The sequence below is a fragment of the Arvicanthis niloticus genome, chromosome 16, assembly GCF_011762505.2.
Source record: "Arvicanthis niloticus isolate mArvNil1 chromosome 16, mArvNil1.pat.X, whole genome shotgun sequence".
NCBI classification, from domain to species: domain Eukaryota; kingdom Metazoa; phylum Chordata; class Mammalia; order Rodentia; family Muridae; genus Arvicanthis; species Arvicanthis niloticus.
In genome coordinates, this window is record NC_047673.1 from 36,916,083 (window position 1) to 37,060,261 (window position 144,179).

The 144,179-nt window shown below is 43.1% G+C and overlaps 1 protein-coding gene and 1 long non-coding RNA gene across 7 annotated transcripts; one reads left to right on the forward strand and one right to left on the reverse strand.

The window, feature by feature from the left end:
• Positions 1-682: 682 nt before the first annotated feature.
• On the reverse strand, positions 683-9,825 carry LOC143434692 (uncharacterized). Its single transcript, XR_013104398.1, has 2 exons — positions 9,356-9,825; positions 683-1,363 (listed from the first exon to the last, which is right to left on the reverse strand). It is a non-coding gene; the product is annotated as an uncharacterized LOC143434692 (long non-coding RNA).
• A 120-nt stretch (positions 9,826-9,945) lies between these two features.
• On the forward strand, positions 9,946-116,822 carry Irf2 (interferon regulatory factor 2). Of its 6 annotated transcripts, none has more exons than XM_034520683.2 (9): positions 9,946-10,134; positions 63,777-63,869; positions 74,781-74,880; positions 75,554-75,730; positions 76,043-76,089; positions 87,044-87,161; positions 108,153-108,317; positions 114,058-114,104; positions 115,304-116,822. In XM_034520683.2, the coding sequence occupies exons 2-9, from the start codon at positions 63,783-63,785 to the stop codon at positions 115,610-115,612; spliced, it is 1,050 nt and encodes a 349-aa protein (XP_034376574.1). In that variant the 5' UTR covers positions 9,946-10,134; positions 63,777-63,782; the 3' UTR covers positions 115,613-116,822. The 6 variants fall into 6 exon arrangements, 5 of the variants coding, with proteins under 5 accessions (XP_034376574.1, XP_076770242.1, XP_076770243.1 ...); XM_076914127.1 differs by lacking the exon at positions 9,946-10,134 and adding an exon at positions 10,499-10,560; XM_076914128.1 differs by lacking the exon at positions 9,946-10,134 and adding an exon at positions 10,530-10,550.
• Positions 116,823-144,179: the final 27,357 nt, after the last annotated feature.

The window sequence follows — 144,179 nt, forward strand, 5'->3', positions numbered from 1 at the left end:
TGTCATGACTTTTCAATGCTGGATATTAATAATGGATGACATACATATAAATCTTTCTTTAATTACTGTTTACTTTCCCATTCTTATTTAAGACTGAGCTCAAAAGCCACTCTGTGCTGGAACCCTGATGAGCCTTTGCTTTGCTCTGCAGTCTTCTGCTACGCTTCACTGCTTCCTATCTGCATGAGGCTGGCCTTTGCTGCTATGATAGAATACCCAACAGTCAACACTTTATAGAAGGGTTTCCATGGGGGTATGGGGAGAGATTTCACAGTGGTCCAAGCAGCCACATTGGCTCCTGTAACTCACAACTCTAGGGGGATGCAGAGCTTCCAGGGCACCCACACTTATGTACATGTGCACATCGCTGTACACAGAAACACACATATAATTAAAAAGGTGATTACTACTACTACTGTTAATATTATTATTAATCATTAAACTCACAGGTCTGGTCATTCAAAAGCAGGTCCTAGGAACTGTTCAGTTAAGGTCACACCACAATATGGCAGATGGCATTAGTGTAGGAACTCACACAGGAAGAAGTGATCACGTGGTAAGACAGGGAGCTAGACAGGTTCAGGGGACAGGATTGCTTTGCTTTCCTCTTCTTTCCTATGACGACCCACTGTATTTGGAACCAATCAGGGTCTCAAAAGAGCCACATTAACTCTTAAAGCTGGCAACTAAGACCAAATCACTGTCTACTAGGCCCCACCACTGAAAGGTTTTTTTGTTTTTTTTTTTTTTTTCATCTCAACACTGCCAACCTGGGACTAAGTTTCCCAGTACATCATCTTACGGCCAGGGGTGGGGTAGAAGGTGGACACAAAACCACGCACATATGCCAAAGCTGTAGCCATACCAGCCCTGTCTGTGGCTGCTTAGTTTTGTGCTTTATGTGTGTCACACCCTTGAAACAAGCATCTCCTCCTGGAGAGTAATTATCCAGATCTGAACTCATTGTGAGCTTTGGAGATGTGCTGAGCAGAAAGGTACAGAGCCCTTTGTTTTCAAAGTGCACCCAGTGGACTGGACTCTACTGTCTGCTTGTTTCTTTTCCACAACAGTACTGTCTAGCAGAAGAATGCCACGGTGGTCCTCAGAGATGATGGCGTGGGTGTTTTGCCTGCCTGCATGTCTGAGTACCATTTCTATGCCTGTGGAGTTTATATACGATTCATAAAAGTATCCTGAAGTAAATTCCAGAAACCACCTGCAAAAAGCACCCCAAATTTTACATTGATAAAAATGAAACTTATGATCAAGTATTCCTTTTGAATAGAAAAAAAAATATCTTCCACCAAACATGGAGACCATTAGGTTAGCAGATTAGATGGTATGAGGAGCAAACAGGAAAGTTCTGGAAAGAAAGAAAAAAAATAACTTATTCAAAGCGAATATGGTTGGCATTTTGAAGTATCCTCCTTTGGGTTTTATGCACGGTGCCACTGAGGTGTTTCATACTGTGTTCATATAAAATTTTAATTTTCTCTTACCTTTAACGTGTGCCACACTTAAGTTAACAATAAACAAAAATATCCACACAGGAAAAAAAACCATTTATGTGGTCAGATGTGACTGATGGGAGAGATAACAGAGCAAGTGCTAAGAGTCCTCCAGTTTCTCAGTCAGGAAGAAATGGCCATTAGGGTGTCTCATGGAAGCATGCCAGCATTCACTATGTACTGTGAAGCACAAGGCCATAATTCAGCCAGCTTCACCTCACTGGAAAGTCAAGAAAAGACGTGAAGACAAATAAAATGGAGCTAACTAGAGAATATCCTGACTATTGATGGGTCCATTAAGTTGGTGACCCTGATATGGCTGGGCACACAGCGAGACTTTAATTAGGCTCACCCCATGTGACTCCATCAGCAGTGCCCATTGTATAGCCCTGTGTTGTTTGGCCAAACACTTCCTTCTCTCTTCTATTGTATGGTGGCTTAAACATGGCTGGCTGTGTTTTCTTTCTCATCTCTGGTAATCTGAACTTGAAGTGTGACTAGCAGATCGGAGTAGCAACTGTTCTCTTCTGTTCTTTCACTCGGCAGATTGTCTTCCCAGCCCAGAACAGGATCATGCAGGTAAGAAGTAAGCCTATTTGTTAAGAAGAGGGTCGCCTGACAGGCCATGGAGGCAGGCACCGGTAACCCCAGAACTCTGGAGGTGGAGACAGGAAGATAAGAAGTTGGAGATGAGCCTTGGCTACATAGCAAATTCAAGGACAATCTGGGTTGCTCTAGACCTAATTTTAAAAACAAACATAGAGAGTAGAGTAGAGCTTAAAGCTAGGATCCATAGTTTGAAGTTTAAAAACAAACAAAAAGAGCTAGAGAGATAGCTCAGTGGTTAAGACTGCTCTTCTAAAGGTCCTGAGTTCAATTCCCAGCAACCACATGGTGGCTCACAACAATCTGTAACTGGATTGGATGCCCTCTTCTGGTATGTCTGAAGGTAGCAAGGGTGTACTCATACATAAAAAAAGTAAACAAACAGACAACAACAACAAGCAACATGGTAGACTGTTCTTTTATGAGGTTCCACACATGTCCATAAAACTTAAAAATTTTAGGAACTATTACAAAAGAAGTTATTAATGGACGAAATGAAACTTAAAAATGTTAGAAATCAAAATAAAAAACACAACCCAGAACCATTACAATTCTGGAATGAATGACTTTTATCATGACACAATCTCAAAAACAATCATCATTTTTTTCCTGCCCCTAAATCGGAGGAAAGTAGAGTATGCATGAAATTTGTGTGCCCCCACCTGCCACCATAAGGTGTTTTGGGTATGTGCTGTTAAGAGTCAACAATTATATTCACATTATTTACCCGTGAAGAAGGAAATCAGAGAGGAAGTTGAACAGAAATGAATATTTTCTCTTAAGAACTTATAACACAGAAGTAAAAACACTGACTGGAGATCAGCATGTTTCTCAGCAAATCCCTGGAATTATGGATTAAGAGGCAACGAGGGAACAGTCGCAAATCCCTCCAGAGGGCCAGCAAGTTAAGAAATCTTTGTGCTGCTTTGATGTTGAAGAGGTGATTTGGAAATTTACTGCATAATCTTTCAAACCATAGGTGGATTCCATAATTCCCACTGCTCATAGAATGAAGTCCAGACTCCTCCATTCAGCTCTGCCCACCTCTTACCCCATTTCATGTCCTCCCAACTCTTTCTGCCAGCTCTCAGAAGATGTCAGGCCTCCAACTCCTGGTGCATGGGTCTCAACTTGCTCCTCTGCTCAGGTGCCTCACCCACAACTGGTACATGATGTCATAGCTTAAGTCATGGCTTCCTCCCATGTTTACATGTTAAAATCTAACTTCCACTACCCAGAATGTGAGCTTATATTTACTTACTTATGTGTTTGTTTGTTTAGAGATGGGGCCTTACTATATAGCCCCGGCTAGCCCAGAACTCACTTTGTAGACCACGCTAGCCTCACATTCAAAGATCTGCCTGCTGGAATCCCGGCATGCACCATCCCATCAAGCCTTTAGATGGGTGCTAAGAATCTGAACTCTGGTCCTCGTGTTCTCACAGGAAATACTTTACCAAATGAGCCATGTCTCCACATGTCTCCAGCTCTGCTTTGCTCAGTTTAGGGTTACACACACATCTGAAATTTCTCTCCTTAATCCCTAAAGGCACTCCTTTCGAATGAACATCAAGAAGCTATGGGCCCGTCTCACTTTGTTTTAAAAGTAGAAGCTTGGGAAATGATGAGAAAAAACCAACTCAGGACAGCTTTCGAAGTTACAAGCCTTCCCTTTGGACAAGAACACTCATCACATGGGGGGGGGCAGAGAGAGAGAGAGAGAGAGAGAGAGAGACAGAGACAGACACAGAGACCGAGATGGAGAAAGAGAGAGCTATCCTAGAAATTTTAGAGTTATGTTTCCCTTTTATTCACCAGACTATTTATTATTAAGCATTGGGCAATTTATTACCCAATGTAAACTCATGATTTTTATGATTTTGCAATAAACTAAGCTTTGCTTCTGTTTCTAGTGAAAATAGAAGCAAGGAGCAAAGATGCTCAAAAATGTCTCCAACATGTGTGTTTCCAGTTTCACTGAACTCCCTCCAAGGCTTGCTCATCACCTCAGCTCTGTTGCCTTTGCTAGAGTCTGACCTTTAACCTCGTTGTCTTTGCTCACTTTGTACCTCACCAGATTGATCTCTGCAGTGCTCTCTCTGCAAGGAGCATGCGCTCTGGCAAGTGTGGAACCCTCACTGTGCATCCTCTTATGTCCTCCCTCCTGAATTTCAGAACCATGGAGGAGTGCCCCAGTGGCCAGCACAGAATGCGTCCAGTGTGACTCTGTGGGCAGAACTAGAACATTAGCTGGCAGTCTGGCAAGGGTCTCTGCTTTCATCTCAAGTGTACTTGAGTTAACAAGCTGTACAGTGCACCTTCTTAGAACTGTGATGTGCAATTCTAAGGGCTGTGATAATAGCTCAAGGCCATGTCCCTGCCATCCCGGGGATGCTATATTGGAAATCAACATTGACTAGACTGTAAAAAAAAAAAGTGTCCCAGATGACAGTGGTTTTGATTCCTTTGGTACATTGCTATATAGCATTTTCTGGACACCTGGCAAACATTTGCTAATTGAGTGATGATTCTATTATAAGTATCTCATTTATCAGTAAGATAAATTAGATGTCCATTTGAAAAGGGGTCTCACTCTAAGTGTGTCTTCAGTTTTTCCTATTTGCCAGGATGTACTCATAGAGAGACCTACCCACACCCTGCTTAAATACTAACTATTGTCCTAACTCTCCTGAAGAGATAACTATTAGCATACCCAGGGAGATTCTGCTAGACGTCCATTCTGCAGATACAATGAAAGATGCGATCCCTGAGAATATATTCTAACTTTACTATAAAGCAAATGGTACTCTTCTCACAGACTACCAAAAAGATTGTATTTTTCGGTATTGATTAATTTTCCACAGAAATGTGTATGTGTGCATGAGAATGTGTATGTATTTCATCAAAGAGCCAAGAAATATTTTGTGACTATGTGTATCAGCACCATGTGGATGTTTTGAGTTATATTTGTATCTCTGATCTACCGTGACATTTCATCAAGGGCATAAGAACACAGTGATATTCATCCTAGGTTTTATGAGCTCAAGAGCCTGGAAAATTGCACAGTACCTATGTCTAGGGCAGCCCCAGGGGCTCAAACAAGTTGTGTGTGTGTGTCAGTGGTATAATGTTTCCCAGATTCCTGGCTCCCGATGAAATGACAAATATGAGTTTGTAGGGAGAGATGTAATGAGTTTACTTTTAGTGTGTAATCCCAGAACTTGTGAGGCCGAGGGCGGAAGATCCTGACTTCATGGCAGCCTGGTTGTGAGACCCCTTCTGTGTTCTCCTAGTGTGAGTATTGACCTGAATTAGGAATATATATGAATCTGAGCAAATCTAGGAAGTAATATGTGTCAGTAGCTCAGAGTTTATTTTGAAATCATCACCAAATATGGATGCTTCTCAGCTTGTAAGGTGCCTGACCTCCATAAACTCATTACCAGTGGAAACACTGTATCCTAAAACACTATTGATATACCTAGTTTAGAGGTTACAGTGTAGCAACTGGGCCATTGCAGGGTGGGGGCTGTTTTACCTGGTAACCTTGGGGTTGATTGGCAGATGAGAATGTCTGTCATTGCCCAACATGGCAACAAAGTATTATACCTCCTAGTATTAGTCCAGGATTTGCAGTATGCTTTCTCCTAAGTCCTTCTTGCTTTTGTACTACCGCATAATTGGAAGATTGTAAGTAAACCATTGTTAAGTTCAGGACCATCTGTAGTGATATCTCAGGCTCTGGGCGGGGATGAGAGCGTCCAAAGAGGAAAAACATATAAAATGAGAAAATAAGAGGGTTGATGATAGAATGCTTGGAAACACCATAATTTAGGAGGCTGGCAGCAAAGAAAGAGCCAGCCAAGAAGTGGAACAGGACAGAAAGATATCACAGAAGCCCAGCGGGGGATGGGAAGTGCAGTCTGCACTAGGAAAGGATGAGCAGATGAGGATGAGAAACAGCACATTCAAAGATTATTAATTGGAAGCACATACAAATATCAATAGATCTATTTCTGAGGATAAAATTGTGGGACTCCACCTCCATGTGTGTCTATGTGTGTGTGTGTACATTTATGTACATGGTGGGGGCCAGATTCTAGTCTTTGCTTACATTAAAAAATACTAACAATTGAGCTACATCTTCAACCTTGTTTCTTTTTAAATGAGGTTTCCCTATGTAGCCAAGGCTTGCCTTGAACTCAGGGTCAGCCTCCTTCAGCCTCCCAAATGCTGGGATTGCAGAGTGCCACCACACTCAGCAACTCGGATTTTCGTTCAACTTCTCTATATTTCCTGACTTCTATACAATGCTACATTTGTATTAAAATGCTATTAAAGGGGTGTGGAGTGACAGTACCCAAATGGAAACTCACCAACCATCCATAGTCCAGTTCCAGATCTGCCGCCCTCTTTTGACCTCTGTGGGCTCCAGGCACACAGAGAATGCACATGCCCACAGGTGAAACACTCATGCACACAAAATAAAAATTAACCAACCTTTTAAGATGTTATTGGAGTATAAAACAAATGCTCTGAGAAAGTCTAGACTATTCTGTATGAACTCAGAGAAAAGAGCAAGGAATTGTGAATTCAAAAATATTTGACCCTCTATGGGCCGGGCCCCAGGCTAATGACAAATAAGGAATGTGAGGAAAAACTCTTATGTTCTGTATGCTTGCAGGGCAGTGGGGCATATAGGAACTTGTGGTGGCAGCACGTGAGGCTAGATGCCACCACGTTAAACTGATTTCACGTGTCTTAAAACCAATATGGTCTTTATTCTGCAAGCTTCAGATGGGCTTTCTGAAGGGCAGAGAGGACAAGAGTTGGGCTTTAAGTGAAGTAAACTTCTCCTTAATTTGGGTAACCATGTGTCTATTGCTGTGGAGAAACCCAAGGATGGGGATGGGGCATGGCTCTCAGGAATTGCAATCTGAGCATCCAGAGACGGGTGTTGCATGGACCGGTAACTAGGCCATGACTGACTGTAACTGGATGTGTACTGATAGGACTGGACGGATGGATTGATAGATGGTGTGGGGAGGAAGGTATCAAGAGCAAGTGAAAAAAAAAAAAAAAAACAGTCCAAGAAAAGTTTTTTGCTGCTGATCAAAGATCACATACAAGTAGGCCATTGCTCGTTCTAAAAGAGTTCGACTGGGCTGCACTTAAAGCAGGCAGGGCTATTCCCTGATGGAGAATCTAGTAAAGACACACATGAGAGGCCAATCATCAGGGAAGCACAGAGACAGGATGCTTCCTGTACCCGGCAACAGGGTTTCCAGGATTAGCCTCTGTGCATGGATTCAGGGGTAGAGATTTGTGGGCATGGTTCTCTTTGGCTTCCCTGAGTTTTCACCTCTGAGGAAGCTCCTGTCATAGATTCCAGGAAGGAGACATCAACTGGCCTCACTGGACCGCATTGTTTCTTTCGTTCCTTGGGCCTACACATAAAGGATGTTGAATAGAGACAAGAAGTTCAGAAAGAAGTTTAGAAAGAAGGCAGGTTGATGGGGATTTGAGGAGCTATATATGTAGGCCTTTCCTCTCCCTGTTCTAGGGAAGAGAAGACAATGGTTTTGGCACAGATTAAAATAAACAGAGATAGCACAGGCCTCAAGACTCAAGAGCTAAGGCGGAAACATTATTAGTTCTAGGACAGCTTGGAAAACAGTTCTGGCTAGCCTGGACTTCCTAAGATGACCCTGTCTAAAAAGCAGACAAACAAGTCAGTGAACAAGCAAAAATAAAACCAGCAGACCAGCAACAGCAAAGACAACAACAACAAAAAGGGGGCTGCAGAGATGGGTGAAGGGGGCTTGCCGAGCAAGCATAGGGAGTTGAATTCAAATCTTCAGTACACATGAAAAGCCAGGTCTGGCTACGTGCCCACCTCATTCCAGTGCTGTGGCTGGCAGAGGCAAGAAGATTGCTGGAGCAGCTGGCTGCCAGCCTAGTTCTAGGTTCATCGAGAAACCCTGTCTCAAATCAACAACGTGGGGAAAAACTGAGGAGGACACTCTGGCCTCTGTGAATACATTACTTGGACACATGCACACATGGACCACACTCACCCATACACACAAAAAGCCAGGAAAAAAAATGACCTATGGTTATTAGGCTTTTAACTCAGGTGCCTGGTAGGCAAAGACAGACAACTACCATGCTGTGGGAAGGCATGGCAAGGCCTTACTCTTGGCAAACACTCATCCTTGGCTCTCCTATCTACTATTCTTCTTTATGCTTACCTTCCATGATTCACTTGTCAGTTCTCAGAACTTCAAACAAGGCTTCATAGCAACCCACCTTAGTAACCCTTCCTCCTGATTTCTAGACAACATTCTTCCAGATAGATGTTTTAAAACCCCTGGTAACGGAAAGGCTTTGCAAGAATAACTTAGTTAGATCCCACAGCTGCAGCTAGCTTCCTCCACCTGTAAAGCCCCTTTTCCTTTCCTACCCCTCCCCATATCCTGTTTTTAGAGTATATAAACAGTGTGAACAATAAAAATTTTGCCAGCTTGATCAGACTTCTTGACATGCTGTGCCTTTTTATTTTCTTATGCATCTCAGTCCTCTCCAGAGGGTCTAAGGGTCCCACTTGACTGTCCAGTTGGCCTGGACACCATGCAGTTTATATATTCTTGTGGTTACTGACATATGAAATATAAATGCGAGGATTGTACAGTGTAACTATGGGAGCCGGAAACTGTAAGCCAGGCAAGAAGCAAGTGTAACTAAATGTAATGGGAATACTTTTAAAGTTATGCGACCAAAAGAGCAGGAGGTTCCAAGTGAGCTGGCCTATTAGAACCAATAGGCATTGGTGGCTGCACCTGTCGTGGGTACTAGGCCTTCTCCTTGCATTCTGTATTGTCTCCACGGAACAGCACAGAGGACATCCGCCAACGAATAAGGACGCCTAATTTGAACTCAGCTGGGAGTTAATATGCAGCATTAAGCCTTCCCTCCAGGACTAGTCCCAATAAAGACATTTAAAGTTCCAGTAACTCACACCCTTGCCCATCTCATCTTGCAGGAACGGAACGTGTAGGGCACAGGCATGGAGTAACTTTGGAGAGTGACTCACTAGGGGAAGGCGTTCCTCACCATCCTAGCATTCACACAGAGTGCCAGGCTGGCCCTTCAACCCCCCTTAACCCCCCTGCCCCCAGTAGGAGATCCAATAAAGTAGGGGCGCAAGTAAGGCCGTCTTTTCAGCTGACTTCGTTCCTTACATTCCTTTGCAGCGGGCGACTTTCCAAGATGAGTTTGTGTATGCAGCCTGAACACAGAGGTTCTGAACACTTAACCCACAGGTCGGGAAGGGTCCCCAGGCTTCCCAGGCTCTCTCTCTCTCTCTCTGGTTGATCTCCATCTTCAGGTAGGATGCCGAGTCAGATATCTCCTTCCTTCCCTAAAGCCACCAGCTGGTGGCAAACTCGGAAGCCAGCGCCTGGCCCGCCACTTCTGGAGCCCACACTCCCAGCGTGGCCGCGGTGAAAAGCGCGCGCCCCCTCGGCGCGAGCCACACACTCACGCGCTGCCGCTTGTTGCTCCCCGCAGCCACGACGTGGGGAAGTGAAAATGAAATTGACTTTTCCGAGAAATGATGAAAGCCGCGCCGGCCGCCAATGAACAGCGGCGGCGAACTTCCGCACCTCCGGGCTGGCGGCTGGAACCCTCCCTCTGCCTCCACCTCCGGGTTGCACAAGCTTGAAACAAACACTGGGGAGGAAGGGCGGGGAGGGAGGAGGGCGGAGGGGGAGCGAGGGAGGGAGCGGGGCCGGGAGAGGGCGGGGGTGGGGGGGATTTCCAGCCTCGGCTCCTCGCAGTTTCCTCTCCTTGTTTTGCTTTCGATCTGGACTGTTCTCAGGCAAGCCGGGGACTAACTTTTAGTTTTGCTCCTGCGATTATTCAACTGACGGGCTTTCATTTCCATTTTACACACCCTGACAACACTCACACCTTGCGGGATTGTATTGGTAGCGTGAAAAAAAAAAAAGCACACTGAGAGGTAACATTTTTTTTTCTCCAAATAATAGTTGTGGCTGTACGTGTGTTTTCTCTCGAGGGGCATGTTGATGGGGACAGGAGGACCTCTGTATGTATGTGCGTCCTGATGCATTGACACGATGTTTTGCAGACGGAAAATGCCAGGGTTCATAAATATTAATACCGATTTTTGGAGGAAGAGTCGGCGCAGTTATGGATCATCTGATTTTTAGGGGAAGCAGGGGTCTGCTGCTGTTGCCGCCGGTACTGGGGCTGCTGAGGCTGTAAGGAGGTGGAGGAAGAGGAGGAGGAGGTAGAGAGGGAGGAGGAGGAGGTTAGTGGAGGTTTAATTTCACTTTTGGATTTGCAGATGCGAAGAGGTGGCTCCATGGACACAGATCTGCTCTGTGTGGTTCTGCGCTCCAGGTGTCGTGCGTTGTGGGTACAGGTCCGCTGGAGTCCGGCCTCTTTGAAAATAAAATTGATGTGTGTGTGTGTGTGTGTGTGTGTGTATGTGTGTGGTATGGTGTGGTATATATGTGTATGTGTGTTTACAGACACTGTCGCCACCAGGTCCGAGGAACGGAACCGGGTTCTTCTCGGTGCCCAGCGGCCCTTCTTTCCCAGCGGTCTCTGGTGTAAATAGACTGGCACCCGCGGTCTCTAGATGCCCGTGGCCGGGCAATGACCACTGTAAACTTGAAGGCTGCCATAAGGCGGTCCCAGGATGCGCTAGCCCGCGAGGCTTGGGGTCGGGTGACTGGCGTCGGGTGCCAGCGGCCACTCGGGCCGGGCGGGCTCCGCGCGCGGCTGGGCGCGGGCCTGGCCGGCGCGCCCGGCTTCCTAGGGACTGGGCCGCTGCCACTCGCCAGGAACGTCGCGTCCTCCTCCCCGCCGGCCAGCGCCTGGCCTGGCCTCCGGGCTTTGTGACTGCACTTGTCCCAGCGCGTGAGGCGCCCGGGAGGCGCGTCCCAGGAGGGCTCTGCGTTCAGGGGTCACCCACCCTGGCGCGGCCTAGCTGCGAGCGCCTCCGGGTCCCCGCGGGCGCCCCCGGGGCCGGCCTGGCGCGCTGGGCCCGGACCCGCCTTGGCTACGGAACGGGCGAGGTGTGGGGGCGGGGAGCCTCCGGGGACCGAGCGGCGCCCCACGGGCGGGTATGGGGGAGGTGGTTGGTGAGCGCTTGGGGTCTCCGGGACGCGGTGGGAATCCGAGTGCCCGCCCTGTGCCCTCCGACCCGCTCTGGGCGCCGGGTGACATTCGCCCGCCGGCGGAACATGGTTGGTGCAGAGCGGCAGCCACCACTTCCCCTCCGCCCCGCCGGCCCGGCTCTCTGGGCGAGCGATGCGGGCCGCGGCCAATCGCGGTGCCCGGCCAGTCCCCGTCGCTCGGCCTTGGGGGCTGGCTCCCTTGAGCGGCCCGGGAAGCCTTCAGGAGAGCTCAGGGCCCGGGCTCCCCGGACGCTGTCCGCTGGGCCCCGGGTCTCAGACCGTTTGCCACCCTCAAGCCCTGGATCCTTAGGAGCAGGGAAGGGAAGGAGACTGGCAGCCTCAGCCGCGAGCCAGGACTGTGCTCGGGCACCAGGTGAGAAGCCCGGATCAGTCCAGATCCTAGGTGGTCGGATGTAAATAAGACCCTCGGGATTGGCAGGCGAGGTTGTCACTCGTTTGAGAGCCGGTTTGCAGGTCCTTAACAACCCAGTGTGTTTGAAACTTGGGGGACATGTTCCTAGTCCCCTCCTCCCTCCCGTGTGGACACTCCTTGTCCTTCCTTGGTTGTGTCTGTGCCAGGGAGGCAAAGTGGTGCTGGGATTAGCCTTCTGCCACTGGCCTCCGTGTGGCTGGGACTCCGGGCTGCTCTTGATGAATGGCTCCGGAGGGTGGAGGATAGTTACATTTCCTGTTGTGCATTTTCAGGAATCACGGGAGCTTGTCGTCAAGCCTGAAGTCATTTATTAGTTTTGCTGGTTTGTTGTGTTTTTGTGTTATGCATCGACTGACTGCAAGTAGCATTTGAAGTTAGCAGTCTGCACTTCTGGTGCTTAAGGGCAGGTGCAGGGACCGGTTTGTTTAAGCCTACTGTTTCTAGAAGGTGGTTGATTGCATGGTAGACAGTTGTACACTGCCTGCTCAGAGCAGGGCCCCAGAGGTTGCCCTGTTTAACTTAATCACTCGCCCAAGTGCAGAATTCTATGATTTTTCTCAACTCTCATTCTTTTTTGGGGGGGTGGGGTGGTATGTGTCACAAAAATAGAAACCAATAAAATCTTGCCATTTTGGCTTTTCTAAGGCAGCTTCGAGCAAATGGAATATTTAGGGCTTGAGTTGGCATCTCTAAGGGGGTAATGTTGGAACTTTTATTGATTGATGGGGCAAAGTCCGGAATTTCACTGTAATTGGTGAATGATTATAATTTATAGCGTAGCTTGTTGTGTAAGAAGTTAGATTTTTGGCCTGTGCTTAGATCCAAGAGATCTGGTCTGCTATGATTTGTTACTGCTTCTTAAAATTAAACACTTAACATATTTCATTCTCAATGAGTGGTCTTTTTTTTTTTTTTTTCCTGTTGACTTTCAAACGTCAGGAAGAGTTCACATGTTTCCGAATGACTTACCTGTAAAAACGTCATCTTCATGAAAAAAAAAAAAAAAAAAAAAAAAAAAAAAGAGGAATTGTTGGAAACAAATTAAGGCAAAAGAGGAATTGCCATGAAGTCCTGACGGTCCTAGGAACTATGGCCTCTTGGAATACTTCATTAAGTAAATATTTAATATACCAGAGCTAGTGAAATCTGTTTAAATCTAAGAGTGGAAGACTTGAAACTTGGGTAGTCATGTGACGCACATTGATTTCCTCACATACCCAAGAGCACTGCCCTTTTAATCTTAGCTTTATTCAGTAAAAGCTGGATTTCTTTCCCAGCATTTTCTCTTCCTTTTTTTTTTTTTTAGCAAACAGACTACTGTACACTGGGCATCTCATCACAAGTCCCTTATCTGCCTCCCCCCAAACAGGCTTGAAGCAATCTGGAGAACTTATTTATATATTTGACAAATATTTGTGGGCCGTGAACTACCAGACACAGTGGCAGGCCGTGTGGAACCAACTGGAACCGAGAGGGACAGACAGCCTCTTCAGGTTCTACAGAGGTTGCTGTGAGCTGACAACAACCAAAACTAAATACAGTAATTACCTCTGGGGGTTAGTCTAAGAAAGAGGATAGTGTCTTATATTTACAGAGCTGCTTTGGGGGAACAATTGTGATACTGTGTGTGGAAGAACATTGTGTAAATTATAGCAACCCACAAATATGTCACACACTGACTTTCTAAGTTCTATTATATTACTGTTAAAGCTAAAAAATATATAGGGAGGTGAGCGCATACCTTTTAGCCCAGCGTTAAGGAGGCTGAGGCAGGAGGATTGTGAGTTCAGGGTCAGATACAGGCTGAGAGCCTGTCTGTCAAATAAAAGTGAGGAATCACAATCAGGACAGATAACGGCAAAGAATTAAATATTGGAAAACTATTATATGTAAACGATCAAGAAAATATTTAGCAGTGAAATATTATGTGAGGGAATTTTTCTTTTTTGTCTACTAGGAAAAAAGTTAAGTGGTATCCATGGAGATCAAATGATAATGGAATAACTGACTTGGATACGTGTTTTTCCAACTTATTTATACATTAAATTACCTTACTGTAATGAACTCACACATAAAGATATCATACAACTAGATTAAGGTAACCACTCAGGTGAACACTTGCTTAATCCCAGACTCAGTGATTTCTCTGAATCTCTGTGCAGCTACAATGGCCTCTCTGAAGCCAAGGAGCATCACTGGGGAGTTCACACTTCATTAATAGTTACACCTACCACTAACATTAAAACCTAGAAAAAACACTAGCTTTATGTTCTCCTTCATAAGTCATGGTGCCCTTTGCCTGCATTCTGTCTTTCCCATCACCTAATATTACTCTTTCTTGGTCTCTTTTCTAAATAGCATACATATTAGAGCTGTGTGCATACATATGTGTGTATTATAGGTTAGGATCCGAGTATGAGATACAACATGTTTCCCTTTTTTATAATACAACACACAGGTGCCACTGTTCTTTGGTCTGGTTTTTCTTCACCGTTGTGCCAGACTCTAAGTCATTGCTATTACAGATCTGACTTAGCTTTATTCTATATTTTGTTGCGCTGTCATTAAAGGGACTTGGTTGACTTGGATTCACTGACTTCCGGAGTGCTCAACACTATATTTGTAAAGTAACACGGTATTACAGGCGAAAATAAGCATCAATAGTGTATATTTGTAATATAGGATATGTGCACAAATAAATTGCTGTGAAATAAATTGTTAATACAATAAACCCAATTATGTTCATCTGTATTCCTTCCTGAATGGGGGAGGAGCTGAGGACTTTCTACCTCTGTCTGCCCTGTTTATGTCCTGCTCTTTGGCTGGCTTGGATTAATATTTAGTTCAGAATATCAGTTTATTGTATAGTGGGCTGAGTTGAGTGGGTGTGTTAGCTAGTGGAGATTGTAGCCAAGGAAATTTGATCAAGCTTTGACTTAGCCCCAAAAGAATAATAAATTACGTATGGGTATCAGATTTAAACATGAAGCCATTATTTTAAAATAAAATACTAAGGAAAACATCTACCCAGAAAAGTACATGCCCCAGGCAGCTGATACCCAACTCTGGCCATGATGTGAAGATTCCTCAGTCTGCCTCTGAATTCAGAACATGCAGTAGGCCTATGATTGCCAACATGTGACTGTCAGGAAACCCTTTAAATTGATTTTACACCTTACAAGATTCATCTTAGGAGTCTCTGGGACAAACTGTTCATTTAGGAAGCCTTCTTTTCACTACTTAGATACTCAGGGCTCCCAGTCAGAACTCCTGGTCAACTTAGAGAAAATGTGATTCACATCAAATCTAGTAAATCTTATTTTACCCAAACATAGGGAAACCCATGTGTTGGCACTCTGGGAAGGTCTGTGTTAAACTTTCAGTCCTGACATACTAGAACCAGCTGAGGACTTCCCTCAGAGCTTTGAGTTCTTCTGGGGATCCAGAAATCCCTTACCATAACTTTAAGTGAATAGCTAGTTAAATGTGGTGACCCACAAACACATTCACTTATCAAACATTTGTAGACAACTGGCCATGTATAAGGTTTTGTATAGAGGAAGGTGAATGGCTCAGAAGCGTAGAATTCGCAGCATGCGTGCGCTGTGAATTCTACACACACAATTTATATCTACACAAACACATTAATTTCAAGGTCTAGTCATATACAAATTATACAAATTGATTTGTTTGAAGTAATACAGACATACACATACATACACACACATACGCACATGTGTGCACACACTCGCACCCACATGTGCATACATGTATGTGCCCTGAATTGAACCCACAGCCTTGAGTGTGCTAGGTGCTCTGCCATTCAGCTACACCCTGAGCCTTGGGGTTGACTTTTATCTCTTTTATTCATTCTTTAGTAACTTCCCCTTTTGGAAGCTTAATTCCACAAACTGTGGTTAGATAGTCCTGCAGTCCTCAGGGGACCAGGCCAGTACATTTGTTTATTATTAAATGACTAAGGGAAAGGAACATTTAGAAACCATTCAGGATTCTTTAGAGACTGACTCCAATCCATAGTATTATAGTATATTACAGTATATCATCTCTCTTTTCTTCTCTCACTCAGTATGAACCTCTTGTTCCCTGCGGTGTGACAGGTCCATCATCCCAATCTCCTTCCATTGTGTGGCCAGGGCAAAAGTACAGAACCACTCAGTATTCAAGGACCTCTTCCCAGGCCTAGTCTTTAGTCTTGGCCTTGGCTTAGAGGCTACCCCAAGCAAAGAACAAGCGAAAGCCACTTGCTTCTGCACTGTCCATATTGCTTTGAATAGGACTCACCTGTCTTGGGGCTGTCCTTATTGACATGAGTCTTCATACCCCCAATGGAATTCACATCATGGTTTTCCTTCTCTGACTTTTCCATTTCAAGGAAGACGGCTGCATGCTGTCTCTGTGTGCAGGAAGGCCATAGATAGTTTGGGTGGGTTATTTTTCCTGACTTGTCTTGTTTCCGTTCTGTTTATATTTTCTTTCATCAGCTCTGATAAGCCAGAAAGAACTAGAGTTGAACAAAGAGATGTGTGGTGACCCATAAGAAAAACAGGAGGCTCTTGGGGGGGGGGCACTTTTTAAAGCATTTTTCTCTTTAAATCCTGAGAGCACAACCAATGTAGTCAAACATAGATCTTAATTTAGAATTTTGTGTGATAAAAGCCTGTCCAGTTTTCATTACACGAATTTCTTTTTTTTTTTTTTTTTGAACGATAAAGTACCTCCCATGTCATTTTCCTAAATCATTTATTTTCAAATGTACTTCATCAATACACTGCTATCTTTGTACCAGCTCTGGACAACCAAATGAAAGGGAGCTTACACTTTAACTTGCCCTTCCTGAGCCTATGTCTGTCAGATTTCGGGGCAATCCAAAGAAGTCCTTTGTAGATAGGAGATGCTCTTTTGTCCCGGGAGCGTCACATCTCTGACTCACTCCACATCTTGTTTGATTGACATTTTGGATGCGAAGTAGCTGCATACAAATGGCTTTATTTCAGCCAATGTCAGCTATTTGTTTTTATTTGTTTTTATTTTATTTTATTTTTTTACTCTAGATTTATTGGAGAAGAGAAAAAGAATAGCTATGGGAAGAGAGTGCCCTGACACCTAAGCAGGGTGTTGGTAGGGCGGTGGGTAGACCAGCAGCAAAGGGAGAATTGGAGAGAGAATGAGGAGAAAGCGAGGTAGTGGATTCTTGGTACTGGAAGAGAAGGAAGGGGCAGACAGGCAGGCAACACTGTGTTACTGCCACAGCTGGCGTGGATGGTTAACATTTATTTTTATTTCATGTGTATGAGTGTTTTGTCTGCACGTATGTCTGTGTATCCTTTGCATGATTGGTGCCTGTAGAGGCCAGACAAGAGTGGTCGATTCCCTGGAACTGGAGTTACAGATGAGCATGAGTCTCTGTGGATTCTTCGAACTGAACCTGGGTTCTCTGGAAGAGCATCAAACACTCTTAACCACTGAGCCATCTCTTTGGCTCCAAGTTTGGACATTTTTTTTTTTTTTTAACATTTTAAGTGTTACATACGACTAAGTTAAATTCTGGGAAATTTCTTTCGTTACAAATCTTCAACTACATTATGGAGTTAAGGAAGGAAAGATGAGCGAGTACTTACTCAAGGGTCAATTGAAATGCTAAAAGCTTCTACTGTTGTCTCTGGGGTTAGACCTTTTAACCCCATGGAAGATAGATTGTGATAGGAAACTGCAGGGCAGGAGCTTACAGGGGACTTACTGGACTTGCAGGAGATTGTCACTTTGGCATGGTTGAGGTCACCTTAGAGGTATTGATGTTGAAGTATTAGGAACTGAAAGACTGAGACTCACATTGTAAGCCCCCCAAATGTTCTATTAAAAAAAAGCCTCCCAGAAGATAGGAGGCAATACAATGAATCAAAGACACTATGGCAGCTCTCATAGGCCCGCCTCCTCTCCCCCATGCTGCTCTTTGATTGGATGTTACTCTTGTCAGATCACAAGTGGTATATGTGGAACCAGGAAAATGAAATGCATAGTATTGTGTTCTCTTCAAGAATAGGTGAAGGTTGAACTGTAGCAGCCTTGTAGCACTGTAGCTAGGTAGGTATCTCAAGCCACCTACGGTTGGGAAACCTAGGGGATCATAATGTAGTTGAGGCTTTACATGGAGGAATTTTCTGGAATTTAACTTGGTGGTATTTAACTTACGGTGTTAAATGCTAAAGTTAACATGCTTGAACATTTAACATGTTACAATGGTGCATACTTGCCATCCTAACACCAGGGAGACTGAGGCAGGAGAATTGTTACAAAGTTGAGGCTGTCTTGGGTTGTATAGTGAGCGTAAGGCTAGCCTGGATACACAGTGAGACTTTGTTTCAAAACAAACAAACCTCAACCAAGCAAGAGTTAAACTTTCTGATCCAGGAATGGTGCTTCTAGGAACCTCCTTCCTGGAGGTGACTAGAGGTTAGAACAAAGATGTATGTTTAAGGGTGTTTATAGAATTGGATTTTACTATATAGAACTTGGGAGCCCTTTGACTATCTAAAAAGAAAAACATATATAAATTATGATATATCTGCAAGATAGGTAGTTTTAAAAATTCATAGTTTTGAATGGCATTTAAATACTTATCCTATGCTAGTTGTCTGGGAGAAAAGGATAGTAGATTATGCCCCACTCTTATTTTAAAATTGTATGTATTTTGTTTATGCAATGCTAAAAATTGTGGGAAAAAGTTTAATGGTAGGATTATATTTGATTTTTTTTTAGCATCCCTTGAGACATTTTGTATTTTCCACATTTGAATTAATTTTGGATCATGGTTACTCTCATACCTAAAGAAGCGTTCATAAGATAATGCTCATGTGTCCCCACTGGTCTATCTCTAGCAAATGTGAAATTAGAAAAAGAAAGTTGGACCAGGTAGTGGTGTCTCACACCTTTAATTCCAGCACTTGGGAGGTAGAGTCAGGCAGATCTCTGTGGGTTCAAGGCTAGCCTGGTCTACAGAGTGAATTCCAGGGCAGCTGGAGATACATGGAGAAACCCCGTCTCAAACCGAACTCCCACAATAAATAAATAAATAAATAAATAAATAAATAAATAAATAAATAAATAAATGGGAATTGGATGCTGCTGAGAATGTTACCTGTAGACTTAGCCATTCTTCAGCTCACTCTGCTTCCTTGTGCAAATTCAGGGTCTAGAACTGGGGCTCTTCTAACCAAGGCTGGGAGACACCATCGCCTCACTAGGCCAAGAACTAGTAATGGTCTAAGATGTTACCCCACTCGACAGTTCTGCCCTTTATGATTGCAAATACCACAGAAATGCATAACATCTGAGCAGGAGACAAGAGTCACTGATATTTACAAGCAAGCCAACAGAGGATCATTACATTGTCGGCCCACACACCTAGATCCTGGTGGGTCATGATTGGAGCATTTCACTCTGTGGCTAAACTGTCCCTCTCCCCTTCTTATTGGATCAGGGCTCTGCTGACATATATGAGTGTTAACATTATGGGATGTCGTCTATGGTCCATCCCTATCATTTTTGCAGTAGAAATGCTTGAGCACACAGGGGTCTTAGCTTGAGCAACTCAGGACACTAATTAAGCAAGAGACTTGGAGCAGGCAGTATTATTTGGTCCTTTTGAGGAGATGAGGGTTTTTTTTTGGGGGGGGGGTTTATTTTGTTTTGTTTTTTATTTTTCTATCAGATAAGAGCAGTTAATTTAGGCAAATGGCCACAGATCTAATTCTCAGGGTGTATGCAAGTAAGAAGCCTGGTGAAACATCCCTTTCCTTTGCATCCTCTACTGTCCCTGTTGATTTCATGTCCGATCTCCTGTCCCAGGAGGTTAGGGCAGCTGCTTCTGCCACACCCACTTTTCAGATCTCAGGGACATTTAGGAAGCTGTTGTCACTCTGTCATCTCTGATTTTTCACAGTGGAAGAAGACTCCAAGTGCCTAATTTTTATCTGATGAACTACTAGAACAGTTTCGCTCCAGTTATGAATACAAACTCATTTTATGATTGCGACAAAACTAAGGTTGGGTAATATCAAAAACTAGTCCAGAGACTGAAGGACAAAACCAAGGAGGGGCAGGATTATTAATGAGGAGGACACTCTCAAGGAAAAATACAACATGAACTGCCTGCTTGTTTTTTTTAATATTTTTAGTATCTATATTAGAAAAGCAAAAGAAAGAGGTGAAATTAATAATGAAAATTGTTTAACCCATCACTTTGCAAATATTATTTCAATATAATCAGTGCAAAAACAATGTTATTTTACATTCCCCTTTAAAGTATGTTGTTTTTTAACCTGCAGCTTGCTTTAATTCAACATTGTGCGTGCTCAGCAGACACAGGGGCTAGCAGCTACCTATTAGATGGTCCAGCTGATGAAAGATGCACAGAGAGGATCTGGGAGATGCTTAGTTGATGCAGTACCTGCTGTACAAGCCTGAGAACTGGAGTCTGATCCCCAGCACCCATGTAAAAGCCAGGCCTGGTGATCCACATTTGTAATTCCAGCACTGGGGAGGTGGAGACAGGAGAATGCCTGTGAGTGACACAAGCCTTTTATCAAAACAAAGGCAGAATGTATCTGATGAGTGATGCTGTGGGTTAGCCTGACACACAGACACGGACACACAGACACACACACAGACACACACACACACACACACACACACACACACACACACACACACGGGGGGGGGCAGCGAGTGAGCAAGCAAGTGCAAGCACTCCAGGGAGAGTTTTAATACAAGGAATAGAGTCTAAAAAGACTGAAGGGAGGCAGGTGAAGTCTTGTTTTTGTCAGAACTTACGATTGTCCTTTGCCCTCTCATCATAAGCTTTACTGGATTTTTTTTTCAGCCCAACCCAATAAATATTCCGAGCGCCCACAGAAGCACACACTGTTCCAACAGCCTCGAGCTGTGTGTACACCTGAGTATCTGTGGGCCTCTCGGCGTGCTGTGAAAGGCTTTGGTTATTTGTCCTTTTTTATTTCCCTCTCCTTCGTGATATGTTATTTGAGAGCCCGTGTCATGTGTTTCTTTGCATTCCTCATGGGCACTTGATACGCAGTAAGAACTAGATAAATATTTGTTGCTCTGATTTTCCATTGAAGGCAAAGGTTAGCTTGGAAAGCTGAAATCCAGCTCAGAAGGGATGGTACCGGACTGCTTTGTGTTAGAAACCTATTGGTACATGTATCTAGCACATAGGCATGGAATCTTGTCACTTAGCAAGGGGACTTGACACTATGCAGAAGAGGTTCAACACTCAGAAGGTGAAAAATTGTTCAGCTTTTCTCTTTCATACCAAGACATTTGAAAGAACCTGACATTTCATTCCCAACAGTGATATTTACACCTTTTTATGAATATAAATTTATTTGGTGGTAAACTGGAGACAAGCTTCCGAGAACTGTTGTTTTCTATGTGGATTAAAGTAGCTATATACCGTTGTTAATGCCACTAACACAGACTCCCAGCCATTAACCTGTGCAGTGAAACTCCTGCGAAATAAAATGCAGTGTTTTATGGCTGCTTCCATTTGTTCCCCTTGACTTTAATTGTTGGGCTGAAGCACCAGGCCTGTCCACAGAGCTAAGGCAATTTATTTTTACTGAAGCCAACCTAAGAAATGCTTAGGTAGCTTGTCACTGCAAGATTAAATGTGACCTTCATGGAATCCTGTTAGCAGGGCCAGCAGCTAGAAAAATAAAGACTAAACCAAAATGTTCAGCAACAAAATTCCCAGCTGTTCAGTGGGGTAGAACTTTCCTGATTATTCTCTTCCAATAAAAACACAGCAGATTAGTTTTAAGTGAATTCTAGGTGGTTTAGGGATTTGCAACCAACAGAAGAACAGAAAAACATAATCTCTCTTTAAAGTAATAATCCAGAAGGCTAGTCTATATAATGAGTCTTCCTTGGGGGAGGGGTTGGTATTTTCCTTGTATGGGAGAATTTAACTTTCACACATGGTTGGTCTCACCTTTCAAGTTAAGGACTTCTTAATAAGGAAAGAAGAACTGTAATAGAGAAGTCAGGCTTGAGGCTGTTGTCCCAAGAGCAGGTGTCTAGGGATGTGGGCCACATTGGTACCTGCTGCCATATTTGAAGCTCCCCTTTCTTCTCTCCACTATAGAAGGAAGGCAAAAGTTTGAAAGCTCATAAAGGAGGCCCTAGGAGGAATGGTAGAAGCAATGAATCTTCCATTTTGAGATACGTTACAACGATGACGTATTCAGATGATGCATGTATTCAGAGTCGTTAGAAAACATAGGAGAGGAATTGCTAAGGGCAGGTGGCTTTAGGGTATCAAAAATATTGATTATTGATTGATTTTTATATTTCCTGAGTATCAGTACAGCTACAGTTTGGTAGATGGGGTGGAGAACGGTGCTCGGCAGAAAGGATCAACTGTTTTGGTCATGTGTTGGGTCATTGACTTGAGCGTTATTCGGTACAAACTGAAGAGGGAGGGGGGTTGTTTTAGCTAGGCATCTCCATTCTCCATACCACGGAGCCTCGGTTACTTATAGCAGGATCAAACAACTAGGCAACTATAGAAAGAGAATGGTTTTAGCAGCCACTAGAGGTTGTCTGTGAGTCCAAGGGCCACTCCACAGCTCTCTCATTTTGTCAGGGAAGCCACGGTGAGCATGGGGACAGACTTTTTGACCAGGTATATATATCTGACTGCTTTAGAAACCAGATTGTTGGTAGATTGTAAAACAGGCTAAAACCATAGACTGTTTTGATGTTATTGGTGTTTTCCCCTTGTACCTGCAGCCTGTAGAGCTCCTGTCAGGGGCCTGGTTTCATTGAGGAAAACTGACGTGACTCAGGTGGATGGCTGGCTCCACTTGGTACTTCCCCTTCCCCTGAGGTAGATGCAGTCACTGGTCCTGAATAAGTGATGCCCTGATCTCTCCCTGGAGGCTTGTGCTGAGAGAACGTGCCTCATGGAGTGATTTGTGGGGCTCTCTTCTCACCTGGCCTGAGAGGACTTCACTATGAAGGGAAAATTGGCTTTCAGTTAATTTAAAAAATGTCCCTCTCTCTCCCTCTCCCCCTTTTCTCTTCCTCTCCCTCTCCCCTTTCCCTCTCCTCCCCTTTTCTTTCCCTCTTCCCCTTCCTCTCTCCTTTACCTCCCCTTCCCCTCCCCTCTCCCTCTCCCTCTCTCTCTTTTTCTTTCTATGTATATGTGTCTATAGTGAATACTTCAAGTCACATGTGTTAAAAATAATTATTATTCATCAGAGAAGACTGAAGAAAACAGGGGCAGAGGGTGGCAAACTTATAAATAAATGCACCCCTTGTCTTTCACTCTCTCTTTTCTGTTGTAGTTTTTAAGTCATAAAATTTGCCTTTCCAGTCATCTTTACACGGACAGCTCAGTGGCCTTATGTTCATTTACCACGTTGTGTAACCCTCTCCACTAACCATTTACTGATTTTTTTTTTTTAAAGAAAAGTCATCTCACCAGAAACTGGATTCATATTTAACAGTCACTTTGTCAGTTCCTGGAAACCACCATTCTCCCTTCTCAGGGAACGTGACTCTTGGTGTCAGCGGAAGCGTACCACAGTTGCCTTTTTGTCTGACACCCGTCACTTGGCAGCATGTTTTCTTTGGTCAGCCTTGCTATGTATGGCATGTGTCAGAAATCCATCTCGATTTTCCAATGAAAGATGTTCCCGAGTATTTTGTCAATCCATTCATCTGTCCGTGGACCCTGGGTCTGTTGCTATCTTTTTGCTCTCGTGAGCAATGCTGCTTTGACTATTGCTGTAAAAAATTATCTATTTGAGGTACTTTTACCTGGGCACCTCTCCATTTCTCTGCTCCGCTAAGCCCTTGTGGGTATCTCTCTACTAAGAAGCTTGCTCCTCTTCCTCTGTTGGAGCCCCACCCCCACTTTCCCCAGAAGGCTCTTGCAGTCTACCTCTTCAGCTGGTTTCTCCTCTGCCTGTTCCATCCACTTGTCCCACCTCCTCTACTGGGTAAGCTGCCTGCTTTGTCTACTATTATTACCACAGAAGTCACATGGTGCGCCAGCTCCTTTCTCCCTACTTGGCCCCTGTTATGTGGAAAGGGATGCCTCTTCTCTATCATTTGGGACATTTCTGCCCCACAAGCCTCTCAGTCTGCTTGGGGAAGCCCCAGATTGAAATTCTTTCATTACAACTCTTACCCCCTCTTCTCCCTCCAGGCACTTCGTTTACTCTCCCCCAGAGCTACTGAGCTGAGGAGCTGTGGCCCACGTCTTTCTTAAGCCCTTCTGGGCCTCTGTGATACTGGAGTCCTCCCTCAGATGGAGTTCCTATCTTGACTCTGTCCCTTCTGTCTCTCAGCTCCCTCTGCCCTCTGCTTCTGTGTGCCCTCCTGGGCCTGTAGCTTCCTTACAACCACCCAGAACTTATATGGCCTTTTCTTTTTCCTTCTTGGACCCAGAGATTTTGTTAAAGCCTCCGTATCTTACCACAAATGGCTTAGCCTCAGTACAGTGCAGCTCAATCAATGACCAAAAATTGGTACACCCGATTTTCAGAGCATCTGGTAACAACTCCTGCCACTGCACAAACAAATGACCCCCAAATCTCTTACATCTAAAGTTGCTGTACACGTCCAAGTCTCTTACCTCTAAAGTTTTTCTACTTTTCCACTTCTAAAAATCTGTTGTCTCTACAATTTCTTTGCTCCCCCCAAAATAATCTTTTAAGTCTATTCTGTAAACTGTCATAAGATTCGTAAGTTCATTGGGCACGATCTAAAAATCTGTAGCAAAATTTAGCTGAAGATTTACAGCAAAGGGCTTAAAAGTCTATACAAAAGGAATCTTAATTTGCTCTAACTTACTATGCATGTGATTTGACTCAGGATATATCTTAGGATATATTGCATACATAATTTAGATTCAACTCTTCTTTGAAAAATAGATCTACTAGGAAAATGGATATTTTTAAATAGCAACCGTGTGCCTCGCCACCATCTTGGCCAATGACCTCACCAGGAGGGAAGCAGCCAGGTGCCTGGCAGTAATCTTTACCAAAGTTAAAAGAGTCCATGCAGTGTAACTTCACCACCACCTCCCTAAGGAGAACCACGTAGTGTAAATCAACTAAGGCAACACTCATAAAACTTCACAGTCCTACTGGGCTCTCTGCTTATCAGTGAGTCTCCCTTTAGACTAAGGAGGCAACAGCGGGTCTCCAAAATATCTTGGAATGGGATGGATTTCAGTCTTATGATAAATTATAAACATATTCTTAGAGATGTTTGCTTAGCCAGTCATGCTTGTAATCACTATTCAATACCAGGATTCTATAACATTTTAGATAAGGGAAAGAGGTTTGCTGAATAAAGCATGCTTTATTCTAAGGTTATAAAGGTATGCCCGTGTTAGCAGAAGCTGGTCTCGAGGTGTCTGTTGAGCTACTATGTCTCGGCTAACTTCTCAACACTAGACTGCTAGAGTATTTAGGTAAGGAATGACATACGTTTGATAAATAAGGTTTATGAATTCTGAAGGACTACTTGGGGTAATAGTAATTGTTTTAAAGATCTATGTCTAGCCTCTCTGCCTTTGCTAACTCTGTTACGCTTTAGATATTTGGATAAATTGAGTCATACAAGAAACTATGGTACTCTGTACTGGTGCGCTGCAGAAGAGTCAGAAAAGTAAGGTGTCCAGTCTCTTTGCGAAGTTAATTTTTGGTCTAGAAAAGATCCCAGTTTCTCTACGGACTGAATTTATGGGTTTCTTTTGTTGCTAAAGGATCTTCATTTAAATCTTCAACTCAAATTTGAAGGCTCAGACTTAACAGGGATAAAACTTTAAAGTACTAATTTTATAAAAGCTACTAACTTCTTGTAAAAACTTAACTAAGATGTGCAAGTGAATGCTCACCTTATAAATGTACGAGTTTGCATTCATGCCTACAGTCTTGCTAAGTACAGATGTAATTAATTCATTTACAGTGACGAGCTTTAGTTAGCTTCCTCTTTAGGTTTGCAAGGTTAAGCCTAAAACAAGTAACTAAAAATGAAGTTTGTTTAAAATCAGGTATACTTAGTAAATAGTAGTCCTCAAACTCTTCAGAGATCTCCTGAATATGTTCAATGTAAAGCCGAGCAGTGGTGGCGCACACCTTTAATCCCAGCACTTGGGAGGCAGAGGCAGGCGGATTTCTGAGTTCGAGGCCAGCCTGGTCTACAGAGTGAGTTCCAGGACATCCAGGGCTACACAGAGAAACCCTGTCTTGAAAAACCAAAAAAAAAAAAAAAAAAAAAAAAAAAAAAAGTTCAATGTAAAAAACTTCCTATGATAGATAGAAATGCCAGCTCTTAGTGACAACTTTAAGACCTCCAAAGATGATGGGGCACAGACAACTCTACCTGGACTGTGGTAACATGAGCCATTGGACAGAGACTGTTCCCTGCCTCACCCACCAGGGCCCTGCCTCAGCTGTGGACCCTGCTGAGATGACTGCTCTAGTCTGCCTCACCAATATAGGTCAGTTTTTCCAAGTTCCTTCTCCACAGGAAAATCTCTGACCTTCTGGCTTTTGGCAGGCACAGACCTGTGTTGTCCTGTGTGGCAGCTGAAGACCAACTGCTGCCACCCTCCCCCACCCCCAGAAAAAAAAAAAAACAACAACAAAAAATCCCAAACCAAAACCATCTGGGAACCTAGGGTAGCTAACTGGTAAGTCTCTGTCATTTTAATTGATACATAGATTCCTTGGATTTTACTTCCTGCTCTAATTTATCTACCTCAGATCTCTGATGGTGTTGACGGCTAACTAGTTTCAGCAGTTTAACACCATTAAAGCAAAACAGCTCCTTCCACTAAGGCTGCTGCAGTTGCCCGGGCAGTCCGTTTCATACGGAAGCTCAGATCTCAGGCCTCGCTTGTCTAGCGGGTCTAGGTCTCCTGCTGAAAAAGTCAGACTCAGGCACAGTTTACCTTGTTGGAAGCCTTCCCACAGAAAGGGATAAACTCACAAGGCAGGTTTCAATGTAACTTTTTTTTTTTTTTTTTTTGTTGTTTCTTTATTTAAAGTAACTTGCTTTGCTATGGCTGCTCTCAGAAATCAACCACCCCTGTCTCCTGGTAAACGCTTGAATGGGAAGAACCGGTTTAAAGTTGAATGTAAGTTGTGAGGGTCTTAGGAAGTAACGTATGTTACTAAGGTATGTAGATGCAAGTTTTAAAGCTCCCAGGATGTGAAAACTTCAGGTGTGAAGGTCTAAAACGGTGGTTGACAGTGTGCGAATGCAAGTTGTAAAGGTCTATGAGAGTGCTATAAGGTATGTGAAAAATCAGAAATTTCAGATTTCTTTCCTTCTCTCTATGTAGCAACTTTATGTAGTATGTTAAGACTTTGAAAGTTCAGATTTTGAGTGTTCATTAATAAAGTTCTGACAAGCCATTAATCTGGCTTTGGTGAGGTACTGCTCCTGTTATCATAGGCACAAGCAAAGGTTTAACTTTCCTTTGTTGCATTCTAAGTATAAACCTAAAGTGTTTCTCATTGTGCTGAGACCATCTCTGTCCAATCAATCCTCTGGACAATATCCAGCCCTCTGGACAGAGGAAAGAATGTTTATGCTTTTAACTCGAAACCATAGCTTTTGCTATGGCTTGAAGGTGTGAGTCTGGTGTTTTTGTTTTTTGTTGATGCTGTTGTTTTACAGTGTAGATTTCAGTACAGATTACAAACAGATTCACAAGATACTTTATTCCCCATAAGCAGTAAGGACCGCTCAGAAGAGATTATAGCTAGGGTACACCGCCTATAGGATAGGATACAGTATAGTATTGCAGTATAGATGCTGGCGAGCTGTGCAACGAGCTTTGAGGTTCCACTCCCATGAGTCATCACCCATCTAGGGTGTGTGTGTGTTTCCTGTGAATGTCAGAAGAGACATTGGATATCTTGGAAGTGGAGATAGGAGTGATTGTGAGCTACAATGTGGATTCTGGAAACTAAATCCAGATTCTCTGCAAGAGCAACAGGTGCCTTTAACTTCCAAGCCATCTCTTCACTCCCCAAATTACCAGTTTCTTTGGTGATTTTAACCTGTCTTACTGTCCAGGCTCTTATTTTGTTGGACTGTGCAGTAAATAATTTCTTTCTACTGTATTTCAAGCTCTAAAATTTCTAATAGGGGAAAAAATTAAACCCCAGGAGGTAGATGCATGAATGTGAATTAATGGCAGTCAACCCTAGGTTTTAGGGTGACTGCTTGGGACTGATAGGGAAGTCCACTGGGTCCTGGGGTCTGTTCTATGACACTGTCCTGGGGGGCATTTGAAAACCTTTGCTCACCCTGGATAGAGGACCATGACAGGCCAGAGTAAGGATGCCACCAATGTTCAACATGAACCAATGATTTATTGGGGGTCACTCACTGAAGTGTTCACTCCCAGGAACATGGATTATTCAAAGGCAGGCACTGAAATCTCATCCTAGCATTCGAATGACTCTTGGGAGCAGAACCTTGGAACTCCCTACACAGCTGGGAGTTCCCAGCATCTATACCCAATACTACACTGTATCCTACCTATCCTATAGCTGGTGTACTTTAGCTATAATCTCCTCAGCTATCCTTACTGCTTATAGGGAGGAAGGGGTCTTGTGAATCTGTTACGTTTCAGGGACTTCCTGGGACTTGGGGTATTGTTTAATATCCCAAGTCTTTAGGAGCTTCTCCATAGAATGGAATGTTTCACTTCAGATATAATCTTTACACAGTAGGCCCAGCATTAGTATACTGTCCCAGGGGGAAGTATGTCAGCTCAGCCTTAGGACAGTCCTCTTTGTAACAGTTCAGTACTATACTGTGTGAATGGGAAACATGTATTGCTGTAATAACAGAACTCTTAAGTAAATTGAGACATTTAAATATTTGTTATGAATCATCAATAGGATGAGGAACCTTTTGTTGATGAGACAGGGTTTTAGTATGAAGTTCAGATCCACCTCAAGGTTGAAATCCTACTGCCTTAGCCTCTCCTTGCACAAGTGTGCACTATCATGCATAGCTCCAGAATGAGGAACTTGCTCCTGTTTCTTACAAGAGCTAAAGTGGATGAAGTTGGCTGGAATCCCGGTTGTATCATAGCTAATTCATTGTTAGTTGACATTTATGCTCAAATTTTTACGTCATTCATTCTTTCTGGAAAATTGATTTTATTCACTAGCACAGCCTGGCAAGTTAATGTGGAAGCTAACTCAGTGAATTGCAAATATGGGGAAAGATGCATAGTATTGCATCTGACACAAGGTGGGGTGGTAAAAGAAGTCTCAGAACTTTTTATCCCTCCCATCCCCCCTTTAAGGATATGTATTTATTCTTATTCATAAGCATGTGCCTGCATGTATGTCTCTGTATGCCATGCCCATGCGGGTTAGAAGTGGATATCAGAATGCCTGGAGGCAGAGTTATTGATGGTTGTGGGCTCCTGTGTGGGTGCTAGGAACCAAACTTGGGCCCTCTGCAAAAGCAGCCAGTGCTCTCAATTGCTGTTTCTTCAGCCCTGGGGCAAAACCTCTCCCTACCCCCAAGAATCCCTAAAATTAACTGTAGGTACTGTGCAAATGAATATGACAGGGATGAAATTAAGCTGACGACGGCTCCGCAAACAAGTTTAAAGGAAACTCTCGCTGGAGTTAATTCCTTTGGCAGATGTTTGCGAGCAGCTGTGTGTGGAGCACTGTGCTGTGAAGATGTAAAGCTGAAAAATCCCAAGCCATATTCTCCAAGATCTTACAGTTTAGTGATGGAGGAAGCAGGTAATGCAACCATCTGTGGTGACAAAATAAAAAAATGAAGATGTATGAGCATCAGAGAAGCGTAACAAGTATGAAGCTACTTGAGGGATGAGGGAGGAGGTGAGACTGTGGAGTGGCCTTTATTCACAACTTCTGGAAGGAGAGCAGCAATGTCAGCTGGTCACTAATGGGCAAGCCAGGGAATCCCGGTTGGAAGAACAGAAGAGAAAAGGAAGACAGGGAAGACTCTAAATTCCTTATGCTGCTAGAGCCTGGAGAGCTGTCCAGTGTGGCTGAACAGATGAGTGAGCAGAGGCTGTCATGGTCTGTGCCTGGCAGCACATATGTGAGTGATGCCATGCCAGCACATACATGTGAGTGATGCCATGCCAGCACATACATGTGAGTGATGCTATGCCAGCATATACCTGTGCCAGCACATATGGTGAGTGATGCCATGCCAGCACATACATGAGAGTGATGCATGCCAGTATATATGTGTACCAGCACACACGTGTGTCAGCACATATGTGTGAGTGTTGCCATGCTAGCACATACGTGTGCCAGCACATCTGTGTGAGTAATGCCACGCCAGCACATATGGGTGAGTGATGTCATGCCAGCACATACATGAGAGTGATGCATGCAAGTACATATGTGTACTAACACATACGTGTGCCAGGACATATGTGTGAGTGATGCCATGCTAGCACATATGTGTGCCAGTACATATGTTTGAGTGATGTCATGCTAGTACATATTTGAGAATGATGGCATGCTTTCTACTTCCCCAGTTAGGAAAGGTCTTATCTGGGGTTAGAAGCAAGTTTTTCTTTTTCTTTTTCTTTTTCTTTTTCTTTTTATTTTCTTCTCTTCTTCTCCCCTACCTGCCCTTCCTTTCCCTCCCTTCCCTTCCCTCTCTCTTACTTTTCTTTTTCTTCTTTTTTTTTTTTTGAGAGACTATTACTAAGGCTTTGTAAGGAATATGCTCCCCTTTTATGCTTCAGAAGATAATGACTGCTGCTGAGTCATCAGAACTCTGCACCTGGGATGTGTGAGAAGCGATAAAACGGTGTGTGTGTGTGTGTGTGTGTGTGTGTGTGTGTGTGTGTGTGTGTTGGTAGGCCACAGACTTGACAGGCAGTGCAAAGAGGACTGGATCCTGGCTGTGTTAATAACCAGGCTCAGTCTTCAAATTGATTCCCTCTTCTCTCTCCCTTTCCTTTCTCTCTCTCCCCCATTCTGTCTCTCCCTCCCTTCCTCCCTCCGTCCCTCCTTCCCTCTCTCCCATAATGTTGGGGATAAAAACCAGAGGCTTTGTACATGCATGACAAGCACCCTCCCTGAAGAACACTCTAGCTTGACTGCTTTGTTTGTTTCTAAGGGGAAGTAATGCAAAAGTGGGAAATATTTCTTGTGCTCTCTTTTGTTTTGAATTGATTCATTACAAAGGGAAGTAATTCAGAGTCAGTTTATGATACTCAAAGTGAAGAACAGGTCAGGGTAATGTCTCAAGTTTGGATAAGGTTAGAACAGGTAAGAACAGCAGTGGAGGCCTTAGCAGGGCAGACGCGTGAAGGAAGGGCTTTCTTCACTGGGGGAGTCATTTGGCCATTCCTCCTAGCAGTTGCTCTGCATGAGGCCACCTTCCTCAGACTATACCACATTAGGCCATAGAATGGCAGGTGGCACACCTCGGGTTTGGACTTAAACACTGGAAGACTGAAGGAGGCCCCTTGTGCTGGCTGTTGTGTGGTTGAGACTTCTTCCTATGCAGTCCAGCAGTGTTATCTTGGCTGAGGTGGTCAGAACACCCAGCTTGACAGGCTGCAACGAAGGCATTTATTAGCTGTTTGCTGAACTCTTCCCTGTGGCAGTAAGGTGTGAAGATCTGACTTAGAGACCTTACCTGTTTCTGGGGCTTATTTTAATTTATTTCATTCTATACTCAATTATAAATAACTGCCTTTCAGAGCCAGTTCTGCATTCTGGAGGGCAGTGAAGTGCTTTTCACAGGGCAGAGCAAAGTGGCTTGCCTCGGCACTTGCCATAAATGTGGGTCAAGTTCAACCGTGATGGTTGATCAGTTCCCTGGTTCTTATTACCTGTCCATTATAGGTTAGGGATAATAGAGGTCACAGCCTGTGTTTCCTGGAAAGAGCCACAGAGCAGACAGTGGGTAGGAAAGCATGCCAGTCACATCTGTCTGCACATGCTCTGACTGAGCTGGGAGTCTCCTTCATCCAGTCCACAAGGACCCCTCTAAGGCACAAGGACCACGTAATTTCCTGAGTATCTATGCTCACCCAAGGTTTGCAGCCATTTCCCAACATCTGTCTGTTGCCCAGTGGCAACAGTTCCCTTATTGATAATGGTTCAAACGGACCCTATGCCTCCTTACTCTTGTCTTGCTCCCTTCTTATTTTTTCTTCCTGGAATATTTCTTTCTTCCTTTTCACCCAAGGAGCATCTATCTTTCGAGTTTAGTTCAAATGTCTCCTCTTCTTTGAAACCTTCTGGGGACCTTCATTTCTTCTGAACTTTTATGTAAGGAAGTAGAGCTCTCTCAACACAGTTACCAGACAATCCACCTACGGACACCACAGAGTGGCAGCCTTGTGAGAGGCCTGTGCAGTGGTGGAGGTGACGATGACATTGAGCTGAACCTGTGTTAGATGCCCACATTGGGAATGCACTGTAGCAGGAGAGGAATCAGCGCTACTCCAGCATCCCCAGGAGGCTTCTCTAGTAGGGCAAAGTAGTAAAGACAAGTCTTTAGGGCATCATGACTTGTCTTTGCTTGGATGCTCCTGGCTCTTTCATTGTACAGTACCTCCTTTGGGTACCACGGCTGAGCCGTCTTTGGGTCTTTGACAGAGTCCTTTCTAATGCTCAATGCATAGTACTTCCTCCTCTTCACGGTGCATGAGTCAATGAAGATTTTTTTAAAAATGAAATGTTAAATAAATTTAAAAGCTTGTTAATATACTTAGACCAAATTTTCTGGATAATGTGAAAATAGTAGATGTTTCACTTTCTAGCCTTTATGGTGTTGTTTTGTTTTGCAATTGTTACTTTCCTTATCAACTAAACATGGAAAATTTATTACAGCATAGAGTTAATATGTTAATGCACCTTCCCCTCCCTGTCCCATCTGTTCTCCAAAAGGGATTCCTCTACTTCCTTATTGATTACTAGTCAGTAGATATCGTTATGCACGAGGTGCTATGTTTGATAAGCCAAAGGGGTGTTCAACGGTGTGTAAGGTAAGACTCTTGCTCATAAAGACTTTGTACAGTGATAAGCCTGCCTTCAAGTCTATGGCGTGAATGTTGGTGTTGCTAGGTGGGAGGGGTCAGAGGAAGAAAGGATTGGGAAGGTGGAATGGAGGTGGATTGCAGTAGCCGGGGTGAGACTCAGTCCACACTGTGGAGCTAGTCAAAGATCTTGAGCAAGGAGGTGCTGGGGACATTCGCCTGGCCATCCCTGTCCAGGGTAGGGGGTATACTTCTGTTCCATGGTTGCCTTTGGGCTCTCTGTGGAGAGTCTCTATTTGTCTTCTTTTGGTTAGGCAGAGCTTGCCCTGTCGTTTGATGTCTTTTTGGGGAAATCTTAGAAGAGATCAGATCAGTCTCACAGTAGTTCTGCATGATTCTATTAAGATTTTGGTTGATGGGTGAGGACAGTAGACATGCTTACAGGCTGCACGTGGGCAGCATCCAAATCTAGGAGTGCTTGACACCAAACCTGAGATATTTCCACTGTGTTCGATTTTTAATAAGGTGAAAGAAGGAAACTGCTGCGAATTTGAAAACCCTTAAAGATTTACTTATTTACTGTGTGTATGGGAGGGGGGCGTGCTTTACACTGCACGTGTGGAGGTCAAAGGACAGCTTGTGATAGCCAAGTCTCTCCTTCCACTATCTGGGCTTCAGGAATTGAACTGGGGTCATCAGGCTTGGCAGCAGGTCACTGCCTTTGCCCACTGAGGCCTCTTGATGGCTTCATTGTGGTTTTGAAAGGAGTTTGCTTCAAGAGGAAAACTTGGCAACTACGCAGTGCACACCAATTTCAACTTTTGGCAACTGCTGGGAAGCTGGGAGGCAGTGAGTATATTTAAAAGTGTGCTAAGGCACTCCTCCTGCTTACAGGGAAGAGATGTGTCCCTGTGTCAAGGGAGGTTCTTGTGCCTAGAATAAGGATCCATTTTAGCTCTTCACCATCGGAATTCATTGGTGATAGTGATGCTTTCTCCCAAGAATAGACCTGAACTCTGAAAACTCACTGCCTAAGTTTATAGTTCACATTTGTATCTTGGTATCTTGGAAACAAACTTTATCTGAAGATAATAAGGCACTGTGTTAGGGGTGACAATGATGATGACGATGACGACGATGATGACAATGATGAAATTAACCACAACAATAAATGGGTACCTTTTATTGAGTAATTACTAGAAGAAGGGAAGCTTGAAGGAAACCTTTGAAGGAATTTTGCCAACAGCCTTTCCTACAGCAGGTGTTTCTCTGTATTTGGAAAGCTATTTGTCTTCACTGCATTCTGCAAGCATTAGGCATGGGAAAAGATAGCAGTGAATAAGTTGAAGCTTTTTGCAACGTTTCGGTAGGTTTCAGTGGCCCCTCTAAGCATCCTGTTCTTTGGCTTTTCTAACCAATTCACTGAACATATTAGTATCGAAGATTGTTCCCCTCAAAATATACCCTTTCCCCCTTTATTTCTTTCTATTGTGTGTAGGTGTTTTGCCTGCATGCATGTCTCTGCATGACATGCAAGCCTAGTGCCAGAGAAGGTTAGAAGAGTGGGTTGCATCCTCTGGAACTGGAATTACAAATGGTGGTGAGCAGCCAAGTGGGTTCTGGGAAATGAACCCTGGCGCTTTGCAAGAGTAGACAGTGCTCTTAACTGTTGAGCCATTTCTCTAGCCCCTGTTATTCTTGTTTTCTTTATCTTTGTGATACCAGCAACTGAACCCAAGGCCTCATGGATACTAAGCAATTGCTCCACACTGAGCTATAGCTGGAGCCCTTAACAGACCTTTTTATAGACATGTTAAAGCAAAGAAGGACGTGGGTCCATGAACAGCTCATATCATTTAGATTCTACCTATATAATACTGCCATGGTGCCTTTCTCAACCTCTGGGTTCATGTCTGCCCTTCTTCCTCATGTACCCCCACTCTTTTCTTAAAAAGTAATTCCATGAGGATTAGCATTTCCTTTCTTCCTTATTTTTATCTTGTATGTACAGATGTTTTGCATGCATGTCTGCACAACATGCATGCCTAGGAAAGAAGACTAGAAGAATGTGTCAGATCTGGAACTGGGGTTACAGATGGCTCTGAGCAGCTACCTGGGTGTTGGGAACAGAACCTGGGACCTCTGGAAGAACACTTATTGCTTTTTACTTCTGAACCCTCTGTCCAGCCCCCTCATATTCTAACATAATTTATTTTTCCCATATATAGCCTGCTCATAATTCATGATGGTTTGGTTTATGATTTGTTGACCTAATAGTGATAGTCATTAGTATATTTTCTCATGATTGTAGGCATCGCAGCTAGCCATAGCTTCTATTTAGCTAGCTACAGGACCACAAGAAGGTCTGTCAGCATGCTGCAGTATGCTCTGTGGCTGAACCGTGGTGCATGCATTAGGTGTGACAACAGAGCATTTTCAACTAGACCAGGCCTCATTGGGGTGCAGCCTGTCTGAGAGCTGAAAAGCATCTTGCAAAGCAGTCCTTTCTGAGCTTGCTGATACCAGAACACCTTCATTTCAGAAAGGAAAAGAGACATCTTGAGTTAGAACACGAAACTGTCTCAGATCTTGTTTTCTTTCTCCTGTTCTGTGAGACTCTGAATGTTCAGAGGAGATGCTGATTCTGGGAAAATTAGGATCCCTTTCTCCTCATTTTTCATGCAGAGAGAAGACTTGAGAATGCAGCATGAGCTTGGATCCATATGTTTGGAAATCTGGCCGTGGTACCTGCTTTGCTGAATTGCCCAAGCTATTGTCATCTAGGTGCTGGGTCTGGGGGCCAAGCACACGTGGTTCCTTCAGCATGCTTTTTTCCCCCCAAAAGCCAGGTATAGAATTGTTCTAGAAGACAATTATTTTAAAAATTGATGGAATAAAATAAAAACTATTATAATATGGTTGTATCTGGACAATAATTTATTTGTCCAACCCCACACAGCAGCTTTTTAAAAAAGTCTTTGTAGTTTTGCTAAAATTATTACATTAGTATCTGCAACAAATTCAATGGTAATCATAGATTTTTTTTTAAAAAAAAAGAAAACATGTTTCACACAAAACTACATTACTTGAGAAACATTCCTAGAAGTGACACAACTGAGCTTTGTAGTGTCATTTAAAGTTTTTGTTGCTTATTGTCAAGTTCCTATCTGGAAAATTTGCACCTATTTATAGTCCATAGTGCATTCAACATGTAAAGTATTCTTATATTTTTTCCTTTTGTCTCTCTCTCTCTCTCTCTCTCTCTCTCTCTCTCTCTCTCTCTCTCTCTGTGTGTGTGTGTGTGTGTACCTTAAATGTCATTGTTCAGGTTCCCTACAACATAATTATAAAGATTTGTTTATTTTTATTTTATGTGTATGAGTGTTTAATTGAATGTAAGCATGTGAACCATGTATGCACAATGCCTATAGAGACCAGAGATGGCACCAGACATTCTAGAATTAGAGTTATAGACAGTTGTAATTTGCCATGTAGATTCTAGGAACCAAATCTGAGTTTAGAGTAGTCATTAGTCCAGAAGAGAGGCTTCCCTGACTGGGAAAGAATTTGGATTTTGAAACAGGTTCTCTCATTGGCTGGCTCTTTAATTAGGCTAGACTGGCTGGCCAGCAAGCCCCAAGTATCCTCTTGTGTGCTTTCCAATGTGTGTGTGTGTGTTCGTGTTCTCTCTCTCTCTCTCTCTCTCTCTCTCTCTCTCTCTCTCTCTCTCGTAAAAATAAATCTCAAACAAAACAAAGCAAACCAAAACAAAAATAATCCAACAAACCTGGTTGTAGGGAAATTGTAACTTGGAAAGTGTTCTTTTGAAAAGAATCATCAAAAGTCACTTTGGAGAACAAGTCCCTGGTCAGTGTCTCAACACTCCTTCTTTTCCGCTGGCCCAGGCCACGAAAGGCAGGGGACAGTTCTGGCCTTCCTTCCAGGTCATGTCTTCCTGCCTGTTTCACCACAGAAGCTCAAATGCACAGGATGAGTGTTGGGTCCCTCTTGGCTTACCTCTTGACTCACTGTGTTCTCTAGATAGGTGCTGCAGAGGGCACAGTGGGATTGCAGGCATTAAAGCCAGGCTCCCTTTGCTGCAGGATTTGTTGTGTTGAATTGAAAAAAAAAAAGTGTGTTTTTATCTGCATAACCGTGGAGTTATGTAAGGTTACAAGACTTCCTCTTTTAGGAAAAGTCCCAGACAGTTTCTTATCTCCTTGTTCTATCTGTGTTTGTGGGTGACTGCAGCTTTCATTGTCCTTCCATTCCAACTAAACAAATCTACAATGTGTTGGCCCCAATGAACAATGTGGCCTCATACATTCTGTGTGATGCTTGGGCTTGGGAAGATGTTACATTTCAGGTACCAGACCTTGGGAGACAGTTGCTGGAGCTAGAGACATGGCCAGATACTCATCTCCCAGCCTTTATGTTTGAGGTCCCAAAGGCCACATGTATCGAAAGACTGTCCCCTGGGGATTTCCTGTTAGCAGTGTTACCTCTGAAGGTTGAAGATGAGTTTTGGTTACCCAGCACCTATGCTAATGGAGCTCCCTGTTCATGCATTGATCAGGTGTGACATAGACTGAGGCACAGTCAGAATCTTCTGTGAATCAAGGTGGCAATGGTAGTGACCTCACAGGGTAACATCAGTGAAAAGCCATGCTGAGTTGAATAGCAGATACTAAGTGCCTGGTCACTGCTGTTCTGATAATTCCCTACCCCATGGTCACCTGAGGAATATGGAAAACATGTTTTTGAGGAAAGTTTTTAACTTTTACATACATATATGTATATGTATGTATATATGTATATGTGTATATATATAATATACATATTATATAAGGTATATGATACACACACACACACACACACAGAGTTCAATACTTCAGGTTCCTCTCAGAAGGAGTCTTGAGGACCCTTCCCCTCAGCTCTCTTTGGTGTCACTGTTTTTGTTTTACCCTGAGAGGTGTGAGCTCAGGGATGCCACAGAACACGAGTGCTTGCATAGACTATATTCTTCCCATGTCTCTGTCATATCCTTTTCCTTTCCGTCAGAATTAGATGATAAAAGACATGTGACCAGTAAGCTTTCCGGGATTTTTAAGAAATGCTTTAAATCCTACTCATCCTGCTACCCCCATTTAGTTTTAGCATCACACCATGGCGCTTACATAGAGGTGAGGCTTGTCTCAGTGGAAGCATAGATCCCAGTTTCTATATGCGATATGGACCTTGTCCAAAGGTGTACGGAAACAAATAATTAACTCAATCTAGAAGTCACACATAGCACTCAACTGTATAATAAATTGCTGTTATAATAACTTTTGGAGTAAAACATTTATACTTACTTATTTGCTTGTTTGTTTGCTTGGAGTATGTGTGTGTGTGTTGGTTTAAATAGCTTTGGCCCCCATACTCTCATGTGTTTGAATGCTTGGCCCATGGGAAGTAGCACTATTAGGAGGTGTGGCTTTGTTGGAGTAGGTGTGGCCTTATTAGAGGAAGTGTGTTACTGTGTGGGCGGGCTTTGAAGTCTCTTATGCTCAAGCTCCACCCAATGTGGAATCCAGTCTCCTCCTAGCTTTCTTTGGATCAAGAGATAGAACTCTCAGCTCTTCCAGCACCATGTCTGCCTGAACTCTGTCATGCTTACTGCCTTGAGGATAATGAACTGTACCTCTGAACTGTAAGCCAGCTTCAATTAAATGTTAGTTTTATAAGAGTTACCGTGGTCATGGTGTCTCTTCACAGCAATAAAACCCTAACTAAGACGGTGTGCTATGGTCTGAGTGTGGTAATCAGAGCACAACTTTCCAGAGTTGATTCTCTCTTTCACAATGTGGGTTATAGGAATTAAACTTGGGTTGTTAGCCTTGGCAGCAAGTGCATTTACTTGCGGAGCCATCTTGCTGGCCCCAAATTAGTATTAAAGCTCATAAGAGAACAAACAGGGCACAGCAAATGTCATTATAAAGAAGCTTTTAGACATTTTGAATCTTGTTTAATTCTTATTTTATAAATGACCATTTCATGCACTAGTTAGTAAAAGAGGGTACCTTTATTCACATGGCTAGGTAGACCTGATTCAAAGGAAGTGATCATTTAAATGGTTATTTATGATTCAAATTTTGTAAAATTATTCAGGAAACATATTTTACTACTTTCTAATAGGGACAGAGTTTGCATTAAGTTCTTACATATTAGAACTAAAAGATGCTGTTATTCACTAAATTAAGCCCAGTATATTTGTGTACACACACACACACACACACACACACATTTATTTGCCATATGTTTAACAAGCAGGGTGCCCATTTTCCTGTACAGCAAAAAATCAACAATATATTTCAAGGCTGGAAATAACGTGAGATTCACAGCCCTTATTTGTAATTCAAAGGGTACAGAAGCCTGGAAGTTACTGTCACAACTCTTCTGGTAGTATGGTCTGCCCTGAGTGACATAAAGCTATCCATAGGTTTCTTTTGCCCTAGTCGGTGCAGCTGTCTAATTTTGCTGCAGAATATTATTGTGCTGGATTATGAGGCCCTGTCCTAGACAAGACTGGGGGTCCTATGCTCCATATGGTACGTGTACCTTATCATCTTTCTAAATTCAAACTATTGAATTCTGAAATATCCCTAGCCCAAAGATCTCAAATAAAAGCTTGTTCCAGCCTAGCAGTTTCTATAGTCAGAGGATCCCTCTGTTCTGGTTTTTCAAGAATGGCCTCATGTTTGTTTGTTTGTTTGTTTTGACAAAGTTTTACCTATGTAGCACAGGCTGACCTCACTTTTGATTCTTTTGAGGATAGTCCTTCTTAATATCTGTTTCCAGGATAGCCACTGAATTGTACCATCAGTGCTTGATCTGTACTCAAAATGGTCCCATCTTGGCCAATAAATGACATGGTCACCATGCTGACCATCATGAATTGTTGGTTATAGGTACCACCGGTGAGAATGATTAAGTTCTTGGTGAGTTCCTATATATAGAATTTAGAACAGGCAAGATCCTGATATCTTGTATGTTTAAAATAATTATATAAATTATTAAATAAATAATTAAATACATTTTATAAAATATAAAATAACATATTATTTATAAGAAGTAATTAAAAATATATTCCCTACTACCTTCTTCAGCAGAATTTTCTACAGGACATATAGGTAGATAGGTAAAAGATATTTTACTGCCTATGAATTTTCCTTTGCTCACTGTGATGCTTGATATTAATGTCATAGTCCTCACACACCCACTGGGGATACTTTGCAACTTTGAATAGTAATATATGTGTGTATATGTATAGTGATATGTATAATATATATGTAAGTTTTTCTATGCATGCATGCCTCTGAAGTTTAATTATGAATTAGGCACAGTAGGATACTAAAAGGCTATTAAGAGCAAGTGCTAGAGTGATGGCTCAGAAGTTAAGAGTGCTTGCTGATCTTCCAGAAGACCCTAGTTTGGTTCCAACATCTTACAAGCCCTGTAGCTCCAACTCCAGGGGATCTGATGTTCTTTTCTGACTCTTTGGCAAGTTAACTGCACATCTTATCCCCCCCCCACACACATACACACATACACACAAATAAATAATACAAAATAAACCCTAATGTCAATAATAGAACAATTATGACAATATACTATAATAAATTACTTTAAACTTATGAATTGTTTGTTTCTGGAACTTCCATTTAATATTTTCAGATAGTAAGTGACCTTCAGTAATTAAAACCACAGAAACAATGGATAAGAGAGAAAACTGTAGTAAGTTACTTGTTATTTATTTATAAATATCTGTTAACCTTAGGCTTTTGCCATACACTATGAAAGAATTGGTTTTGATCATGGAGATTTCTTGACTGTTGGAACACACAGATTTGTGGGGTCTTTCCTTGGGGAGGCTGAGAAATCTTGCTTAGGGAGTAATTTTGAAGCTAAGTCAGAAAACTGAGTAAACCAAGGTATTAGTCTTTTTTTTTTTTTTTTTTTTTTTTTTTTTTTTTTTTCTTTACTAGATACTATGTTGCTCTAGCTGGCCTGGAACTCACTTTGTAGACCAGGCTGATCTTCAACTCGGAGATCCACCTGCCTCTGTCTCAGCAGAGGCATGCCCCACCACATCTGGTCTTAATTACTTTTTGTTGCTGTGACCAAATACCTGGCAAGAATCAAGGGAAGAAAGATTTACTTTGACTGACATTTGGATACAATGTCATATGGATACAATGTATTTAGATACAATGGATAGTTCATGGAGGCAAAAGGGCATGGTGGTTGGTGGAGGTGGCTGTTTGTTGCAACAATAGGATTAAAAGGCTGCTCACTCACATCTGGATGGATCAGCAAGCATTGAGGGGACAGGAGGTGGGGCTGGCATAGAAACCCCAAGGTCTGTAAATAGTTGTACTTCCTCCTGCTAAGTGCTCCCTCGTAAGCTTTCCAAAGAGCAATCTCATGGACCTCCCAAAACTGCACTGCCAGCTGGGAACTAAGTGTTCAGACAAGCGAGCCAGTGGAGAACGCTTTCTCAGACAGTAGCAGCTAGTGAAAGCCTTGGGGCAGACACTCCCTGCCCCCCACCCCGCCCCTGCAGTTTGGGGAGCAAAGACAGCACAAGGGGTGGAAGGGAGTCAGTGGGCTTTCAACAGACTGACAGGACCTTAACTTGTGATTTTAGAGAGAGTGTTCCCGCTGCAGAGCCAATGCCCGGGCAGGCTTGTGGGCGGAGGAGGGCAGTCAGGATGGCTGCTTGGTACAGTCTTTGTAGAAGGAAGCAATTGTTCTTGAGCCACTGGCTTCACTTTCCATGCGCACAGAGTCTTAGCTGTTCCACCAGACAATGGTTATATGTACTCTGCTTGGTTCTCTGAGGTCAGCGCAGTGACTGCAGTTTCCAGCCTGGCTGGAACAAGTAGAACTGAAGGTTCATTCAGGCTTCCTTCAGCAAATGAGGAAAAGTTGCAAATGAGGAACAGAGCGCAGCCCTTACTCATGGCGGGCCTTTGTGGAGCCAAGTACCCGAAAAGCTGTGGGAGTGGGAACGTCCGTCATGCTCGAAATGAACGGATACTGGGAAGGACAATTTTAGGGGCTGGTGGAAAATAGAGAGGTTTTGGTAAATTGACTATTGGGGCTCGGTGTGGGGGGCCTTGTAAGATATGCAATCTGTGGTGCCTGCCCAGCAACGGATGTCCGTGATGGTTTTTTTTTTGTTACCAAATTAACCTATATGAGGCCACTCAATGCTTCTGAGAAAATCAATGGTGTTTTAAAAATGCAAAAAGTTTCCCTTTTTATTTATTTTAGTATAGGAATCTCACTGGAGGTATGTCTTTGATGTCTAAATTTGAGAGACTTCTCCAAGCAAGCAGGCAACCTCTTTGGTCATCTTTTTAATTTTCCATGCACCATAACAGTTTTAAGTTAATTATGAAGGGGAACTGCCCATCTTTCCCAGGAAATGAAGCTCAGAGGCTCGTTGATCAGATAATTGTGGCTTCGTTGGGTCATCCCTTAAACCAGGTTGGATAGATGGGTAGTGGTGCACAGTGCTGGAACAGGAAGAAATAGAAGCTTAGCCAAGCCACCACAAAAGGAGTTTTCTAGGGTTTGTTATATTTGCAGAAATTTGTTTTCCTCCTTCGTTGTAAATTATTTACATACTTTGCAATTGTCTTCTCTGCCAAGTCTTTTTCTTTTGAACTAATTTGAGACTTAGACTGAAGTTACAAGAATAGTAAAAGGAATTCCTTTTTTTTTTCCCAACCGCCTCCCCCATCCCCAGAATTCTCAGAAAGTTACTTGTTGATGTCCCATCTCTCCGGCATACTTGAGTGTGTCTTTCCTACATCAAAGACACATCACCACAGCATGACCATCAGCACCAGGAAACGCACTGGTGCATTGGTACCATTAATCCACAGACCCCATTCAAGTTTGCCAGATGTCTCAATAATGGCCTTTGTGTTGAGTCTGATTCAGGGCCAGGGATTGCATTCAGGAACCCTTCCTTTTTAATCTGTCCTCAGCTTGCATGAACTTGACATTTTTTTTTTTTTTTTTTTTTTTTTTTTTTTTTTTTTTTGATAATTAGAGGCCATTATCCTATAGAGTATCTGCCAATCTGGCCCCCTTGGACATTTCCTCGTGATGTTATTCAGGTCAGGTACTTTCAAATCACATCCTCACAGGCGTGATGCTCTCATCTAGTATTCTTCTGGGTCACATACGACTCTGATTTGTCCCTTTTCCGATGATCATTTCCTCACTTGATTAAGGAGCTGTTAGCCTTTTCTGTTGTAAAGTTATCCCCCCCCCCTTTGTAGTAAGAATATTTTGTGAGAGATACTTTTAAGACTATGTAGAGGCCCCATTTTTTCAGTCTTTTCCCTTATAGGTTAGTATTTACCAATCTTTCTCCTCTTCCTCTTCCTCATCCACCTCCTCTTCTTTCTACTCTTTCTCCATGTTTATATTTATTGGGAGTTCGTGCTAGAATCGGTGTGTGGAAATCAGAGGGCAGCTTGCCGTGGTCCATTTTGTTTTTCTATCATGTGTTTTGGGGATTGACCTTAGGCCATCAGGCTTGGCATCCCCAGTGTCTCTACCTACTGAGCCATCTCATCAGCCCTATTTATTGTTTCTTGAGACAGGATTTCACAACATAGCCCAGGCCAGCTTCAGAATCAATATGGAGCCCTTGTAGGCGTTGAACTTGTGTTGCTGCTCCTGCTTCAGCCTTCCAGGTGCTGTGTATACAGACTGTGCCTGCTTACATGCCCCACTTTTCATGGATGCTCCTTAACTGAAGAATTACTGCTTTGCTTGGTACCACATGTTAATGTCCAGTTCCCATTGTTCTGTTTGTGGATTGACATTCTTCTTTATGGAAAAGCTTACTCTCTGTTTACTTATTCATGGATCCTTATGTTTTTATTATTACTTATTTGATGCCCATATCCTGTGTGATTTGGCCAGTGTGGGCCTTTTAAGCTGAAGTTTGCCACTATGTTTTTTTTCTTTCCTTTTTAAAATGTATTTTGTTATCCTTTGAAGACCACTACCACTGCCTCCTCCTCCCCCTCCTCCTCCTCTTCCTCCTTCTCCTCTTCCTCCTTCTCCTCTTTCTTCTTCTTCTCTTTCTTCTTCCTTTTGCCCCAAATAAGTAAGCAAACACTTTGATTAAGGCTTGTCTTTTATGTTCCCTGGCCTGGCCTTGGAATAACTCATTGTTATAAGAATCTCTGGTTCTGGTTAGTGGAGTATTCAGAAACTAAGATTTGAGCAGGGCATTGCTCTTGACAGTTTTGTTGCTCATCCCAGACCCTCTGAAAGGACAAGGATAGAGAACACATATATGCATGGATATACGTGTATATTTACAATATGTATATGTACGTACACACACATGCTTTTTTACATCAACATTAATTTCTGTATTTTTAAAAAAGATTTATTTATTTTATGCAGATGAGTGCTCTATCTGCATGTACACCTGCATGCCAGAAGAGGACATCAGATCCCATTACAGATGGCTGTGAGCCACCATCTGGTTGCTAGGTATTGAACTCAGGACCTCTGGAAGAGCAGCTGTGCTCTTCTGCTGAGCCATCTCTCCAGCCCTATTTCTGTATTTTAATACATGTGAAAAACCATGAATTCAAGCCAATTCCCTCTCCACAACTAGCCCAGTGCCCTCCAGGAATCTAGCCTTCTGTCGGCGTAACTTCCTTCCTCGTATTCTGACTGTGTTTATTCTGTACTTGTCCAGCTGTGTGCACATGTTACTGTCAAGTTGTTCAGCTGTGTGCACATGTTACTGTCAAGTTGTCTAGCTGTGTGCACATGTTACTGTCAAGTTCGTGTTTACCTCACTGCAGCTGGGACGGGATGCAGTCTGTGTCCCCTGGCTCCTGTGACATTTCCTGCACAGGGCTGCTGTCTTCTGTAGAGGCACCCTGTCATCTGCCTCCCAGCTTCTGTTTCCTTCCTGCATCTGCTCTTGCAGTCCCCCACGGCCTTCCTTCTTTTGTGAACAAGGATGCCGCAGCCTTCTCTCTCTGCTGAAGCTTGCTTTATGCCAGTCTCCATGTTCATCACATTGGCCTTCCCTCTTCATTTACGGCTATCTTCGTCACATTCGGGTGACCACAAGCAATGCCACTGAAAACAACAGAAATGGATCCTCTTTGTCCAGGAAGCCAGAAGCCTGAAATCAAGGTGTTGACCAAATTGCTTCCTTCTGGAGCCCCGAGGGAGAAGCTGGTGGGTGCCTTCCCTGGTTTCTTTCTGGTGGTTGCTGGCAGGTCTTGATTCTGTGGTTTGTAGATGGATTGTTCCAATTTCTCTCCCGCCTCTCTCTTTGTCTCTCTCTGTCTTTTGAGTGTGTCAGCTTCTAGATGTCATCTACATAGGAAGACATTGATCATATGGGACTTGAATGAATCTGTTGAGACTCAGTCTATACCACCTCAAATGTAATTACAAGAGCCTGAGTATACCACCCCAGATATAATTCTTTGGTATTTTTTTCAAGCTTGTTAACTCTGGGAAACTCAGGAACTTCTGGGAAGCTATGTAAAAGCAACTTAAAACATAGATGTAAAAGAAAAAAGAAAAGATGCACTAGAGAGAGTGTTAGCATTAGAGAGGGTTGACATGACCACTCTTATGACCTAAGACTGTATCTGGCCAACAGTACTTCATTCCACACATGCACTTCTCCATATGTATGTAACCACAACCCCACATAAGCCCCAAATGCTTCTGTAGCTCAAGGTGTTGTTTATACTTCAATCACCTGCTTCCTTTCAGTGGGATGCCTGTGTGTATGGTTTAGATAGGGTTTTAGATAGGACTTTTCTCTTGTTAATCTACCTTATGCCATCTTAATTTGTAGCCCAGCCAAAGAGTCTAGAAGAGTAGAGGAAAACCCCATTTCCTTCCCTAACGTAGGTAGGCTTGCTTGAGTTCAGGATAGCCTCCTTTTAATGTGGGTGCATCTTCAGAAGATACCTTTTTCAAAAAAAAAAAATGACCCATTCACATTTTTTGTTAGATGAGGATGTGGTGGGGCTGAGGAGGTTGGGTTGGGAAAGACTTTTCAAGCTAGTGTATCTGCTTGCTCTGCTCCGCTGGGTGTGCTCTTGGCTTAAGTCATTTACATAAGATGATAAGGAAGGAAGAAGGCAGGGAGATGGAACCTCTTTCCCATGTGTTCAGGAAGGTATCCTCTATAGATGGATTTTACCTATTTTCTCATCTAAAGTTCAGGCCTTCTGCTGATATCAGAAGAGTCTAGGAAACTCGGGACTCAGAGTGAGCACAAGTTAGTACCTGTTTGGAAGGCATTGGGCTTTTGCTTTCAAGATATTGTAGCCTTCACTTTGTTCAGGAAACGTTTGCACCTTCTATGCCGGCCACTTTAGTGCTAGGGTATGACCCCATCCCCCAGCTGTCCAGCTTGAAGCCAAACAATTATACTTTGGTTCAAGTTGCCAGCCAAGTGTGTGTCCTAAGGATCACAAGTGCCATTTGGCTGGAGCATTTGGGATGGGTCAGCCATGACTGTCACTTACACAGAAGATGGCTTTGTTGCCCCATGACAACAATCCCTTTCCATAGTGCCTAAGAGGAAGCCAGCTGTGTAACTTGTGCCATAGAACTCCCAGTAGTTTGTGCGTGATTAATTACTTTGACAGCTAAAAAAACTCTCCTTCTCCCTGATTTCTTCTCATTCCAATGTTTTAAACATTCCCATACAAATCATACTCTGGCATCCTGTCTCAGTTAGGGTTTTACTGCTGTGAACAGACACCGTGACCAAGGCAACTCTTATAAGGACAACATTTAATTGGGGCTGGATTACAGGTTCAGAGGTTCAGTCCATTATCATCAAGGCAGGAAAATGGCAGCATCCAGGCAGGCATGGTACAGAAGGAGCTCAGAGTTTTACATCTTCATCTGAAGGCTACTTGAATACTGGCTTCCAGGCAGCTAGGATGAGGGTCTTAAAGCCACATCCACAGCGACACACCTACTCCATCAAGGCCAAACCTCTTCCAACAGGGCCACACATTCTAGTAGTACCACTCCCCGGGCCAAGCATATTCAAACCAATACACATTCCCAGTATCTCATTATTCCATGCTACCACATTTTATTTAAGCATCTTCCAGGAGTCTAGATATTTCAGTCAACTTAAATGCTTCAAAAGTATAAGCAGTATTTCTTAAACTTTTTTGTTTCTCTTTTATAGAGCCGAGGGCTGAACCCAAGGCCTTGTGATTTCTAAGCAAGTGTTCTCCGACTGAGCTACATCCTCAATTTTCCCTTAAATATTTTTAACCATAAATTTTGCATCTGTAGAAATTAGTGGCTGTTAACTAAAAGTTATTTGTTAATATGCTCAGAATTTAATCATCACAAACTCTGAGGAAGTTTTATTTGTTTTTTCAGGAGAGAAAAATGGAATCATAAAGATCCTGGCTTCTGCTACCCTCTGCGTTTGGCTCTTGTAATGCCCTAGGAGGCAGATGCAGTGGACGGTGGGCCCCTGCCACCACCCAACATTTTTTAAGCTGTGGATAGAGTAGCAGAGATTAGGGGGTTTCTGAGTTTTATAATGGCAGGCTGATTTCTCATTTACCAAATCCCAGTTCTTATCTCACATAAGGTATAGAAATAAAGAGATGCCCAAGCTACAGGTTCACCCTGCACACTTAAGAGACACATGGGAGTCAAAGAAGTCTCCCCTGGTACCCATTTTGCCTTTGGGTACCTAGGATGTCCTGAAGGTATGGTGACTAAGACACCAAATATCATCTTACATCCTGCTCAGTGGCCACTATCTTACTCCATGATAAGGAAAGGACATGCTGGGCCCTATGGAAATCATGACCTTCCATATTGGGGCAAGAGAGATGGATGGTTGGTTAAGAGTGCTTGTCGAACAATTTTGAGGACTAGAAGTCCTATCCCAGCCTCACATAACAAACCTATGCATACTTGGAACCCCAGCTCCAAGTAGGAAAGAGATAAGAGGAGCTTGGGATCCCACTGGCTTCTAGCCTAGCAAGAAGGTGTGAGCCCCAGGTCAAGGGGAGACTTTATTTTAAAGGAATAGGCAGAGATGGAAGACACCTGACTCCTTCTGCTGGCCTCTGTGTGTTACAGACAAGCGATGCACCTGCATACTTGCACGCACATGGATAACTTAGATAATAATAGTCTCATAAAAGATTGGGGCTGAGGGTATGGGTCTGTAGTTGATCATGTGCTCTATGCACGAGGCCACTGGGCATGGTAGCACACTTTTGTAATCTTACTGTTCAAGGAGTAAAGGCAGGAGGACTAATTTAAAGACAGCTTTGACTATGTAGCATGAACTCTTCTTCAGCAACAACAATAACAACACCTAATAAGGTTCCATGTTGCTGAGTGTTGAGTAATCCCCAGGAGACTGAGCCAGGAGGATCAGGGGTTAGAGACTAATCTGAGTTATATGGTGATACATTGAGACCCTATTTCTAAGCAAAGAACCAAATTAATTAATTAATTAACTATGAGCCAGGCAAGATGGCTTGCCATTAGCATCCAGATATTTCATGGTGTTATCAAATTAGTAAGACCCATGGTAACAGTTGGAACTCTACTGGCCTTAAAAATCCTTCTTGGAAGGTGTGATGGTTTGCATATGCTTGGCTCAGGGAGTGGCACTATTAGAAGGTGTGGCCCTGTTGGAGTAGGTGTGTCACTGTGGGTGTGGCTTTAAGACCCTCATTTTAGCTGCCTAGAAGCCTGTATTCTGCTAGTAGCCTTCAGATAAAAATGTAGAACTCTCAACTCCTCCAGCACCCTGCCTGCCTGGATGCTGCCATTTTCCTGCCTTGATGATAATGGACTGAACCTCTGAACCTGTAATCCAGCCCCAATTAAATGTTGTCCTTATAAGAGTTGCCTTGGTCATGGTGTCTGTTCACAGCAGTAAAAGCCTAACTAAGACAGGAGTGGAAGTTCAAATCTTCTCCTGAAAGCCAAAAGAAGTCTCTGAGTATTGAGAAGTACAGGACAAACAACTTGCTGAGATATTTAAGTGGTTGGCGTAGTTCTCAGGCTTGGGAATCTGGCATTCTTGTGAAGAGCTCATCATTTTGTACTGGGAAGCAACATGGCCTCCTAGCTTCTTGTTCTTCTCCCTACCAACTTGCAGGAGGCGGGGACGGGCAGATAGGAGAGGTCCTTTAGTGGCTTCCAACACCTTCAGGAAGTGTTAATGTGAAATTAACATCAGGGTGGTGAAACATTACTGCGGGACTTATGCTCCCGAAATAGCTCTCCAGGTTAATCAGAAACAGGGCCAGGTAGGGCACATGCTTCTCCTCCTCTACTTTCAGGTCCCTTTGAGAACCTGGAAATGTGTGCACCAGTCAGGTGACCCTGGTTTAGGAAGGAAGTTACGCTGAAGCAACTGGAGAGTGTATCCGAGTGATGTAATGGGGGAAGCGTCCGTCCTCTGGTTCTTTTCTCTTCCTGTTTCTTAAGGAAAGGAATGGAGAGAGGGAAGGTACTTGCTTCTTAGCACACAGAGGGTGGGGAAACAGTGTTTTCCTTGGGCAAACTCCAGAAGTAGAGCTGTGGTTGGTCAGGGTGTGTGGTGACTTCTGTTAATCTGTTTTCCAGGAAGGCACCAGAGGGGGCTGGATAAAGGAGATTGGAATATGGCTTCCTATTCAGGAAGCTCAGCCTCTGGAGCTGACACTGGGTTTGTTGTACTGTATCCTCCTGCCCCATTTGTGGCCCCAGCAGCACAGGCTCCCAATGTGGATGGGGGTCAGATGGTGACATCCAGGCCTTGTGGGCCCAAGTTTGGCCTGCAAGTGTTGTGTTTTCCTTACCCAGAGGGGAGATGATATGGATGTAGGATGGGTGTTCAAGTCCCAGCTTTAATGATCAGGAGCACTGTGACCTTGGACACCTTATTTTAACGTCGAGGGCCTGCTTCTTCATCTGTAGAGTAGAACTCACAGCAGCATCTTCATGCTGGTGAACGCACGGAGCTAATGCTCTTCATGCCTGTAACTTGCACAATACGATTAAGCACTTGGACTTGGTAGCTGCTGTTAATAGCCTTCTGCTGAGTGTGTGGGAATGCTGGACTTGACAGCCAGCGCTGCTTGCAGGAGCTTGCAGGTCTAGACCTGCATCCTTTCGTTATTCACACTTAAGGTCCTCCACTTAGCAATAGGTTGTGTTCTAAGCTTGTAGAATATGAGGCAGGGTGCTTTCAAACCAAACTTCTCAATATAGTATACTTTCAGTGGATAGTGACTAGCCTCTCCTGGTACCTTCACAGGGGTGTCCAGGGTCACCCGTTGTTTGCACCAAGCATCTGTGAGTGACCCTGACTAGAGAAGATTATATCTGGCTTGGAAACTGTCTTTCATTCTTAGGTGAGGTGTTAGATGTGTGTAAGTGACTAGCAAGTAGCTTACTGGACTCTGTAGATAAAGTCTTTTTTTTTTTTTTTTTTTTTTTTTTTTTTTTTTTTTTTTTTGCAAAAGTCTGCTGGGTAGAACTGATTTATACTTTCTAGGCACAATGTGTAAAACTGTGGTCATACATATTTATACATATTGCCTCAACACAGCTCCAGGGGCCCTTTGTCTTGAAGGGTTAAAACACAGAAAAATGAAACAGATACTGGAAGGCAGTGTGATTGTATGTTATGAGTTCACAGGGGGATTTTTTTTTTGAGTCCTATGTTGTAGGATAGACGTTGTAGAAGAGATAGCATTTGAAAACATGCAGAGAGTTGGTTGACTATTTCCTGACTGGACCTTTTGCAGAGACAGCTCCAGCCTCATGCATCTAATTGACCATCCGACATTATTTTGACTGTCCCAAGGAGGTCTCAAACAATAGGCCAGAGGTCAACCTTGGCATGTCTTCAAGCCACACTGGGTTGCAGCAGCTGAGTGCCAATGGCTCCCCTGCAGTTGGAAAACAGAGGAAAGGAGGTCGCAGAAAGTGCACCGTGGTTTTAAGGTGGAGGAGAGTTAGAAAGTTCAAAGGAAGAGCCTGTTGGTGTCTGTGGTCTCCACGAAGGCACCGTCAGGATCATCTGTTCCTCTGAGGATGAGGTGAATCTAGGAGCTTGAGGAAGGTGAAGGCTGAAATGGCTTTTGTGAGAACTGAGAGGAGGGGCTGAGAAGGGAAAGCAGCAGAGACCTGAGGAGGCTTTGAAAGATCGGTGGAGGCAGTGACTCGTGGACTCGGCCTATCATGACGTTTTGCAACATGAGCAGATGAGACGCGTTGGTGAGATCCACTTGCAGTGAGGAAATGGTAGAGCTACTGTGTTGGAATGTACACGGGGCCAAAGAACAATCCAGGGGTGGGAAGCAAGAGAGCCAGGCCAAGACATAGAAGAGCAAGTTGGGGATGCTCTTACTCAGTGGGCCGAGCTGGCCAAGACACTAAAATGATCCTGGAGAATTTTGGAGACCTAGGAAGGAGGTCATGGTAAGAGGTCTGGACTTTGTCGGAAAGATACCAAATGGAAAGTTCTAAGCATATGCATGACCACTGAAGACTTGTTTCTGAGATTGCCAAGTAGAATTTGGAAACAGACTGACAGCAGAATCGGCCACTGCAAGATTGGCTGGGCAGCCCAGGTGAAGAAGGCAGTACCTCTAACCAGGCTGCCCTCGTGAAGATGGAGAGGGTGTGGTCACAGGGCAGCCCCATAGAAGCAGATGGCTAAGTGTGGTAGTAGGTGGGAGGGCAAGGGAAATGGTAATGAGTGACGTCAAGTGCAAAGGGGCCAATCAAACGAGAAGAGGTCTAGCTGTTTTCCAGTTGGTGTTCTTAACCTGGGCTCCTTAGCACTTGTCCCTGAGCTGCTCTTTAAGCCCAGTGGGGCCTCTGAGCAAAACAAAACAAAACAACCAAAAAACCACAAAGCATTGCAAGTTAACATGCACCGTCAAGGCTTACCCTGTAGCAGAAGAACAATTCTTGTGGGGCTGTGATGAGGAACGCTTTCTCACCACTATGTCACCTGTCATACCCCAAACTGGTGATATGTTAATGTCTTTTGAGCATACATATGGAGACCCTGAGGCAGTTTTGCTGTGTGTTTATGGTGGTCACACAACACTACATTTTATGATCAGAAGCTGTGTCAAACTGCATCGGGTACCAAGGTAGTCTGTGCCCAGGGACAATGTCGTTTTTGTAAAATTGCTATGGTATTATCTCCCCAAAGGACCCAGAACTCATCTAATCAGAAAATTCCGTGTGGAAACAGGTACACTACACTATAATCTGTGATTCGAGGCGTGGGGAGCCGGCTTTGTGATAAAGGCATTTTGGAATTTTAATTTCATGTGCATTTGTTTTCCATTAGTAATGAACTTCACTCACCATTAGCCTCCTCCTGTCCCATGACTCATTCGGAGATGTTTGTTAACCATCAGGGATGCGGAAGGCCATTAGATTAATGGGCACTAAGTGGCAGTGGTCCCCATCCCCCCACTTAGTGACATATCAAAATTACTGCAGGATAATGAAGGTCAGTCCTGCTCTCTGCCCTAGAGAGTCTTACTAGACTGGGGTTAGGGAATTTTCCTTCAAAGCTTGTCAGGTAATAATATTGCACAATATTGTTTTAGAGACTGAGATAAATGCCAAACAGAAAAGGTGGCTGTGGCTTATGATGTTTCAGGGTGGCCTTTACCTGATAATAGAACTAATGATTGCGTTGCTTTTAACTTAGTGGAGAAAACAATGGACTGGAAACTCTGTCTGTCTGTCTGTCTGTCTGTCTGTCTCTCTCTCTCTCTCTCTCTCTCTCTCTCTCTCTCTGTGTGTGTGTGTGTATGTGTGTGTGTGTCTGTCTGTCCCTTTCAGTCTCTCTCTCTCTTTGTGTGTGTGCATGCCCACTCAAGGTGTGGGTAAGTGTGGTCCAGTGTGTATATTCATATGGAGGCCAGAGCTTGTCATTGGCTTTCTTCCTTATCTGCTTAATTTTTGAGAGAGGATCTTTCACTGAACTTAGAACTGGTTCCCCTAGACTGCCTGGCCAGCAAATTCCAAGGATCCTCCTGTCTCTGTCTCCCAGCATGGGGACTACAGAGGTAGGTTGATATGATGCCTGGCTTCTCACATGGACTCTGGGGACTGGGTCCTCAAGCTGTTTTGGTAAGCATTGTACTTGGACAAGCTTGAAACTTGTTCTTTGTATTTCTTTTATGTGCGCCTGTGTGTGCCTGAGTGTACGTGAGCCATGTGCATGCAGTGCCTGCAGAGGCCAAGGGAGGACATCAGATCTCCTGGAACTAGAGTCACAGGTGGCCGTGAGCTGCTCATTGTGACTCTTCACTTCCAAGCCATTTCTCCAGCTCCCCCTGGAATGTATTCTTTGATTGATCTGACATACATCCATAAAACAGCAAATTAGAAAAGAAAGATGAAGTTTAACAAACCTTTGAAAGGATCAGGGTTCCATTGGTATAGATAGCATTAGCCTTTTCCCCTGCCCTATGGTTGGCGCTCCATTGAAGTGTCAAAACATCTTTTCTGTTTTCACGACTGGCAGTTGTTGACGTACTTCTCTAGGGTTCCACCAGGATATGCGGAGTGATACGTACAAATGCCCAGAGACACAGGCAACACAGCCAAGTGTGAGGGTCTTACACCTCCTGCTTAACATATCATGGCATATTGTCTTAGTTCTGAAGGTGGTATTTCTGTGCAAGCAAATGCCAGTAAGCTCTTCTACATTGATTTCTATCTCCTAGTAGCCCATAGGTTACTAAAGATGGATTTATTTATTTATTTTTGTCTTCTTTTATCCATTATATTTGCCAATATCCTCTCTCCCTACCTGCCTACACACATACACACACACACACACACACACACACACACACACACACACACACTGTTAAGAGGCAGTTCAGTCTACATGCAATTCTTTTTAACCTTTTTCAGCCACAGTATTAGTATCAGCAATGCTTCAGCACCATATAGTTCAGCTTCATCATATATGACAAGGTCCAAAATAGGAGGAAGTCCCTTACAATTATGTTGACTCTATTTGTAGCACCTTCTTATATTTTCTATTCTATACTCCAGTCCATTAAAATTAAATTAAACTTGCTGATCATAAACCAAGAATACCAATCTTAGCAAACAAACAAATAACAAAAACCCCAAACACATTGCACAGTTCCTTAGTGAGCTGCTTACCAGAGGTCTGAGAAACACTGGGTTTTGGAGTGGCCTTTGGAAGCAGAAAGGTTTGGACTGGATCTTGACCCTTGGCACTTCTCTGAGGTCAGGCTAAGTAAGTGGTTTCATTTCAGTCACTACAAGTTGGAGATGAGACGCTCTAGCCTGGGGCCGTGTTGGAAGGCTAACCTAAGTTATGCATGAAAGCACTCAGCTCCTCCTAAACTTTGAAGTGAATATGGTGTTGGAAATCATGGTGGCTGTCATTAGCTCCAGCTTTCTCCCTGTCTGTGTACTTCTCCGTGGAAGTTCTTACACACAGCAGTCAGTGTGAAGAGTCTAGAATATCATATAAGAAGAGAATGTGGATTTGGGGAAGGGTTATTGCATGCTAAGGAAGAATTACTACTGGACATTTCCTTTATAGTCCGTTAACTTTGTGATAATTTCCCCCTTTCTGTTTTCAGAGGAAGTGTCGCCCCTCTTTCCTGACCTTCCTCTCCCCTCACTCCCATTCCCCCTCCTGTTTAATTGATTCTTTTTAACTTACTTAACCCATCTTTTGGGAATTTTTTTTTTAGCTACTTTAACTCATCTCTAAAATTGAAATAACAGTATCCGATGGTTAAGGCAGTTGTGTGTGTTACTGAAGGTTGGTGTTAAATATCTAAGATTTGTTTCTCCAGTGGTGGGTGACTCGGGAGCTTCATCTGTGATGCTGCCTGAGGCGGTTTCTCTGTCCTCATCAGCACCACAGCCCTGCTTTGACCCTCTTTTGTCTCACCCAGCTTGTCTGTTGAACTCTCTTTGGCCAGGCATTTCCTCTGATCCAATCTGCTCTTCCTCTGTCATAAATGCTTTCCTTGGAAATGCAATTAATAGTGATTTATGTATTCCTTATGAACTAGTTAACTTAGTTGGCAATTAGGCACAGACTGCTCTCTGGTCTCCTCTGCATCATTTTATTATGATAATTACAGAATTATTAGTTAGCATTATATTATTTATGTCTCACATCCCCAGATAACCTCTGAGTTCCCTGAGGGTAACAATCACAGCTTACATATCTCCAAGTCCTTTTACCCCCACTACAGCAATTAGCTCGGGCAGGTCCCTGTAATCCTGTGTGTTAAGAACTATCTGTTGAGAGTAATGGGGACCCAGACATCATGTGCCTGAAGACAAGAGTGTCCAGTAGGCTGGGGACATGGCTCTGTGACATGGTAAGTGACAAGAACACTCAGAAGCACTTGACAAAAATGATGTAGGTGCCGAAGAATCAGGGAGTGGCATGACTGTTGTCAGCTTCTAGGACAGAGACTCAAACCTAGCTCTGTCCTGCATAATTTAGTTTGCATCTTTCTTTCATTGTGTCTGGCTTGTGCACCTGTCTGCTATGACTCATACTGTAATGAGCCAATAAACTGTGTATAGAAAATTCTGGAAGGTTAGAGTTGTGGGATTTTAATTTTAATCTCTTTCTCTTTCTCTGTCTCTGTGTGTGTCTGTCTCTCTGTGTATGTTTCTCTCTCTCTCTCCCTCTCCACCCCCCTCCCCCCGGCCTTGGCTTCCTGAGTGCTGGGATTATAGGGTGTCCTACCATGTTTAGGCTATGGTGGGAATCTGTAAGTTTTTTTTTTCTCCCAGTTAGAAAAAAATTCTTGATTTCATCTTTACTCTTGAAGGAAATATTGCTTGAGCATAAAAATCTACAAAGTGGTCATTTTCCTTTAATACTTTTTTTTTAAAAATTATTATTTTTGGCATTTTGTGTGTGTGTGTGTGTGTGTGTGTGTGTGTGTGTGTGTCTGTGTGTGCACACGCACATGCAGCCACAGTATAGTGTGGAGGTCAGAGGACAACTTGTAGGAGTTGGTTCTCTCCTTCTATCGTGGTGTTGTGGGAACTGAACTCAAGTCATCTGGCTTGTTGCCTTGGGCCTTTGTCTGCTAAACCATGCTGGCCCAGGACTTCTTTCAAAGGTCTTCCAGTTTCTATTGTTTCTGTGGAGCACTGACTTTGAGCTTAAAGGTCTGGGATTTTTTGCTATTGGTTTTGTTTTTTCAAAGGTAACAAGTCTTTTGCCCTCTAGGTTTTTTTTTTTAATTTTTTTCTGTTTTGGGCTTAGATATGGTTTTTTTTATCTGTGTTTGACCATTTGCGGTTTTCAGTGACTTTTGATGTGTGATTAGAAAATGTCCCGTTGTGGTCTTCTCAAGAATTTGCCTCATTCTTTGTCTTGTCTTTGTAGACTTTCAAGTTAGCCACAATTTAAACCCTGCAGTCTTCCCCTGTGGAATCTATGCTCTTCTTACATCTTCTCATCTTGGTGACTTTCAACTTCACTCTGAAATTTCCTTTGACCTGTTTTCTGGTTCACATACTGTCCCCCTACCTCCCCCTCCTCCCCAGGTATCAAAGCTATTTTTAGGCCCATCCATGAGTTCTTAATTTTAATGACATCCATTAATTATGTAGTTTTAACTTTTAATAGCTTATCTAACAAAATTTTCCACCTTTGCCTTTTATTTTCCTAAACATACTAGCTATAGCTGGTTTTAGAACTACCCGAGGGCTGGGTCTGGTGGTTCCTGGAATTCAGTCAGGACTTGAGGGGAAGAGACAGGTGGATCTCTGTGAGTTTGAGGCCAGTTTGGTCTACATAGTGAGACCCTGTCTAAAATAATTGTCTGAAGATGTTTGGTCTGTGCGTATACGATTATATCTGCCTAAGGACCCGTGTCTGTATCCTGTGGGTCTGTTTCCACTGATATTTGTTGCCATTGACCTTTATGTTTCTAATTATAGTGACTGAAGGTGACAACCGCATCAGCATCAGAAGCGCTCCAGACATAATGGTTAGCCTTTGATAGTGTTCCTTCTTCAACGTAACATTTACATTTACTTTTTGGAACCTTCAGGCTAGTTTAATCAAATCAGAGGTCAAGGTGATTCAACACTGAGCTTCCGTCTTTGCTTGGCATTAGTCTATTTCTGCTTTGGTTATTTGGTGTACACGTGTGCTCGTGCATGCGTAAAGGAGTGTGTGCACATGTGTCGGTATGCATGTGGAGACCCGAAGTCAATATCACGTATCTTTACCAATTGCTCTTCCTTTTATTGTTTGAGACAGTCCTTTGTTGAACCTGGAACTTATCAGTTTTGCTAGACTGGCTGGCCAACAAACAAGCCCCAAGGATCCTTCGGCTTCCATTTCCCCAAAACTGTTTATGGATATGTACTGCCAAACCCAGCTCGCTCACTCTCTCCTTCCTTCCTTCCTTCCTTCCTTCCTTCCTTCCTTCCTTCCTCCCTCCCTCCCTCCCTTCCTCTCTCCCTCCCTTCCTCTTTCCCTTCCGGTTGTTTTTTTTTTTTTTTAATTTCAGCTCCAGGGATCCAGTTGTGCTCCTCATGTTTGCAAAGCAAACACTTTACTGACTGAACCATCTATCCATTTATTTTTTATTTATTTACTCTCATTTGTTTTGTTTTATTTTTAATTGTGTGTGTGTGTGTGTGTGTGTGTGTTTGTGTGTGTACATGTGAGGGCAGGTGCCCTTGGCAGCTACAGGTATTGGATTGCCCTCTGAGCTGGAGTTACAGGTGGTTGGTTGGAGTACAGGTGTACACCCAGCCCGGGTGCTGGGAAATAAGCCAGGGTCTTCTGAAAAAGCAGCAAGTGCTCTCAACTACTAAGCTAAATCTCCAGCCCTGCTTAGTTTATTATGTACAAAACTCGAGAAAGTTCCAGGGCCTCCTTTTCCTGGCTGAGTATTGATCTCCAGTTCTCTCCTTAGTCATCTGAATGTGCCCCAAATTCTGGTCAGCTTCTGAGACCCACAACCTCCTTCCAGGGGTTGGCACATGCACTTGGGATGTTTTAGGTATCTCTGGAAGGATGTAAAATCAAAATGTTTGAAATTGTATTTTAGGGTGATGCATGTGCTGGTGGTGTGTAAGACAGAGAACCTGGTGAAGGAAGGGTCTATAGAACAACAGAGAGGCCATGCTAGCTAAGGACATTCTTGAGTAACATGTAACATGTGGAGACCCTGACTTCCCTCAGCACACAGACTCCATAGAACCTCAGCTCCCCTAGCTGGCTGCCTTTCAGCAGTTCTCCAGGCTATCCCTTTATAGGGGTGGGTATGTCCTAATCAAGTCCCTGTAACCTAGGGCCACAATAATTAAATAACAGAACTCAACAAAACTTCAGTATTAATAGCTGGTTCATCAGAAAACAAATATTACTATTGTAAGAAGTATCATAACATTGTATTACTATTGCAATAACCAAATCTCAGTTATTTAGCCAGAAATTAAACATGGCTGCCAACGGTACCAGTCAGAACAGTGGTGTTGTTAACTTCATGGGGGACCACTTGTGGTACATTGATTACAACAAGTACCTTGCCTGGCTTTCTGCAGTGGCCTTCACAACACTGACAAACAAACAGTAATTTCACCCTCTCACTGGTTTTGCTTTCCATGGTTTCTGTTGTCCTGGGTCAACTCTGTTCTGAAAACATTAAGTGTAAAATTCCATAAACAAACATGAAGTTTTAAATCACACGCCATGCTGAGGGTCGTGCTAAGTTCTCTTGCATTTGTCTCTAACCCACCGGGGCAGTAAGCCACCCGCTTGTCCTGTGTATCTGTGTCCTCCACTGCTTGACATCGGGGCATCTTAGTTATCAGATCAGCTATCACAGACTTTCGTGGTCCAAGATCAAGTTACCTGTATTTTCCTTAAACTGTGCCCACAGGGCAGGGGTAGTGAAGCTCGCTACCAGTGAGGTTGCAGAAAAGAAACCATAAAGCAATTTCTTCCTAGTCAAAGATAAGAGCTGGTGCCATGGTCTGCATGTGGTGGTCAGAGGACAACTTTGTGGAGTCTGTTCTTTCTATTGTTCTGTACTTTCCTCCACTGAGCCAGCCCTGGATGGAGAAATTTAGCTTTGTTTGTAGATAATTATAAAAAGCAAGGATAACACCAACTCTTTTTAAAAGGTAGCTATTGAAGGTGGTAGGGATGTGGAAGTAGAGACTTCGGTTAGAGTGTGGAGCTAAGTGAATGCTCACCAGGGAGAGCAAAGAGAACAAGATGCTCTCTCAACTGTGGCACACGAGAGCCTTAGTATGTGTGCTGTATGCAATGGGAGACAAACTGTGAAAATAGATTTCAGAAAATCCCTAAACATTTTTTTTACATGTTTATTCGAATGTCTTGGTTTATTTTGTGTTCCCAAAATGAAACACCAGAGGTTAGTTTTTTTATGCAACAACAGTTTTTAGTCCTAGAGGTTTAGAAACATGAGATCTCTTATAGTAGACATCATAGTGACAGAGACTTGTGGAATTAGGCTTTAGAGGAGGTACATGGCTTGCTTATGGAAGCCCCCTTGTGTGTAAGATTGATTTTTTCTTTTATGTGTGTGGGTATTTGCTTGCATGCATACCGGGCATGGATAGGCCAGAAGAAGGCATCAGATTCCTTGGAGTTAGAATTACAGACTATTGTGAGCTGCCATGTGGATGCTAGGAGCCAAACTCTGGTCCTCAGCAAGAGTATCTGTGCTCTTAACCATTGAGACATTTCTCCAGCTCTCTAACAACCATTTATTCAGAAACAAATCCAGTTCTCTAGGACCTAACCTGTTCCAGAGATAGCATTAATCTACTCATGACACCGGGGCTCCATAGCCTTTCAGTAGACCATGAAGTTCCACCAGTCACCTTTTACCTCACTAGTTAAAAGGTACCTCACAAGTTTCTAGCTTATAAACCTTTGAGGGACAAATCAATCAGCTACAGTATTGTGGCTAGGGAAAAGATAAACATTGAATCTGGGCTGAGCTAAATTCCTGTTCGTGATGGGCTAACAGACAGATGAAGCAGTAGGGCCTGGCAATTAGATGAATGGAAAAGATCTGTCAGCCAGAAAGACCAGACGTTGTAGGATGCCGCAGAACACCCAAGCAATTCATATGTAAAAATTAAAGGGTATCTGGATCCTGGCTTCCCAGAGCATGGTCCAGGGACCTACAAGCTTATTAGTTTTCTCTCTGGCAATTGAGCTGTTGCACAATGGCCTTCCAGGACCTGTAGGGTCAGGCTGGTCTTTCGAGTACTTCCTGTTGTTGCCTGGTGTCTGGTTGCTGGTCTTTCTTCTTCAAGGTCTTTGTATTTTCTCCTTCCTGTGTTAGTTCTTGTGGCTGTCACCGTGTGGCTTATCACCATGGCAGTGTATTTTCCACAGCTCTACCATAAGTAGAAAATCGAGGTGCTTGCTTTCCCCAAAAACTATAGGAGAGGCTCCATCTTGTTTGATTCCAGATACTGAAAAGGCATTCCTTGGTTTGGGGGAAAGAGTAACCCAGTCTCTGTTGCTGCTTTTGTGTAGCTGTCTTCTCTCTTCACCTATATCCCTAGTTCCTTCTTTGTATTTCAGTTCCGTCTTACAATGACATCAGCTTCTGGTGAAATGCTGCTCAGGACATTTTCATCAGTAGATAAATGTTTATCTTTATTTTAGCCTTTATGTTTTAAGAGAACTTGTTTAACACTCTGTTGAGTAACACTTGAATTTATGCTGAGCAAGGTGCATTTACCCTTAATCTCAGCATCCAGGAGGCAGATGTGTGAGATCTCTGGGAGTTCCAGGCCCATTTGTCTACATAGCAAGTTCCGGGGCAGCCAGGACCAAGTTCCAGGCAGCTACATAAAAAGACCCTGTCTCAAAAATGAACCACCTTAAGAAAATGAACTCACAGCTAAACACATATGACACTGCTATGACTCATGCCTGAGTCTCTTGAGTAAGCTTGTCTGATTACATGTATTTTCTCTATAAGGCACATCACAGCCTCGGTGTGTGTGTGTGTGTGTGTGTGTGTGTGTGCGCGTGCATACTTAGAAACACAGCTCAGTACCTTAGCATTACTTTGGGGGATGTTTAAATGAGAAGAAGATCAACAAAAACCACAGAGATATGAAAAAATGTCACCCTAGGTAGACCACAGAAAGGACTTTAGTTTGTATTAGGAGAGGGGCGGTGAGAATATAGAGAATTGCCCTGTCTGACCTCAGCTGAGTGCGTTCGTGCCCGTCATCCAGTATTTCCCCCTTTGCATGAATATGTAATGACTATGGAAACAACGTAAGGATGAGTTTCGCAGTTACAAATACATTTTTAGTAAGCTATATCCTATGCACAGAACTTGGAAATAACGTACACCAGCTATATCTCTCCTTATGAATTGTTGCTTAAAGGAGAGAAAGCTTCGTGAAATATTTCAAGTGATTATCATTTTTCTCAAATAGGTTATTTGTGAAGAAAGCATGGGAGGAAATATATACTGAGGTGATTTTGCACTGGAAGCATGGCCACTCACCTGCCCCTCATCCTGCCCTGCCACTGAGTTTAGGCATGCCAGCATCACCTCAGAAGTAGTAGTATCCATTGCTCTCTCCTCATGACTCCTGAAACTGTCCCCACTTCTGCTACTCTGTCCCATTCTATGTCTTGAGGTCTTCCTCTAAGGGAAGATTTGAGGAGATTGTGGTCGCTACTTTGTAAGACAGAGCCTGCATGGTGGCGGTGTTCCCAGAATTCTCTGACAACTCCTTACACCTGTACACAGGACTCTTCATGTTTCTAATTCCCATCTTTAAAGAGTCCTGTAAGAATCAAGATGTTTTATCCTGTCCAACTCTCAGAACCTTCTTTTCAATCCAAGATCTTTGAATGGATGGATGATGAATGACTAAAAGGGTGAATGAATGCATGAACGGAACAAATTTGACATTCATGAAAAGCAGCTGTACTGGTGACTGCTCATCACCATCCCAAGTCCTTTTGTAACATCTCCAAGGTTTTTATCCCTGTCTCAAAAGAATGGCCACCTGGAGCCTGCAGATGTTGCATGAGGCCACCCTTCCATGGCAGCTTTGCCTCGATGGCTCAGAACTTGCCTGGTCCTTGTGTTGAACATTTACTGTGTAGAAAGCAGAACTTGGGTTTTTACAAGATTATGAATTGTACTCAGAGGAGTGAAGTTCATCCTCTCAAAGAGCTTCCAGGTTGCATTGGGAAAGTGAGGCTGTGCACAGCTGAAAACTTTATAGGCATAACAAGTGATGAGATGACAGCCGGGACTAAAACAGCTGCCCTAAAGCAATGTCTGGTTCTGGAATAGTCGGAATAAGAGCTGCGAGTGGTGTATGAGTTGGGAGAGGAAGGATTGCTTCAGGCTGGAGTGCTCTGGAGTGACCTTTGTGAGAAGTCTAGAGACTAGGTCTTGGAAGCTGGATAAAGATTGACGTGGAGGAAGGGAGAGCTGGGTGTGATCAAGACACACAGTGGACTTGAGCTTTGTGTGGGGGCAGTGTATTGAGAAAAGCTGGAATGGCCCCGTGTGCAAAGGTGAAGCTCTTGCTGATTCCCGTCATGGTGCTTGTTTTCTTGGCACCTGCTGGGAACAGATGATAGAGGGTAGAACATAGAGGATTGTTTGGCATGACAGAAGAGAGAATTCTGTGGCATGAGTCATGTCAATCTACGTTCATCTGTACAGATTTTTTTTTTTAGTTAAGTTTGGAGGGAAGGAGTTAAAGACACGAGACGGTTGCAGGTTGGAGAGAGGACTGTGAGGTCACATTGCCCGTGAAGTCTTGTAGAGTGGAAACCTGAGTCGATGTCTCCTTCCATTCCAGGCGTCAGACTGAATGTAAATGTACCGACATGAGTAGGAAGATGTCGGGCGTAGAGTCGGTAGCAGTTTTATTAGTTATTCCACTGGGGCTGCATTTGGGTGGGAAAGGAAAGATGGCTGTGGAGTCTGGTAGGAGTGTGTGTGTGTGTGTGTGTGTGTGTGTGTGTGTGTGTGTTTGTGTGTTGGGGAGGAGGGGAGGCAGTGTGTGGCCCAGTGGAGGGAAGATATTCCAGCCATGCAAGTGATTTTTCAAAGGGAAAGGGAAAATGAGCAAAGGAGAAAGGCATGCAAGTGAGGTCAGGGCAGGGAGGCTGGAATGGAAGGAAAATGCTGGATGCAGTGACTAAGAGAGTGTACTAACGGAGATGAGGAAGTGAAGATGAGAATAGGGAAGTGAGTGCTGAGCCCTGAACATGGAGTAGGTCTAGAAGGAATGTACTAGGCAGTAACAAACCTTAGACCTTTAGTGAACAAAATGAATCAGTGCTTTAGTGCCAGTATTGAGAGGTCAAAGTATTTGATACGCCTTAGGTCCTCAGGGAATGTGTTGGTTTCCATAGCTCTTTGTCTCTTTGCCTGGTGTTTGCTTCCCCTTTGGAAGGTAAAATACTGGTCTTTGAATGTCTGATATGCTGACAGTTCTTCTCTAAGCACAGCACAGAGAGGAAGGGTAAAGGTTTACTGGAGACAGAGTCACTAAGAGGCGTCTGGGCCTACCGCTAGTTGGGTGGATGGCAGGCATACCACGTCCATAAAAACTTCTTTTCAGGGGAGAGTCAGTGCGAAGACTGTCTGGCCTGGTCCTGGGAGAACAGGATTGTCGAAAGAGCAGGTGGCAGGGAAGCTGAATACACTCAGCTCCTGCCTAGAAAGAGGCGGCTGGGAAAGGGTTGAGCGGGGATGGGGGTTGGGGTGGGTAGAACTTTGTGGTGCAGCTGAGACAGTCAGTCGCAGAAATACCAAATGCTGTGCTCTTTTCTGCCACAGGGTACCATGCCGGTGGAACGGATGCGCATGCGCCCGTGGCTGGAGGAGCAGATAAATTCAAATACGATACCAGGGCTAAAGTGGCTGAACAAGGTAGGTGCGCTCTGTGTGTGTGTGTGTGTGTGTGTGTGTGTGTGTGTTGTTTGGGAAAACCAGAGACAGAGAGACAGAGACAGAGAGGAAGAGGAGGAGGAAAGAAGAGAAAAGAGAAGGTGGCTGTTTCTTGCTGAAAGCGTGCTCACTGGACCACCAAATAAAGTTGTGTTCTTATGTTCATTCCTAACAGTGATTGCAAAACACGAATTCATCGTATCAAAAAGGTTTTGGTCACATTTCTGAAGTACAGCAGGGCACAGGGAAAGGGTGAATTTTAACTGACGAGGAAGGATGGACTATGGATAATGGGCCGTGAATCATGAAGGGCGTATAAAGCTAATTGGTTTTCTGGTTTGAGCTGTCATTGATTTACTTTTGTTTTTTTTTTTAAACGTAGTTATCTTTGTAGTGCATAAGAACATAAAAACATAATGGATAGTGAAGTTATAAAGTCCACTGTGGGGCGGGGGGGGGGGGGGGGGAGACATGGAGGCGGATGTTCTCCTGTCTCCGCCAGTCAAAGATAGTTGGTATATCTAGGTTGGGTATTGGGTTACACTTCTGATTGTATGAGCGTCTTGTTATTGAGCATTACCAAACTTATAAAGCCTTTGATTAACATTTTTAAACAAAGTTACTAATAATAAAGTCCACTGTGAAGTCCCACAGCTTCGGCTCAACTGTTTGCACTATATACATGGTCACTGAAATGTATAGACTTTGAGTCTGGCTAATCTCACTTGCAAGTTCTTTACAATAAAGGTTTATTTTTTTTTTAAAAGGTGGTTTTTTTTCCATTATTTTCTCAGACTCTCACCTCAACCTGAGTACCTTTGGTTTCCAGGTGACTTTGTGAGCACAGTCCTGTGGTGTGTTCTCCTAGGACTCTCCTCTGTCCTCAGATCCCCTCTTTGCTTCTTCTACGTGGACTACATGGCATTGGGTGTTTGTTTGTTTGTTGTTTGAGTGGAGGACTTTAACCTTTAAAAGGCTCCATTTACGTTTTTGTTATGTTGTTGTTGTTGAGACAGGGTTTCTCTGTGTAGTCTTACTATTCTGAAACTCTGTAGAGGAAGCTAGCCTTGAACTCACAGAGATCCTCCTGCCTCTGCCTTCTGAGTGCTGTGCCACCACTATCCGTGTCCTTTAAAAAGTTCTTTTGCTCTTCTCCCTTAAAAGGAACAGAGCACTGTCATGCTGGGGGTGTGGTCACTCTTACCTTTAATCTCAGAACTTGGGAGGCAGGTGAATTCAGGTGGGGATCTTTGCCAGTCGAGGCCAGTCTGTTTGACAGAGTGAGTTCCAGGGCATGGGGATCTGAAGTAAGATCCTGTCTCAGAAAACAAACTACAAACAAACAAACAAACAAACAAGTGTATGTACTGTCTTTGTATGAAACCCTGCTTGTGTGTCTACCTGCCCTGACAAAGTAGTTGTTAATTATTTACATTTCCCCAAATGCACATGTGTGCACATTTCTAGTGCTGTGATCTTTTAATACAGTTCCTCATGTTGGGGGACCCCCAACCATAAAATTATTTAACTGCTACTTCATAACTGTAATTTTGCTACTGTTATGAATCGTAATGTAAATATCTGATATGCAGGATGTCTGATACGTGATGCTCAGAGAGGTCCTGATCCACAGGTTAAGAACCACTGGTTTAGAGGAACAGCTGAGTAGAACAGGTTATGCCTTCTCTAAGGAGGCCCAAGGGAGATTGTTTTTTCTTTCACCAAGAACACCAAGAGTTCTGAGCAAATCTCTTTCCTTTTCCTCTCTCTTCATCTTTTAATCTAAAGGACATGGTAAATAATTTAATGGGACAGGCTTTATTTTTGCACCAGGTGTAAGAGCTTAAAACCCAGAAAGCAGACTGTGGCCTGCTTTTAATGAGTGAAAAAGATATTGTGGAGAAAACAAAACAAAACAAACTTCTGGTTTCATTTTATCTTCTCAGATTCCTCTTGAACCCTTTTCTTTCCTTGCCTATTTATTTTGAGTTTAAGAAGACTGTAATTGAATATCTCTGCTTGAGTCCTCTCTTTCAGAAGGGATGGGACACAGAGAAAATAGAAACAAATAAACTACGTACTTGCTTTACATGTCCTGTCATGTACTGGTAGGTTTTGTGGCAAGCAGCATATCCTTTCCAAGCTTACAAGCTGAGGCACAGGTATATGCTTAGTCTCTTCTACAAACACAAGCAAGAGCTCAGGTCACCCTGGGTAGCTCAGGGGACAACAGTCCAACTAAGGTTATAAGGAGAGAGGGATGGTAGTTCCGAGACAGTGTGGGTCGGTGTAGGGTAACAGGTAAAGCAATGGCAGCTGGCGTTTGTTAAGTGCTTTTTGCCACTTACTCATCTAAGCAAAGGGTTACATACGTTGACTCACTTAATCCCTACTCTGGGAAAGGGCTGTTATTTTCCATGTTGCAGACCAGGAAACTGAGGTACAGAGAGGTAAGGAAGGCCCCAGTTTGGATTCATGGTGTGAGATTGAAGCCTGTGTTTCTTAATTCTCAAGAAAAGCAAATGGTCTGTTTTCACATTTTCTTTTTCGGACACCAGAGTTTCCTATTCTCTCTTTTGCTCCTCTTGAACCATGTCTGTATGTAGAGAACACAAAGCGCCATTGTTCTTTTTGTGTCAAGTAGGCTCTGGCAACCTATAGTTGGGTGGTATTTACAGGAGATTAGCCAGTAGTCTCTAGCTCTAAAGACTTATCCCAATCTCTATAATCTGGGAATGTGGCCCTATTTGGGGACTTCAGATGCAATTAAGGACTTCAAGATGGAAACATCTATATTATCTGCCTGGCTCTAAGTCCAAGGACAGGTGTCTTTAGAAGAGACTGAAGAAGATGCATACACAGAGACGCCTTGTGGAGCCAGGAGGTGTGGTAAAGCCAGAGCCCAGGAACTTCCAGAGCTATCAGAGGCTGAAAGAGTCTCTTTTAGAAGTTTTTAAAACATTGAAACCCTGCCAACACCTTGATTTTGGATTTATAACTTTCAGAATTGTGATAGAATGTATTTCTACTTTAAGTCACTATCTTAGAGTATGATAATTTTTTATAACAGCTTTAGGGAACAAGTGTCCCCTCTAGGTACTTCTTCATGGGTGCTTCTTGTATGCTTCCCACTCCCCCCAGTGCTGGGGATAAAAAGGTCTTGTGCATACTGGGCAAATCACTGCCACTGAGATATATCCCTAGCCTTGTCTGAATTTTTCTGTTCAAGGGCCAGAGGCAACAATATCTCTTTGTATAACTAAACCCTTAGCATGCTCAGGGGGCCCTTCCCTGCTGGGTTTCCCTGCTCTGGCTTGTGACACCACAGTTCTCTTCCAAAAGAAGACTGGGGAAGGGGCCATCCTGGTCATCTCTTGAACACTTCTACTAGACTGGACCTGAGGCCATCTGATTGATCACTAGCTCTAGCTTCTTCCACTTCTCAGGACAATGTTGACACAGGAATGCCTAGGCTGCCCTATATCTGAGAGTCCCTGTTTGGCAGGTAACCCACAAGGCCTAAGCTACAGTGGGTATGTGTGTCTGTGAACATGGACAGTAGAGGCCTCAGATGGGTCAGGGTATTTTCTATCCATAACTAAATTCCTATGGGCATCTTTTTTTTATAGGTTTCCTCTAACTGAGGCTTTTTGGTATTCATCTGTTGATATAAATACTTTTCTGAGGGCCTGTTGTCTTTTCCTTGCTATCCACAAATACACTAAAGAACCCCTGTTAATATTTTGAGTGGCTGGATGTCTTTCCAAAACCTCATTTCCCGTTGAAGACTGTTGGGATTCTAGTAAAACAGATGAACCATCCCTAAGACTTTGTGATTCTCTTACACCACAGTTGGTGTCTTGGTTCACTTTGTATTGCTGTAACAGAATGTGTTGATCTGCAAATCATGGAATTTATCTGACTCATAGTGCAGGTGGCTGAAGCTTCTGTACAGCATGGAGCCCAAGTCCTGGTAAGGGCTGCTTTACAACATGGCTGACAGCAGAAGATACAAGTCTGTAAGCTAAGAGAAAAGACCTGGGCAGGGTCCAACTTGCTGTTAAAAAATAGCAGCAGATCCTTTAAGAAACAAGAGTAGTTCTACCAGACTCAGTCCACTCCTCTAAATAGCACTGACCCATTCATGAGGGCAGAGCCTGTGATCTAATCACTCTACACTGGACTCCCATCCTTGACCCATCCACACTGCAGACAAAGGAAGCCTTTGCAATACACACTCAGGATACATCCAGACCATAGCAGTAGATGCTTGGGATACATGTTTACCCATGCCTATAAGCTGTCGGTACAGTACGTGGCTGTCCTAATGGTACTCTATGTATAGTGCCAGACCTAGTATCTGATCATATAAGAGGATCTTCATACAGAGTGGCTTGTGAATCTGTGAATGAAGTCAAGGAACCCAAATCCATGGCTATTCTTATCGTAGTTGTTGTTGTTTTACACTAAGATAATCAAGCTTGGTTGTATATATCTGTAACCTTCATACTCAGCATTGCTAAATATTTGAGTCTAAATGGGCTATCTATGGAAACCCTGTCAGAAGAAGAAGAAGAAGAAAAAGAGGAGGAGGAGGAAGAGGAGGAAGATAGGAGGAGGAAGAAAGAAAGAAAAAAAGAGAGCAAAGAAAAGGTTGCCCACTATCATGTCTATAGCCAAGGAAGAATCCAGCCATTACTTAATTATGCCTTAATTTGTTTTCGTGTCCTACTTCTAATAAAATCGAAGGATCCCTGTATGTAACAGGGCCCAGCCACAGTGGAAGAGTCCAAGTGAACATCTAAGAAGTTGCCAGCGCAGCATCCTTAACACCTGTGAAAGCGACCCTGGAAGGGCCATCTACTTTTTATGACTGTATTTGCAAATGGCACAGTATGGCTGAGTCACATGTCTAGAATGAATAGAAGACTCATTCTGCCCACATCCAGATTTCTTTCTGTCAAGCTTTATCTTGTCTGTGTGGATAGGGAGGGGTGTTATCTTAAATCCATTGGATGATAGTGTCTATCTGTGAGATTTAAGGATATCTCCTTATCTACTGTATCGTCAGTTGGACAAAGTCGATAATATTTGTTTACTGTCTCACTTATATTCAGATGCCTTGTGTATTCCCAAGATACCTTTTAAAAATAATTTATATTTTTGAGATTATAAATATAAGTACATCACTTCCTCCTCTTTCTGACCTCTGCACTCTTCCATGCACCCCCTGCCCCCACATTCTTTTCAATTCATGGCCTCTTTTTCTTCCATTGATATTTATTCTTAAACCATAAATATAACCTGCTCAGGTTATATTACTGTATAATGTTACTTATATGTGTGTTCTCAGGTTGACCATTTGGTCACATGGTAGATTTATTTTTAGCTTCCCCACAATGATTTACAGACTGGTTGGACTAGTTCGCAATCCTGCCAGCAGTGAATGAGAGTTCTGCTTTTTCCACATCCCCTCTCCAGCCTTTGCTGTCAATTGTTTATTATTAATCTTTGACATTCCTACTAGAGTGCAATTAAATCTCAGTTGTTTTGATTTGGATTTTCCTAATTGCAAGGGATGGTGAACATTATTATTTTTTTTTTTTTTGAGATATTTCTTAGACTTTGTTTTCTTCTCTTGAGAACTCTGTGTTCAGATTTTGGTTCAATTTCTAAATGGGTCTTTTGTTTCTTTGCTTGACTCTGGTTCTTTAGTTCTTTACATTCTCAGGATGTTAATTCTCTGTCCGATGTATAGGTGGCAGTGATTCTCATGCATTCTCTTAGCTTACCCAATACCTTGTTGACTGTTTCTTTAGCTGCGTGGAAGGCGCACTTTTTTTGTTTGAAATCTCACTTGTCACTTGTTGACCTTAATGTGCAAGCCAATGAAGTCCTATTCTGAGAGTCTTTTCCTACACCTACATCCGGTAGGCACTGCCCATGTTTTCTTATTAGAGTTTCAGTTTTACAGGTCTCACCTTTAGGCCTTTGATCTACTTGAGTTTTCACAAAAGGTGATAGATACGGGTCTTGTTTTCTTTCTTCTCTATATGGACATTTCCCCGGCACCAAGTTGTTGAAGGAAGATGTGTTCTCCATTCTGTATCCTGCCACATTGCTGGATGTATCATTTCTAGAAGTGTTTCAGTAACGTTTTGGGGATCTTTAATGTATGGTATCATGTAATCTGCAAATAGAGGTAGTTTGACTTCTCTCCCTATTTGTATCCCTTTAATTTCCTTCTCCTGCCCTGTTGCTCTAGCTGGTGCTTTGAGCACAATACTGAAAGAGAACAGGGATAGTGGACATCTCTGCTCGTTCCCGATTTCTGTCATATGGATTCAAGCGTTTCTTCATTCGGGATGATGTTGTCTTGACTTTCTAACATACAGCCTTTACTATGTTCCTTCTAGCCCACTTTCTCTAGGAATTTTATCATGAAGGCATGGTGGATTTTGCATCTGTTGAGATGATCATGTGATTTTGGTCTTTAAGTCCACTTAGTGGCTTATTTTATTTAGTGACTTGGATATATTGAACTATCTCTGAATTTCAGGAATACAGCCAACTTGGCTGTGGTGTATAATCTTTTTGACATGTCTGTGTTTGGTTTGCAAGTTTGCTTTTACGACTTTTAAGCCTCTTCTAACTGTGAGCAGTAAGTGCCCTGTTTAACTTGCTTTCTGTCCTTGACTGGTTGGAAAATCAGTCTAGTTCTGGATTTATCTGTACGGTTGTTTGTGATTTTTGCCAGGCCATTTATTTAGGAATGCAGGAGGCATCTACTGCTCGGTTCATCATTTTTCTCATAGTTCTGTGTGATTCCTATTCTGGTTGTTGGTATTCATAGTAGAGATTTGTTTAGATCAAGGCACAGCGGCTGCTCCTTGGACCAACGACCTTTCTCTTTTCTCACTTGCAAACAGGCTTGTGTTTTTGTAAATATCAGACTATCTCTGCAGAGGGTAAAAAGTCCAAACAGAAAGAACAAACTAGTTAGAACATCTTATCAGTGTTGGTGTGTGGAGAGAAGCAGAGGGAGATAACAGAACTGGTTTCCATGGTGACCAAGGTGTGTGTGTGTGTGTGTGTGTGTGTGTGTGTGTGTGTGTGCTTTTCACCTTGCTCAAGACAGTCTCAGCCAGTTCCCCCTCAGTTGGGCAGTTCTGTTCATATGCACACATGGAAGGACTCAGATGCATTCTTTTCATTTGAAGTATGTACATCCACCACATGTGCAAGACCATGAAGGATTGGGTCACTGGACTCTGAAGGTGTCTCAAGGTCTATGCAGACATGTTGAAACATGGTCTGTTTGAGTTCTTTAATCATGTATGGGTACACATCTGCAAACACACAATGCTTGAAAAGACGTTACCTTGCGAATTCAGGTTGTGTTACGTCAGAACCCGTTTCATCTAGAAAACCTTTTATGCTTGTTCTTTGACAGTTTCACACATGTAAACACTGTACTTTGATCATATCCATCCATAATCCTGTTCCCACTCATCCTGGGCCTCGCTCTGATCTTCACGTTCACTCTTTTTGTTTTAAACCATCCATGGAGTTTCATTAGTGCCTCCCACAAGTGCACGGGTGTGGGGCCATCAGCTAGAGCACGAATGATGTCTTTGCAGCCACACCTCTGAAGAAAAATGGCACTCCCTTCCTGATCAGCCATCAACTGACAATAGAGCTCCTCAGCCAGGGGTGAGAGACTTTGTGAGCCTATCTCCCTTCCGTTCTAAATGTTGTCTTGTGTGGCAGACATAGCTGGGGCTAGTTCACAGGTGCAACGGTCCTGACATGGCATGGTGCTCCCCCCCCAGCCCCCACCTCTCCCAGTACTACATTCTTTCTGCCCCTACGTCTGTGACTTTGCCTGAGTTTTGAGGAGTTCGATGTGAATAACTCATTTGGCACTGAAAACTCAATAGCCGCTTACTCTTAGTGACTCAGTACCTGTGACAAGTTACAAGTCTGCATTGGATGCTGCCCACTGCACAAAGGGACTTTTCCAGCTAAGGCTGAGAGTAGCCCTATTCTGTGGTTGTAACAAAAATATTTAGAAGGTAGTTTGAAAACATGTCAATTTAGAGAAAAAAAAATGTCCTGGGTTCCCAACCAGGGCCTATGTCTTTGATAGTTGTGGACTTTTGACCAGGTTTACAATACCAGACACAAATCCACCCCCGTGGAGCAGCCCTCAAATGCAAGCAGAGAGAAGTTGGTTACTGACATCAATGTCACACTGCACCAATGGACACGTTGCCTGGCTGGTCTGTATTATAGTATGCAGAATCCAGTGCTGGACCACTGACAGTTTAAAACATGGTTGTGTTTCCTCCCTAGCATCTTGGTAGCACCTTGCAGCATTCTGAAATCTAGGCATCAGGGAAAACCTTTCCATCAGGTCAGTTCCTCTTCATTTGCATTCATTTTTACAGGAAAATAAGAAACCGCATTAAGTAACTTTGCTCTTGGATTTTTCATGTACATTAAAAAATTAAAATCCCACTCAGCCTTCTTCAGATCTCCCGACTTGTTGGCCCACCTGTGGGTGACACACGTTGAAGAGTGAGGTGTTTATGAAAATGTCAATCACTTTCAGTTCTTCTTTATCAACTGACTGTTATAAATACAGTCTATTTCCCCCCCTAATAACAGTTTTGGAAACTCTCTGGCATTTTGAAATATTATCAGTTCAGTCTCTGTGAGTGGTTTTGTTTAGAGGTCTCAAGTCCCTTTGAGACAGCTGGGTCTCTTTCTAGAATTCACTGTGTGAGATCAGGTGGTGGAAATTCCCTACTGACCTTCTTTTTCTTTCCCCACTGGGGGATGCTGGCATCCCTGGTATTTAGCAGTTATCAGGAGTACCCAAAAACTTGAAGGAAGGAAGGAAGGAAGGAAGGAAGGAAGGAAGGAAGGAAGGAAGGAAGGAAAGAAAGAAAGAAGAAAAGAGAGAAAGAAAACACACCTCCTCACCTCCCTATCTTACCCACCCAACCCCACCTCATTCCTGGGCTTTAATCTCCATAGAATCCAACAGGGCAGAGAATCCAAATCTAAAAGGTGAGAGACAGTGTGTGGGGTCATAGAGGGTCACATGACCTTGGTTTTTATTTTAGATACTTTGTACCAAGAATTGCTTGGTGAAATTATTGATTCCTTTCTTCAGCTTCTCACTTTTAAAATGGAAATCATAAAACTTAACTCCTTAGGCAATAGCAAGAAACAAAAGTGAGCCTCATGTGCACACGCACCGGCGTATGTTCAGTGTGCAGGCATGGTCAGTGTGCAGGCTTGGTTCAGTGTGCAAGTGTGGTCAGTGTGCAGGCATGATCAGAGGGCAGGCATGGTCAGAGGGCAGGCATGGTCAGAGGCCAGGCCTAGTCAGAAGGCAGGCCTACCCACCTTCCTTTTCACACACGGGGTTTCACTATGAGTAGGACCTTTTTTTGGAGCATTAGTTTCTGCATGTGTTTGCTAGGTTGATTGAAGCCATTGTGAGTTGTGGTCAGAAAGGTAGAATCTAGTATAAAGTTTATATTAAACTTATTGCCAAACTGGATATCTTTGCATTTCCTTCTATTATGTCCAAGACAGGACCTGGGAGAGATTAGAACAGTATGTACACACACACACACACACACACACACACACACACACACACACACACACCACATTCTATGTTTAGTAAATATCCATGCAAGACAGAAGATACTTACTTTCTAAGGCAGTGGTCTCCAATACACTAGACATTCCTTTAGCAGCATGACAAGAAGAAGTAATAAAACACATTCTAGAAGTTTCAGCCAGTGGCCAGTTGTCAGTTGAAAGGGGAGGGGGACCAAGCATGGAACACGGTGCAGCATACATCTTCACCTTTGGCCTTATAATATACGTTTGTTCTGCCAGGCCATGCAAGATTCTGAATTTCCTCCTGGGCAGATTGTCAGAATTAGAGACCCAGTGGAGCTAGAGGGATTTTTAAATTTTATTTTATTTTTCTTCAAAGTGTGCGTGTTGCATGTGTACATCATGCTCCCGGGTTTCCTATTGTGCACATATACTGCTGGTTGTCCTCATTGGTAGCTCTCAACCTTAGATTTTGAGACAGTGTCTCTCACTAAACCTGGAGCCTACTGACTGGGCAAGATTGGACATGCTCCAGGACTCTTCTGGTCTCAACTTCACCAGCACTAGGATTGCAAGCTGTGTGGGATCGTTTTTTTGTCAACTTGTCCGAAGTTAAAATCATCTGAGAAGAGGGGACCTTAATTAAGAAAATGCCTCTGTAAGATCTGGCTGTAGACAAGCCTATAGGAATTTTCTTAGTGATCGATATTGGGGGGTGGGGGGGAAGGCTCTAACACCTGGTGGGTGGGGCCATCCCTGGGCTGGTAGTCCTGTAAGAAATCAGGCTGAGCAAGCCATGAGGAGCAAGCCAATAAGCAGCACTCCTTCATGGCCTCTGCATCAGCTCTTGCCTAGAGGTTCCTGTCCTGTTTGAGTTCCTGTCCTGACTTTTTTCAATGATGAACACTGATATGGAAGTGTAACCCAAATGAACCCTTTTATTCCAAATTGCTTTGGTCATGGTGTTTTATCACAGCAATAGTAACCCTAAGCCATAGGTATACACCACATCTAGCTTTTTATGTGGGTGTTTACACTTAGGTCTTCATGTCTGCACAGTGAGCACTTAGCCAACTGAACTACCTTCCCAGCCCATGGGCTGTTTTACAGTTGACTTTCCTGCAGACACTCAACAAACTCAGTTTTGCTTAGCTGTGAAACTGAGCACTGGAACTTGAGAAGTCCATGCTGTCTTCAGCCAAAGCCCCTGGCTTCAGTGTTTACCTAACTTTTTTTTTTCTTTCATTTCAGGAAAAGAAGATTTTCCAGATCCCCTGGATGCATGCAGCTAGACACGGGTGGGACGTGGAAAAGGACGCTCCACTCTTTAGAAACTGGGCGATCCACACAGGTATTAAACCTTGCCTTGTTTATTCACACAGCTGCTGGTGTGTATTTTTGCTTTCATTACACAGTTAACCTGGTTCAGGACCTCGTGAGGATAGCTCTGAAAGTCCTGTGATCTAGGAGATGTATGATCTGCAGAGGCTGCATCACTCAGAAGAAGTGATGTCCCACCCATCCCAGAGGTTCCCAGTCTTTACATTTCCCACAAACATGGTATTCTGATAAGTTCTTCATGGTTACCAGGGGAAGTTAGCACTATTAACATATAATAATACCTTTCTTTGTTATAAAACCTCTGCAGGGAACTATCTTTAGATGTGGGCCTTTTACTTCATATTTGAAGCTTGTTAATTCTGCTTGTTGGCATTCTAGTCTTATGTGTAGTTTGAGTCTTAATTCTTCCATTCTTATTTATATTTTATTATAAAAATAATTCTTATTTTTCCCCTCAAATTATATGGTAGAGCCAGAGTGACCAGCTTGCCATGGTGTGGCTTCCGTTATCTAGGCTTTTAAAAGTTAAATGCCAGCACCTTAGAAATGTCTCAGCAAAGTGGGATTGTTGTTCAACTGGAACAGAATGGCTTTTTGCACACTCCTGGCAGGACTGGTTTTAAGACATTTCCCACTTGTCTAATGCCCCTCACCCCTTTCCTTCTCTTTGGTTATTTTGCTAGGAAAACACCAACCAGGAGTAGATAAACCAGATCCAAAAACATGGAAAGCAAATTTTCGATGTGCCATGAATTCCTTGCCTGATATAGAGGAAGTGAAGGACAGAAGCATAAAGAAAGGAAACAACGCTTTCAGAGTCTACCGGATGTTGCCCTTATCTGAACGACCTTCCAAGAAAGGTAAAGCCGTTCACCGACTAAATAAACAATCCCTCAGTGTCCATAACAGAACCCCTTTAGTCTTTTTAATTCTGCCCCTGTAGTCAGTCACTTTCAAGGGTAGATTACTTGTCCACTCTAGAGGGGATAATTCTGTCTTTACTGGCCTTGGAAATAAATGACTTTCAAGGCACCAAAGGCGGAAAAGCTGCCTTTGGAATTTTGATCTCGTATAGATGAGGCAGTGGGTTTCAGAAAGAGTTTAACATAGGAAAGCCCCTGTTTCTCTGCCCTTCAATGAACTGATCCGGAACTACCTTTTCGTTGCCACAGGAAAGAAACCAAAGACAGAAAAAGAAGAGAAAGTTAAGCACATCAAGGTAATCTTTGGTTGTTTAGAAGCCCCTGTTGTGCCCATATCCTAATGACTCCTGTTCTGTCTCATCAGGACCACAGCAGAGGCTTTGGCCTTCCCCCCTTCTGCTATTGTGTTTTATGTGCTTTTTACATGTCCTCCTCTGCATGTACCCACCTGCAGACACAAGTACACGGACACTAGGCCTAGTCCAGTGTCCCAGAGAAAACTGTGCAGATGACGTCAACTGGTTCACAGAGCTTGACAGGCCAATCTCTCAGCTCCAGCTAAGCTTCAACGAACAGCTAATGCTGTGAAATATGAGTTCAGACTGTGAAATATGTTTGAAAACTAGAGAAACTTTTATCTCTATTAAAAACTGTTAACTCTATTTATATCTGTCACAAGCCATGAGGTTGAGGACACAGTAGTGAGAGTTTCAGTGGTTTATTCTCTGCTTTGTGAATGAATCATACTATATAAGTCCCAGGAGTTTTCCATGGAGACAGGTCTGTGTGCTTGAGGTTTTCAGTCAACTGGGTGTTCTAATCACACACACACACACCCCCCTATATTTCAGTGATCTTAGTGCATAGAAGGTGTGTAGCCCTTATTAAATATCAGGAAGGTGTCAGATAATCCCATGTTCAACTGGGGAGGCCCATCAGTTGTTAAACAAAGAGCAGACAGCACAGTTAGAGACTCAAAGAACACCCAAGAGATGATATAAGCTACCGGCTTCTGTGTGCAGAGGAAGGGACTGAAGAGTGAGTTAAGTGGCTTTTGTGCAAGGTCCCCTGGCTCCTTAGAACTGAACTTAAAGTAGATGTGGAACATTCTGATTTATTTTTTAAAAAAGCCCCACAAAGTGATATAATGTGTGTATCTCATTAGACTTCAGAAGGGATAGCATCCTGTGTGTACCATGAGGGTGTTTGGCTGGTCTCAAGGATTCTCTACCCCTGTCAGGTACCATCATGGAAAATGTTGTAGTGGTGTTTGTGTATGTTTGTATAGAACCTATCCGAATTTTCCAGTTACCTTAAATTACCCCTTGGTTACTTTTAATTCCTAATATGATACAAAAGTTGTTGTGTTGTATCATTTAGAGAACAATAAGAAGAAAAAAGTTTATATATGTTTTGTGCAGACCAGTAACTGGTTGACTGTGTAGGTATAGAATTGTGGATACATACAGCTGTCTATCTGTTGTTAGATTTTCTTTATGTGTATAGGCTGTCTGCATGGATGTCTGTGTATCGTATACATGCCTGGCACCTGCAGAGGCCTCAGACTCCTTAGAGTTAAGAACAGTTGTGAGACTCCATGTAGGCACCAAGAATTGAACCCAGATCCTCTCAGAGAGTGGCGAGTGCTTGTAACTGCAAAGCCATTTCTCCAGCCCCTGTAGTTAGAGTTTGAGGGAAATCTTAGCTTGCTCTTCAAGGTTGAGAGATGCTTAAAATAAATATTTTAAGTAGACTGTTTGGCAGTGACACTTTGTTTCATTATTAATATTTTAAAGTTTCTGATTTATTTAAAAAAATAGCTCAGGAATAGGGATTGGTTATCTCAGTGGTTAAGACTGTGCCTAGGGGGCCTGAGTTTGGTTCCCAGCACCTATGTCAGGTGGCTCACAACATCCTTAACTTCAGCTTCAAGAGATCCAAAGCCCTCTTCTGGCTTCTACAGACATGCACATAACTCACTCTCCCCCCCACACACCCCTAAAAAAATAAATAAATACACAATATCATTTAAAAATAGCATAGAATTAATAATGAATTTTGTTTTAGTTTTTATTGTGGAAAAATTTTTGTACATGTAGGAAGGAATAAAATTTACATTAGATCACCCCCTAACTTTGATATTAATCAATTCCTGATCAGATTTTCTTATCAGTGCCTCTGTCCTTTCCCTGACTCTCAGTATCATCGTAGATATTTGACCCATTTTGACTACAGAAACAATTTGTGATGGTGGTCAAAATATTTTCAGGCAAATCTCAAATATGATGTTTCTTCCATAAGCATTTCACTATATAGTTTTAAAAGTACTTGCCCTTTAAAAATACCATGGTATCATTATTCTAGCTGATGAATTTGACAGGGATCTCTCAGTATCATTAAATATCTAGCCAATGCTCAGGTTTCCTATTATCACAGAAATGTTATTAATATATAAATAACATTAATATTAATTAATATATAACATCATTAATATTAATATTAAATTAATTTTAATAATATTAAAATTAATTAATATTAATGTTACACACACACATATATATATATATATATATATATACACATATATATGTGTATATATATATATTACCTTATACATATATTTACCTTAATTAAGACCCACATTATGGGCTGGATGTGACAGCACACATCTATAATCCCAGCATCCAAGAGACTAAGTCAGGGAGATCTTGAGGATGATTGTCCAACACCATATAATTTGAAGAAAACTTTGTTTCAGAAAAGAAAAAAAAAGTACATGAGAACCCCATGTGATTTTTTTGCTATATATCAAAAATTCTTCTTTCTTTTAAAACATATTTTTAATGATTTATTTTTACTTTATGTGCATTGGTGTTTTGCCTAAATGATGTCTGTGAGGCTGTCAGATCTGGCATTGGAGTTACCGACAGTTATGAGTGGCCATGTGGTTTCTGGGAATTAAACCAGGGTCCTCCAGAGCCCAGAATTTTCTTTCTTTCTTTGCTTGCTTGGTTGGGTTTTTTTCGCGACACAGTCCCACTGTGTAGCCTAGGCTGGCTCTAGACTTGCAGCAATTTTCTTCTCTTAGCCTCTCTAGTGCTGGAATCATAGACAGAGCAACCACAGCCACCTTGAGTGGTCTTGTTATTTTTAGTCTATGGGCTTTTCCTATGTCTCTTTTTATTTAAAAAAATACATTATTTTCTCCCCATGGTTATAAAAAAACTAATTATTAGCCATAATGTTTTCCAAGGTGCTAGTTTTTAGCCCTTTATTTTGAGTATCTCAAGTGTATCCATACATCTCAGTAAGAGATGTATAACTTTTGTTTTTGCCACAAATACCTAATTTGAAAATTTTACTGCACTCTTAGGTGTGATTGTCTCATATTTACTATCTTCATAGCATTCAGTGACTAAAATAGAACAAACAATACGTATCTGATAACATGAACATTTATTAAATAAACACAAATATATTCTATATGGTGGGAGTCAGGGGCTTTACATTAGAGTACAGATTTAATTTTATAATTGCAGTTAGTAGAAAAACGACAGCAGAATAACATCTACTTTTCAGTATGTTTCTCCCACATGTAGCCACTATATTCCATTCAATATCAAATACCAAAGATTATATGGCAGACCATTATGTCTCTTTAAGACAGACAAAGTGCTTCCTGTGAAGCTGGGGCCACAGTCAAGGCCAAGACATGGCACATCGCAGGGCTGTGGGAATGTGAGGAAATGTGCTTCCTAAGGTGGGTGGCATGTGAGGTTCTCATAAGGAAAGGGTAGCTTTGGTTACATCAGCCTTGTGGGGCCCCCAAAATGTGGAAGGCACACTCCTGGATGAGGCTTAGCTGTGTTGATCCAGGAAGTGAGAGGCCTTAAATGCAGCCATGTGGGTGAGGTTCCTGCTCAGCAGCATCTGTTATGAAATCCTTGTGTAACAAAGATATGATTAACACTGTGCTCCTCAAGGGACAGCGTTCCTTCAGCGGAAGGCTGATGATTCATACGCAGTGCAGCCTAACCTTCGGATGCAGCTATCTTCTCATGCAGTGTTACAGTAGAACATGGATCAGGCCAGTGGGGTTTTCCCCAGTGCTGGGGTTTATAGTTGCTAAAGACATTGACTGATCTGTAGAATGTTTCCAAAGTTAATTCCATGATGGCTTTGGGATCATATAGTTAAAAGATCTTCTTTATTAAAGAACTACTAGTTTCCTTATATAAGGTAAGCCAGGTTTGGTGGTGTATGCCCATAATCCTAGCAATTGAGAAGTGGAGGTAGAAGGACCAGGAATTTTAAGGTTAGCCTAGGCTACATAGGAAGTTTAAAGTCAGCCCGTGCTACATTAAATTCTGTTTCATAAAATAAAGCAACAAGCAACCATTCTGGGACACGAACATGATCACTGTATGTTCCTTGTTGTTCCAGAAAATAGTTTCTCCAAAATCCGTGGCCATATAGTAGAAGTGGAGAAAAGGGGGGATGTTGTCAGAGTTAAAATGAAGTCACTGGGCATGGTAGTGTTTTCCTGTCATTCTGGCCTTGACAAGGCTGACGCAGAAGGATATTAAGTTTGAGGCAAGTCTAGGCTGTATGATAAACCCTTTTCTCAAGTCAAGATAAAGTTGGTTGTGCCAGCTCTTCCCAGTCAAGCGGTTAGAAGAAAATGCTTTACATGCATCGATAGCTGACAATAATGTGTTCCAACCTCCTTTCATTCCTATCTGTGTTCATTTAAACACAGACAGATTCCACCTCAGGACTGCAGAGTTAAAACAGAAACTGGCAGGGAGGGGTTAACGGACCTGGCAGATATGAAGGTATTCTGAAGAGAAGAGATCAGAAGATTAAAACAGTAAATCCCCCCCCATGGGAATTTTTTCAGAAATCTCCTGCTGGGAGATGGAAAAGCCCCCATCCAATGGGGGAGACTTGTCTCCCACAGAGATTTCATATGCTCCTAATAATTTGTTGGACCACGTTTTCATCTTGAAACGTGTTCTCCAAGCCAGGTTTGGTCTCCCATTCTCAGTAGCCACTTAAGAGCCAAGTAGAAAGCAGAAAACTGAGATAGTTTTTTCAATATGACAACATTGAGAAGAAGAACAGAAAGATCCAGTGAACCCTCAGGTCCATCTTCAGGGTCCCGAAAGGTCACCATCTTCAGCATCTTGAATGGTAATTAAAGTTTAAATTAAGGGCAGAGAACGTGAGCATCTGCATATCTACATAGTGCTGGTCCAGGTGTGGCCCCGACCACCACTGACTCATCATTTTCTGGGCTTCAGTTATGTTTTGTAAGGTCATCTAATTGAGACAAATGTGCCTGTAAAGTATCTTCATTTCTATCACTGTCTGAGAGTATATTGTATGTGCTTAGTGGGCCACGTGTCACTGACATAAACTGCCTCTGTGGCGCTACCTGTCTAACCTAAGGAAATTAGATTAAGAGAAACATTAGGGAGCCATCCCAGACTGAACATCAGTGAATGTATGCGTTTCAAAAAAATCCCATGGAACAGATTGCTCTGTTACAACAGATTGCTCTGTTCCATATAGGCAAGACCAAGAACAATAAGACTAAAAGTAGGTAGAGTGGTAGGTGTTGATAATTTTTAGCTCCTCTAAATGATATTATTCTCTTATTTAGCTCTTCCTGTGATGGCCAGAATTTTTTCTTTTCCATATCAAGGAAGTACAGGCGTAGGGGCTGTCATTTTCCCAAGATGGCATAGCTTTCTGTAGTTTGTGAACTCCATGCCTCAGCCTTTTGGAAGCTGCAGAACTTGAGCTAGACCCTGGGGAGGGACATGTGGCCCAGATAGACAATCTTCATTCCCTAGGAGGGGGTGCTTCATGAATGAAGGTCTAAGAGGACAGAGTTATTTGGTTTTCTCTGAATGAATATGGAAGCTGGCTTAATTTAATCAGGGGCCTTGTGTGGAGAACAATGGGAAATAAAAATGCACAGGTAAGATGAATATGAACTCGTGCTTCCTGCCTCGGGGTTGTTTGCAGATGAAAACACAAGTGTTTGCAGATCACCGCATCAGCGTTGCCATGGAAACAGAATAGAGAGGGGCCTCATGTCATTGGTGGAAGTCATTGGTCTGTATTAGTTCAGAGGGCAGCCATGTGGGTAGAAGTTACAGCATAGCTGGTGCTTGTTCTGCAGACCTTTCTCACAAGGGTGTTTTCTGCAGCAGTGCGTTCCCAATGAGAGACTGTTAGGGCAGCAGCCCCTTCCTTGCTTGGGAAAACTCTTCAGGTTAGAAACTGTGATTACCAGGGAACCTGTACCTGTGGTCTTGGAAACACATCAGAGCTGCTCTGGATAAAGCTGACCGGGAGGATGAAGCAGGTCAGGCGCCATCACTGGCTATTCCCACCCTTCCCCCGCTGGTGGGCTAAGTCACTTCTATGGACACAGGAAGGATAGCTTTCACCTTAGAGGGAAAAAAAAAGATAGCTTATTCTAGAGCTAAATTTGAATGACTATGGCTCTGGAACATAGATTTGGGTCACTCCAAATTCCATGTTCCACCATGGAAGCAGTTTTATAGTTATTCAGAATCAAGAAAAATCCTGAGTCAAGGCAAGTTAAAAACACACAGGTGGGTGAATCAAAGGCTTTTGCAGTGAGCTGGGGCAGCTTTCCCATAGGCCTCATATCTGATGGCATTCTTAGTTGTGAAGTTGTCAGAAGCTAGTGCTGTGCTATGGCAACATAGTTCAAAAAATGTTTATTAACTAGTCCCCCCATGTTAGTTCTGACACAGTGTGGGCAAGGAGAGCTATTATGGAGGCTAAAGCTAGCTCCAGATGAGCTAATTAGTCCTACATTGTTCCAGTCCCCTTATCTTACTGAATTTCTACTCAGTGGATCAGTCTGTGTAGAAACAGTGCCTTGCCAGGACGTCCTGTTCACGCCTCTATGGATAGCTTCAGGAAATAAAGTTGAACTACTTGGGGCAAAGTTCTGAAGCCCAGTGATTCAAGGTAAAAGGAAGAAAATGACAGACTACACACAGTGGCAAGTATAGACAAAGATGGTGACTGTTGGGATGGCGCCCAGGGGACATTTCTTCAGAGTATGGAGCATGAAGACAGGAGCGGTTAAAAGAGGAAGATACAGTGGAGGAACACTAGGCCTGGAGCTTGTGAGTGAAATGAGACATCCCTGGCAAGCAGATGTCACGCTGAGTGTCTGAGGCCCAAAGGTCTGACCCTTAACTCCAGAACAACATTGGAAGTCTTGAAAGCAGACCCTTTTCCAAGACAGAAATTCTCTGAGGTGAAGGGAAAGAAAGGGGAGTGAAGGAGCCATGAGGAAGCTGTTGAGTCAGGGATGAGTAAAGATGGCCTTGCCTCAGGGAAGGAAAGGAGTTGGTAGGCTGGAGGCTGTGTGGCAGCTTTTGTTCTCAGTGATGCCTAGGTGAATCTCTGCACCCTGAGAGGTTCTTTCCCTGTGTATGAAGCTTAGCCTGGCCCCTTTAACAGAGACTTGAAGGTATCCTTGGATCAGAGGTCCTCAAATTGACTTTGAGAGAGCAGTTTGAGATAGGAGGTTGGTAGGGGTAGGAAATGTTCTTGAGGCCATTCCAGTGGGCCTCGGGAGGACAGATCTAGACAAAGTACTGTAGTACAGGAGTGAGGCAGAAGGGACTTGGAGCAGAGGGGTAAGGTGCCCCACCCACTGGCTCCTCTGCTGCTGGTTCCTCTACTGCTTTATCTCACAAGCCAAGCTAGACGGCAAGCCCATCTAGCAAGCCAAGGCCTGAGACCAACCAGAGTGAGCCTGTTTTACAGGCGTTAAGGATAGCCACCACTCACCTTTACAACTCTCTGCAGTACCTAATTCCTTTTACTTAAAAATCCCTTAAGCTACACCAGGTCTAGATTCTGTGATTACAGAAGATGTTTTTGAGCCTAAGTATTTGCCAGGGTTAATTTGGTACTGCAGAGGGGATCTGCCTGAGAGTTGTTTTTGTTTTTGTTTTTGTTGGAGTGAGGCCAGAGGTTTAGAAACGCAAGGTAGCCACAGGTAAGCTTGATTTATAAGAGAACCTCTAGCATGAGGCCTGGGACTCACTGAGGTAGGCTCCAGTGCAGTGGTAGAACGAAGGAGTGTTGAGACAGGCAGAGGTGGGCCACCAGAGATGACCAGGACAGGCTATCCATCTTTTACACTCTCTGTGCATGCTCATAGAAAACCATCACCTCTTTCCACGGTTTGGAACCCTTGGATTCTTAATGTAATTTAGTTTTTTGGGTTTTTTTTTGTAAAGATTCATGTGTTACATTATTTAGTATCTGTGCGCCTGTACACATGCCTGTGCCAAGACATGCAGTGTGTAGTGTACAAGTGGAGGTCAGAGAACACCTTACCTCCTTCATTCCTCTTTTCTGACCTCTTAGCTTTTGATACCCCCATTTCTAATTATTTCAAAAGTTTTGACTGAGTTCTTGAAGAAAGTTTCTCTCCTGGGACCAAGTGGTCCCAGGTTCCACACCCTGAAAAGAGACTTATGAGGGCCCTGCTCAGCACATCATGTTCTACACATTACCATCTTGTCCACGGGAGCAGTGCTTCTCAACCTTCCTAATGCTGTGACCCTTTAGTACAGATCCTCATGTTGTGGGGACCCAACCGTAAAATTATTCTCATTGCTACTTCAACTTTGCTACTTTTATGAATCGTAATGCAAACATCTGATATGCAGGATATCTGATATCCAATGATTTGACCTCCATTGACCTCCCCAAGTGGGTCACGACCCACAGGTTGAGAACAGATGCTCTGGGTTGACAGAACCAATGAGAGTTTTCTCGGAGTGGTTGTAGGAAGAGTGAGGCAAGTTCCAAATAGTCTCTCAATAACCATTAGTTGAGTGTTCTGCCCCAGGCAGGACACCAGGTAGGCAGAGAGAAGCAGCAGCCCACCCATCCATCCTGTTGTCCATCTGGATGGGTACAGAAGACGAGGCTCTTGCATTTGAACATACAGCACAAGCAAAGGCCCGGCTCAGCTCCTGCGTCACACCAGGCTAAAAGTAGCATGATCGTGGAAAATGAACTTAGTGACTCATAATTTTTCTCTCACAAGAAGTGACAAAAGTATCCTTTGTCACCAGTAGTTAAACTGTAGATCACGTGAAACACTTAGAGGCCTCTGTTACAAAGTCGGAATAATTCAATTTTTGAATAACGCAAACCTGCGTGTTTTATTACTTTGATAAATCTAGAAATAGAATGACTTTTTAAAAAGGCAACAAAAAGAGAACGTACAGAAGCAGTTCTTCCTGTCCTTTGTTTAGAGCCCTGTACTTAGTTTATTGGGGAGGAATTGAGGAGATGGCGTGGCATAATGGAACGTGGGGCATGACTGGGGAGAGGAAAATGGAACAGGAGCCATTGAGAGAGCCACGGAAAAATGATGGTGCCACGGTGAGGTGCGCATGCGCAGCAGCTATAAGAGGGAGGCAAAATCCTCACTGTCCTGTGCCTGAGGATGAAGCTTAGGGGAAGGGACTTAAGAAAGGGCCCTTGGATTTGGGAAGAACAATTTCATTGGTGACCTTTGATGGTAGCGAGTGTTATTTAAGAATAAATGTCTTGTCTGTATTCATCGTCTTTAAGCTTCTTACCCCTTGACGTGGTGCCCGTTACTCTCTCAGCTCCCACGTGACTACAGTGACTAAGAGGGGATTAAAGGGTTAAATTCAGCCTTTGAGAAGCAGAGGAGCCAGGCTTGGTCACCTGGTCTGATTCCAGAGTCATCTTCTTAGCACTCCCTCCGGGGCCTTCATTCTGGAGATGGAAGCAAGATAGGACTGTAGACCTTCCTAAGGGTGCGCATGAGAAGGCGGAGTTAGCAAAGCCAGGCATTTGTCTAGATGTTTGACCATAAAGGAAGAAACTGGTAAGGTCTCCCCCCGCCCCTCCCCGAAAGAACAAGCCTTCTATTGGAATTTACTAACAAGGAGAAAATGAAAGACGCTGAGAGAAAGGGATACAATTTCTGCTCAGAGGGCCTGCCCTCGGGTCTTCTGAGTATTTGACCTTTGGTATAGTGGGTAAACCCTACAGTGAGGGTTCTTTGTTTCGTTTTCCTTATGCTGAGCTGAACACCAAGGTGATGCGCTTCAGACAGAATCATCAAGGGTTGCCAAAGGATCATGAGGCTTGTCCAGAGTTTAATCTCAATTCCCCAGTGTGACCAACTGATAAGAATGCCCCATATGCCTTGGAATGACTGCCCAGGGCTCCTGACTTTACCGCTTTACCCACAATGCTCCTCTGCTTGCAGCCCTGTTTCCACTTTCCTCCTCCAGCTCCTTCTTCCATTTTGGATTCCTCGGGAGTTGTCCTACTATGTGGCTCTTGACTGGCTTATTGCTATCTCTGAAACAAATGTAGTCTTACTGGAAGGAAGTCCTCTCATGAAAGTTCTGAGAATCAAGTGTACTTTAGAACTGGTTTTCTTTGAGTGGTCAGTACTCTCGGGGAGTGGATGGTTCGAGTATACATGAATGAAGAAGCGATACAAAGTCAAAACAAGGAAAGAATGTATTCTCTTTTGTCATAGTGTCACCATGTAGCTTCTCAGGCTGGGCGGGAGTTTGAGGCTCAAGAAGAGCGCTAATGTGAAGCTGTGGAGGCAGGGTTACCTGTCTGGTGATAGGCTAGTGAGAGGAGACTTCAGCTGAGGTTGTGGCACATGTTATCATCCAACCACCAGTGCAGTGTGCTCAAGTGGCTGTACCCCATCACAAAGTATGCCCGAGTGCTAGCTTCCACCTTCCTCCGAGCTCCAGTCACCGGCTCATCACCTAGGCAGAATTTAGTTAAGTGATTGCAAAAGCAGAGGCCTGCCTTCTCTGCAGGAATCCAGGAGCAGGTTCTCCTGAGTGCTCCCTCAGAAGAGGAGGCTTGGGACCCATGCAGAGACTGCAGCTCCGTCCAACCACAGAACAGTCTTCTGTGTATCTGCAGCTGCAGGTATTTCCTGAGGGCAAGCCAGCTGTGCTGAGACCATTTCCTTGAAGAAAAATGAAAGACACCGAATAGCTAGCTTCTTTAATGTCAGGCTGCTTTAAAGAGACGGGATGCATTTGGGACTTTATGTGAATGAATAACCCCAGGATTCAACCAATTAGACAGGGGGAGAATTGAAGCTAAGAAAGGGGAGAGGAAGGAGGTGTTCTCAATTCTTTTTTCTTTTCTTCTTCCTAGCAAGAACCAGTTGAGTCATCTTTGGGGCTTAGTAATGGAGTAAGTGGCTTTTCTCCTGAGTATGCGGTCCTGACTTCAGCTATAAAAAATGAAGTGGATAGTACGGTGAACATCATAGGTAAACTGTTTTGACATCTTCTTTTTTTTACTCACGAGCAGCCTCTGAGGTCTAAACTTTGCAAAAACAGTAATCTCAAAATAACACAGTCAGTAAGAGGAGGTCTTGGAACATGTCCAAATCCCAGTTCTAGCCCCTAGGTTTCAGGGCTTCGATGATGAAACGAAGGTGTGTAGAGGAGTGAGAACCAAGAAGAGAAGGGCAGGCATTCAAGCTTCTTCTCTAGTGGCCACCGGTTAGCAGTTCTTCATCAATCATTGTCAGCCAAAATGTCATTTGTTTAACTTGAGAACGAAGGAGAGGAAAGGCCATCCCCGTGGGTCCCCTCAGCGTTGTCCTTGTGAACATCTGCCCAGAGGTGGCACCCATTTTACAGGCCAAAAAACTGAGGCACAGAAACCTTCTGTCAAAGGACTAACTGACTCGATAGATTTGCAGAGACTTTTCTACCATCGAGATGCAGTTCTTGGAGTGAGAAATAAATAGGGAGCGAGCTGAGCTCTAGTCTTACTTTTGTGGGGACCCTGTAGACAGGCAAAGCCACAGGTAAGCATAGCACCCCCATTTGTAGTCTGTGATACAAAGGAAGACAAACGGAGGTGACTAGGAGTAACCTAGAAACCTAATTTGCATGGCAGGGCAGGTGTCCTCAGAAGAGTGACCCTTCCCCTAGAGTGCCTGTGTGAGGAGCAGCAGGTGACATGTGGAGGCAGGCATGATGCTGACAGAAACCCTTTCAGAAAAGCAACTGAAGGAACAGAAAGCAGCCAGTGTGACATAGTGTCACAAGTATGATAACAGCCTACTACGTCCCCTCAGAGTTAGTGGTTCTTTGATGGCAGTTCCTGGTTGTCAGCTTGACCACATCTGGAATTAACTAAAACCCAAACAGCTGGGTATACCTGTGAGGGATATCTTTTCCTTAATTAAATCATTTAAAGTGAGAGGACCCACTTTTAGTCCAGATTGTTTGAGGTGGGACAATCCACCTTTAATCTGGGCCACACCTTCTGCTGGCGACCTATTATAAAGGACATGGAAGAAAGATTTTTAGTTTATTGCCTACTTACCCTTACCCTCATTTGCAATTCCATTCCTTCACTGACATTAGAGCCTGCTTCTTCAGAATTCTGACATATACTGAAGACCAGCTGAGATATCCAGGCTTATGGACTGAACAACTACTGAATTCTTGGACTTTTCATTGGTCACAGACATTGTCAAACTAGCTGGACCATAGCCTATAAGCCATTCCAAACTCCTCTTTATGTGTGTATATACATACATATATATATATATATATATTCTGTTCCTCTAGAGAACCCTGGCTAATACAGAGTTTGGTACCAGAAGCAGTTCTAGAACAACAGAAGTATAATACACATTTTAAAATATCTGGAACAGGCTTTCCAATATGGCAACACTTACAGTTATTGAAGCCTCTACTAGAAGTTCAAAGAATATTAAAAGCCCATGGTGTGAACTGTTTTACAAAGTGAAAGAGATGAGTGCATTTGGAGATGAGTGCACAATTCATCAATTGTGAGAGGCAACAAATTTGGTGGCCCTCTGTAGAAAACGTTGGATAATTTATGGAAAAATAAAAACAAATGATGATTGTTGAGTACCACCAGCCTCTCTAGAAAGTTTAACAACAAAAAATAATGAGCTCCAAGATAAAATTAACCAACTTCTCATGTCTTAGGGGAGTGTGAAGAATAACAATGATCTCAGTGATAAAACTGACCGGCTCCAAATGCACATGAACAGCCTAAAGGTTTCTAAGTGTGCCCTGGAAGAGAATCTTCTCTCTGGCAGCCACAGAGTGCAAGTTGCAGAATATCAAACCAAAGTCCTCATTATAAGGTTGACTGAGTAACAGTGAAAATTTAGGTCCCAGCCTTGGAGGATGCTGGCAGTTAAAGTAAGGGCATCATTGGTAAAGAAGGGGATCCCGTAACTTGGGAATGGAGATGTGTGGGAGGACCATACTGAAGCTGAGAACTTTGAACCCTCAAGTTCTCGAGGGCTTATCTTACCTGAGGTCTTAGTCTATCTACCCTCAGCAGATAGACTCACACCACCCCCTCTGAAATGTTGCCCTTTTCACCTTTGTCTGAGGAAATTTGTCCTTCATTGACTGCTAAACCAGCAGTAACTTTCTCTGAAAGAGATGCCAACCAAGACAATCCTGGTGTCCCTCAGGGCCCACCAATACTTGCCTCTAGACCTATAATCAGACTTAAGGTTAAACAGGCTCCTAGAAGGGAGTTAGAATGTGTGGACCACAAGGAAGTGCACCCCATACACTACTAAAAAGTTGAACAGATTTGCTAATTGTTTATGCAGAACTCTAGGAAATCATGTGTGAAGTTTTGAGGGTGTGGGATAATGTGGAAGGAGTATAAAACTGAGTTTATTGATATGGTCCCTCTGAAGGGGGGTTCTAGGTTTAGTATGGAAGTTTGCTCAGTTAAAAGGGGTGTGAAGTTGGAGAAGGCTGATATTCCTTGGCTTAGTGTTGATGAAGGGCTTTTATGACTCAGGGAAATTGCAATGCTAGAATGGATATGCAATCCTTCACATGGGAAGGCCCAGAAGATGTGCCCTTCACTCATCTTATGTAAGACCATTAAAGTGGCGAGACGGCCCTGGCACATTTGAAGAGCTTTGTTTCCCTTTTCCTTGTGTCAGACCTTAGGATCAGAGACATTGCTGCTCAGTTGGATGAATTAAATGAAGCAGGTTTAGTTGGGGCCCAAAGGGGCAAGGTGGCAGCACTGAATTACCAGAGGCAAGGTGATTGTAGTTATCGTAATGGCCAGCACAGACAAAGCAATGTTCATAATGTCCTGACCAATAATGGTCAATGCAGATAAAGTAAATTTTATAATGGCATGACTTGTATGGACTTTAGGTGCTGGCTAATCAATATGGTGTTTCCAGGCATGAAGTAGATAAAAAGCCTACTGCCTTTGTAGTTACTATATGTAAGTGGAAAAATTCTCAAAGAAAATGAAGGAAAGGTTACATTGGATCGTGGCAAAAGGCAATCTCAGCCTATCAACCAATTTTCAGACTTGAGCCAGTTTGCAGTCCCAGAACCCTTTGAATAAAGAAATGGCCAGGCGCCCCTGAGAAAGGACCTCCATAGTCTTAGAGTTTTCCTGTTAGTCTTTCTCCAGTCCTTCCCCTAGAAGGACATATGGCCTTTTACCAGAGTAACTGTATACTGGGGAAAAGGAAACAATCAGAGTTTCCGGGTCTATTGGATACTGGTTCTGAATTGACACTGATTCTGGGAGATTCCAAGAAACATTGTAGCCCTCAAGTTAAAGAAAGAGCTTATGGAAGTCAGGTAGTTAACGGAGTTTTGGCTGAAATACAACTAACAGTAGACTCTGTAGTGTATTCCCCAGATTCAGAATGTGTAATTGGAAGAGATACATTTAGACGCTGGTATAATCTTACATTGGTTCCCTGACCTGTGGAGTGAGGGATATTATGGTTGGAAAGGTTAAATGGAAGCCACAAGAGTCGTCTCCATCAGGGAAAATAATGAATCAAAGACAATTTCACATTCCAGGAGGAATAGAAGAAATGAGTGCCACCCTCAAGGATTTGAAATATGCCGGGATGCTGCTTCCCACCACATTCCCCTTTAACTTTCCTATATGGCCAATGCAGAAGACACATGGATCACGGAGAAAGAAGGACTATTGAAACCTTAATTATGTAGTGACTCCAAATTTGCAGCATCTGTACCAGATGTGGTATCCTTCCTTGAACAGATTAACATCTTCTTGTACATGGTATGCAGCTGTTGATCTAGAAAAATGCCCTTTTTTTTGGTACCTGTCCATAAGGACCACCAGAAGCAGTTGGCCTTCAGTTGCTGCTGAAGTTGAAGCTTCTGGCAAGGCCAGCAATATACCGTCACAGTTTTACTCAGGGACATATGAACTCTCCAGCCCTGTGTCATAACTTTGTTCAAAAAGATCTTGACCACATGTCTCTTGCAAAAAATCTTACATTGGTGTAGTATATTGATGATATGCTGATTGGTCCAAATGAGCAAGACATAGCAACCGCTTTGGACTTTTCTGTAATGCATTCTCATCAAAGGATGAGAAGTAAATCCAACCAAAAATTCAAGGAGTCCAGTGGTATGTGTCATGTAAAGGTATTCCTTCTTAGATGACAAATAAGTTATTGCACTTGGTCCCTGCTACCAACAAGAAAGAAGTGTTTAATGTAGTGACATTTAGTGGGCTTGTTTGGATTTTGAAGACAGCCTATTTCTCATGTATGTTACTCCAGCCCATATTCCAAGTGATTTGGAGAGCTGCTAGCTTCGAATGAGACCTGGAACAGGAGTGGGCTCTTCAACAGGTCCAGGCTGCTGTGCAGGCTGCTCTACCCCTTGGACCATATAATCCAGCAGACTTAATGGTACTTGAGGTATCAATGCTGTTTGGAGTCTTTGGTAGGTCCCTAGGGATGAATCACAGAAGAGACCTTTGGAATTTTGGAGCAAGGCTCTACCATCATCTGCAGACAACTATTCTTCCTCTGAGAGACAGTTCTTCACCTGCTGTGGGGGCCTTGGTAGAAACTGAATGTTTGACAATTGGCCACAAAGTTACCATGCAAGCTGAGCTTCCCATCATGAGCTGGGTGTTACCTGACCTAGGAAGTCATAAAGCAGGGTGTGTACAGCAGAAATCTATTATCAAATGGAAGTGGTATATATATGACTAGGCCTAGGCAGTCCTGAAGGCACAATAAATTTACATTAAGAAATTGCTCAAACACCTATGGTTTGTTTCTACTCCGGTTACAGTGCTCCCAAGCGTGCACACACAGCCTCATGGGGTATGCTCGATGATCAATTGAGTGAAGAAGGGAAGATGAGGGCCTAATTCTACACAATATGTAGACATTGCCCTGAAACAAACAGTTGCAGTGTTACAACCACTTTTCTGAGACAACTCTGAATGACATTGGTGAAGGGACATCTTTACAGTGGGCGGAACTTTCAGCAGCACACATGGTCATACAGTTTGTTTGAAAGGAGAAATGACCAGATGTGAATTGTCACTGATTCATGGGCTGTAGCCAGTGGATTTACTGGCTGGCCAGGGACTTGGAAAAAGCATGGTTGGAAAATTGGCGAGAAAGACATCTGGGGAAGAAGTGTGTGGATAGATCTCTCCAAATGGAGAAGGATTTGAAGGTACTTGTGCCCCATGTAAATGATCTTCAAAGAGGTAATGTTATCAGAGGAAGATTTTAATAATCAAGTACATGGGATGACTCGTTCTGTGGATAGTCAGTTTCTTTCCCCAGCCATCCCTATCATTGTCCAATGGGCCATGAACAAAGTGGCCCTGGTGGCAGAGATGGAGGTCATGCATGCATGGGCTCAACAAGGACTTCTACTTACTAAGTTTGACCTGCTCCTGAGTGCCAGATCTACTAACATCAGAAACTAACTAACCCCAGATATCACACCATCCCCTGGGGTGACCAGCTAGTGACCTGGTGGCAGCTTGACTACATTGGACCACTTCCTCTGTGGAAAAGACAATGCTCTGTCCTTACTAGAGTAGCTGCTTATTATGGTTATGGATTTGCTTTTTCTTCATGGAATGCTTCTGTTAAAACTACCATCCATGGATATACAAAATACCTTACTAATCCACCATCATGGTATTCTACACAGTATTGCTACTGATCAAGGAATTTAACTTCACAGCCAGAGAATGTGACAGTGGTTCCATAATCGTGGACCACTTGTCTTAACATGTTTCCCACCATTCTGAAGCAGCTAGCCTGATAGAAAGATGGAATGGCCTTTTTGAAAACACAGTTGTAGTGCTGATTAGGTGGCAGAAGACTGAAGGGATGAGCAGGGTTTTCCAGAGGTGCTGTATGCTCTGAATTAACGTCTAAGCTATGGTAGCCAGGGTTCAGGAATCAAGGGGTGGAAAGGTAGTTCCACTCACTATCACCCCTAGTCACCCATTAGGAAAATTTTTATTTTCTGTTCCCATGGCTTTAAGTTCTGCTGGCCTAGAAATTTGGGTTGCAGATGAGAGAGAGAGAGAGAGCTCCTGCCAGGAGCCACAATAAACATTCCACTGAGCTAGACGCTCAGACTCCCTTCTGCCTACTTAGGGCTTCTGATGCCTGTAAGCCAAGGCTAAGAAAAGAATAACATTGTTAGGATGGATGATTGATTCAGATTACCATGGGGAAATTGGATTGCTTCTCCACAATGGAGGTAAGAAGGATTATGTCTGGAGTGCAGGAGAACCTTTAGGGCATCTTTTGCTGCGACCTCATCCCGTTATTAAAGTCAATAGGAAACTACAACAACTTAATCCAGGGAGGATGACAAAGGGCACAGACCCTTCAAGAGTGAAAGTATGGGTCACTCCTCCTAGAATAGAGCCAAGACCTGGTACAGCTCTTGCCAAGGGTGGAGGAAATACAGAATAATAGTATAGGAAGGTAGTTATAAATACCAGCTAAGGCCACGTGACCAGTTGCAGAAATGAGGATTATCATTGACATGAGTATTTCTGTCATATTTTGTTAAGAATGCATTTGTTCAGATATCTAAGTTTTCTTTCCTTGATTTCTTTATCATGTAATTTAACATCCATTAAGAGAATATCAGCGGTCATTGTGTTTAAGTTCTGAGATAGAAAAATAATCTCCACTATAGCACATTGCCACCTATTGCAAAATACTTTAATAAACTTTAGTACATAAATACTCACCTTCTAACAATACTTAACATTTTATTTCTAAAACAAATATTATTTACTTTTTGTTTTAAATAATATATACATTTATCTTTAATCAAAATCATTTTATTATATATTTTATTAAAATAATTTTAAATGTAAATATATTTTATCATATTTATCCCCTTTCCAAGTCTTTCCAGATCCTGTGTTTGTGGTTATATAAGGGATAATTATAACTATGACCTGGTTAAATATATAATACTATATATATGTGTATGTGTATATATATATTATATATTATAATATATACTATATACTATAAATATATATAATATATTATATATAATATATTATATATACGAAATATATATATATTTATATTTATATATATATTTATATATATAATATATATATATTTATATATATAATATATATATTATATATAATATATATTATATATATACTAAATATATAATACCTGGTTTAATATATAATAATAAATAATATATATGTATGTTAGTCATGTCATGTTAGGTACAATTATGACCTGGTTATTGTTTTCATTTGGAAATTAAGCATGACATAAGGAGATATGATTTCATGTCAAGTTGACAAGGGGCGAAATTTGATGGTTATTCTTGGTTTTCAGCTTGACTATATCTGTAATGAACCAAAACTAAGTGTCTAGGAACTCTGTGAGGGTTTTTTTTTTTCTTAATTAAATAATTTGAGGTAGGAAGATCCGTTTTTAATCTGAATCTCTGATGTGGAATGATACATTTAATCCAGCTCTTTTGAGCTGGGAAATTTCACCTTTAATCTGGGCCACACCTGCCACTGGCCTAAATAAAGGACACGGGAGAAGGAAGATACTTGGCTTTTTGCCTGCTTACCCTCACTCTTGCTGGCAAGTCCATTCCTTCACTGGCATTAGAGCTCACTTTTTCAGTATTGGTATATACAGTGTGCTATATACTGTAGATCAGTTGAGATATTCAGCCTCATGGGCTAAATCTTGGATTTTCTGTTGGTAGACAGATATTGTTGGACTAGCTGAACCACAGACTGTAAGCCACTCTACACATTCTCTCTCTCTCTCTCTCTCTCCCTCTCTCTCTCTCTCTCTCTCTCTCTCTCTCTCTCTCTCTCTTTTACATTGAAGTATAATGTAGACAATAAAATGCATTATGCCTTCAGGGTCTGTGGGTGGGTAGTGACTTACATCCCAGTACTCTCCTGCTAAGAAGCTGTGATGAACAGACTCTGGCTTCATCTTGTAAAGCCAGAGGCCTGGCAGTGAACCTGACTTGAATTTGCATACAGAATCCAGAGTTGAGTCTGCGTGGCTAAGGGTTACCTATTGGTCCATAAAACTTTGCTTCAATCTGGCCTTCCGATATTACTAAGAACCTGAAAGAACTTATGAAGATATACCAAGTCTCTTGAACAGGTAGTTTTCTGTTGAATTCTTAGCTGCACACTGACTGACAGGAAGCCATAGCCAGAAACTGTCAGTATTCATCATCCCCCTAGATTTTGGGGATTCACCCCTCCTATGGAGATATCCCCTCTCACCTGCCTCCTGCCCCTGTGGAAGTAGCATCCTTTTCTGTCTCTTTTCCTCTGGAGAACCAGTTAGCTTTCTTAGTAGGCAGGCCTGGAGAATTTAATATGCCTCTTGGAGCTCTTAAAATTTTTTCCCCCAAACTCCAGGTTCAGTTTCTTAAGACTTAGCTCACTTTGAATGGGTTGGATGGTTTTGGAGTTTCCCTTTATCTATTAGGTGAAGTAAGCCTCAAGCCATCTGCCAAACCAAAGCTAGGGTTGTACGGTGCTTTCCCATGACGGTAATGCCACTACTTACCTGCTTTCAATTGACAAGTGATAATTATGAATTGATAAAGGATGAAGTATGATGCTGTGATCCATGTGCACTCCGTAGGGACAATTGATTCATCATGCTAATGAGAGCATCTGCCACCTCATCAACATTTTCTCTTGGGACATTAGGAGTTTGGGAGGCTTTTTTGTTGTGTTTTGTTTTGTTTAAAACAAAAATGAATTCTTCCAGCCATTTGGGAGCACACAGTACAGTATCACCATGGCTGGGAGCATGCTGTGCTAAAGACCTGGAAAAGTCTCTCCTCAATGCTAAACTTGCTCTGTGCCCTTGGGGCAGCAGCCTCCCTTCCCCTCCCCCTCCCCTTTTTTCTTCCTCTTCCCGGTTCCCTTCCCTCCCAGACTAGCCTCCACAGATTACCTTTCATCTCTCTGTTTCCAATGAGATTGACTTAATTTTGACTCATGCCGAGGCCAAACAGTACTGTTTTCTGTCTGGCCTTAGTTCACTAAGCAACATCTCCAGTTCTACCTTACTTTTCCTTCCTTCCTTTCTCCTTTTTTCTTTTTCTTTTTTTTTTCATTTTGGTGGAGTCTTCAGCGTGTAGGATTTCTGACCATTCCTTACCCTCCTTTTACAGCTGGTGCTGCCTAGAGCTGGTGTAAGGTTGAGTTGGTACTCTCTTCTGGGTCAAAGACACTGGACAGGGTTCCTGAGACCATCACCTGCTAAATTAACGCTTCTCTTCCTGGTCCTCATAGTGACCAGGAAGTTGCTAGTACATTAGCAATGACTAACCGCAACATTATTCTGAAGACGTCTTTCTGTTTAGCTGGTTGCCCTTACAAAATGAGCCATTGAAATGAAGTAGAACTCTCATGTAGTTCAATGGATGGCCAATCAGTGCCGGTGTTTGTCATGTTATTCTTTCAGACTTTAAACTCTTTTCAGATTTTAAACATCAGTCTTGAATGCTTTTGCCTGCAGCATCTCCCGCGTTCCTTATTAGCCACCTTGGTCTTTGCGGCTTGTGGATTGAATGGAGAAACAAAGATCTGGATCCATGCCTACGGTGGCTTCTGGCAGACTTTGTCTCTTGACCTCAAAATTCTCTTCATTTATGAATGACACCATTTCTCACTTTCCACGGACTTGCTTCTAAACCTGGGTTGCATCTCAGTCTTGCATTTGGGCCCCAACACGACAGCTACAAGCTGTTTGCACCCTATGTGGATGAACATACGAGAAATGGAAGCTGGAATGGGCTACTTCATTCACAGCCTTTTATGTACTGTCTGGAGGCTCTGGAGCCAGACTGAAAATCACTGAGTTCAGTGGAGATTAGCCATGGTATGCTTTCATTCTGGTCAAAGTTGGCTGTTTTCATAAGTGAAAACTGTGGGGTACTGTTGCCCTGACAAATGAACTCTTGGTTAGTGTCTACATATGCACGCATGCTTGCATGCACACGCACTCATACACTCTGGTTCTCAGTATCCATGTTGATCAGCTCACAACTACCAGTGACTCCAGTTCCAGAGGGTTTGATATGCTTATCTGGCCTTTGTGGATGTCTGAGTGTACAGACCCATAGACAAAGATAGACAGGCTGACAGGCAGTCCAAACAGTGTGATGTCTCCTTGCTGAACTGTGTCTTCTAAAGGTCTTTACTCTAAATGGTTAAGTCATGGGGTTAGAACCCAGAAAAGTGTCCCCATTTCTCTCTAAGGGAAGGGAGACTTTTTATTTCCCTTAACATTGAATTTTAGCTGGGTGTTTGGTGACTTCTGTGTGTGGGACATGTCAAATTGTTCTGACGGTGCCCTGCTGCACTCCTGCCCGAGGTACCAGAGCTTCTGCTGAGCTGTGTGGAATGGACCTGCAGGCCAGACTATGACACTTGCAGGAGCCTTGCTCTGCCCAACTCGTGAGACCATGCTTTCCAGCCCCATTGTGTTTCTTTATGGAAAGGAACCCCATCCTTCGATAAGGCAAAAATCACAAGAAACAAGAGGTAATATTCAACACTCCGATGGGCATAAAGCAACCTAAAGTGACTGGACACAGGGCAGTTAGGAAATGATACAGCTTACCTTAATTTTAGCTACTCAAAACACACCTTGGAGGACCTTCTTTTCTGGCAATTTCTTCCCATTTGATTAGCTTTATGTAAAGCAAAGATCACGTTTCAGGAGCCTTTTAATCCTTCCCTTTTCTTCTGTTTCTGAGTTTCTGGAGAGTGAATCCAGGACTTTGTGTATGTTAGACAAACACTTCAGTACTGAATTATACAACCTTAGCTTTAAGTAGTGGTTGTTGTGGTTGTTGGTTGTTGTGTTTGTTTTAAGCTCAGTCTCAAAATCCAGGAACAGGTTAATCTACAGGAAACAAAAGAAAAATGCAATATGTTGTATTCGGCAGCTTGGGCATCCAGATCCGGGTCACACAGGTGGGACAGTCACCAATCAGGAGTCATAAATGGTGGACTTTGGCTGTTGTTTTTCCAGAGCTATGAAGATTTTTATGTGCTTAAGAAAGCTGCCATTTTTCCATGTGGCTTTCTCTCCTCCCCGAGTTCCCATTCACCTCCTCCTGTTGATAATTAACTGTCAGGTACCCCGCCCTCATCCTTGTGCCCTCTCTCCGTCTTCTGTTTCTGACACTGTTTATAGTCAGACTTTGCTTCCCATCTGGGCTCTGCTTTCATTCTCCCCTCTTCCTACTTATTCTCAGTCACACAATGATTTTTTCTTTTTTGAAACTGCCCCTAGTACCATGTTACCATTGCCTCCAACGCAAAAACACACTGGAATCTCTCTCCTTCGTGTCTGGCATCACCTGTCCCTGCCTGTCATGTTGGCCTATTATGTCCAGACCCGAGTTTGAGCTTGAACGAGCCTGAATAATCTAACAGTGTGCGGCAAGCTGTTGAGAAGGAGCTTAGTGGGAGACCTTAGGACCAAGCACCACACCTGGGTTCTCACTTCCTGCTAGCCTAGCACATTGTGCTCATAGCTTTGCCTCCAGAACAATGACCTCTGAGATGCTGATTAACCCGGCAGAGTTTTACTGCGAGACCTGTGTGCTCTGCAATAGCATGTGGTGCTGTGTGCTCTCCGGTTGACGAGTCCTCTTTGGACCAGCTAAACTCTTGTTTCTTCTTACACCTGTCTCAACCAGTTGAGGTAGGAATAGCCTAATCCTACCATAGGCCAGGTAATAGCCCTGATGCTAGATACCCCAGACAACTGACTCATTAGGACTCAGCCCTGGCCTTATGTTCCTAACCATAGTATGTTTCTCTCAACATGGTAGTGGCTGGTATTTTACCAAAAAAAAAAAAAAAAGAAAGAAAGAAAAAAGACTTCTATATGATAGAGATGGGGCATTAGATTAGTTGGTAATGATTCATACCCCTTAAGATCTGAGACTCAGTCCAGATTACCTTACATGGATAGCTGGTTTTCAAAACATAAGAAATCCTTAGAATTGACATGACAAACATTTCAGTATTAATGTTCATTTTCATTAGAGACCTGTCTGCTCCGGACAGCTTCCTATATTGAATTCTAAGAAGAAATTGAGCATCCTTGGAGTTACTCCAGTTGTGGTGAGACAGCCACTAGGCAAGAATTGCCACTTTCCTTCTACAGACAAATTACTGTCCAGAAAAGGACACACTTGCAGAATAGTTGACTGATTATATCTGCCTAGACAGAGTAATCAGCCCTTAATAATTCTACAGCACTAAGGTCTGTCAGAAGTTCCTGGGCCAGAAGGCAGAAGAACAGATACTCCAACGTTTTGAAGTAGAGCGAGTGTCCAGTTGTTCAGAGGTCTCTATAAATTGGCTAAGTTTTAGAAACTACGATTTGTGCTTCCCACAATTATAGTTAACTCAGTCATTCTGGATTTCTGATGGGGCTAAAAACATATAGTTATTGACCTTAAGAGAAAAGATTTGAGTGGATGGTCGTCAGCTGACATTCATCCTAAAGCCAGGTTCAGAACTAAATGTTTTAGTTAGAATAGATGACAGAGGAGCTGGTTAGTCAACAAAAGGATGGACTAGGTATTAGGACTATCCTGTACCTCACTGGTACAAATTGGCATAATTATGCTCTAATTGTATTTTGAGAGAAAAGTTTCATTTTAACAGGAAGGGTGATGTGTAGGAGGAGCTAAGGTAGGAGGAGTACTGAGAGGAGGAAAAGGAGTAAGAAGAGGAGAAGAAGAAGGAGAGGAGAAGCTAGGTGATGAAAGAGAGAAAGAGGGGGGAGACAGGGAGGCAGATATTCATGTATCTCCACCAGTCAAAGATAGTTGTTATATCTAGGTCGGTCAGTGGGTTACACCTCTGATTGAACAATTCCAAACTTATAAAGCCTATGATTAACATTTTTTAAAAAAATGTATAAATGCAGAAAGGAAAAGGGGGCATGGGATAGGGGTTTCCTAAGGGGGGTTGGGGGGGAATGGGGATAGGGGATGCCATCTGAAGTGTAAATAAAATATCTAATAAAAAAAATGACAAAAAAAGAAAGCTCCAGTTTTTAATGTAAAAAAAAAAAAAAAAGAAATCCTTTTCCTACATTTACATGAAGTGAAAAAAAAAATAAACACTTTGAAGCCAGGAAACAACAAAGTAGTCATTTACAGCCACCCAGCTCCAGGAAAAGCAACCCACATCAGATCTATTATAAAAAGTCTTTATTTAGTAATTCAATATTTTACCAAGTTGAGGCTCTATGGTCTCCCAGTATTGCTAAAATTAAGGCTAAAACATACATGGGTAATTAGATTCAATACTGGAGACAAGGAATTATGAAATTATGTGTGTGATACTGGATGAGATATATTGTATGCCATAGTCATACAGTTTCTCTTCACAATGGTGTGGGGACAAGGGTAAAGTAGCTAATGAAAAGTACTTTTATGTTGTAAGCATAGTGGTTACTTTGGTGATGTCTATTTGATTCACTATGGACAATAAATACTAAAAGGAGCAAAAAAAAAGATCTGAGACTCAGTGTGTCTTAGGGTTTCTAATGCTATGGAGGGACAAGAAACGAACGGCAACTAATTGAGGCTGGCTTACAGTTCAGACATGTAGGCCATTGTCATCATGGTGGGAAGCATGGTGGTATGCAGGCAGCCATGGTGCTGGAGAGGTAGCTGAGAGTTCGACATCTGGATCAGCATGCAGTGGGAAGAGACTGTGAGCCACTAGGCCTGCCTTGAGCTTCTGAAACGTCCCCCTCCCCCAGCCCGCCAGTGACACGTGTTTTCCAACAACCACACTTACTTCAAGAAGGCCATGCCTCCTAATAGTGCCCTATGAGCCTATGGGGGCCCCATCTTTATTTAAACCACCACACAGTGTATATATGAATCGGAAGCAGCACATGCTTTGTTATCTGTAAACTGGAAAAGTACAATATTATATAAAATGAAAGTAGTGATGGTGATTCTACTTACTCCATGGAGTTGTGACCATCATGCTCTGTTTAGAGGGGATATGGGATGATTGCATTTCCAAAATCAAATTAACATGCATTTGAGTGGGAGAAGTGTTTCCCTATAGGCTGTGTCAGCAGGGCCTGCATTAGCAGTTTGAACCCTCAAACCATCTAATACATTCCTTCCTACAGTGTGATGTTGATTGTCAGCCAGTAAGCTCATTGCTTGGCCCTGTAGCTACCTGGTAACCCTGGAAATTTACCTTACCCCAGCCTTTCAGCCTTTACACTGTAAAATGATAGGACTAGTCCCCCTCAAGGGCCTTTCTGTTCCCAGTAGTCCCTGCTTTAAAGTACTTTATCAGAAGCCTGAGAGCAAGCAGGGTTCTCAGGTGGGGCCTTGCACCAACTCAACAATTGTTAATAAAGCAAGAATGACCTTTTAAGCAATCAAACCGGTCTGTCCATTGCTAACTGGCTGTGAATAATATTGCTGTGATTCTTAGCAGCTAGACTCAGATAAGGTTCCATTCCTGGGGTTGACCTTGCATGAGGGGCTGACCTTACCGAGCTGGATGAGCTTGGTGGATTTCTTGCTTGCTGACCTAGTTGAGACTTTCTGGCACCAAACAGGAAGCTGTTGAGAAGAAATTTCACTGTTGGCCATGGGTCCAAGATTCATTAAGGTGAGATTTGAAAGGTTTTTGTCTCAAAAGGGCTTAGTAAGAGTAGCTCAATTAGAACTATCTGGGCTGCTTTTATTTAGGGAGTCCTTTCCACAGAGGACTTGAAATTTGGAGTCAAAGTAAAGCTGTTTTTAAATCCTGACATGTTCTAGCCAGATGGCCTTTGCTCGATATATATATGTGTGTGTGTGTGTGTGTGTATATATATATATATATATATGTATATATATATGTATATGTATATATACATATATACATACACATATATGTGTATATACATACATACACACACATATATATATATATATATATATATATATATATATATATATTCATATTCTAAATGGGGGTTATAACTGTGGTGTGCTTTCCTTACAGGGTTGGGAGGCTTTTCAGAGGGTGTGCTCTGAAAGTTGAAGTTTATTGCTGTTTTTCAGCCAGGTTACTCATTATCTAACATCTAGAGGTGTGCCGTCGAAAGAGGCAGATGACTGATAGCACCTACACACACCCACAGAGCTTCTCAGATGTGGGGTTCCCCTGTTTCTATGAATGGTCTGTAACTGAGAGTTGGGATGTTTCCAAGGGACTCTCATCTGTGAGTGAATGGAGAAACTTACCCTCTTCTCAAAATAGCACAGGCCTATGAGGGACGTTTGGCCTTAGAGATGATAATTGTATAGATGGAGTATCTAGTTCTTAGCCCCAGAAGGCAGAAATTTAGCTGTCTGTCCTAGAAGCTAGTGTTCAGGGTCCACTAATAATTTAAACAGAGCTATTTGTCTGCGTTTTCTCTCAAGTCATATACATTAAATGAAACCAATGCCTTTTAGGTGTGTAATTCAACATTCTACCACTGAGTTATATGCCCAGCCTCACGACTCTCTAAGCTTAGACAAATGCATTCGGTTGTGTAACTAGTACCAAGCAACAATGAGGCAGAATGTTTTCATCAACCAAAAATGTTTTTACCTCTAACTTGTCATAGCAATATAGCCTCTTGCATCTTTTTCATTTTGGAAAATTTAAACAAGCCCACTCACTGCAAGTCTTGACATTTGCTAGAAAGCATTGATTGGCGAAAGCATTGATTGGCAGGCCCCAAATTTGCAAGTTTTTAGGTACTAATTCCGAGAAGACTTGCAGCCACCGAGCCTGGATCCCTTCACTAATTACCTGTCTAGGAGAAGTCTGTTGAGCTCTTTGCTGGTACCAGCCATGAATGTGGGCCACAGTGGTGTTCAGGAAGTGCTGAGGGCATTTTTCAGCTCTCGGGAGATACTGTACACACAAATGAAAAGTCAAGTAAAGATGCATAGAGTTAACTGGAAACTGAGGCAGAAATTTGAGATGTGCTGCAAGCTCACGCAGTTCAGGCTAAGTTCCACCTACAGGGTATGAGAGCTGATTAAGGGAAGGTCAAGTGAACCTGTAGGTCGGGCCCAGGAAGGGCTTTAGAAACCAGGGCCATCTGAGTAGTGCCCGTAGCTCACTCGGCTTCATCTCCCCTAGTCCCGCTTTATTGAAGCCTTTGGTTTTCTAGCTGGAAAAAAAAAATACTTGACTTTCTCAACTTGGATGTCCCTTTGATTTTGTCCCTTGCTTTTTTCCTTTCTGTCTTGTCCGTCCTCTGTTCCCTCCCTAGGTGGTTATTTGCTGGCCTGCTGCCCTCTAGATTTCTTACAGACCTGATCCTTGTCTCCATTGCATCCTCTCTGCCCCCGCCAGAACCAGACAGCAGTGTCTGTGCAGAGCGGGCGCTCCACCTGTCCCGGTAGCTTAAATAGCTAAGCTGGGCATTGTGAGGAAAAGAACAGAGAGAAGGAATACTCTTGGGCAGAACAAAAGGACAGATGCAATGGACACCTGAGCCATCCCGTTGTTTATAGCCCTAGCCAGCTTCCTGTCGCTGTTCTGTTTGGAATGATAGCATGAGGAGGGAGGAGCTTTGGAGCACTGCAGTGAAAGGGGCTTTGATTTAAATAAAGTTATTGTAGGACCCTAACTCCATTGTCCTGTATGCTTCATGCATCTACTGTACATGCACACACGTATGCACACACACATGCACTCATGCATGAACACATGCATGCATTATAAATACACAAACACACACAAAAGCCTACATAGACACACATGCACACATACATGTAAATATACATACACACACATACACAGATACGTACAAAAGACACATGCATATACACATATACACATATACACATATACACACAAGTATACATGTACATACAAAACACACACATATACACATAAATACATACATGTAAACATGCATACACATGCAAACATACACAAATACATACACACATATAAAAACATACATACATATACATATACACATATATACAAATATACATGTAGATATAAAACACATATACACACAAACACATACATGTAAACATACATACACAAACACATACACACATACATACAAAAACATACATATACACATACACACAAATACACACATACATACAAAACACATATATATACACACAAATACACACATACATGTAAACATACATACAAACACACATATATACAAAAACATACATACATACACATACATACATAAACATACACACATACATACAAAACACACACACCATATACCTCTGCTTTGGTTTTTTTGTCACCTACCTACTTTATAAGACTTTCAGTAGGATAAGACTTGATCTTACTGCGATTTTCTCTGCTACCCCTTTGTTCCCTTTGCTTGAGAGAAGGAGCAGAAGAAACCCTTGAGTTTGGTGTCAGCACTCAGAGTCCAGTGAATTACACAGCTGATGCCCCCCCCCCTCCAAAACGATACACCTAAGTGTAAAATAATACTTTGGGTCTTTGCCTCCTATTTATGGTTTCTCTTTCTTCTCTTTAATTATTTTGCTGCCAAGAAAACACAAGCAGTATCCCAGTTTCCTTCCATTCTGTGTGCCGTGGCATTCAGTACTCTTAAATATTCACCATGGTCCCCTTTCCCACCCTCACTTTATGAAAGATCCTATGAGTTCTCACCATCTCTGAAGCTTCTCTCTATGAGCAGAAACTAGACAATAATGTCCTCACTATCCTCCTAAAGCAATTAGAACAGAAATTAGAACAGACTGTGTTGAGTCTGCCTGGGGCTGGAGAGATGCTCTCCCAGAGAGCCTCAGCTCAAGTCCATGCTGGGAGACTCACAAATGCCTTACAAAGTTCAAGGCCTCTGAAGCCTTCTTCTTGCCTCTGCAGAAACTCTCTCTGTCTCTCTGTCTCTGTCTCTCTCTCTCTCATACGCACACAAATGCTCACATACAAGCATATGTGTCTATGACAGTGCCTTACTGTGTAGCCCTGACTGGCCTGAAACTCACCCTATCGATCAGCTGGCCTAGAACTCAGAGGTCTTCCTGTGTCTATCACTCAAGTGCTAGGATTAAAGCTATACACCACCAAGCCCAGAACATACGAATGTTTAAAAAATGCTGGGGCTGAAGAGATGGCTCCGTGGTTAAGAGGGTGTTCTACTCTTGCAGAGGACCTGAGTTCAGTTCTGAGCACTCGTTATGTTATCCAGCTCACAACTTCTTGTAACTCTCTCTCCAAGGGAAAGTGAAGCCTCTAGCTACTGATGGCACTCACACTCACATGCACACATATACTTAGTAATCAAATAAATCTTTAAAAGTGTTCTCAAATTTACAAATAATCTGTCAGCCAGAGAGATGATTTGAGTGGTTGAAACCAGAGATGCTGACAGTCTATAAGTTTCAGGGAGACTGGAGTGTGGCCTCTTTTGGCAAAAACTGAGCATTTCGCAGTTGGAGAAGGATGGGAGACAGAGAGGAACATGGCACTGTGCAGAACCACACTGTGAGCCAGTGGGGAAGTCTTTCTGCCTCTCTGTGACCCAGTTCCTTTGTCAGCATCAGGATAGTGATGCTTCATTCTGATGACAGAAATGTTCAGCCTCCAAGTGCCTAAGTACGATGTTGAGTATGGCTGCCTCATGCTTTGAGGACCTTTGGAAAATGTCTTAACACCCTGCTTGCTTCTCCTTTACTAATTGCAGCCAATTTCCAGGAACATTTTATTCAGTCTGCTGCCAACAACAGTATACAATTCGCTCAGTTGTGTCTGAACTTAGAACATAGTGCCAGAGTCATTGAAATTAAAGATGTAGTGGATTTCCATTATTTCCCTAGAAGAATGGTCAAGATAAAAATGCTAGCGACACCAAATGCTGGCAAGGATGCAGACAAATTAGATCACTCTGATACGGCTGGTGAGAATGTGAAACATGCAGCCAGCCGCCCTGGGAAAGTTTGGCTGGTTCTTGTGTAGCTAAACATGAAATTTCCATACGAGCCAGCAATTACACTCTCCGATATTTATCCCAGAGAAGTGGAAACATGTTTGTGGAAAACTTGAACACAAATGTTCACAGGAACCTTGTCTGTACTAGGCAAAGACTGGTATCCACCCAAGTATCCTTCAATGGGCGGGCGGCTAGTTAAACAGATGGAATATGTTATCCAACTGTCTGCAATAGTTAGACAGCAAATTATGTACACCAGCAATAGAGAGCCAGCTATGTGTACACACAGCTTGGTGGCTCGCTGGGGAATTATGTTAAGTGCAAAAAGCCAAGCTGGGTGCATTGCTGTATGGATCTATTCGTATAACCTTCAAAATGACAGAAGTTACAGAAGAGTGGACCAGATTGAAGACTGCCAGGGACAAGGGACAGGAGGTGGCTGGGAGGGTACTGAAAAAGGGTAGTTAAGGTTACAAGGGCACTTGCAGCCATGAAGTCAGTGTTCTACCTGTGGTGGTCAGTACATGAAACTTTGTATGTGATAAAATTACAAGGAGGTTCATACACTCACCACACACCAGGGAATCCAGGTAGAGGTGAGGCAGTCTGAACAAGATGGTGGATTGTCAGTCTTGTGGTGGAGATACTAGATTCACAAAGTGTTTCCTGAAGGACAGTGGGTAAAGGAGCCAGACAGGATCTTTCTCTATTGATTCTTACAACCATATAAATGTATTATTGTCCCCAAATAAAAATTTTATTTTTAGTTTGTTTACCTCTTATTCTTTAATTATATATACATAAATATACATAAATACACCCTTCCGAGTCCACTTATTGCGTATATATGTCTGTGTATATGTATGTATACATGTATGTACATGTTTAGGGATGACCACTTGGTACTGGATAAACAGTTAGGTGAGAAAACTGATTCCTCCTGTCTCAGTAGTCATTAATTACCTAGAGATGAGGACCACATAAGGTTTCCGCCTCTACAGTGTTGGGTCAACTGTCATTTTTTCTGTTCAGAACTTCTTTAGATAACCATATTGCTGAGATTTCATAGGTGCAATTTTGCTGTATTTTATAAAGAAACCTATCTCACAGCAGACACCATGGTTCGCTGGCTCTTACAGTCTGACTGCCCCTCTTCTGTGATGTTCCCTGAACCTTGGTGTAGGGCTGTGTTGTAGATGGATCAGTAAAGTCTGGGTATTCCACTGCCATTTGTTCTTTTCACCAAAATAAAGATTTGAATTAAAAAAAATAGAAGCAGTTTCAGACCGAGCTTAATTAGACTCATCTTCTCAGTGTTGGGGCAGGTAATGCTATGACCACTGGTTAAAGTCGGGGAACTGCTTCATTGCACTGATATTTTGGACAGTTGATATATTCAGATCAAGAGAAAGTAGAAACAGAGCTTCTTCCGCTTTCTATTCGTCCAGAGATGGCTCAGTGAGTGGACTGTTGTGTCTTTGCCTTCCTATAAAGGTTTGGTGGCTTCTGTCTGGACCACAGAATCCTGAAAATGAGCAAAGCCCCTTCCTACAGAACAAAAGCAGAGAACAGCAGTAGGTAGCATGGAGAGCATTAGGATATCTGGCCTAAGATTTGCTCAAGATGCAGCCTGAGGTCTTGGATATAACCAGGTTGAGTTTGAGACTCAGGACATTGTCCCCAAGATGTACCATCAACAAGCACACCGGGGGCCCACCTGGGCCAACCCATTGCAGGCTACTTCTCTGAGATTATTAACTCAGAACTCAAGTTTGGTTTTCAGCTTCCTGGCAGGTGGCATGAGGAGCCCTGAAATCTGAACCCTAGTTGGCCGCCTGCCTGAGCTGAGGAAGGATTTCTGTTTTGGGAGTGTGGTGTAATCATGATGTCAAGAGACTTTGAGGGATGATGTTCTCCTGTCCTTTGAAGTTGTAGGACAGTCCCATCTGGACAGCAACATTGAAGATCAAGAGATTGTCACTAACCCGCCAGACATCTGCCAGGTTGTAGAAGTGACCACTGAAAGTGATGACCAACCAGTCAGCATGAGCGAGCTCTACCCTCTACAGATTTCTCCTGTGTCTTCCTACGCAGGTAAGGGGATGGGAGGGTGACTTGGAGACTGAATGGGGAACAGACCACAAGTCTAGCATCACCCTATCTCACCACACCACAGGAGATCTCTGTTCTGTACTAGAATTACTACTGTGGAATTATTCTTACTCTTATGTTCTTGATAATGTCTTGGACACTTTTGTTAAAAGTTGTACTCATGGCTTTACCTGATTGCCCATGATATGGTTCATCCAGGAGTACAAATAACATTTTCTGGAATAAATGCTTCATTGTCATCATAAACATATAACAAATTATATACTGAGAACTGGCCAAGATCAAAAAAGTGCTGGCACATATGAGTTCAAATCCACTCCACTAATCCATTTACCCAAGTTAACAGAATTTGGCGGGCAGAGTGGTTTGATGGAATATTGATCTTATTTAGGCAGGTAAGACTTCAGAAATCATCTTTTCTCGAGTTTCCATTTGTGGAAGTAAAAGAATTTCTTCAAGGTCACCAGGCCAACAAAGTGTCCTGGCCAGGACTTGAACTTTGAATTCCTCAGTTTTGAGGTCATTGCTAAATCCAATCCATTTCTCTGGCTTTACCTGCTACTGCCACATATTTTTTTTCCTGCCTCCCTCCCTCCTTCCCTCTGTCCCTTCCTCCCTCCCTTTGTCCCTCTGTCCCTCCCTCCCCACTTCCTTCCCTTTCTCTATAGTGCTGCTTCTAGTTGAACTGAGTTCGTTTCTACTTCTCCTGGGCACCAGTCCTACCATTGCAATATAAGTTCCGACAGAGTCACAGGACTAGAAACAGACTGAGAAAATGGTAGCCCCCTTTGCATTCTGTCATCTTACACTTCCTACCATCTCCATTAAAGCTTTTGGAACTGGGTCACAATTAGGAAATCTAACTCCTGAGTCACTGTGAGTGCTTGCAGCTATTAAAAATAAAAAGCAGAAGCCAGGGCCTGGGAAAGGCCAGTCAGCTCCAGCAAATGGATCCCCTTCTCCTCAAGCTTATTTGCAGTCAGTCTTGGGAGCTCACACAAGTCATGATAGCACTGACTCATGTGGCAGAGTTTATCCCAACATCAGGTGTCTGTAAATTATCCGCAGATGCATTAACCTCATATTCCCTAACTTCCATGTTTCTTTTAAAATTTGTTTTCTGAATTTTGGTAAAATATATATAACACTGATTTACCATTGTTAACAAGTCGCTGTCAGTCATTCATTCGTCACAGTTTGAACTCTTATCTGTGTCCATTTCTTTTTGGTCTTTGCCAGGGCCTAGTAACTGTCTTCTTTGTTGTGTGTTTATGGTGCTCTGGGGGTTGTGCTAAGTGCTTGTAAGAACTGGCACTGCTTGACTTGCTTAATAATCAAAGGAATAAATGTCATTCTCTCCTCTCAGAAAGGAGGACTCCAAGGCTAGAAATGAGTCTAGGAATGAAAATCTTTCTGACACTATTATGTAGTGTCTGATGTTCTTAACCACCCAGCTCAATGCTGCATGGGATCACATGCTGTGGTCTCATTTGACTGTCAAACGACCTACCACCAGAGAGGTAGACCAAAATGTTTATGCTAAGGCTAAATCCATGGCTTTCTTCTAAGCCACCCAGCTGTTGTTGTAGTTAACCAGGGTCTGGGGCTTGGGGGCGAAGCCCTAATGCAGCTGGGTTTACCTGTTGTATGAGGTTTCCTTGGTGATTTTTGGAAAGACCTTCTTCTTGCTGTTTTGTCAGCAGTGGCATTGAGAGCAGCTGATGTGCACAGAGAGAAATGAACATTTCATCCCACATCCTAGGACATTTGGAGAGATTTCAAAGGAAGGGTTTTGGCTCCAGGGTGGGAGGCAGCATGAATCTCTGTGAGAGCCCAGCTTCCCAGCCTCCTGTTTGGTTCATCTCTTGCTTTCATTGCCAGAGTTCTCCAGAATCTTGTAGAGAAAGCTTTACTGGATGGAGCCAAAAATCTTTACCTGTTGGCTCTTCTCTAGACTTGGAGAAGCGATGGGAAGTTCTCTGCTAGCTCAAGTGTCCTGTCAGACAGTTTATAACATTCCGTGGCTCTCTCTCCCCATCCTTTCATTGTATGGCCGTCAGTAGCATAGGCTGTTTGCTTGTTGTTCACAGAAGACTTCCTGTGTACAGACTGGTCATCTAAACGTCCACCCACCTCTTCAGGAAACAACAGTTTGCATTTGAAACCTGCTTTTGACTGTTTTTCCTCTAGGGATCACTGAAATATCATCAGTGGATCACTAGAAGTATCACAAAACCACGTTCAACTTTACATTTTGCAGTGCTGAAGATCAAAGCCAAGGCTTTGGGCGTGACCACCACTGGTCGATATCCTCAGCCCTCACTGTATTTTGATGTGGCTATGCGCCTCATCTTTTTAGGGTCTAACTAGATTGTTGGTGGCTTAGTAAAAGAAACCCATCATGGTGATTCAGCAGATAGGAGGTGGAAGACATAATAGCCATAATAAGAATAATAAGGTGGAAGCCTATACGAATTAGTTGGTTATATAATCAAGAGAAAAGAGGCTGTGTGGGCAACCAGCCACCATCCTTCCAGGAACTGTATGTACGCTGTGATTGAGGCAAAGGTGTATTGGTGTAGAGACTAAAAACACACTGATTTGAGCCAGCGAGTGATCAGTTACATCTTCTAAGACAACAAAACTGAGGAAATTATACCAGAAAGAAATGAATACTGATTGGATTTGGTGGAAATAGAGCCTTCCAGAAAATATATCAGATATCACATAATACAATAATGTGTTCCATGAAATATATCATCTCCCTCTCGAGGATGTTCTCGAGGTGTTTTTGGCAGTATGTATCCCACGGCGGATGTTAAGAATTGGGCTGAAGAGGCAGGATTCCAGGACTGTTGCTCTGGAAGAGCCCTTGAGGTCGTCTGACCCAAGTCCAGATTGTGTTCCTCCCTTTTAGTGGCTTGTCGGAAAACAGGCCGGAAAGGTTAAATCAATTATCTGTGTATCTGCTACTACCATGTGAATGTTTCGGCTTATTCTGACCACTCTTGCAAAGTAACTTCCATCATCTTTATCTCATTGTATTGGGAGTCCGTTTGAAAAGTATCCAAACTAATAAAAGAGGGAAGTGACATAATGCACACTGACATTTTGGCAGTCACATTGATCTGGAAGCCGCAGCTACGGGGAGCTCATTTGTCATGTAAAAAGTCATTCTGGAAATGGCCCCGAAAATCCAGAGAACAGAAATGAGGACTTGGAGCCGACTGTTCGGTAATAGTTATAAAAACCTCCGTTCATCTGAAAGCAAGCTTTAGGATCCTCACAGGGGAACACCAGCCCCTCCCAGGCTGAAGACCCCTCAAGGACACTTTCTCAAAAAGAATGGAGGTTAGAAACTGGTCTCTTAGCACGCTTCACGTTGCTGTAACAAAACACATGAGGCAATTGGCTTTAAAAGAGCTAAAGACGGGGTGGCTCGCTGTTTCAAGAGGTTTCAGTTTGTAGCTACTTGGCCCTGTTGCTTTGGGACTGTGATGGAACAGAACAGCATGGTCAGAACCACATGGTGGAACAAAGGTGCTCAGACCATGGTGGATGGGAAGGGGAAGAAAGACAGGAAGGAGCTGCCCCTGCCCCCCATCCCCTACATAGGTGTGAGTGCAGTGGTCTCACTTTTTAAAGTTTCCAACTCATTCCAGCATCACTGTCATGTGGGGACCAGATCTCCAGCACTTGAGCCTTTGGGAGACAGTTACGATGCAAACCCTTATGCCCAAATCCTGAAGTGGAGGGGGCCCATAACTCCACCAGAGACTGATGAACTTAATTTAGAAATGATTCTCTCTTGTCAGCGTCTGTGTCAGCGGCAAACACAAGGGCAGAGTATGTGTGCTTGCCTTTACTTAGCCGCAACTTTATTCCTCAAGCTGAATGCTGGGTACTCACAGGGAATTAACATTCCTATCCCCTTCCAGGTCTATTCAGTCGTACCTAGGAGTTTAACCTGGCATCTAACTTCCAAAGCTTCCAACACCTGTGGATCGAGCTAGTAGGATCCTAGAACCCTGATGTCAGCAGCTTTTCTCTGAATCTCCTGCCTTCCCAAGCGTGCCTGATGTCTCTGTTTGTTTGCTTTTATTTGGAGGGGAAAGGCACGAGTGACTTTAAGATTTACAGAGAGTCTTTAGGAGGAGCCTGTGCCTGGTGCCTGTGGAGGGAAGGAAAACTTGGGCTTCAGAGCACAAACAAAGCCAAGCATGAAAATAGGAAGAAGCTCTTGAAGGTTTGCCAGCAGGGAGGTAGTCTCTGTGCTCTGTTTGCGACTCTGGGATCTGAAGTACAGTTTTGTTTTCTCCCCTCTGCTGACTCAGTCCACCACTTGGCAAGGTTCTCAACATCTCCGTTCCCCATTTTTTTCTTCCTCTTGGGAGTGGCTGTCCTGCCTCCTCTGGAGGCTGAGCTGATGTGGCTTTTATGTTTGGAGAGAAGTTTCCTTTTCTGGTCTTTGTTGACTTCTGCCTGAAAACATTTCTTGTGCCTATTGTCAATTTGTCTCCATAGCTCAGATCACTGTCAGCTAAGACCTAGGCTTACTTGTGGAATTTGTGACCCCCACTACATGGAGATGTTTTGGGTGGAACATCGTGAGGTGGAGGGGCAAAGATTTGAGTTTTGGTCAGCCCATGGCAATCTCCCAGGCCTGTCTGAAGTCTCTGGGGAACAGTGGCTAAGATGTAAACACATTCATTCCTGGAGGAGACTTTTGGGTCTCAAATGCTTGTTGTCTGTTTCAGGAATGCACTGGGGGTTACCGTTACTGCTCACTTGTTCTTTAATTTGCTGTATGTACAGAGCTTGCTCTGAATGATGGGAAGGGTTCTAGCTGGCTGGGAGCCATTGAATCCAGGGCAGAAGGATCTAGAGAACACATTGCCAGCTGATGGCAGCTGCTCTCTGATTTAGGATCTTGGTAAGGGACGAACAAGACCTGTATACAAAGACTCCAGCAGAGCATAGCCATAGATCTTCACAAATGCCCAGCTCTTGTCAGTAAAATAAATGAACCGGACAAAATGACCTACAAAAGTCTGTGTATTTTAGACATTCTATCCTCTATGCATTAATTTTTGCAATGTTGTTAAAAATGTTGTATAATAGTTACATCATTGATGTGTTCTGTTGGCTAAAAGCAAGTCACAGCTCCTACCCGCACTGAGCAGGACAGGTCCCAAAGACAGTAAACAGTCAGCGAAGGTGTTGGGGCATCTACATCATGGCCTCGTGCTTACACTCCAGTGGAAGCTGGATCGCTATAAATCTAAGAGGAGGATGCTAATGACAGGAGGGGCCAAAGAGAGATACAGGAAGGCTCCTTGGAGGATGTCACCAAGTCTAGACTTGATGTGACAAGAGAACACAGACTAGAAGAAAAGATGGTGTGGTGTTGTGGACAGAGCTTTAGTGGGGAGGACGTGCCTTGGGGACAGCACCCCACCCTGGGAGGCTGAGACTGTGGCAGCACACATAGCTTGGAAAGTGAGCCTCCACACTCAGCCCCAAATCCCACTCCTCTTAGTAGACCAAGTGGAGAACTGAAATTTGCTCCAGTGTGTCCCATTTGGAAGTGTTTGACCATACAAAGTGGAGGGAGAGGGTACGTGTGGTTTCGTATTTCTGAAGTGCTGGCATAGGTTTTTAAGATACTTCCTGTGGCCTTAAAATAGCATGAGCAACAAGACTGTTTTTCTTTTCTATACAGAAAGCGAAACTACCGACAGTGTGCCAAGTGATGAGGAGAATGCAGAGGTAAGCCAGCTTTCAGGTGTGTGTGTGTGTGGGGGGAGGGGCAGGGGAGGAGAGAAAGACAGACAGACAGACAGATACAGACAGGCAGAAAGACTGAGACAGAGACAAGACAGAAAATGTCCATATCCTATAATTCACCTTAGCTTTTTATTCTAATTTTAAAATGTAGTGCCGAGGGAGGGAAGTACTGTGTGTGGCCCTCAGAAAGAGAGATGAATATAACACGGCAGGAAGAGGAAATCGGAATCAGGACCAGGAAATGTTGATATTCTTAAGGCTGTAAACATCCTGATTTGCCAACAGGAATAGAATGGCCTGCCCAGCCCAAAGCAGTGAGCTGAAGAAAGCATCAGAAAGAGCTGAGCAAAATGCTCTCCAAACAGCTTGGTCAGTCTCCTCAGTGGTCCTGCAGAGAGGTTGTAGTTCAGTCTCTGCTCCCTGCCAGCCTGTTTCCGGCTTCGGGCTTCCCTCTGTAAGCCAGGCTCACACAATGGCAGGAAGTGGCTCTAAAGTTGATGGGGAGAAAAGGGACCTGATGTTTGTTAGAATTCCTGATATCCAAGTTTGGGAATTCTGAGAGGACAGTAAGCAACTATGCTGGCATACTATATGATCTACTTTCTTCAAGAACTTTAAGTTCATTTTCTACTTGGCAACCAGTAAGGCCAACTGTGGCTTCAAAAAAAAAAAAAAAAAAAAGTCTCAGCTCCATCCATTAAAAAGCAATCAAAGAGCTGGGCGGTGGTGGCACACGCCTTTAATCCCAGCACTTGGCAGGTGGATTTCTGAGTTCGAGGCTAGCCTGGTCTACAGAGTAAGTTCCAGGACAGCCAGGGCTATACAGAGAAACCCTGTCTCACAAAACCAAAAAAAAAAAAAAAAAAAAAAAAAAAAAAAAAAAAATGCAGTCAAAAGGCATTTGCTGTCTGTTTGTAAGCTTCTTACTTCTCTGAAAAGTCAGGATAACTCATTAAGTTGAGCCATCCATTATGGCTGGAAACTATCCAGTACCAAGCCTGGATAGGCCAGGCATCGGAGCCCCAATTCAAGCTGCCGCCGTGTTTCTTGTCTTTGTAGAATAGTCTTGACCATGGATAGTGCATGGGGATTCATTCGAAAAGTAAGAGAAGGCATTGTTTCGCATATGACATTCAACAGAAGTAAAAGAATGCATGTATCTTGATTGTTTTCTCTGAAAGGGGAGACCACACTGGCGGAAGAGGAACATCGAAGGCAAGCAGTACCTTAGCAACATGGGGACTCGGAACAACTATCTGCTGCCCAGCATGGCGACCTTTGTCACTTCCAACAAGCCAGATCTGCAGGTCACCATCAAAGAGGAGAGCTGTCCGATGCCTTACAACAGTTCCTGGCCCCCATTTACAGACCTCCCCCTTCCTGCCCCAGTGACCCCCACACCCAGCAGCAGTCGGCCGGACAGGGAGACACGGGCCAGTGTCATCAAGAAGACATCTGATATCACCCAGGCCCGAGTCAAGAGCTGTTAAGCCTTTGACTCTCCCTGGTGGTTGTTGGGATTTCTTAGCTTTGTGTTGTTATTTGTTTGTATTTTATTTTTTTCTCTATGATACCTATCTTAGACAAATCTAAGGGAAAAGCCTTGACAATAGAATATTGATTGCTGTGTCCAACTCCAGAGCTGGAGCTTCTTCTTAACTCAGGACTCCAGCCCCACCCCCACCCCCTCGGTAGATGCATATCTCTAGAACCTGCTGGATCTGCCAGGGCTACTCCCTCAAGTTCAAGGACCAACAGCCACACGGGCAGTGGAGGTGCTGCGTTGCCTACGGTCAAGGCCAGCATGGTGGAGTGGATGCCTCAGAACAGAGGAGAAAATGTGAACTAGCTGGAATTTTTTTATTCTTGTGAATATGTACATAGGGCAGTACGAGCAATGTTGCAGTCTGCTTCTGCACCTTATCTTGAAGCACTTACAATAGGCCTTCTTGTAATCTTGCTCTTCTTCACAGCACACTCAGTGTCCCCTTCTGTGTCTATTACCCCACCCCCACCCCTCCATCCCAGCCATGTACTCACCCCTCCCTCCCCAACCTACCCCACAACAGCCCACTACCCACCCTTTCCCTCCCAAACCCTTTTATCCTAGCCCACCACCCAGCCCTTTTCTCCCCAGCTCTTCCATCCTGGCCCATTACCCACCCCTCTCCCCTCAACCCAGCCTACCCCAGCCCACCCGTTCCTTTACTCCATTTCCTCCCCTCAAAGGCAAGACTCTACATCTTGAGGAGGAGGAGGAGAAGAAAATGAATTTCTTCACCGCTGTCCCATTTTAAGACTGCTTGAATAAAAAAAAAATCTTTCTAATCTGCTATGCTTGAATGCCACGCGGTACAAAGGAAAACTGTCATGGAAATATTATGCAAATTCCCAGATCTGAAGACAAAAATACTCTAATTCTAACCAGAGCAAGCTTTTTTATTTTTTTATACAAGGGGAATATTTTATTCAAGGTGAAAATTCTAAATAAAATATAATTGTTTTTTATCTTTTCTACAGCAAATTTATAATTTTAAGATTCCTTTTCTTGTTTATCAGCAGTTGTTATTACATCCTTGTGGCACATTTTTTTTTTTAATTTTGTAAAGGTGAAAAAAAAACTTTTATGAGCTCATGTAGCAATCAAATTATCCTGTGGATTGATAATAAATGAATATGGTATATAGTTAAATTTTTTAATGGGTATCACTTCTGGCTTTATGTGTCTACTCAGAGCATAACCATGGATCGATCGGGGCTGACAAAGTATTTATTCTTGGAGACCAACATGCTTTTCTTTGCTAATCACAAGAAAATTAGGAGGTTCCTCTGCCAGGGCTGTGAATGATTTTCTCTTCCCACTGCAGTGGGCCCAGTGCAGAATGTCCCACGTGAGTCTCCTTCTTTGCTCATCACAGATGTGTCAAGAAAGGGCATCTGTCACTATTCCACAGGGCAGAAGTTGAGATCTAAAATGAAGACCCCTCTACTCAGGTTACCTAGGCAACACAAGACCAGGATGCCAGCTGGTGGGGCTTCCGTCTGGAGGGCCCCTGGAGAGAGTGTTTCCCACTCACTGTTCCTGCTATAAGCAGAGTCCACTCCTCTTGGTGGGTTTTCTGTCCCCAGCTCTAGGCTTATACTTATGGACTTGAGTTTGTGTTGAGTTACATACCCAGGCACCGAGCTAAAATACTCTCAGTAATGGGAAATGGTTGTTAGGTTCTACCTTTCTGTTTGTCTGTCTGGGGTCTTTAAACCAAGGCCCTGCCCTGAATGAGTAGGATTCGAGAACACTGTTCTCTATTACCTAGTTGGAATTTATTTTTTTTTTTCCTTTTGAATTTACCGTTATTGCCTTTCACATTCACACCTTGGTAGTTCAAGGTACAGTCTTGACCTTGAGGAGGTCACCTCCCCTCCCCCTCCCAGGATCCTCAGTTATTAAAAATGTAGCTGCTTTCCTGCCACCTTTGGGGGCTGGGAAAAGATTGCTAAGTTAATGTTTGAAAAGGTCCCTTCAATTTATGAAAGGACAAAGGGCTCTTTTAAAGTCTATTGCTATGTGTGGCTGCAGATACAACCAGTGGCCATAAAATGATTGCTCCTGAAGACAAGTCAATGGAAACATGTTACTGTTTGGTGTGTTGTTGAAAACGTCTCACACAGGTGGTGTGAGACTTTTATTTCTTCTTCTGTTTTTTTTTATTTTATTATTTTTATTGATTGATTGGTATATCAATTGATTGGCCAGTGTAGGAGGTGTTTATTTTGACTCCCTAGGAGAGATCATAAGGGAGTCAGTTATATGAGCCTCCCCTTTTGGTAATTTATATTAAAACAAAATATCATTAATCACCCTGTTTTATCCTGTTTGTAAAACAACGAACACACAATAATAGATGTCATCGGCAGGTCTGGGATAGCCTGGACTCTGACCCCTCACTCTGTACCCATAATGAGCCCTGTAGGTCCCAAATGCCATGCCACAGTGCCTCATTCCATTCCTGTGGTGAGATCCAGACTAGCAGCCAAATCCCGGATTCAGAGACACATAATTTAGGTGCTCAAGGTAAGACTCTATTGCCAATAAAACGATAAAACAGAGCGATGCTTAAAATATGCCCACAAAGGGCTGGAGAAAAACAAGTGAGTTACATAAAGCCTGGGGGAGCTATGAGGGAACCAAACAAACCAGACAAACAGCTCAGTAACAGGAGCCCCAGACCTTGTCACTTAGAGGAAGTGCTGGGGACACGTGATTTATTTAGTAGGCCTCTGTGTGTGCTGATACGGTTTTTATGACTGGTTTTGCTGTGGGTGTGTTTAAGTAGCAATATAACCTTTGGGACAATAGTTTCCATTCTCAGTAGCAAGCACGGAGAGTTCCTTATACATCTGTGATCTGGGAATTCATTGGGAGCATTAAGGTAGAGTGAGCAGAGCACCTTGATGTAAGGGGGCTTCCACGATGCTGGTTGGGTATCTTAAATAGTCCATCCTCAGCCGTAGCCACCTTTCCCCATTTAGGTGTCAAAGGCAGCGTTTACTCCACTTGGATGTATTAGAAGTATGTGGCTAAGAAATACAAATCCTTGCAACATCAAAGCCCTAAAATGATACCCCTTTTTGTTTCCCCCAATGCAAAGGGCACTATCGTGTAACCTACTCCTAAGATAGACATTTTAGGAATGAGGAAGATAAGCGATTTGGTTTCAGGATTCTGAGTTTTCAAGTCGGTGCTTTTAAAAGTATTTTTCATGTGAATGAAAAAAAAAAAAAAAGTGTTAAGCCCCAAATGGCGTCATGCCCCCAAACCTGAGAGGTGAAACTTTAGACCTTCCAGTCGCTAGAGACTGTCCTTTGAGTGCTAAATTCATTAGGCCTTAAAAGCCCCTTGTTATTTTAGCTTGAGACAGACAGACCCAGATAAAAGGAGGAACTCAGAACCCAAGTCTTCTGCCAGAATTTTACTGATGACAGACCAAAAAAAAAAAAAAACAAAACAAAACAAAAAAAAAAACAAAAAACAAACAAAAACAAAAAAACCAACCAAACCAAAAAAAAAAAAAAAAAAAAAAACCAAAAAACCAAAAAACAAAAAACAAAACAAAACAAAAAAAACAAAAACCAAAAACAAAAAAACAAAAAAACAAAAAACAAATCTAGGGAACAGGGAGGAATGGAAGGAGGATCTCCATGAGGGGTTACTGGGAGGGGCTGATATTGGCATGTGAAGTGAATAAGTAAATAAATTAAAAAAAAAAAAAAAAGAAAAGGCTGTCGAGCAGAAAGATGAACCTCTGGCCTGCAGATTATCCAATACCTTCACTAGTTTGTCTTTGGAAAAGGAACGGAGGCAGAAACTGGGTTTAACCAGTTATAACCCACCATTTCATCCTGAAACTCCACCTCTTGGTATAACCTAGGGCCAGGCAGAATGATCAGAGCCATGGGGACAGGAACCTGACTTGCCAGAGGGCCAGGGGGCACCACCTACCTTCACTGTGTGCTGTTGACCCCTCCCAGAGGGATCACAGTGCTTTTCTATCTCTCCCGGGACTGAAAGCCCCCTTGAATGGAGTTCACATCACATTCTTATTCTCCCAAGAGGCACAAGGCATGTATCTATTAGAAAATCACACTAGTGTCTCCTACATCACCCTCACCCACTGCTGTTAGTATTAAGAGAACCATGTCTGTCTTTAGCATTGTCTTGTAGACCAGCTACAGACCTGGAGAAGGAGGTCTTGCTATGGGTGTGTCATGCTTTGGGTGTGTGGTGCTTTGGGTAAGGAGATACAAAAACAAACAAACAAACAAACAAACAAACAAACAAACACCTGTGTGTGTTGGTAGGGAGGGATTCTTCATGAAGACTTCTGGCTTCTGTGCCCCCACCAGCCCTAGAGAACACAGACATTATTCCCTGCTGGAGCTTGGGCATCGCTGGTCTTGCTGTGAGCATAAATGAAGACTCTAAAGAGATTTGCTTCTGTGGCCATTCCGACAACAGGTGCCGAGGCACTGTCTGAAAATAGAGCCTGGGAGGGAGGAAGGAAGTGGTCAGGCCTGATAGCTGGTTTTAGTAAAAATGTTAAGTCTGTCCAAGAACTTTGGTCATGCTGTGAAAGGATCAAGAGGAGGGGCCTTTTCAGAGCTCACGTAGTCCAGAGTGTGTGTGTGTGGGGGGGGGGGGTGCACCTCAGTGGTGGAGTGTTTGTCTGACGTACAGGACCCTGTGCAATCCCCAGCACCACAGAAACAAACAAACAAATAACTAAATACAAATTAAAAGTTAAGAGTTGACATAGTCTGGCAAGACCCTGTTAGAGAATCCTCCAGCAGGTTCTCTCAGAAAGAAAGCAAAGCATGTAACCATAGCCTCTAAATAAAGTTCGGCCACTTCCTTCTAGGTGACATGTTCAGGCAGATTACTGGCCCCTGTGGAAAACACTTGATTATCCAAGTGCTGTTGTTTAACCCCTTACGCTCAATGCTGAAGTCAACACCCATATACTCAACTGTTCTTTGAGACAAAATTGGCGATTTACATGATACAGCCTTGTGTGCAGGGTCAGAAGAAAAGGTTTAGGGCACTAATATCTCTAAACTCTAGTGTTTGCTGAGAAGAATATACTAAAATTAAAACCTCTCGCATGCATCCACATGAGCCATCAATGAGAAAAGGCATCAGACATCTTCTGTCTGATTAAGCCACAGGCCTTCTATCTGGGATTGCTCCTGTTGCCCCCAAATTCCCCAGTGTACAACTGCGAAGACAATTTAAATCCACACATTGTACTGGGGATGTGCCTGACATTTGAGGACAATAGGGGTGATTCCTATGGCTACTGATGAGCCAGACCTTATCCATGGACATTAGCACTGACAAATGCTCTCTATAGAGAGCACTACTGTCTGTCGATGGTCCTCCAGGGCTGTAAATCCAGCTCTTATCTTCATCTGCAGCATCTTTGCTCTCGGAAGCCCAGAGATCATGTTTTTAATGTGACTGTGAAATGCAGAAGAGGGTTCACAGTCCCGGCTGAACAATAGTCAGCCTATAGGGAAATTAGAATTTTAGGGGGAAGTGTGAAATACAGCCAAAAGCGATTGCTCAAATCCCACCTAGTAACTACAGAGTGTCACATGGCGACTAAGGGCTATAAGGGAAGGAAACCACAGGATGGCTTCGCATGTTTTTAAATTTCTATCTGCCGAATAGATTTAAAGTCCTATCATTTCTAAGTGATTTTCTGATAGCAGCTGATGACTTTAATTTGATAACTAATGATGGGTCTGCCCAGAACTGAGAGGCTCCTCAAGGTGGAGATTCTTTTATTGTTGAAATTGGGACTGTCTCAGGTAAACCACAGGAATATGTTACCCTGCATACAATGCTGAAATCAGAGGAGACATGTGTTACGTTCACAAGAATGTTTTATTGGAGGTCATTGTTGATAAGTCTATCACTGGTCCACTAATTTAGATGGTCTGTTTTACTAAGAGACATAGACTTCACTTATCCGACACTATGAGGTTCCCAGCATGTGTTGGCATTGAGTGCTAAGGCCACATAGGAGTGAATGGAACGTCTTCTGTTGAGTGGACGGGAGATACCCCTCCGAACCAATGAACAATCATAATCTTTGTGAGCCAATAAATGCCATGGAGGGAAATGAACTGGGGAAAGGGAGGTGGGGCAGTGGAGATACTCAGAGCCATCTTTTCGATGTTTACAGACCCGGGCTGCAGGGTTGGCAGTTGTGAAGCTCAGCAGTTAGAGGAAAAGAAGGAAAATGGTTTGTATCAGCAGTGCTCTGTTGCAGGAAGCAAAAACCACAGGCACTATTTTAAGCACAGAGGCATTGGCTAGAGAGAAGCAGGTGTTTATGTGGGCACGCCGGACAAGCCTCTGTAGGGTTAGCTTCACCTCCATCGCTGGGAGTGGGATGCCGGGAAACATCGGCTCTGTAGACACACTGCATCAGCTCCAGTCTCATCAGAAAGTTCCTGTCATAGCCCACCTCAACTATCTCCTGAGACTCCTGACTTCAGTAACTGAACACTGAGCCGGTGCTCCAGAAAGTCCCCAGGCTCCATGTCACATATGGGATCGGTTACAGTGGAGCCAGGAATATGGCTTCTGCCTCACCACTAATTCCCATTCATGTACAAGCTGAACACAATCTTGCCATTAGGATCATACATGAGCAAGGCTGAGAAAGAAGGTTCCAGATCTCCAGCCCGAGCAGCGGAGAAGGGCATACCTCGGGCAGGTAAGAATAAATGTTACAAACTATTTACAGGACATTTAGTCAACCTCAGAAAACCATTGCAAGAGTGCTAAAGGCAGGGAGACTAGCCAGAGAGAGGCAACTTTGTCCCGTATGCTTCAGCAGAGGTGAGACGCTAACACTACACAGTGGCCAGAATAAAGCTTTTTGTCTGACTAGGTTTTATTTTAAATGCTTTCATTATTTATTTATATGTATCGTTGCTTTGGCTGCAGGTATGTCTGTGTACCATAAGTGCGCCCTCAAAAGCAAGAAGAGGTCACGGGATCCCCTGGAACTGGAGTTACAGACAGTTGCAAGCTACTCTGTGGGTGCTGGGAATTGAACCCATGTCCCCTGGAAGAGCAACCAGTGTTCTTAACTTCTGGGTAATCTCACCACCTTGGACAATGTTTGGTAGCTCTTAAGACAAGGCCTCACTGTGTAGCCCAGGCTGGCCTCATATTTGCTCTGTTTGCTATGTTGCTGAAGCTGGCCTTGAACTCAGTCCTCCCTGTGCCTCCAAGTGCTGTTGGATGCTGCTGCATCAAGTGCAGAGTAGGCTTTTGAAGTTAGACCAGCCTGTACGCAGTTAATACTTAATTGCTACTGTCTTTAGGAACCCCTCTTCATATTTTGGAAGAAATGTTTATTTCTAAACATGGGGCTGTTAGTACCTTACTTGTAAGGTTGTTGTACTATTGAACACGATAGGGCTAGTAATATATGGAGCATACTGTAGACACTCGTTGTAACCTCTATATACTCTGTATAAGACAGCTAAGACTATGGTTTGGAGATTTGGTTCCAAATTATCCATAGTTAACTGAACTCATGTGAATTCAAGAGTTTACAGTGAAGAACTCAGATTTCAAACATGTGACTGTAATATGTGTGTGTGTTTGTGTATCCTTTAAACATCATACTATATACTACTCACATATATACACACATATATACATATACACATACATATACACATACACACACATATATATAATATATGTATATAATTTATTATATAACCCTCCCAACCTCATGTCTTGAACTTTATTTTTTAAAACTAATTCCATTATGGAACTGGTTTAAAGGAATCAAAGAGTAAAATTTTTTATGGTAAACAGAAAAGAGACAAAAACTTTCTGGAAGTTTTAATTTTCAACAAAATTTTAAACATCTTATATTAAAATAAAACCCCTGCTAGGTGGAGGAATCTCACTAACTCGAGATAGTCAGCATATTCTAACTTGCTTCATTCTTGGTCATCAATGCAATTTCCATGGAAGGGCAAGTTTTTTTGCTCTAATTCTCACCAGATTTGTGGATGCAGGATACTTTGTTCTGTGATTTTGAAAGAGGAAATATTTTAACACTTTTATTAAAACAAAGCATCAAATTTCTGGCCCCTGTGCTTTCTTGCTGTCTCCTCATTCAAATAGAATTTTATTCTAGCTCCTGGACAGGATGATCAACTTCATGAGGAAGATGATTTTTTTTAAACAAAGGTTTATTCTTTGTGTGTGTGTGTGTGTGTGTGTGTGTGTGATATGAGTTATGTGAATGTAAGTGCCTGTGGAAGCCAGAAGAGGGCATGGAGTCCTCTGGAGCAGGAGTTGCAGGCATATGGTCTAAACTTCAGTTCTCTGTGAGATCAGTGTATGGTCTTACCTGCTGAACCATCTGCTGTTTAGATGAGTTGATTGACATGAATCTCTAGATCTTCCTGGGAAAGGCGCTGTCCCAGTGTGTCAGGGACTGGATTCCAGTGAAAGAATGTAATCTAGGGATGAGACCAGCTTGAGCCGGCTGTACCCTGAAGGTGGAAGAAGCTGCTGTTAGTACCAGGTTGAAGTGACTCTGGAATCCCATAATGACACCCATTGTGAAGAAAACCTTGAAGAAAAAATGGTTGAGAGTGATGGGTAATGTTCTGGCTATCCTTGAGTGGAGGTTTCAGTGATCAGAGCCTAGGTGACTGGGAAGCAGAGATGAGACTTTCCTTAAGGTAGCCCTGGTAGCTTTTCAATAGAGGTCCCCAGACACTGTGAAATAGGATTGTTCTAATTGTTAGCTTGACACACTCTAAAATCCCCTAGACAAGAACTTCAGTGACCACCTGCCCAAACCAAGTTGCCTGGTGGGTGTGCCTACTGGGAATTTCTTTAAAAATTAAGTTAATTGTGATGGGAAGACCCAGACCACTATGGGAAATGCCATCCCTTGGGTCTGAATTCTGGACAGTAGAAGAAAAGAGGAAGCTAGCTTCATACAAGGATGCACACCTTGGATGTGATGCAGCTGCTGCTTCAGGTGTCTGTCTTGACTTTCCTGCTACTGTATTGTAACCTGGAATTATAAGCCAAACAATCCCTTTCTCCTGAACATAGGTTTTTTTTGTTTGTTTGTTTGTTTTTTTGTTTTTTTGTTACCATTTTTTTTTTAGAACACAGCAACAGAAATGAAACTAGGAGACACTACATAAGTAGATGTTATAGTGTGAATGTTTGTCTACCCTTCCCCATCCATGTGTTGAAAGCTAATTCCTAGACCAATGGTTCTCAACCTTCCTCATGCTGTGATCCTTTAACACGCTCCCTCATGTTGTGGTGACACCCCCCAACCATAAAATTATTTTCACTTACATTTCACAACTGTAATTTTGCAATTGTTATGAACCATAACATAAATACCCGTGTTTTCTGATGGTCTTAAGCAGAGCCCCAAAGGTCATGACCCACAGTTTGAGAACCACTGTCCTAGACCAACAAGACTAGGCCCCGAAGATGGATCTCTCAGAATTATCACTAGCATCCTTATAAAAGAAGCACAAGGAGTCGTGTGGGCCCCTCCACCAGGTGAGGACACATAGAAGGTACACATTTTCTGGTGTCTGAATCTTGGAACTTTCCTGCTTCAAAAATGTCAACAATACATTTCTACTTGTAAATCACACAGTCTGAGATGTGTTGTCACTACAGCAGTAGAGAAAGCAGAAGCCTTAGCTAAGGGATGATTAATTGAAAACAAGGCCCAGGACAGATATTGCTCTGGGGCTGGTGTAGTACATAGTGATCTATCCACAGAGGCAGAGAACAGAACACAGAGAGGAAGAGGAATCTGGGAAATGAGGGCTACAGGTGGCACAGAGATTCTGTTGCTGTAGTACATGCTGAACCCAAGGTGAAGACAGCTAGTGTATTAATATGCCTCACGCACATGCCCGCTCAGGAGACACTTAAGCATTCTGACTATAACTTGATAATAAAAGTAAAGGTTTTTGTTGTGACTACCATGCTGGGGAAACTTTCATTTCTTCTTTCAAGTCTTCCCTTTTTATCTTTTTCTGTGTGGGTCCTGCAAGGAGCACCACTCCCCTTCCATGTACTGGTCAAATAAGACCTAATAGACATATAAGGAAAGTTCTAGAAGAAGAGAAGCCATCAGTGGAACAGGATTGAGATTCAAGAAAACTTATAAACAAGGGACAATGTAAATTTATACATTGTCAAGACCCACTGTGTGTTTAAGAAAACTGACCTATGAAGAGTAATTGTGAGACATTTTCTAGAAGACTCTGAAATTATAATCTATCTCCCTCTGTCTCTCTGTCTCCCTGTCTCTGTCTCTCTGTCTCCCTGTTTCTCTGTCTCTCTCTCTCTCTCTCTCTCTCTCTCTCTCTCTCTCTCTCTCTCTCTCTCTCTCTCTCTCTCTCTCTCTCTCAGATATATTCCCTCTTATAAGACTTTTTTTTTGATTTTAAGGGCCCCCTGGATGATCTAGGATGGTCTTGTCTCCAGTTCTTTCAATGACATCTACAAAGAATCGTTTTTCAATTAAGCTAATAGATACACATACCAGGGATTTGGGACTGGATATAACTTTCTGGGGCCATTTTTCAGCTCATTCAGGAACCTCTAGGTAAAAGGTCAAATTATTTATGAACTTCAGGCTAATCTCGAATGACATAAAAAGGAATAATAATAGGAACCCCTTCTTAAGAGACTTAAGAGCAAGGACAGTGAGAGCTGGCACTTTTGTAAACCAAGCACCCCCTCACATTGCAAAGAAAAACAGCTTGGAAATAACTTGAGGATTCAAGTTATTGACTTGTTTAGGTATCAGTTGACTCCTTTGAAGATGGCTTTTACCCAAACAAGAGGCAGCTGGAAAACCTGAGTGACTGACAGCACACACGTGCTTTTTGATGTAGTCCTATCACATGATGTCAAAAACTCACTGTGTTTAGTTGTATAGCTCAGGCTATGGGTTGAAGAGTAATATGTAAATATTGTATGTTCTATAAAAATAACAATTACATAGCCAAAGGGATGGGAGAGGAAGGAAAGTAGAACTGGTATCATGGAGAGTTCTGATGACAGTGGTCCATGGGAGCCTACAGATAGTCTGAAATATTCAGCGTGAAGGAAAGAGAATGGTGTGTACTGCAAATCAAATAAAAACAAAAATAACCATGTAACAAATGTACAAATATTCTGATGTGCTGAAAGAAAAAAAAACAGTAGAAAATAAAACAAGTTAATTACACCAGAAAATATCCTTAACATATGCAATAATTAGAAATTAGTGTGACATGGGGGACTAACTATAGCAGTCATGTTAATTAATGGAAGAGATTTCACCTTCTCTCTTTTTCTTGCTTTAGTGACAATTGGATCAACTTTCAATCTGACCCATAACAGAAAAGCTAAACCAGTCCTAGACTTAACAAGCACCTCTCACGTAGGGTTATTCAAGGGCCCCCAATCAAAACCCCAAATTAGCAGAAGCATGCCATAAAAATAAAAACATTGAGAGTGTGAAATGGTGACTCTAATCAGGTAGGTAAATCCAGCCCTCAAATCTCTGTGACATAGGTTTTCAAACTTACATCAATTACATTTGAACAATGTAATAAAATGTTGAAAAGTTCAGTTCACACCATGAAGACAGCAATTAGAACTATCTTTGTGCCACAAATCATATCAGCCACCATCTGAGAGATGAATCTCATGAAACAGGAGCACATTAATAATAGGTGATTTTAACACCCCATATTCAGTAGAGACAGTACACGGATTGAAGAAACTAAAGATAGAAGCATATATATATATACATACATATATATATATATACATATATATAATACACACACACACACACACACACACACACACACACACACATATATATAATTAAAGATGAAGAAAGTCTTTCCATATGTGCCATTTTAGCAACATGCATTTTCATGGATACATGAGATGACCCTGGATCGATGATGATACCTCTGCTTATATTTTCCATCGTAAGCTGTCTTTTGCCAAGGTCTTCATATGTAAGGCACACATGCGGGCAAACCAGTTCTCGCTCTTACGTGTGATTAGATCTGACACCCGGCCAGCGGTATTTTTTTCTTTCCCGACCTTTCCCAGACACTGCATGCTATTATCTCCCTTTTAAGCACAGCGTGTGGGTTGTCTATAAGTGAAATGTACTTTTAGACAGGCATTGGGGGATACAGAACTCCTTCAGGCTCTCAGGCCTGGTTACAGGAGTATTTGATGCTTCCACGGGACACTAATGCTTCGTGTTGTGGCCCGTGGCATGCACAGTGTTGTCATGTTCCATTCACAGGATCAGCGGGAAGCACGGAAAATGTAGGTCAGAGGCATATAAAATATTTATGGAAGATAGAAGTGCAGATGTCCTTTCTTAGCACATGTGCGATAGTGGTTGTGTGAGTTCTAGTTGTGTGTATCTATAACTGTTTATAATGCTATTTAGTAATCTCTTGTCTTTTTCAGTAAATAATTTTAGCAGTAGTGATTTTTTAAGTGCATACTTGGAGCTGGAGAAAAGGCTCAGCAGTTAAAATTGTGCTGCTCCCAGGGTTTGGCTGTCATCAAACATGTCTGGTGGCACAGCCACCTGCAGTTCCTGCTCCAGGAGACATGGCCCTCTTCTGGCCTCTGTGGATACCCACATTCATGTGACATATACTCACACAGACTGTACATATATACATAATTAAAATTAAAATGTATCTTTAAAAATAAAAAAAAATAAGTGTATACTTAGTGAAAAGAGCATTACTTTCTTTTAGTTTCTCAAAGAGGCTGGTGGCAAATATATAATTTGCAGAAAATATGTGTAGAATCTGCCCTCCCCTGGGGACCCGTGATGATCACTGACCACAAGAGAACTCGAGGACCAAATTTTCTAAAGAAATAGCATCTATCTCAAAAGCTGGTAGTTATTTTAAGAAGGCTGTGCTGAAACATGTAACGTAAGCAGATGCAGAAGGTAAATTTACTCGGCCCTGTGAAGCAGCAATGCCTTTTATTTAGATCAAACATCTGTTCCTCTGAGTGCTTTGCCCCATCCCTTTTCCCAGTAGTGCGTCCTCCCTAGTGAAAGTCCTTTGGTGCTGACAGGAGTAAATGGTCCAAGACCTCAGTGTGCCACACACAGAGTCAACTCTGGAGGCCTCAGAGGCCCAGGAAGACAGTTCAGTTGGTAAAGTGTTCGCTGGGCAGGTGTGAGGACCTGAGTTTATAGCACCCATGCCACATAAAATAATCCAGTCACTCGGCAACATGTGTCTGTAATCTCAGCCGTGGGGAGCCAGAGACAGAAGGATCCCTGGAGCGTGTTGGCCAGTCACCATAACCAATTTGGTGGGCTCCCTGTCCCATGAGAGACTTTGTCTTAAGAAATCAAAGGGCTGCTGTGGAGATGGCTCAGCAGTTAAGAACACACACTGTTTTTCCAGAGGACCCGAGTTCGATTCCTAGCACCTACATAGCATTGCACAACTATGATCCCAATTCTAGGGGATCTAGCTTCTGTGGGCACTGCATGCAAGTGACGCGCAGATACAATACGCAGACACTTCAAATAGTAAAATAAAAAAAAATTTAAAGAAATAAGAGGGTGAAGGAAGTGATTGAGGAAGATACTCAATGTTGACTTGGCATCCCTGTGTGTGTGTGTGTGTGTGTGTGTGTGTGTGTGTGTGTGTGTGTCTGACAAGCTTGTGGTTTGTCAGAGCTATAGAATCAACTGGCCATCTAGAACACATAGGGCATTCTTATTCCTCCACCAGGCTGACTGAGGGAGAGAAGCATGGTTTTTCTAGGCCTTTGTAGATTCCTTCCAGAGATTTCTGAACATGGGCTTGCTTTGATTTCCCACTCCCACGACCCCAGAGATTCTTATCACATGCTTCCAGACTGCAGAATTTACCTCTCTCCCCAACTGTTACAGAGCTGGCTGGGAATTGTTTCAGAATCTATGAAACAAAGCGATTACTGGTGAAACAGGAAGGGAGGGGTTTTATGTGTGAACTTTTAACCACCACAGAAGGGCTGTTTGAAGAAGGTGGAAGGAAAAAAAAATAATACTCACAATAAGCAAAAATAACCACCCACAGGAACACACGAACTGCAGAATGCTTTCATGGGATTAAGTCCTAATTCTTCCACGAGATTCACGTGGGCGTTTCACAAAGCCACATGTCAATATTAATTCAGAGATTTAAAAAAAAGCCTAGACCAGGGAGCCTCCTTTTCTTAGCAAGCCATGAAAATATGTATTTACCCATGAGCCTTCAGGCAGTGAAGTCTGATCTCTGAAAAATGACTTCTACTGGAAGGTTAGGCAGGGAGATTTGGAATAAGCTTAATTACTCTCATTTCCTTTCAGGTGGCTTTCCTTCCAAGCTGAGATTTGAACTCACTTAGCTCTAGTCTTGGAGCTGGAGAGGGAGCTGTGAAGACAAAGAATGAAGAGACATGAGTCTCCAGCTGAGGACCACCGCCCAGCTCTGCCGGCTGAGTAAAATCTCAGAGCATCTGCATCTTTGCAAATGGCCTTCTTTCTGCTTGCTCGCTTGTCTCACCTCATTTGTTCACGTTAACCTTGTTGGAACTGGGATGCTCAGAAGAAAGGTTGCCAGTTGCTCAGCCTCGGAGAGAAGAGCGAACATGGTCTGCCTGCCTTCCGGCGCACAAGCTCTGCCAGTGCCGTCGAACGATCTAGCCGTTCACACCACTTCCACAGTGCCGGCCGCCTCCGTGGCAGCTCAGCACTTGCCCAGATTCATGATCCTAACCATCATGGAAAATGTCTTCACCAAGTTGACATTGCTTTACTCTATTGAACAGAAGTCACCCTGTGTGCTTTGGATCGCCTGGCATATGTCCTTGGTTGCACAGTGGCATTGCACAGTGCCCCGCTGCAATGGAATAAATGATGCACCCTTGTAGAGCTGGAGAGAGTTGGCATGGCAACTTCAGGCATTGTCAGAACAGTTTCCAAGCTCTAAAACCTACCAGCAGCTTCAAAAGAAATCACTTGATGTTTAGCTTTAAGAAAAGGCAAACAAGGCCTGGAGAGATGGCTCAATGGTTAAGAGCACGGACTGCTCTTCCAGAGGTCCTGAGTTCAATTCCCAGCAACCACATGGTGGCTCACAACCATCTGTAATGGGATCCAATGCCCTCTTCTAGTGTGTGTCTGAAGGCAGCTGCAGTGTACTGATATAAATAAAAAAATAAATTTTTTTAAAAAGGCAAACAAAATGTGATATATTGGTTTGTTTTCTGTTGCCGTGATAAGACATGGACCTAAAGCAAGCTTGGGGAGAAAGGGCTTTATTTGACTTTAGGTGACAGTCCACCATCAAGGGAAGCCAAGGCAAAAACTCAAAGCAGGAACTTGACACAGAAGACATGGAGGGACCCTGCTTATTAGCTTGCTCATCTCGGCTGGACAGATACAGCCCAGGCCCACTAGCCAAGGAATAGTACCACCACCTACAGTGGGCTGGGCCACCCTACATCAATTACTGATCGAAAAAGTTCACGAAAAATTCACATGCCTCCAGGCCCAATGTGATGGAATCAATTCCAGGTTTGAGAATCTCTCCCTGATGTGTCTTGGTTTGTGTCAAATTGATAAAAACTGACCAACACACTAACACACTGCCAGGATTCTCCATGGTGCTATCAATCTTAAGTGCACTGAGGAGACCCAGCTCACAAACACAGCAGGCAGGACCTTGCCTCCACAGGGCTGTGAATGACTGTGGGTGTCCGAAATGATTTAGAAGAGTTAGTGTCTGGGTTGTGAAATGTGGTGCCATTCAATTCTGGAAAACAAAAGCAGTGGATAGCTGTGCATTGTTGTGGTTCGAACTCCCACAGGTTCATGGTTTAAAAGTTTGTTCCCCATCTGGTGGTGTGGTTTCATTGGAAGAAATAGGTCACTAGCGATGGAGTCTTAAGGGTATCTCCTGGCCATCCCTGGCTCCTGGCTCCCTCTTCACTTCTTGGTCTTCCAAGTGATCACAAACAGCTCCTATTGTGGTGAGTAGAGCTGTTTCGCCACATCTTTTCTCTATGATAGACTGCAAACCATGAGCCAAAGGTTAGTGGGTTATGTTAAGTAACTGTGGTCACTTTGGCACAGGAGTGTTTGCAAGCACATGGAGGAAGACCACTCAAGAACCTTCACAGTATCCATAACTTTCCTCTTGCATTGTACTCCCCTCTCCTCCTTTCTCTCTCCTCTCCTCTCCCCTCCCCTCCTCTCTCTCTCTCTCTCTCTCTCTCTCTCTCTCTCTCTCTCTCACACACACACACACACACACACATCTTTTCTCTTTTTTTAACCTCACTTTCATGCCCCCCCCCCCCGACTAAAAGGCCACTGTTAAATTGGGAGAGCATCATACAAGTAATGGATTCTGGGATTGAAGAAATACCAGTATTTTCCAGCTACTTGAGTTAACCATTGGGGGTATGGTGGGGTTGAAAGATGAAGGTGATTTCAAATAACCAAGTGCTTAGTCAGAGTTTCCATTGCTGTGGGGAAAAAAAAAAAAAAAAAAAACAGTAAAGGACAGGTCCTTTCAACCCATTTTGTAGTGAATAGAGGAAAAATGAACCCTTGAGCTTTGCAACATGGCACATAGCTTCCGTTGAGGTGAAAAAGCAAGGTGCTGTCTCAGAAGATGGTAAGGAATAGAATTCGGACATTTGAAATCTAGGTTCAAGATGGAGGGACTCATGCTCACCCCATTGCGGAACGTCTTCATTTAACAGTTAAAGAAAATGTACACACACTGCAGGTCCTTAGAATGAAAGGAACTCCCAGGTTTCCCATAGCAGCTTTGAAGGCTCTTCCCTGGGCCACAGAGCCTCCACCCTTGCTGCCCCACCGGGACTACCATTCCTGACCTACCCAGCTTCCTTATCTTGGCTTTCTACTGCAGCAACAAAACACCATGACCGCAAAGCAAGTTGAGGAGAAAAGGGTTCAGCTTACACTTCCACACTGCTGTTCATCACCAAAAAAAGTTAGGACAAGCACTCAAGCGAGGTAGGAGCTGACACAGAGGCCATGGAGGGGTGCTACTTACTGGCTTGTTCTTCATGCCTTGCTCAGCTGGTTCATTAGAGAACCTAAGACCACCAGCCCAGGGATGGCACCACCCGTAATGAGCTGGGCCCTTCCCATTAAGAAAATGCCTTGCAGCTGAATTTCATGGAGGCATTTCCTCAACTGAGGCTCCTTCCTCTCTGATGACTCTAGCTTGTGTCAAGTTGACAGAAAACTAGCACAGCAGTCGTGTGGACTTTGTTCTTATCTCCCTCACATTTTTGCCTGCACTTCCTTTCCTCTGAGAGATTTTTCTCTGAGGAAGCCAGAATGTGCTACCTAGAAATCCGATTGCGGGATTTTGAATGTGCTACTCAGATGAAGCCTCCTTGGCATGAGGAGTATTTTAAGCTGATTATCTGAGAAACTGTTAAAGTACAAGCTCTCGTGTGCTCGACAACTGTTAGTCTTCATCATCAGTTTCACTGGGCCTGGAATCAAGTTGAGAGACTTGCTTCTGTGTGGGTGTGTGGCAGTACTTTCTGGAAGGGTTAACTGAATGGGAAGACCCTTCCCTACAGTCAGGAGCGTCCCATTGCCCAGATATACAGAACTCTGAGAGATAACCCATGCAGCTTGCTGTCTGCTGGTCTCCACTCTTCACTGATGAGTACATCCGCCCTGCCCTCAGCACACCTCCCCCAGCCCACTTCCCTGCTTTTTCAGTCTTTGAGCACAGACCGTTATCCTGGAGTCCCTCAGGCCTTTAAAGTTGCATATTTGATATGGGAAATAGGAACCGTTTTAGAGTTTAAAGGAGGACTTTCTTCTTGCCTCTTGTGATGGTTTGATCAAAATGGCCCCTACAGGCTCACAGGGAGTGGCACTATTAGGAGGTGTAGCCTTGTTGGAATAGGTGTGGGATTTTGAAGGAAGTATGTCTCTGGGGGTGGGCTTTGAGGTTTCAGAAGCTCAAGCCAGGCCCAGTGTCACTCTCTCTTCCTGATGCCTGCTGAACTCTCAGCTCCTTCTCTAGCACATGTCAACCTGCAATGCTGTCATGCTTCCTGCCATGATGATAATGGACTGAATCTCTGAACTGTAAGCCAGCCCCAATTAAATGTTTTCTTGTGGGTCTACTGGCTCTCATGCATTGTTGGCCTTATGGTCCACGTGCACAGTGGGAGCAAACACATTAAACAGGGGGTTCAGAAGCCCCATGAGTATGTACAGTGAATGACCACACAGGGACCAGCTATCAGGAGGCAGATTAACCTGCTTAGGATGATTCAAGGCTTATAAGGTTTTAGGGAACTGCGTGTAAGGACATTTATGATGGACAAATGTCATTGGCTAGGGTCTAAGGTACCTGGAGTTTCTCATTAGCATGAAGATGCATTTCAGGAAATTGATCTTGTAATCTAATTGAGGCTATGGGCATTCCTCAGGTATCCTCAGACAAGAAGAAGCCCCACTAATGAAGGGAGTCTCCTCGTATTAGTTAGGGTTTTACTGCTGTGAGCAGACCCCATGACCAAGGCAACTCTCATAAGGACATTTAATTGGGGCTAGCTTACAGGTTCAGAGTTCAGTCCATTATCAACAAGGTGGGAATATGACAGCATCTGGGGCAGGCATGGTGCAGAAAGAGCTGAATTCTACATCTTCATCAGAAGGCTTCTATCAGAATATTGGCTTCCAGGCAGCTAGGATGAGGGTCTTAAAGCCCACGCCCACAGTGACACACCTATTCCAACAAGGTTATACCTACTTGAACAGGACCACACCTTCTAATAGTGCCACTCCCTAGGCCAAGCATGTACAAACCATGACACTCCCATACTGTGCAGAGTCCAGAGGCTGTCTGGTCATGATGGACCTTAATTAGCAATTTTCCCACATTTTCCTTTATAAGAGTTGCCTTGGTTGGTCAGGGTGTCCCTTCACAGCAAGAGAAACCCTGAGACACCTCAGACGGGCTTTCAACTCTGATGCCTGATGCTCACGGTCACATGGAACTTCCAATGAGTCAAACAGTCTCAGGATTCTTGTCTTGTGAAACCCAAGAATGAAATTCACGGACTACAGAGGGGCTTGTAGGAAGAAGGCTTGTTTTCTCCCAGGGAGCGGGGATGTAGGACTGAGTGGAAATATAAGGGTTCTTTGGAGAGTCAGTTGTGTTGGATGGTGTTTTGTTAAGGAAAATACATGAAGGAGTTTTTCATTGAAATGGACACAGGTGAAAGACTAAGGCAGACTTGTGAAGGAATCTTTCATCGAAACAGACACAGGAGAAAGGATGTTTTGCTAAAGTAGGCATGTGAAAGGACATGTGATACGGGTTTATTTGCTAACAACACACATGTATTGGTCCACCTTACATTGTGTAGTTGAGCTGCACTTGTCAGGACTCCATAGAGAGAAACCGCACTGGAAAACTTCTGGTAGTGTGCTGCAGTTTCTTGCCGCTTCCATGGCTGATTGTCAGAGTGATGTCACCTGAGACAGGCACACACGCTAAGGCAAGACCTGTGGAGGACACATGATGTTTGGAGGGTATAAAAAGGACTCAATGGACAGTGACTGAGGCTGAGCTTGGCCTGCTGGTACAGCTAGCTGTGCAATGCTTATTGTTCTCACGTCTCTGATGATCTTCACTTTTCTAAGAGATGCACAACTGAGAACTTTTCCTGACATTCCTCCTGGTCCCTCCTGCTGACTTGTGCTGAGGCTGAGGCCTGGCTTTTCCATGTCTGTGACCCAGAACAATGCATGTGTATTGCTTGCTGAAATAGCAAATTCTCAGGTTGAAAGCAACTTGTAAAATTAATATCCACTATAAATTTTGAATATAATATTTGAGTATTGGTTAATAAACAATGATATCTGTAGTACTGTTTGCTGTCTGGGTCAATTGGGATTATTTGGAGCCAGTGACTTAATTCCTTGTTCAAGATGTCTCCAAGGTACCCCATTCCTTCCCCTGTGATGCCTTCTGGGTTGTTCAATAGCAACAGGGAAAAGCCCTTTGTTAAGGACAGGCAGAGACAGACACACAGATACACAAAGACAGGCATGGATAGGCACACACTGAACACACATATACGATACATACAAATACAGAGATACATCCACACACGATACATGCACACACAGAGAGATACATACACACAGATATATACACACACATGATACATGCACACACATTGAGAAAAATATACACATATATATATACACGCAAATACATACATGATATATACACACAGAGATACATATAGACACACACACACATATATATACAGATACATACACACAGATACATACACATGATAAATGCACACACACAGAGATATATATACACACACATACACACAGATACACACACATACAATACATGCACATGCAGAGAAATACATACAAGATAGCCTCCAGGCAGGCACAGATCCAGAGTCATACAACAGCTAGAGAGAGGCCAGAAGGCACAGGGAGTGTAATGTAGAGAATGCAAATCTGGACTTGCTCTTGGTTAGATGACTCCATGGGAAAGTGCTTTTATTTCTTTCCTTAATGTGACACTGGAGTGTTGTTATTGGTGACTCAGAGCTAGTCACTTGTGTGTTTAATCTATGCACACCCCGATGTAATTTTTTTGAATCTTAAAAAATGAATGCCAATTGTGTGAAATCCTCATTAACACCTGGCGTCACCATTCCTATTTCCTCTTGTATGTTGTTCTTTTAATCTGGATATATTTAGTTACTAATGATGCTGATCTTCTTATGGTTAACAGAGCTCATCTAAGCAGGCTTCTTTACTGGGCCACTCAGTCTTTACTATATAGAATGCACAATGTGAAACTCATAGGCACAGATAGTGGGAAATCTTTACTGTTGTAAAGGTTACAAGGGTAGGGTACTAGAGAGGACCCGTTGGGAAATACTGGCCTATATTATTGAAGGGATCCAGAATAGGCTAGTCTAATGTGCCACTTTGTCATGAGGGGTATTTGGGTCTAAAAGCAACCAAAAATCAGAGCATACAGGGAAAACTCTGTTGTCCTTTTCTCACCTAAAAACCAAGAAGTAAAATTCCCTCTGGGAGATTTTCTCCCCTAGTTCTGTGCCAGGAGGAGATGATCAGGAACAGAGATCTGCACTGGGATGGTTGACACAAACACCTTCTATAGTTTCTTTCCCCATGTTTCTCAACCCCACTTTCCTGGGTTTCAAACCGCAGCAATGGATAAATGAAACACGCAATGCCCTTCCAAGTGTTCGCCCACTCCAAGGATCACATGCTGTGTCCTTGTCTTCCCAAACAGAGGAGTAAACAAACCAAGCTGCTTCAGCTGCCGTCAGAACACATTCCACAGATGAATTCCTTCCCTAGAGCTGTTGTAAGATGTTACCATAAACTTGGTGGTTTAAAATAAAAATTATTCTCCTGAGTTCTGGAAGCCAAACGTTTCAAAGCAACATGTAACAAGGGACGGACGTAGTGTCTCTAAGAGCTTGAGCTTCCAGCATCCTCAGACATTCTTGGCTGCACAGTTATAGCCTCTGCCTCTGTTTTCATGTGTTCTTCTCAGTATTTCTATGTGTCCTTTCCTTTTCTTATGAAGCTGTCTGCCCATCATTGTCATTAGAGATTTCTTCTTCATTGTCTTCTCCTTCTTCCTCCTCCTTCTCCTCCTCTTTCTCTTCTTCTTAGTCCTTCTCCTCCTCCTCTTCTTCTTTCTTTCTTTCCTCCTCCTCCTCTTTCTCCTCCTCCTCCTCCTTCTCTTCTCCTCTTTTTCCTCCTCTTCCTCCTCTTCTTTCTCCTCCTTCTTCTCATGGTCTGTTCATTTGTTACTTTTAAAGACTTATTTTTAACTGGACTCAGAAATAGAAGCGCTTACCTAGGACAACCAACATCTCTTGGCAATCTGTTTTTTGTTGTTATTCATTTGGGATTTATTATTTATTCTTTCATTTTCTTGGCCAAAAGTTTAACATATCCACATTCTTCTTATTTTTCTTAGTGTGAAGTGTCTTCAGAGCAAGAACGTGGGACACATAGAGTCACAAGACATTGAATCTTGTGGGCTTGGTCCTGGGCTTCTTAGTTTCTTTGTTTAAGGGCTTTCTGACAACTTATTGGCAGATGTCTTCTGTATAGAAACTGAAAACCTTTTGAATTCTGCTAGCTCTCTTGAGCTTGAGAGACTCATTGTGCCATACACTGCCAGGCCCTCTTTCACAACTTCATTGGAAGCCTCCATAAACCCATGACTCATGCATTCTGCATGCGGGCAAAACCAGAATCAAGAATCAAATGTGCAAGCCAACTTCTGGGGCTGACTTCAGCAGTAGCTGAGCCTGCTTGGAGCTGACTACGGAAGCCGCCAAGTGCCTAGATTACAGAACCTGGGGAAACAGATCCAGGGAAATGATTTACTGGGTGGCTCAGAGTGGGAGCAGTTACACCACAGGGATCTCTTTTTAGCAAAATCCTTGAAGCTGAGAACCTGGGTGGATCCTGCTGACTCCTGATTTGCCCTGGAGCAGCTTTTCCAACATTAAGGAGCAGAGTAATTAGCTTCTTTGTTTGCCCAGGCTTTATCTTCTTTTGCTATTTTATGCACGTATAAGATGTATTATGGTTATTTCTACATCCCCTCCCTTTGCCCTCTCCTCACCTCCTCCCACGCTCCCTGGAACTCTTTCTCCTTCTTCATCCCCTTCCTATTTCACGGCCTAATTTGTTTTCCGTGACCTACTGACCTTGAGCAGTGCTGCTAGCAAGAGTATTCAGACTTTTTAGTTGTTATCAAATGTTGTCATTTCTTCAGAAGACACACCTTCTTTGGCTACAACTTTTAAAACTTATGATTTGACTTTCAAATATTTCCCATGGGCCCATGCCTTAATAGTTTAGTCTCCAGCTAGTTCTGGAAATTTCATAAGGTCGGGGCTACAGGAGAAAGTTAAACACTTATGTAGGTCCTGGGGATTTTGTCCCTGGTCCCTCCTTGTTCCTTGTTATGCTTCTTGTCCCCCATGAAGTGAAGAATTCCTTCACTACACACTTTTACCACCACAGAGTTCCGTGCAATTGTAGGGACCCAAGCACCCATACAGACTGTTAAGACCATGAACTAATTGTCTCTCTTCCTTTACGTCAGTGGTTCACAACCTGTGGATTGCAATCCCTTTGATAAGGAAAGTCGAATGAATCTTTTACAGGGGCCAGATATCTTGCACATCAAATATTTACATTACAACTCATAACATTAGCAAAATTATGACGTTATAAAGTAGCAATGAAAGTAATTTTATGGTAGGGAGGTCACCATAACATGAGGAACTGTGTTAAAGGGTCGCAGCATTAGGGAGATTACTTAAGTTATTATCCCAGGCATTTAGTCACAGTGACACCAAAGGCTACCCAAAGCAAACACCCTCCTTTTCTATCACAACTACAAGTTTTTCAAGTCTTTCCTCTCAAGTCTGTCCTCTGTGCTCCTGACTCTCACTGCAAATCTGAGTGAAGGGTGTGTCCAGGCCACAGCCCGGATGCTCTGCCTTAGCGCTTTCTCACCAGGTCAAAGACCATCACCTTTAAGCTCAGAGCAAGCCAAATGTAGCCGAGCTGTTTGCCAGAATGTACCACGAATGGTTCCTTTCTCAGTCCTACAAGAGACTTTTTTGCTGACTGAAACCTTAACAGCACAGCGTTTGACCGACCGCATTCCTGTCTGCATTCTGGGCTTGAGATGCTACCCAACCTGCCCATTAAATCCCAGTTCACAGGGTTAGAGACTTTCTCTAGTTCTTCAAAACTTACCTAACTCATTCCATTAATTCCAACCAACCTTACTTCTCAGTACTAGTTTTCTCTGTCAGTCAGGGGTCTGTTGCTTTGACAAAGTAATGACAATATGTCCATATAAACAAGACAGGCTTATTTTGGTCTTTGGTTCCTGAGATTTCAGTCCACAGTTTCTTTTTTTTCTCTCTCCACACTTTCTATTATAACAATGATTATAATCAAGATTTACAAAACAAAAAGAACAACAACAAAAAAGAAAAATAAGAATATATATATATATATATATATATATATATATATATCTCCAAATATATTGTTAAGTGGATGTCACTTGTTACAACCACCATGGAAAAAATCCTGTGACTCTTCAATAAGATAAACAGAATCAGAGAGACAGAATTGCAGTCCTGAGTGTATACTCAGATTTATTTGAAAACAGTTTTCAACTGTACGACCGTGAAAGGATAGCATAGTTTCTGGTTAAGTACCAGCTGGAGATCCCACAGGTTTCCCTGCAAGGGACGGCATGCATTTTGCCATGCTTCCAGACACCAGGCTCCTGACATGAGGCCGAAGACCTCCATAGATTTGGGTTTTTCAGTAACATAGGACTCCCCCACTACTAGCCCCTCCACAGCTAGAGGGTGTGACTACAGGCCACAGAGCCTCAAGACAGATCTCCATATTCATGAAATACTTTAAAGGCCAGAGGGCATAGCCAATTAAGCATTCCTTCCCAAACTCCCCTCCTTACAAAAGGTATTTAACCTCAGGCCTGCCCTGAGAATACCAGAGTATAGTTTCATCCATTTTCTGCCATGACAATAAATATCTTAAGACCATAAACTATATTTCTCTTCTTCGGGACCTGCTGTGGAGAACAGTGGAGGTTTTTAATTACCACGCTGCCATCTAATCTTCCGTCTAATCTATGTTCTCAGTCATGAAGGCCACCAACTCAAGCAACCAAGATGAGCAGCCCGTGAACCAAGCCAAGTGAGTCGCCATGACCAAGAGTCTCATCCCAGCAGGACATAGCCAGAGCTTCTCCCCCTCCCCCTTCAGCTGTGGGCTGATCTAGCCCATATACCCCACTTTGGTCTCTACCTTTTCATGGCTTCTCAGCAGCACCTGAGAGCCCAGGGGCCTGAGAACCAACAGGTTCCCAGCCGCCTTTTGGCCGGGGGACCCCCAACCCAAGAGCTCTGGTCCTCCTCGGTACCTCAGACTGTGTTCCCTCACCACCCGAGCAGAGTCCTGCCGCTTCACATAGCCTGATGTCTGCCAAGCACCTGTGTGGAGTAAACACAGTCAAATTCCCGAGCCTCTGCCTCTCTGAGCTGAGGCCTAGCCCCTTGTGGGGGCAGAAGTGGGACCCACAATTCAACCCAACAATGTACCCATGCATGCTACAACTCAACATTCAGCCAGTCTCTTATAAACAGAATTTCCAGTCATTCTATTCCTGGTAACCAAAGTGTAGAGAAAACACAAATGTTGATCGAGTGAAAGACAGACTAAAAAGTAACATAATCATGCAAGATAAGTTTCTTTCACCAGACAAAGAAATAAACTCATTACATACTAGAACATGAATAAAACTCAAAACGTCACACTGGGCAAAGGAAAGCAGACATGAGACATCCCATATTACTCTTTGCATATCAGATCTCCCAAGTGGGAGAGTTCATTGAAGTGATTCATGATTGCCACAGGCTTTAAAGAGATGGCTTATTTGCATTTCTATTGTTGTGAAGGGACATCATGACAAGACAATTTATTAAAAAAAAGTATTTAATAGGGGCCTTGCTTAGAGTTGCAGAAGGCTAGTCCATGACCATCATGGTGTGGAATATGTCAGCAGGCAGGCAAGGCACTAGAGCAGTAGCTGGGAGCTTATATCCTAATCCACAGGGGCTTGGAGAGAGACAGAGAGAGAGAGAGAGAGAGAGAGAGAAAGAGAGAGAGAGAGAGAGAGAGAGAGAGAGAGAGAGAGAGAGAGAGGTGGAATGAGAGAAAGAATGAGAGATGGAATGAGAGAATAAGAGAGAGAGGGAAAGAAAGAGAGGGAGAGAAAGAGGAGAGAAAGGAAGAGGGAGAGAGAGAGGGAGAGAGAGAGAGAGGGAGAGGGAGAGGGAGAGAGAGAGAGGGAGAGAGACAGAGAGAGTAAGAGAGAGAGAGAGAGAGAGAGAGACAGACAGACAGACAGACAGACAGACTGGGGCCTAGAAAGGGCTTTTGAAACTTCACAGCCACCATCCCAATGACACCTTCTCAAACAAGGCTACACCTCCTAATCTCAGAAACAGTTCCTGTAGGCCGCCGACCTGACTTGGCCGGTCAAGATGGCAACGGCCTCGGCCTCTGGTATCAGCTACTAGTAAATAGTGCATTGCGCATGCGTCAACTCAGTTTGGCACCAAACCCCTCCCAAACGGGGTATGTTAATGAGGTACCACAATCCTAACCAATCACCCCCTCCAGGGTGGGGTATGCTAATGTGGTATGCTAATGAGGCACTGCAGTTCTGACCAATCGCGCACCTTTACGAGCTCCCCCCCCCTTATATACCTTATATACCTGAGGGTATATAAGCAGCTTGCCCTGGGCATTCGAGGTCTCCTCCTGAAAACTAAAAGAGCGCTTCTGCAATAAAGGCTGTTGAGAAGGATCCGGTTGTTTGCATCTTCCTTGCTGGTCGAGTGGGCGTAACAAGTTCCACTACCAGGTATTCCAGTAGATGAGCCTCTAAAGGCCATTATCATTCAAACCCATCGAGGAACAGAAAATGAGGCTGGAATGTCCAGGATTTCCTTTTAGGATAGCATTACGTTACAAGGACAGGAAGGAAACAAAATATGATTATGAATTTATATTCGCTATATTTGCTCAGTCCACAGTTTCTTGGACACAGTACCTTGGGCCTATGGTAAGGAAGAATCACGTCAAAGAGAATGTGGTGAAGGAGAAGCATTAACATAGCTCTTTTAAAGGCCTTAGTTACCTGCTAGATCCCACCTACCAAAATTCTCAGCTAAGTGCATGATCATATGGGAAATCAAGCTTTTAATAAGCTAGCTTTTCAGGCATTTAAGTTCTGTTTTATATGTATATGTATTCATTTTATATGCATAAGCATTTTGCCTGCATGCCTGTGGAGACAAGAAGAGGACATCAGATCCTCTGAAACAAGGGCTATGATTGTGAGCTACCACTTGAATGCTAGAAACTGAGCCCAGGTCCTCCAGAAGAACAACCAGTGCTCTTAACAGCTGAGCCCTTCCCAGCATTTTCTTAGTGCTATGTAAATGAAGATTTGGAACTGGTGTTATCAGTGATGAGACAGGGGTTTAGCTCTACGGGAGTACAGACCTGATTCCTCTGCTTCTGACATCCTAGGAGAGGTACGTCTGTCAGTGCGTGCATGTGTGTGTATTCTACTGTTCATATGTTCATGAAATTTGTAACAGCACCATACTTGACAAGTTGAAAGGACTGACTCTTTTCATCCTGGCTTCCTTTCTGTTTCTATTTTCCTTGTGTTGGTGTTGGGAGTGACCCCGAGTGTCTTTGTACTTGCCTTACTGGCATTTGTGTTGGGGATGCATTTAGTTTGGGTTAAATGGGATATATTTATGTGGTTTCTGCCATTCAATTTCACATGTGGTTGAGTTATGAATAGCCACCACGCTGAACAGTGACTTCCAGGAATGACTCCCAAGCCCACAGGGCTGATTTGCCCAGTGTCACGACATAAATGTGCAAAGCGAGAAAAAGCGTGGCACTTTGTACCAGCGCTGGGAGTCTGTTGGGAGTGGAGGAAAAGCAGAGCTAAAAACACATAAAGGCAGAAGCTAGTCTGGGGAAAATTCTTCATTCGACAGAGTAAAGGACTGGGTTTCTAATGATAGCCAGTCAAAAGTGTATTTCTTCCCAGTTAAGACTAACTCTGGTAATTCAGCATAGATGAGTTCACCATATTTATGTTTTGTTTTTTTTTCATAGCGTCTGCATGAGATATAATTTGTAGGGTGGGGATGTAACTCAGTTGTTCTAGGTTTGAGCCACAGCACTGCATAAAACAGATATAATAGTGCAAGCCTATAATCCAGGTACTTAGGAGGTAGAACAGGAAGACTAGAAGTTTAAGGCTATTCTTGAGCGCATGATGAGTTTGAGGCCTGGGATCTATGAGACCCTGTGTTAGTAATGGGCACAATCTCTAACAGTATAACAAGTAGTAACTATAACAAGTCCTATACGAAAGACTATACATGAAAACAAGTCCAATATATAATTTTATTTTTTTCATAAAGCATATTTCCCAGTTACATAGGATCTTGAGTGCCACAAATTCTAAATCTAATTATGTGTCTCTCTTAACCTGTTTGGTGCTGGCAGGGATTTTTATTAGTTTTTTTCTATTATATTTATTACAACAATAATACATTTGTGAAGTGCAGTCTTTTCTAAACTTTTCAACAATGAAGCATGTTTTAATCAAGCATATAAAGAAAAGATTGCACAATATTTTTGTTCTTTTCACTTAAATATAATATTATAGCTGGGTGTGGTTACACATATCTGA

Bases quoted from the DNA above. Each gene is read 5' to 3' on its own strand.
- Irf2 (XM_076914126.1), top strand. From the start codon at position 10,625: ATGTGTGTGGTATGGTGTGGTATATATGTGTATGTGTGTTTACAGACA. The intron at 11,694-63,776 runs GTGAGAAGCCCG...TTTCTGCCACAG, and splicing joins GGACTGTGCTCGGGCACCAG to GGTACCATGCCGGTGGAACG. The intron at 63,870-74,780 runs GTAGGTGCGCTC...CTTTCATTTCAG, and splicing joins GGCTAAAGTGGCTGAACAAG to GAAAAGAAGATTTTCCAGAT.